General features: G+C 34.0%; 8 protein-coding genes across 10 annotated transcripts; 6 read left to right on the top strand and 2 right to left on the bottom strand.

Moving 5' to 3' along the window:
- Window positions 1–5,523: 5,523 nt before the first annotated feature.
- Window positions 5,524–11,461, top strand: LOC133179278 (retinol dehydrogenase 11-like). The gene is made up of 6 exons (XM_061314070.1): window positions 5,524–5,669; window positions 6,013–6,252; window positions 6,478–6,567; window positions 6,712–6,885; window positions 10,726–10,835; window positions 11,040–11,461. The coding sequence occupies exons 1-6, from the start codon at window positions 5,543–5,545 to the stop codon at window positions 11,220–11,222; spliced, it is 924 nt and encodes a 307-aa protein (XP_061170054.1). The 5' UTR covers window positions 5,524–5,542; the 3' UTR covers window positions 11,223–11,461.
- Window positions 11,462–19,866: 8,405 nt separating this feature from the next.
- LOC133191464 (uncharacterized) lies at window positions 19,867–25,192 on the top strand. Its single transcript, XM_061327219.1, has 10 exons — window positions 19,867–20,097; window positions 21,221–21,336; window positions 21,763–21,917; window positions 22,133–22,282; window positions 22,433–22,562; window positions 23,154–23,276; window positions 23,438–23,552; window positions 23,706–23,774; window positions 24,386–24,486; window positions 24,993–25,192. The coding sequence occupies exons 1-10, from the start codon at window positions 20,002–20,004 to the stop codon at window positions 25,111–25,113; spliced, it is 1,176 nt and encodes a 391-aa protein (XP_061183203.1). The 5' UTR covers window positions 19,867–20,001; the 3' UTR covers window positions 25,114–25,192.
- Window positions 25,193–25,757: 565 nt separating this feature from the next.
- On the top strand, window positions 25,758–32,591 carry LOC133191475 (uncharacterized). The gene is made up of 10 exons (XM_061327230.1): window positions 25,758–25,934; window positions 26,800–26,915; window positions 29,081–29,235; window positions 29,900–30,049; window positions 30,212–30,341; window positions 31,050–31,172; window positions 31,316–31,430; window positions 31,602–31,670; window positions 32,119–32,219; window positions 32,326–32,591. Exons 1-10 carry the CDS (start codon window positions 25,842–25,844, stop codon window positions 32,444–32,446), a joined length of 1,173 nt encoding a protein of 390 aa, XP_061183214.1. The 5' UTR covers window positions 25,758–25,841; the 3' UTR covers window positions 32,447–32,591.
- Window positions 32,592–37,231: 4,640 nt separating this feature from the next.
- On the top strand, window positions 37,232–39,935 carry LOC133179268 (uncharacterized). Its single transcript, XM_061314060.1, has 3 exons — window positions 37,232–37,484; window positions 37,893–38,082; window positions 39,262–39,935. The coding sequence occupies exons 1-3, from the start codon at window positions 37,421–37,423 to the stop codon at window positions 39,395–39,397; spliced, it is 390 nt and encodes a 129-aa protein (XP_061170044.1). The 5' UTR covers window positions 37,232–37,420; the 3' UTR covers window positions 39,398–39,935.
- Window positions 39,936–45,120: 5,185 nt separating this feature from the next.
- On the top strand, window positions 45,121–48,550 carry LOC133179257 (retinol dehydrogenase 12-like). Its single transcript, XM_061314049.1, has 5 exons — window positions 45,121–45,474; window positions 45,740–45,829; window positions 46,008–46,190; window positions 46,904–47,013; window positions 47,314–48,550. Exons 1-5 carry the CDS (start codon window positions 45,129–45,131, stop codon window positions 47,503–47,505), a joined length of 921 nt encoding a protein of 306 aa, XP_061170033.1. The 5' UTR covers window positions 45,121–45,128; the 3' UTR covers window positions 47,506–48,550.
- Window positions 48,551–52,969: 4,419 nt separating this feature from the next.
- On the bottom strand, window positions 52,970–60,718 carry LOC133179247 (RNA/RNP complex-1-interacting phosphatase-like). Its single transcript, XM_061314039.1, has 9 exons — window positions 60,645–60,718; window positions 58,905–58,980; window positions 58,569–58,600; window positions 57,882–57,981; window positions 57,422–57,501; window positions 57,082–57,128; window positions 56,718–56,825; window positions 55,366–55,435; window positions 52,970–54,633 (listed from the first exon to the last, which is right to left on the bottom strand). Exons 1-9 carry the CDS (start codon window positions 60,659–60,661, stop codon window positions 53,694–53,696), a joined length of 1,470 nt encoding a protein of 489 aa, XP_061170023.1. The 5' UTR covers window positions 60,662–60,718; the 3' UTR covers window positions 52,970–53,693.
- Window positions 60,719–61,017: 299 nt separating this feature from the next.
- On the top strand, window positions 61,018–76,742 carry LOC133191437 (KAT8 regulatory NSL complex subunit 3-like). 3 transcript variants are annotated; one of them, XM_061327198.1, is made up of 15 exons: window positions 61,018–61,087; window positions 65,672–65,820; window positions 67,836–67,991; window positions 68,446–68,499; window positions 69,203–69,293; window positions 69,418–69,501; window positions 70,041–70,142; window positions 70,573–70,710; window positions 71,009–71,227; window positions 71,367–71,438; window positions 72,596–72,670; window positions 72,790–73,011; window positions 73,279–73,389; window positions 74,711–74,873; window positions 75,027–76,742. In XM_061327198.1, the coding sequence occupies exons 2-15, from the start codon at window positions 65,687–65,689 to the stop codon at window positions 76,511–76,513; spliced, it is 3,108 nt and encodes a 1,035-aa protein (XP_061183182.1). In that variant the 5' UTR covers window positions 61,018–61,087; window positions 65,672–65,686; the 3' UTR covers window positions 76,514–76,742. The 3 variants fall into 3 exon arrangements, with proteins under 3 accessions (XP_061183182.1, XP_061183194.1, XP_061183187.1); XM_061327210.1 differs by lacking the exon at window positions 68,446–68,499; XM_061327203.1 differs by lacking the exon at window positions 68,446–68,499 and having other exon boundaries at window positions 67,836–68,003.
- Window positions 76,743–81,066: 4,324 nt separating this feature from the next.
- Window positions 81,067–103,360, bottom strand: LOC133191426 (alpha-1,6-mannosyl-glycoprotein 2-beta-N-acetylglucosaminyltransferase-like). The gene is made up of 9 exons (XM_061327187.1): window positions 103,275–103,360; window positions 97,856–98,504; window positions 96,589–96,686; window positions 96,171–96,270; window positions 91,682–91,812; window positions 90,715–90,790; window positions 86,884–86,973; window positions 85,778–85,902; window positions 81,067–85,580 (listed from the first exon to the last, which is right to left on the bottom strand). The coding sequence occupies exons 2-9, from the start codon at window positions 98,393–98,395 to the stop codon at window positions 85,370–85,372; spliced, it is 1,371 nt and encodes a 456-aa protein (XP_061183171.1). The 5' UTR covers window positions 98,396–98,504; window positions 103,275–103,360; the 3' UTR covers window positions 81,067–85,369.
- Window positions 103,361–103,581: the final 221 nt, after the last annotated feature.

The raw sequence follows: 103,581 nt of genomic DNA, 5'->3' as shown, positions 1-103,581 counted from the left end.
CAAGAATGTAATATTTTCATGTATGATTTCATTTAGCCATTAAAAACACAATGAGTCCCCTTGTAACCATAGCATACGAAGTTTTTGTTTGTGATTGTTAATATGTGGGACTTACCGGTAATTTATGTGGTCAACATTTCTGAAATGTTGGAAGATTACAATCTATGCAGAATTAAAGGTATTCAGTATTTAGTATTCACAAGTCTGTACTGGAAGAATTTAAAAATTTATGTTTAAAAAATTGCAGACATTAATGAAAACTTCAAAACAAAAGTATTCTACTATTCTTTGACTGGATAGAAATGCAAATGTAGAATTAGAAGAAACTCATACATAAATGCACATGATCTCACTAAATAAAGTATTGCATGATAACTATTTATTTTGGAGAAGACAAAGTACCAATGAACAAATTTTTACAAACTTTTATGTAAATATACTATATTTTTCCTGACCAATTTAACACTGTGTTATTTTTCATGTACTGTCTCCACTGAATGGTATTTGATGATGTTTTGTTTCTGTTGCTGGAACACTGATGTACACATGTACATGTGTATGATAAGTTGTTAATGGGTTTTTTTTTCTCATTTTGTTTGTATACATGTATATGAATTGTGGACAGATATAAAACATTTCTCATTTGAAATAATGTTTCCTCATTTGTTATATACATACACAGGGATGACTGTATAGAAAATATAACTTCAGTTTATGTAAATTTTATACTTATGAGAAGGTTTCTAAATTGGACACCAGTATTTTCTGGTAATAGAGGAACTTGTGTCCCCATTTCTGGCCTATCCCCTTCCCCAGTTGGAAAAAATGCTATATTCAAAATAAAACCGATAAGTCATCAAGAAAACTGTGAAACCTAACTATATGTTTAATACTTTATGTAATTATTATATATTTTAATTTGAAACTTTGAAAAGTTTCATTATTTTATGTACTAGTACATTTACCCAGCAGGATATGACCTGACTTGAGCTTCAGGTATTATTCCACAAATGTACAAGGTCAGTTTTATATCACTTCTGTTAAGCTGGAAAAGTTCCAGATGCTGTCATTATTAAACCAAAGGCACAATGTCATAAAATTTTCAATGATACAGGATATTTGTGAGCACAGTTTGAATAGAACTATATTCTGCTTCTATCCAGAGTTCCTGAAGCTAAGAATGTAGGGAATGCACCATCACCATCAGCTTACTATTTATATAGTACATATATGAAATATATGGAGATAACAAACAGTATTCAAACTCAAAAGTCCATTAAACAATAAAAAATAGGAGCAGAGCAAACACGGACCTCCAAAACATCAGAGGTGGGATCAGGTGCCATGGAGGAGTGAGCATCCCCTGCCGACCGGTCACACCCGCCGTGTGCTCCTGATCATGATCGGGAAATAACGGAAAAATCCGTCGACAATTCTGGCCTCACTATTAGTATGAAAAACGTCAGTCAGCATTTGACTCAATGATAAATTGTATTTGCTGACAAGGTCATTGTATCGACCATAGAACTTACGAAATGATGACTTTAAACGAGACTGCAGATATTCTTGTTTCATCAACTTGTTTGTCAATAATTTACCTCGTTTTAGAAATTGTACATACGTAGAGCATGCTCTTGCGTATCGAATCAACAGAGAGATATAAACCCCGTATGCAGGTGATGAAGGTATATTGCTGCATAAGTAAGGGAAGTTGACGATTGAAAAGTTAAAGTCATCACGTTTGTCATAAAGCTTGGTTGTTAAATTACCACTAACGTCTTTTTCAAGTAAAATATTCAAATATGAAACAGATGTGTCAGACTCTGTGGTATCTTTTATCTCAAGCTCACCGGGATATATCGTATCGACATAAGAATGGAAATAACCACTGTTAATTGACAATACGTCGTCGATATATCTAAATGTCGAGTTGAAGGCCACAGCAAGTGTTTTCTTCTTTTCACGTATAAGATTTTGGACAAATTCTGCTTCATATGAATACAAAAAAGGTCTGCTAATAACGGGGCGCAATTGGTATCCATGGGAATTCCAAAAGATTGTTGGAAGACCTGGTCTCCAAAAACCACATAGATATTGTGAATCAGAAACTCAAGCATCTTTTTAATGTCAACTATATATATGATAGACTGGAAACAGACCTACTGGTGAACTTTTCATTCAGCAAACTCTGGAACCAACAAAGACCTATATTTGATACAATTTGCAAAATTAAAATACATGTACTCTCTATATTTCTGTTCAATTATCCATTGCGCCCAATGAATGTACAAAATATGGGGATGCTTGCTTATCGATAATAATACTTGTTGCTCTGTTGTTATTGATAGGAAGATTTTTAGAGTACTCCTATGTACATATGTTCCTTGAAAATTGATAGGAAAATATTTACAATGTTTTACTGCAAGTAGGCAATATAATAAACAAGAACCCCATATGTTGAGTAATTCCAAATTGGTGTAGAAATGCATGGTGGATGAGAAATATGACTTGATTGAGCGTTGAATAAGCCTCTTGTTATTCCATATACATGTAAGTTAGATAAATCCCGTAAAATACTTAAAATGCATGATGTATACATGTGGATAAAAGCTGTTTATTTACATAGAACCTGTCATAGATTATATTAAGATAGCACTCAGCAGGGACCTATATACATATATATATAAGTCCCTGCACTCAGCTTGTATAGTAAATGCATGTACGTGGTTGTCACACGATAACCCGGAAATTATTACAAAGGTACAGTACATGCTTTCTACTTTTAATCAATATCACAACATCTTGAAAGTGTCATAATTTTGACACATGAAGAAGGAAGTCTGCATTTTGTTGCCTTGATATATATCTGTTTATTAGATGATTGAATAGTTCTTAGCTCTCTGATTGGCTGAAATCCAACATTGTAGGGGGAAAAAATACTTTGCACGTGACCTTCCAGATAAACATAAGAATTTTTTTTTTCTACATTGGACTAAAAATAAATAGAACTTCCATACTGATACAGTTAGTTCTGAAAAGTTATTTCACCACACCCGACTGCCACTCAGGCGAACGTAACATTCAGGCATTTGTTTTGGTTGGAATATTTTAAGAAGTGTATACATGTAGCTCAAACTAATTGTCTATTTTATTGTACAATTCTATCCTTATTTTCATAATGATTATGTTTCATGATCGAAAGAGTTTTAATACTTGTTAAATTTGCTATGGAAGAAAATCTTGGTCATGGTGCAATTTTAAAAAAAATCGATTTTTTTTAAATACTTAGAGGCCACTAGCATGAAAATAATTTAAGGTCGTTGACCTACTAGTATATGTTTGAAAGTGAACAATTACTAGTATACTATCACAATCATTTAGGTCTACAATGTACAATACGTGGTTTTTAAGTACCATCAGTGGAGATTTTTCTCAGCTGAGTAAACGTCATTCTCAGTAACATTTTCACCTATTTGGGTTCTGTGCACTTTTTTTTTTTTTTTTTTTTTTTTTTTTTTTTTTTAAATATTCATCTAGTGATGGGATTGACGGTTTATTCTACCTATTCCCACTTTTTGAAAATCAGGTAGGAAAAGGTAAGATTTTATGTGGGAATAAGTGGAATTTTTGTTCAAACAAATAATTAACTGTATAAACATATAATTACCGTATAAACAGTGATTATTGAACACCTGTTGGAATAGAGGACAGGTAAATTTGCTTTTTAAAATTTACTCACATGTAAATCAGACTTTTTACTAATATTTGAAAGGAAAAAAACGGTGATTTTTAAGTGAATTAAATCAATAATCTGTTTATTGTATTTTCTAAAATTCAGCTATTTAAATACATTTTTTTCATAAATCTATTTATTTTATGTTTCAAAAAAATTAAGATATCAAAGATTTTTTTAATCACTTTTTTATTTTCTAAAATATAATACATGTAAATTGAAATAAATCATTTTTTTAATAAATCTATCTATTTTCTGTCTTAAAATGCACAAAATACATGTAAATCTAAGATGGGATGTAATTATTCTAATTACAATAAAAAAAACAAATTAACTAGTATCTAAACATCTATTGTTATTTGCAAGTGGGAATAGGTGGAATTGAGATTTTTAAAAAGTGGGAATAGGTAGAAGACACCGGGATTGACGACTGTGGGATGAAACTCTCTGGCAGTTTGATATGAGTATTACATGTAATTCTGTGCGTATGCATAGTTATATATATATATATATATATATATATATATATATATATATATATATATATATATATATATATATATATATATATATATATATATATATATATATATAATATCCCATCCTTTTAATGAAATGTGGATGCCCTTACTTTTCCTTTTGGTTCATGTTCGAGCTTCTAAATCTTCTGGCTTCTTCAACGTCCATAACGCCATTAATATTTATTCTTTATAAATGTGTATATCCATTCCACCGCCTCTTCTTTTTAATATGTTTTTGTCTTATAAGATTTCACTTAATTGCTTTTTTAGCTCTACAAGGTTGCCTTGGTTACTAAAGGTAGAAAATTTTTAGAAATTCTTTCAAAACCCTATTCTTAGTTTTAGTCCAATTTAACAATTGGTACACAAGTAGACTAATGTAAGATACATAATTCTGTATTTCGGCTTTTTATTTTATTTCGACGAAAGGTGTTGCTATGGTTACCAAAATTAGAAAATTCTATGAAATTGATTCAAAATGCTACTCCTTCGAAATATTTTGGTCCGAATTCAATCAGATTTGGTTCACAAGCAGACTACACAGACGTTATAATTCTGTGTACAACTAATCGGTTTGTGTTTCCACGAAAGGTATTGCCATGGTTACTTATAATAATTTCTTTAAAATTCTTTTAAAATGTTATTCCTCTTACAGGTTTAGCACGATTTCAACTGACTTAATGTTATCAAATATCACTTCTCTTCATTTGTGTCACTCTTCTCTTGCATCTTTTTTTTCCCGTTACTATTAGTGCAAATCAGTGGTTTTATTATTATCATATATGAGAAGAAAACTGATTGTGATAACTGGAGTTTTGAATGCTTTTTTTCTGTGCAGTATTTTTCTTAAAGATATCTGTTTTATTTATTTTATTCTTCATGAGTACATGTACTTCCCAAAATACAAAAGGAGATAATTTCTCCAGGTATTGTGTCTACATATGATCAAGGTTACGATGCTCTTTTTTCACTGTTGTGCTCATTGATACTCAACAGAGGTATATCATTTGTTTGTCTTGTTTCTGCTTTATTAGATCCATTGCTTCTAGAGGGAACAGAAGATTGGTATTTAACAAGAGTTGTTAGCTTACCTGCGTCAGAATAAGATTATCGTGCGATTCTTACGAAAATCAAGTTTCCGTTATTGTCCATTGATACTTTTGAAGATTTTTTAGCAATGACCTATTTTGCATGATTAACGGGTAATCCTGTTAAATCAGTAATTTGTCATTACGGCTGTCTTAACAGATAAATCAATAGGATAATGTTCCTCTCAAGAAATACAGAAATGTATTTGCTGTTTGGATGCGGAGTTTACGTGTGTTTATACCTGTATCTTAAACTGAAGAAAGGGAAGTGCAACAGCAAGAAAACCCTGGAAGGAAAAACGATAGTGATAACTGGAGCAAACACAGGTGAAAATTTCAATAATATCACATACAATGCTACTTTTGTTCTAAAATATTGTCACCGTTCGTATTTACACCCACCCACTGGCAGGTTAATTTGAAAATTGCAGTAAAATATCGTACCATCGTTCGACTGTCCATTGTAATTTGATGACGATATTAAAGAACTCTTCAGCTTTGAGTGAACCCATACTGATCAATGACACAATATGACGATATAACTTGATGACTACCACTCAATCTGTATATCGTCAAATTCTTTATGTCCTCTTTATAATTTGAAGATCAAAGTTTAATAGCTTTTTATTGATATACCTGAAAAACGTCTTTTTTTAAAACTATAATTCAGGAATTGGATTTGAAACAGCTTTAGATCTTGCCAAGAGAAATGGACGGATTATTCTTGCATGTCGAAATGCCCAGAAGGGAGAGGAAGCTAAAAATAAAATTGTTCAGCTGACGGGAAATACCAGTGTCGTATTTAGACAAGTTGACGTTAGTTTGATGTCATCTGTAAAATCGTTTGTCGACGTCATCAGACGGGAAGAAAATAAAGTGGATATTTTAATCAACAACGCTGGCATTGTGGGTATGTATTTCAAAAATCACTATTTGAGATCACGAAACTCGCAGATATTTCTCGTACGCCAATAAACGCTAGTTAACAGAATTATTGTGAGTCCAGAGGTGGAAAATTCTATATGACCTACCTATGAATTTCTGATCTATTCGAGTAAGAATAAGAATAAGGCTTGTGAAAAGTTGTACATTGTCACAGCATAAATTGATTAAGGTATTTTTTTTTACTGAATAGTGCAGAATAAAATAATGACGGAGGAGGGACTGGAACTGACCTTCGCCACAAACCACTTCGGACCTTTTCTTCTATCAACCCTACTTCTAGGTAAATTTGATATTGTAAGCATTATAATTTTTTTTTTCAAATCCATTTTCTTAAATTTGTGAAATAAGCATTATTAATTTTACTACTTTACACTTTGTGCTTATCAGTTTTTTAATCAAACAAAATGTATTATTTCCTCTGTAGATTTACTGAGGAAATCTAAAGGACGGATTGTCAATGTAGGATCAGCGGCTAGTGTGATAGGAAAGGTTGACTGTGATAATTTGAGGGCGGAGAAAGGGTACAGTCAACTCCAGTACCATAATTCCAAAACTGCTACTCTCCTGTTCACCAAGGAACTGGCCAGGAGAGAGACAGGTACTTAAGCAAAGTTCTACCACGTAGTTCGGGTGATGAAAAAAAAGTTATCACAAATAAAGATTTGTTAAAACATCACAAAACAATGTTATATCAGAAGCAGGCTTGCTAAATGTAATGTTAATGTATTGCAATGCATTACTTGAAGTCGAAGTAATGCTAGTAATGTGTAATGCCAAAAAATTTGCATTACATGTAATGGTATAGCTTGAGCTGACCATGACAAATCCATCCACCAAAAGGAATAGAAGACAGGCATTCTACTTTTAGAAGAGCTAAATGTACATACATTTTGTACTGTCAAACCCTTTTTTTACAATTTTGTCAATGCATTTAATTTTTGTTATCTTTAAGGTACTCTTAAGTTAAGTTTTAATTTTGGGGAGGGAGTAAATTGTCCCAAGAGTGAAATTGTTTTATATGACATCCCTTGTTACACAAAAAGTGCATATTGTACATGTTTTTATCTTATTGGCAATTGAAAAGTTCAAACTTACTATGTAAATAAAAAGATATGTAAATTATTTACAGTCTAATAAATACAAGTACTTATATGTACTTTAAATTAAATTTGAATTATCATTCATCATATTTAGTTTTGAATGGGTGGGATGCATGTTTATGAGAATAATTGCAATGTTTTGTATTTTTATCCCCCCCCCCCCCCAAGTAATGGTAATGGTAATGCATTACTTTGCTAAAGTAATGGTAATGTAATGCATTACTTTAAGAAATTAAGTAAATTTTCTTTTACTTAAGCCTGATCATAAGAAATCGTCATTATAACATATCGTTGTAACAAGAACATCAACGTTGTGGGAGAAGTTTGGTTTACTCGTTTAATATCCATGTGCTTCGAGACCCCCCCCCCCCCCCGCTTTATATCCCCAGGGGTGTTAAACTTATTTTTCGTAAATTGTTTTATCTAATTTAAAAAACTGAAAAAAACATTTTAGTATTCATTTACAGAAGATGGTATTCTGTTAATTTAATTTCAAGCCTATATCTTCTGGTATCCGCTTGTCTGACGGTTCTATTCGTCATCAGATGGTCTCTAATCCCCCTCAGATGTTTCTATCCAGGCCCATAACATCCATCAGCTCGGTCGATGGGTCAGTAGTGGTGGAAAATCCACTGCTTGACAGATCCCATCTTACAGCACAGATTATCTCGACGGTGTCCTAGCGATTATGATGTTCTCTCTCCCACTTCACTGTTTTTCTCGCTCTTCCATTCGCACCCAGTCGTCGTTTTGACAGCTTCCACACTGATTGTGTTGGAATTCTCTTCATCCAACAACAGGAAACAGCAAAACATTCCATCCTCGATCCTGACGTTTACCATAAGGTCCGCATATTTGAAACTCTTCCTTTCATGAGCCTTTACTCTCTGCTCTTCCCATAGTGCGTTCAGCTCAATGATGATTAGTGTCTTTGACTGGCCAGAGGGTAATACGGTGTCCAGTAGCAAGGTTGTTTCCACAATTTCTAGGTTCTTATTCCATTCTCAGCTTCTATGTTTGTCAATTGTCCAGCAAGGATTTTGGACTCCTTGTATTTTCTGTGAAGTCCTCAACTCTCATACATTGTATTTTTTTCCGCCTCACCTTTTTGGACCTTTTCATCCTCCTCTCCACTTCTTCCAAGTTCAATGTCACGCAACACATAGGAATGTTTCCATCTTTATCTCTCCCCGGAGTCGGCGCTTCCTGACATGCTTATAGGTGCCATTGTCTTTCTCTTTCAAAACAAGCTTTAATCCTGAGTTAGCCTCTACCATTGAAGATTTACAGGAGAAGGAAACGTATCAACACTGACGTAAGCAAGAAAAAAACTTTGAAATGATCTTTCCTCCACAATACGGATCATGTCATTCATCTCTATGATATTTCCCACTTACTCCAGGCTCTCCTATTTTTCACGCTCAGTTACCTTCGGTCTCCTTGGTCTTCCTCTGCACGTCTCACTTTTGCTTGGACCGTTTTACGCATTTCCGATTTTTTTTGCTGGAAATGTGTCGTGCCCAAAACTTATCTCCCGATGCAAATGTGTTCAATAACATCCTTTGCACTTCCTTTCTTTGTGGATCAACATGCGTTGTACACAAGTATGCTTCAACTTCTCCCTTGGGATATTGGAGTTTCCCTGACTTTTTCACTCCCAGAGGCCCTCTTGTTAAGTTGAAAGCATATAGGTCCTTGACAAAAGTGTCCTGTCCTCTTCCTTTGCTTCTCCTCTTGCTCAAAGTTTTAGCCTCCCATAGCTTTGTGAGCTCCATCGTCTTCTATGATTGTATCCTTGCCTTCAACTACTTATTTGCCCTCCTTAACTGCCTATTAAACTAAATCAGCTAGTGACAGCGTTTCTTGTTCCTCTTTTTCTGTGTGGTAAAATTTTGCAATGTGATCTGCCTTTTATTTTATATTACTGTGAAGCTTCAGCTTCCTCAAGCCGAAAACCGCTCCCTCCTTATGCTGTACACCATGTTGGTTTATGGCTTCATCTTCCCCTCTACCCTTCCTTCCTGCCATCTTCATCAGCACTGTTCTGTGCTTGTTTGTTCCTTTCCGTCAAATTATTCCAAGTTTCTTTGGCAGGTTGTTTTACCTTTTCTGGATCGGTACTTGCCTTGCTTATAAACTGAATCCCTCTATCAATTTGCCAAAGGTGTCTTGTAATGACTCATACTGGTAAGGCTCCTAACTCTGTTGGCTGTCTCCTGGCGTGGATCCTCCTGCATCAGGAGTTGCGCGCTATGTCTGCTCATTACAACTTTTGATTTTGTTCCTAATCCTTAGTCCTCTGGTGTTCCCTCAAACTTTGCTACATGGATATCTTGTTCCACTTTCCATCCTGTTTCCTCCATCTTATATCAATTGTTACATCCTTTTCGGAGTCACTGGGCTGATCCTTGTCGTTTACAAAAGATCTGCTTGTTTAAGCCTCTTATCCCCCTTTTTTCGGGAGGCTTTTGGGGTATTGTTTCTCTTTTCCTATAGTAACGCCTTCGGTGTCCCCTCACAGAGATTGTACCAAGGGAAGCTGCGCATTGATATCTGCAACCAGTCTGTTCCTGGCTGCCATCTGTCTTTCCAGTGTCACTATCGCAGTACCTAAGTCAGCAGAGCACTCCTGATATGAATGTCGAGTGTTCAAGTCCCGGACGTGACAAACCTGAGTCGATAAAAATAGGAAGCAACTGTTCACCAAGCGCTCAGCACTTTGAAGAGAAATCCGCGGGTCATTAAAAACCGAGGACTTGTGTCACGGCAGGCGTTGGAACACCCTCACAGTTCAATGGCCCTGAGTGGAGAAATGGTCTTAATTTGAAGCCCTTCATTGCCAAGGCATCGGAATAAACTAATGTGCTTAATTTCAATGACTCGTAGACGTCAAATTGCGAGAACATAAATACGCAATCGGACGTTTGATCCAGAGTTTACACATGCTTGTCACCAATATAAAATAAAAACGAGTAATTTTATTTCGTGAGTTTTGTTTCTCGCGAAATAACGCGATGATAAATTAGGACTGTACAGTTGTCTTACAAAGGCCGTTAACTTACAATCAATCAATCCTTACAATCAATCAATCAATCCAGTGTCACTGGTCTTCCCCGATTGCCATCTAGTCTTACCTGACAGTCACTGTCAACGAGAATACTTTGCAAATATGTCATTATCTCTTAGAAATTTTACATTTAAAAAATACATGTCGAAATCGAACAACCCTGAGCGAGGGGCGGGGGGATGTCGTGCAGTCCTTCTAGCGCATTTGATTTATTATAAAGATTCAAATTATTATGGTCTGTACATCCACTCACTGTTTTTCCATTATATAGACGTGACGATTTGTTGTGTTCACCCCGGGACGGTCAGAACGAACGTATTTCGTCATATGCCCCTGCCAGTCAAAATCCTTATATCTACGGTATTCAGGGTGTTAACAAGGGTAGGTTATTTGATTCAAAGAAAGTGTTGTTTTCTTATCTTCTAAGAAAAATATAAGCAGTAAAGATTATCCAATAGCATAAAATTTTCTCATTGTTTTATTCTATATGTACAACTAAAAAAGAAATTGAATAAAAATTTCAATAGTTGGTGCATAAAACAAAACAGAAAAAATAACCAGTAAACTTTTCATTTAACATTACAGTCCCCTTCAGAGGGTGCTCAGCCCGTCCTGTTCTGTGCGCTTGATGACTCGATACGGACGGGAGGATACTACATGGATTGTCGTCTGTGCGATCACAGTCTGTGGGTTCCTAAGTCTGCCTACGACGTGGGACTCGCCAAGAAACTGTGGGAAACAACGGAGAAAATACTGGCTGAATGTTGATAATAGATAAAATAGTGTATATCAGTCATCTTTGCTGCCAGTTGCCTTTGACTCGCATTCTCCTCATAAACAGAACTCGCGAGGAGAAAGTGTCTAAAACACATGGTTACTGAAGATGTATACCAGTTTAATTTCTCAGGGAAAAAAAGTATATGATTTGTTATCATTTTTAAGATTTTCTGCAACATTGTTTTGTTTCAAATTGCCTTATAAACAATAAATTTTGAGTGTTTATGATATTCAAGTGTTACATGATTTAAAAAAGAAGTGGCGTATCTAAAGATTGTAAGAATTGAACAAATATCCTGAAACACGGGACGTTTTGTTTACAATAGATATTAATGCAACACATACATGGACATAGGTCATACACGCGACTATGTTATGATCTTGACATAATTGCAGAAACCATATTTTATCTTACAGTAACATACGGACAACAGAAATATTTTTGCAAAGGATGATGCACTTCCGATATGGGAACAGATTATTCCCATACAAAACAACATAAATGGTGGACAATGATATTAAGATACTCCATTCAAAAGCACTCATACCCAAGTTATCTGGAGTAGTGGTAGAGCGTTCGCTCTAAAGTCGCGGAGTAAGGAGTTGATCCTTGCATTGCGGGTTCGAATCCACTGTGTGACGTGGAGACCGGTCTTTCGGATGAGGACGTTTAAACCGAGGTTCCTTGTCAAAGTAGGTTCGCGAAAAAGATTCCTCACTGCTCAAAGGCTGTAAGTGCCGAGTACAGGTCTAAATTTGCAGCCCTCCACAGGCAAATGGTGGCGTCTCAATATTAGTGAAAAGGGACTTAAACAAACAATTTGGGTGTGTATAACATATAAGTTTGATAAACTAGATCATGCTGGAGGTCATAGAGGGAATGTAGATCCTTGATGACATTTGATTAGATCTAGCTCATGTCTACAAATCTGTCCCTCATAATTTTGCGAGGCTACATTGGAGCTCTACCACAGAAGATCCGACAGATTGTCAGTTTTCTGAGGAATACGGATCAGGTTAACCTTGGATAAGTAAACTATATCCAGGCAGAAAGGCGAGAAAGGAATACATGTATTTACCTGAATTATCTCTCTTATTTTGTTTGTCATTGGAGTGTGGATAACAACCATAGCAGGTAGGAGAGAGAGAGAGGATAATAATTAATCCGGAATATGAAAACAAAAATTTACAGGACTCATGTATGGTCTCACTGTGACAACATTGATCCACATACATGCTACATGGGTTATAACGGATGACAGTATTTCCTTGAAATATGAAGATAACGAACAGTTGCATCATGAACTTTAAACCGAAGAAGTCAAGATGTTTGGTGTTAAAGCAGGGGCTTATAAACAGCTAGACTGAGTTAAGATGTGGCTTAAAGAGGTCGTATACTGGTATCAAAAGTGAAAAATCTTTTGTCCAGTATATTTTTAGTATCTACAGACATAATATAATGAAAAAGTAAAAAAAAAAAAAAGAAAATGGGGATCAATATGCTTCTTTGGTTCTGCGGTGCATTTAATATGACTTTTTGTACTGAAGTGTGTTTTAAATATAAATCACTTTTAAAAACGTTTTTATTCAAATAAATCATGGTACTAAATAGTCGTATTCTACCTTGAATATACACATTAAACACTGTGACAAAGAAAAGGTTTCAAATTACTTCGCATATTCAATTATTTGACCTTTCTGCGATCATAAAATACTATTTTCCTGGAATGTAACAATCTTTCACAACATTTGAACTTAACAGTAGGACAACCAGGTTGCAGCTGTTGCTGCCGTCTGTAGTACGGGAATTGAAGGTGTGAAGTGCCGCCATGCCATTTGTCGTGGAGGAAGTGCCACTGGAAAACTCAGAAAAGAAATCGCAAGAGTGGACATCCAGACTCGTACAGGAAAGAAATGGTCGACTTCAGCATCAAAAGACCAAGTAAGAGAAAGCTGTACTTACATTTTATCGGTAGAATGATTGTGTACCAGTCTACTGGGAAGCAAGTTATGGGCATGCAAGCACTAGCCAAAGATGTCAACTTCGGAAAGACGAAGCATAGTTTAGAAGTGAGGCTGAAGACATGAAGAGAGTGGAAGCAACAGAGCTTAGAAAATCAGGTCTGGCTGAATAAGGAGTCGCCAGAGAGACAGTCGTCGGAATAGTGGAGGAATCAGAGTAACTATTTGCTGCGGTTAGTGTACGACACGCTCTTATCTCTTGTAAATCTTCAACAATGGGGGACTGTCATGGTAGCGCATTCGGTAGAGCGCTCGCTCCTTGATCGGAAGGTCGTGGGTTCAAGCCACGGCTGTGACAGACCAAAATCGATCTAAAAAAGAGGCAGGAACTGTTCCTTTGCCAAGGGCCCGATACGTTGAAGTGAAAGTTGATGAGACCTTAAAAACCGAGGCCCCGCACGATAAAGAGATCCCTCACTGTTCAATGACATTCCGAATAAAGTTCTAAATTTGAAGCGCTTCACCGGTACATTGTGACGTTTCTGTATGAGTGAAAAATTCTTGAATGTGATGTTAAACAACACAATCATCACAATCATCAATGGGGACTAACTCTGGACCCAAACAGCAAATTGTGAGGTGCGATCGTGACGATGTGACGGCACACTCTTATATCCTGTAAATGGTCAATAATAGGGACTAAGTCAGGATCCAAACTGCACGTAATGAAGTAAGATATTGACAAAGGCACACATTGTATCAGGAGGCAAAGTAGCGCTGACTCAGGGGAGGTATAGATAGAGACATGACAAGATGTTTTCTGATTTTGGCGGGTATGCTGGAAGTGGAGAGGACGAAAAGGAAATGCCCAAAAGAAAAGAGGAAGAAAGAGATACAGTTCTTGAAAGATGAAAGTCTGTCAGCAGCTAAAACAAGGGAGACCAAGAAAAATGGTAAACAGAAGGCAAGACTGGGAGTTAAATTCTCGACATGAAGCTAGTTTACCTAAATATTGTACAAGATATCTTGCACCCAGGCGGCGAAGTATTATCTTCTAGGCAGCTGATAGTACTCTAGAGAGGAAGTGCGATGAGGCACATGTAGACCTCATTACAAAGTAGAACTTAAGCTATTCCAGCAGCTGGGAGTACATGGGAGAGCAAGGACAACAGCAAAAAGCGAAAGGGAGCAGATCATGATGGTTCATGATGGCTAGGCACTATCGAGAACAAGATGATCTTTGCTTGAAGCTGTGATCCATCGGGTCGTGGATTGGCTATCATTACTGACCACGAACTATAGGATACTATGATTCAGGGTCATAAGATCTTAAGGTCAAAAACCGTATATCGGTAAATGTGGCGTCGAGAATATTTTGGCGAATCATTAAAAAAAAAAGAAACGTTCTCTTTTCATATTTTTGCGTATTTTCATTTGTAAGAAAAATGTAAGTATTTACAAGTCCCCTTATTTTTTCCATATTTATTTTACTATTGATTAATTGAAGTCTACAAGTAATATTGACACAAAGCTTTAATTCTGTTATCCATGCGTTTCAGTGCCTATTAGCGATGTGCCACTCCTTACCCGGGTGTTAAATTATAATTGGTTTCATGTAATTGGATGTTTATATAAGTTTCGAGTCACTCGTAGATTGTACACCAGTTGATTGTTCATTAAATTGTTTATTTAAGCAAAGGGACAAAACCATTTTCAAAAAGAAAATAATAATCATTAAACTTATCATAAATGTATTTTATTCACTTATGACCGTCACGATGGCTCAGTTGGAAGAGCACTCGCTCCGTGGTCGTCGTTAGTTCAAATACCGCAACTGACCAAAGTCGGAAAAAAATAGGTAGCAACTGTTCTATCGCAAAGCGCTCGGCACTTTGAAGTGAAAGTTGCTGGTCTTTCGAATGAGAACTTAAAATCCGAGGATCCGTCACGGCAGACGTTGGCACGATAAGGATCTCTCACTGCTCAATGGCCCTGAGTACCGAGTAAAGGTCTAAATTTGAAGCCCTTCACAAATATATAGAAACGTCTCTGTGCGAGTTTTGTTTGTTTGTATGTTGTTTAACGTCCCTCTCGAGAATTTTTCACTCATATGGAGACGCCACCACTTCCCGGTGGAGAGCTGCAAATTTTGTCCTATGCTCGGCACTCTTGGCCATTGAGCAGTGAGGGATCTTTATCGTGCCAGCACCTACTGCGACACGGGACCTCGGTTTATACGGCCTCATCCGAATGATTGGTCTCCACGTCCCACAGTGGGATTAGAACCCGCGACGTAAGGATCAACTCCTTACTTCGCGACTCTAGAGCAGACGCTCTAACCACTGCGCCACGCGGGCGACTCTGTGCGAGTTAAAAAAATTCTACAACGGGACGTAAACCAACATGCAATATTCAATTATGTTAACTGAAAAACTTTACAAATGATATTTTTAAAAATCATCTTTATTTAGCTATTATACAGTGAATATTTCCTACTTCGTTTTTGTATGTCAGGAAATGTATCATCACAGCCAAGTCAAAAAGATAGAATTAAATATTCAGTGTTATGTTCCTACCAATGAAGCAGACAAAGACAAAAAGACTTATTTTAAAGTCAAATCCAAATGGGAGTACACGGACTAGGAGAGATGAATGAAACTGGTGAGCGCTTTGCAGATCTGTGTGCTTTGAAGCAACTTCAAATAAGAGACAGTGTCGTCCCCAATAAAAGGGTACACAAGGCCACATGAGTATCTTTTCTACATGGAGGAATAGATGAAGAAAATATATGGTTGGGTCGGGAATCGAACACGAGACCCTCTATTACTAGTCAGTTGGTCTACCACTGAGTTACCCAGGCCGAGAATCGAACGCGGGATCCCTGTATCACTAGTCACTTGATCCACCACTGAGCTACCCAGCCGATATCCACGTCCATATAGCCCGAACTTCTACATTCCTCCCTCTTTAAACAATCTTCGACCTCGAAGACACACGTTCACGGGTCCAATCAGGACTTACTAATTTACAAATAACCCGAACCCCCCCCCCCATGTCACAAAGAACCAAACTGACCATCTGTGCATCAGTCAGGAGATCATGTCGTAATGTACATGTGATGAGAGTTGCTGATGTGGCATCCGATCATTAGCTTGTAGTGATGTCAGCAAAAGTACTCCATCACCAAAAATTCTCATACACTGTACAATGTGGGCCTGTTTAGAAACAGGGATATACAGAAATCCTTAGAGTTTAGCCCGTCAAATGAATTTCGGTTCAGCCACTACAAGTGCTGCTAAAGAGAGAAATGGATATTGACTCACAGTGGCAGCAAACCAAGAAGATTTGGCTTGACACTTGTTAGGAAAAATTCTTCTTCGCTTATAAATTTCTTTTGTTGTTGTTGCCACTTCAGGGAATAAAAATTGCCATTGTTGAAAATGCTTATAGTCCGGAATTTGACGATCGCTTACTCAATTTAAAATGCCAATTTGGCGACTGATGCCTAGGTCACATTAAAGCCAATGGTCGGGCGACCAAATTTTTCTCGTATCGTCGGCTGAAAAAACGGCACTAGTATCGGCCGACGCAGAGTAGTCACATTAAAACCTCAGTCACATTTCCAAAAACGACCAACAGCCGACGGTTTTTGAGGCAAAAATAGGATTCTTCGGGCGACAGTCGGCTGTTCATCGGCTGTTGTCTTGGCCAATTTTGACTTCTTTTTTCGTTGGCCGACCAATTTTGTGTCTGTCGGGCCATGGTATATTTTTTTCTGCGTCGATGGCCGATTCCCTCAATTGAAGCAGTCGTTAAATAGTCCGTCCACTAACCTTCGATCATCGTCCGACCATGGGCAAACAGTTAGTTAAGTCGGTCGTCGGTCGGTCGATATTTAAGAAGTGGGTTTTTGTATATGTCGGCCGACGGTGAAAATCAAACTGCAGCTTAGCGAACGATGATCGTGCGACTGTTGGCCGACTTAGAATTATTTAATTTTTGAAAATTATCGGTGTTCCTAGGAATTAATGTGATTTGCTCCGCGTCGCCCGATACCAGTATCGGCCGATCATGTTTTTCAGCCGACGATACGAGAAAAGTTTGGTCGCCCGACCATCGGCTTAAATGTGACCTAGGTATAATTCCTAGGAATATCGATGCCTTTAAATGTTAAAAATTTATAAGTCGACTAACCGTCGCCCGATCATCGTTCGCTGAGCCGCAGTTTGATTTTCATCGTTGGCCGACATTTATGAAAACTAAATTCCTAAATGCCGACCGACCGACGACCTACTTAACAAACTGTCTGCCGATGGTCGGACGATGATCGAAGGTTGGTCGACGGACAATTCAACAACTGCTTCAAATGAAGGAATCGGCCACCGGCGCAGAAAAATCATAACTTGGTCAGACGGACACAAAATTGGTCGGCCGATGAAAAAAAGAGGTCAAAATCGGGCAAGACAACGCCCGATGAACTGCCGACAGTCGCCCGTAGAATCCTATTTTTGCTCCTAAAACCGTCGGCCGTTGGTCGTTTTTGGAAATTAAATGGGTTTTTACAGAGGAATTTTAAGCACCAAACGAAATTTTGAGGCCCCATCTGTCTTGTTTTTCGGTTCTGAGACGTGGAGGATGTCAAAAAGTGACACAGCAGAAGATTCAGATTCATAATCACCAGTCTGCATCGCACCATTAACATCAGGTGGCAAAAAGAGATCAGAAATGAAAAACTGTGGAAAGAGAGGGTCAAGAACCCATAATTAAGCAGATTTTGCTTCGGGTGAGGGGCTGGATCGGACACACCATTCAGAAACCTCCATCCCGCATAAATCGACAGTAACTGAACTGAAACCCACAGGGCAAGATGAACAGAGGTCGGCGAAGGAACAGCTGACGACGATATACTGAAGAAGAACTGGGTAGAATAGGAACCATCTGTACAGAAGCAAGATAGACTGCCCAGAGCCGAGTAAGATGGAGGAGTGTCGTCGATGACCCATGCTTCTTTTGAGGCGAAGGGCCTTTGTAAGTAAATACCATAGTTGTAACAGGAAAATAAACACAAGATGTTCCTACAAGAAGCTATGTAAGTAAGGATTGCATTGCCAATGCGTAAATCGACAAAATACCTTCCTCTACAAGTTAATACAATAACATTAACAAGGGAAAAAAATCGATTTTATATTTTCTACAAAATTCATGTAGTAGTGGATTGCGAAACAATGCAATTTATTATATGATTGAATAATTCTTATCTCTCTGAATGGCTGAGATCCAACAATGTAGAAAAAATACTAAGTTATATTCACCTGCAGGTGACCTTTCAGGTGAATATAAGGATTTATTTTCTCGACATTGGTCTAAAAGTAGATCGAAAAATTCCAAATTGATACAAATAGTTTGGCAAAACTATTTCACTTGCTACTGACTTCCACTCAGGTGAACAATACATAAGAAAATATACAATTTGGGATGGGAGTGGTTGGAGGGTTGCAGGGGACCTCCCCCCCCCCCTCCCCCACACACTTTTTTCTAAATACAAATTTTTACTTTTAACTTAGACTAAAAATATTAATTGAAAGGCTGGTCCCCCACTTATGGACCTTAATCCCCCACCCCAACCCAAAACAAAATTCGAAGTTAATAGAGTTCTCTTTTCGTGGGGTCAATTTTTTTTAAATTATTTTTTTCAGCTGTCAGTTCTCCCTGATAATGCCTCCTTCCTTTTTTCAAAATTGATCCTATAAAAGGGCCTGACATTATTTCTTTTTTGCATAGCAACTAAAGTAGATTTTTAAAAATCCAAATTAATACGACTGGTAATGTTTATTTATCCCTGCTTCTCTCATTGCTTTTGGTTAGAACTTCAGCAAATGTAAACGTCAAATAAGGTGGCATGAACTGCTTATGAGTTTGTATCATTTAATCATTAAATCATATGATAAAACAATTATTGCTATTTTTGAGGTCAGTACGATGATTTAGCCAGCTAAGGAGTACAAACTTCACCGAACCCTTTGGGCTTGGTGAATATTGTACTCCTCAGGTGTCTAAATCATATTTGGGCTCGGTGAATATTGTACTCCTCAGGTGGCTAAATCATCATATTGACCCCAAAAACAACAATAATGTATAATACATGTACATGTATATGGGCTTCGTATCCCTCTAAAAACTGATAATCTGTTGGTTCTTTTTTTCATTATTTGTATATTTATAAGAAGAAAAAAAATCCCGTTGTCTTTTTATATCCCACTAGCTATGTACAATGTCAGTAACTGACTTAGTTGGGTGACTTAAGAGTAAATGGTCAAATATATTGTGGTTAAATAAGAGATCTTTTACAATTGAATCATGATACGGAAACACAACAAATAAATATTTCTGGGATTTCTGTCTTGGACTTAAAATCAAAGAAGTGTACAAAAAGTTACCAGCATTAATTCATAATTAGAAAATCCTTAATTAATGTTCAGTTCTTTACAGTATAGGTTAGGTGTACTCGACGTTTAACAGTTTCAAATTGGAGGGGAAAATGATAATGCAAACCATTTATATTTAGGTAGTAGATCAGTGATATTGTTATGACCTGATTAGTATCAAATTGGTTACCCATGGCGCTCCATAATGTTTTCTTGGTATATACAAATAATCCGGCAAGCCGTAAACAGAATGCTTGAACATCCACCAAAAGTATCCAAGGAGTGTGATTGATTTAAATATTTTAATACACTAAGGGTCTATTAAAATTGTTTTTCCTAGTCCAAGTAGATCGTGTTAATGGAAAGATATAAATGAGCCAAACATGACCGAGATTTGTGATTTCCTGTTTGGTGGACCTGGACCAGAGGCCGTAGCTGGATGTAAAGACATTATGTTACGAGCCACACAGGAACTCCTGGTAAGTTCAGTCAATTATTACAGGATACTTAGGAACAGACAGATCGAATTTCTCCACAAAAAATATCTACGGATAGGCATAAGCTAGGGTGCAATTTGAATATTTTTTTCCAAACTACTCAAATGGTGCAGTAGAGTAGACGTGTGTAATTGCCAATAAAAAATAGAGCTTGTCCTTTAGCAATGAAATAAAAAATGAGATTGAAATAATTACTCAAATTAAGAGATAATTATGCTTCAGTGTCAAAAATAATGGGAATCTCGTATGCAATCATGTAATATATTTAAGACAACACATGGTATTTTACTGTTATTATAATTTTTTACGATCTGTTAACATCGTTTGGGTTGTGGATATCGGCCTGGATAGTTCAGTCGGTAGAGCGTCTGACTAGTGATGCAGGATCCCGTTTTCGATTCCCGGTCAAGGCATACATTTTCTCCTTCCCTGTTACAAAATTTGGTGCCGTTGACCATCCCCTGAGCTTACAGGTTAAAGTCCTGACAAAAAAAATAAGAAGCTGGGTTGTGTCTTCGAGGGCGAAGACAATTTAAAGATGGAAGAATGTAATGTTCTGGGGTGTGGATATCAGTCGATCTGGATAGCTGAGTCGGTATAGCGCCTGACTAGTGATGCAGGGGTCTCGGGTTCGATTCCCGGTCTAGCAATGCATTTTCTCCCTTCTTGTTACATATGTGTAAAGGTAAAATACATAAATACATTAAATTTCTGATTTTCGTGTTGATCCGTGTGTGTGTGTATGTGTGTGTGTGTTCTTCAAATGAATTATTTTTTTTTTTGAGGAAGAGGGTATGACAGACAAGCAATTTCTTTCTTTCTTTCCTTTTTTCGAATCAAAAGAAGGTTGCAACCCATTCCCTAGCTAGCTCTACCATTTTTATACAATATAGTATGTAACAATCCAGTCATATATGGCTATCCAATGCCAAAGTCTTTAAAAATGTTTCCATAGTGAAAATTGTGAAATCACGCGGTCTATTTATCAGAGGAGAGTACAATTTTCTCTTTTTCTGTCCTTTTTTTTTTTAAAGTGTTCCAAAGTTATATATTTCTGGGAAAATATAATCAATCATCATTTTGTACTTTTAAAAATTTTTTAAAGACAGGTGAAGTGAATGAGCATTCGCTGTTCGACTACGGGCCGTCATCAGGAGCTCCGGAGGTCAGGCGCCAATTGGCGGATTTTTTGACAATTCAGTATAATGACAAGGTTGAAAGGTATATTTCATCATAAATTATATAAATACCGGTGGTATTTATTCACATCTTAAAAGAAATAACATTAAATGAAATTATTTAACGTACAAATTTTCTTGCTGTATTATGTATCAGATACAATCATGTACCCCAAAAATTAAAACAAACCACCAAATCAACGAATCTTGTCAACAACATTGAATCTAAGAGATTTGTGTGTTTTAAGGGATTTTGCATTTCAAAATTTAAAAAATACGGAAAAATTCGTATTTTTAAAAAAAAAATTGGGTGGCCTAATGTAATCCCTTGAAATCTACTTTCTTTTTTAAATTATATCTGTTTGAATATAAAATCTCAAGTCTTTTCCTTATTCTCTACAGCATCGATGTTAACTGCTTGTTCAATACCCATTATAATTAAAATATATCATCAATGAACTTTTTACAGTGACAACTTGTTTATTACCGCTGGTGCGTCTCATGGAATACATTTGGTGACAACAGTACTAATGGGTGAAGATGTACCAATTTTTGTCGAAGATCCAACATATTTCCTTGCCATTGGAATGTTTAAGAAGGACTTCGGTTATCGAATAATCCCTGGTAATTAAATCTAATTATTTTTTTCTGTTTGTCCGAAAAAGTTAATTCAAGGAAACAAATGGTAAAAGTGAATGAAACAGGCACTTCTTGAATAAATAATTCTAAGTATATACATGTATAGGCCTACTACTGCCACAGAATCAAACTAGGATTGATCTTTATATGCACCATGGTGAAGTTTATAACAATAAGATGTGCGTGAAATGATCTTACAGTTCCGACAGAAGACGATGGTATAGATGTGATGGCTCTGGAGAAACTGTTACAGGAGACACCTGCTCCCACGCAGACAAAGAGTCCCTTCCGCCGGATGTTGTACACGATGACGGTCCATCACAATCCCAAGGGTTCTTGTTTGCCACCAGGTTCAGTAAATGCCTTCTATCTAACGTCACTCCATAAACTGATAATAAGGTTTTGATCGTTTTAGTACTAAAGCCTATTTCATACTCTCTTTCCACTTACTGACAGTTACCGTAAGCAACTCGGCATTCTTTGCTTTTTTCGGATTTTAGAGAAGTGTCGGCGTCTTGTTTCTTTGGCCCGGCAGTATGACATGTTGTTGTTTGCTGAGGATGTGTATAACCTTCTGACTTACACAAATGATGGAGTCCCTCCTCTCAGACTTTTTTCTTATGACAGCAAGTATGATTTAGATTTTCTTAATGCTATCTGTAAGTTATATGATTTTCATAACAAATGGATGTGTTATAAGATAACTAGAAGAAAATTTAGTAACCGTAGCTTTTTGTCCGGTTTGTATTTACAACAAGAAACATATAACCAAAAATGGCGACTGGGATTTAATACTTCTTCAATTTGATTTATACCCTTTGTGGACAGACAATATGCTAATATAGGATTAAGAATCATGATTTCATTCAATCCCTAACATAGAAGATTAAGAATCATAATGTAGTTCAAATTCAAGAATGTTTAATAGTAACAGAAACATTCGATTGACCTTTGAAATATTTTGTATTTAGCTTTCTGTTTCAAAATACGGTTTCATCTCCAGAGATCAGTAAAAAAAAATTAAACCAAGGATTAGCCATTGTAATAACTAGCCATACTGTTACAAGGGTATATCATTTGATGCAAAAGATTTCTACCTTTGTTATGCCAATCTTCATTATTTGGGGAGCTTTTTTATTCCCAATCTCTTTTTCTCCTCAATCTTTTTGTTTTGCAAGAAGGGATATAGATCTTCTTTTTTTATTGTTGTTTGGTATATAGGGATGACCATGACTACAAAGGACATACTCTGTCAAATAGCACTTTTTCCAAGATCTTCTCTCCTGGTCTACGCGTGGGATGGATAGAGACAGCGCCTAGGATTGTCAAGTTGTTGATAGACTGGTACTGTCCCTTTAATAAGATTTTTGATTTTGAAATTGAATTAACAGCTATTGGGAAGTAAGTTATTTTTGATAATGTTTGATGTTAGATTACCTTATTGTGTACTTGATTTTACATCGTAGTCGATTGCATAAGTATAGATTGTATTTTTTTTTTTGCAGTTATACCACAACAAGCGGGTTCTGTTATAATCATTACATGTCTTGTGTAGTTGGGAAAGCATTGGAACTTGGACTCGTACAATCCAATCTCACGAGACTGCGAAAATTGTACGGGGTGAGAATTCAGTAGTTGAAATAGTTGTCTGCAAGTTAATTATGTACGTCAATGAAAAAAAAATGGCACACTTAATGATGAAATTAATCATGCAAGAAACATTGTTTTACTGATATTTCGATGTAAGTGCTATTCGAAGTACATCATTTTCAGGAGAGAATCAAAACAATGTCTCGTAGATTGAAAGAGAACCAACTTCCAGTGTCCTTTGTTGAACCAAGGGTAAGAATTTCTTTCGACAGTAGAATCAGAAAAGAAATCGAAAGACTTATCCAAACTCGAAGTCTTGAAAGATTTTTTGTTTTGGTCATTGATGATTTCCTAGGGACTCTCTTGTTCCACTTTATCTTTAATAAATATATATTAGTATCTTGGGATTTGTTCAAAACGACTAATTTGCTTCATTATGAGCCCTTCAAGAGCTTTCTTGGTTATAACAGGTTCAAGTATATAGAAAAAAGTACATGCATCATATTCCTTTCCAATGGCAAATAGTTTTATACTAGGGTGAAGTTCTACTGTATATATTTGCATACAAGTATAAGCCGAACCAGAAAAAGACTAAAGTGTTGAGAGAATTTGTGTGATGCATACAGGTTTTTATTTTTCTCCTTTTTTCATAATTATAAATAGTAAATTGGTGTTCCTGTAACAAATCTGAGACTAACCAAATCTTCACAAATGATTATATAGAGAACACCGTCTTATAGCATTTATTTATGTATTCTTGATTTTTGTTAAGTATGCAGGTACTATTCCATACAATAATTATTACATTGTATCTGGATGACTCATATGAACGTTGCGAGTCATTGACATTTTGATATTCTTAGGGTGGTTTCTTTATATGGATAAAACTACCTGAGAGTCTTGATGCAGAAGAACTGTGTACAAAAGCTAAAGCAGTCAACTTACTTGTACAAGTTGGCTCCAAGTAAGTAGCTTGCATACTTGTACAGGTTGTCTAAAAGTAAGCTAAAGTTAAGTCTGTATACACACTTTATTCTTTTAGTGTAAACACAATATTCTGAGAAAGTGATAAGCACATTTTCCTTTTTGTCTAGCTTAGTTTAAGAAATCTTTTTGTCGTTTTTTATGAGCTAACTATTTTACATTTAGGGAAGTGGAAAAAAAAATCAAAAACTGGTTTTTTTTTTCTTTTTAGAAAAGCGGTTACTATTGCACCTTAATTTTATCTACATTATTGTTTAGCTTTACATACTACAACATTTATCAATGATACCAATTATTCTATGTGGAAGTTGATATATTCATTGTCTTTGAAAATAAACATTGCTGTTAAAATTCAGATTATCAGATGAATTTCTGTTTTAAGGTTACTCTAAGAATGGCCTCGAGAGCGTTCGAAGTGAAAAAAAAAACAAATGTGAAATCCAACATGATTGTATTCACCACTTGATTTCATTTCCATTTTGATAGGGCGTCGCCAACTGGGGGATGTAAGAACTTTATTCGCCTCTCTGTGAGTGTATGTTCAGTAGAAAAAATCGAGAAGGGAATAGATAGATTGTCCGAGATAATTCGGTCATGTGTCACATGAAAAAAAAAAGTTTTTTATGATATATTTTGTAATGGTTTGTCAATTAAGTGAATCCAAATAAAGATATTAAGAAAGAGAATTGTTTTCTTCATTACTGAAGTATTCTATCTACTATATGTACAAGTTGGATTTCTCTTGATGGTTATTTTCACGTCTTTTATATATATTTAATTATTATAAACATTAAATATATTAAAGTCTGCACTTTTCTGTTTCCTTATTGCACATTTAGAGTATAACATCTTTCAAGAAGTTTATTGTTCAAGGACATATTTGTGTGTTTTCGCATTTTAGAGAGAGTACTAATCAATCATTCTCTTTACTACTGCGAATAGCTTACTGGTATGTAAGTCAACAGTTTATAAGCTGGCTATGAAAAAGTCAAAGATATGTCACATTTACTTAATTCATCTAAGTCGTCCGAGTTCCGAGAAAACGAGAGCTTTTTCAGATTTTTGATGGATACATTTCCTGTTTTGTGAGTATATCTTCCACAATTGAACACCTGCATGCTGATCCAACTCGCAATACTAGTATTTGGAATGGATTAAGGGGGAGGGGGTATAAAACTACTGATGTACATACAATCGATCAATAAACAAATCAAAGTCAATTCTGATCATTCAGAGGTCTCCATGTGCTATACATGTACATTCAGGTACATGTAGTATGTAAATGTTCCATCTGACACAAGCTAGTCCAGTTATCATTTAGAGATAACACCAAACATGACCGACATTGATTTTGTGTTTGGTGGACCTGGCCCGGAGGCAGTGGCCGGATGTAAAGACATTCTGCTACGATCTACACAGGAACTTCTTGTAAGTACAGCATGCTCAAAGGAAATTTTTGTATTAAACACTGATTTTGGAAGGAAAAAAAAACAGGACGTACGGTTCTGCATAGGGGTACACCTCGGTAAAACAAACATAGGTGTCAAAAGTCACTAATTATTTATTCCTGAACGGTATGGTTGAAGAATCGTTGAATTTTAAAATCAAGTACATGTACCTGATCCTGCATAAGCTAGAATTATATATGTCCAGATAAGATAAATCAACAACGACTGTCAGTTTAACCTTTTCTGGTTTGGACTAAGTACAGTCTAGGGAAATTGACTACTTGAGATTTACTTTTAGCATTTCCCAATTTTTCATTGCAATTAAAAACATTTAAAAAGAAATAAAAAGACAGTTTTCCGGACTTTATTTACGATTATATTTTATTAAAATAAGTGAAAAAGGAGTAGCGTTTTTTTTTTCTGACGGACGATCGGACAACGGAAACTGCCAATTCCTAAAATCTGTTCTCAAAGCTCCATATACTCAGTAGATCTACCATATTAGAGATAACCAGCCACAATGCGTGGATCCGAAAACTTGGATAAAAATAATTAAGTCATCATTTCTCTAGTTTTACATGGCTAAAGACGGATAAATGATTCTTTCTTAATTCCCAAGATATATTTTGTCCTTTTTGATGCTTCCTTTATACCTTTTTAATAAACAGAAGTCGGAATATTAGTAGTACATGCAGTTGAGTTAGAATCGTAGTCTCAAAATATCTCAACACTCAGCTATGAGAGCTAGTGGCTACATAAAAGATGAACAGAAGTCGAATTCAATACGCTTTTTTAATTTTCATATCAAAATTTTTTAAGTAATTTGGCGTAAATCGTGTTTATAGACAGGGGAGGTGGACGAGCATGCGCTGTTTGACTACGGACCTCCATCCGGGGCTCCAGAGGTCAGAGGGCATCTGGCGGATTTTTTGACTGCTCAGTATAAAGACAATGTAGAAAGGTAGAAAATATCTTAAACTACTGGCTTCAACTATGGAAAATACTTGTCGGTATGTAACCGGGCTTTCCCGTGAATAAGAAAAGGAAAACGCTGGTCAACTTGTAGGGTTCTTTTAATTTCTGACATGGATGATGTTATTGTATTTCAAGATAATAACTAATTCAGCTCTACAAAACATGTAAACATAATAAATATTTCATAACATTAACCTAATTATATATTTTATCACAAATTATTCAATTACCATAAAACTATATCACACTGATATTTCTATTAACTTGCCTAATATCTCTTCATATTTTACAATTAAAGGGAAATAATTCTTATTTCTCCATATTCATAAAACTCAAGTAAATTTATGTAATTTACCAAAAATATTTACAGCTCTCAAAATAAGTAATTATATTAATATATACCAAGTTGTGGACCTAGGCTGCATACATAGGTGTCACAGCTACATTGTAGAAACCATATCTGGACCTGAACCATACAACATATAGTTGTATTTATTAATTTCACAATATACAATATTTACATATTCTTTCAGGTCAGATCTCATCATAAAAGATATTTCATATATCAGTGTAACTTTTAAAACAGATCTCTATAGATTTATATTCATTCAAATCATTTGCTATTATTATTTACACATTTTCCATTTAATCATCAAATACTATAACTTCATTCATACTCATTCATTCAACAAAGATAAAGTGTTAGTAAAAGAAATTAAAGAACTTACTGTGATCAGGTCTTATAGTCCAGTCAAAAAATATTTGTACTGTATATATCTATATCTAATCAGACAAGATGCCAGCACTCTGGCTTGTGGCTGGATTCAAAGTGAATTTAAAAGAACAAAGAGTAACTCACTAAGGAATTTGACCTCAATGACCTACCAATAAAATCTCTGCAAAACAAGAATAGCCAATCGACTATTTCTGACCTCTAAACTGGTTCTCATATAGTAATGAATAAACTAGAGAGTTCTAACTATGAAAAGATAACTCTAAATCTAAAATAAGTATACCATGCAATATGTGCAGTAAGGTTAGTAAATGTAATTATCAAACGGAGTTTAAGTTTAAATTCATATTTATTTATTTATGGCAAAGTGTTTATTTATTAAATTATTTTATATTCAATTTATTTACAGTTTAAAATATATATAGCAAATAACCCATTATTACAGGTATATATGTGGCCAAGTAAGGTCTTGTCTCGAGGAATATACCTGTGAAATATGAAAACCCTAGCAGCAGCCATTTAATAGATATGGAAAAGGTTAATGTTTTTCAAAAGCAAGTCAACATCAAGGTCAAATGGTCAAATTAAAGGTGCCCAAGGAAAGGTTTTCTCACAAGAAATAAACATGTAAAATATGAAAGCCGTAGCACCCATCATTCAAAAGTTATGACCAATGTTAATTTTTTTCAAAAGTAGGTCAAACTCCAAGGTCAAAGTCAGAGGGTCAAAGTTGTTGGTATACAAAGAAAGGTCTTGCCACGAAGATTACAGATATGAAGTATGAAAGTCCTAGCTCCAACCATTCAAAAGTTATGGCCAATGTTAAAGTTCGGAAAAATTTTGCAAAACTGGGCCAAACTCGAAGGTCAATTATGATGGTACCCAAAGAAAGGTCTTCTCACAAGGAATACACTTGTGAAATATGAAAGCCCTAGCTCAAACCAATCAAAAGTTATGGGCAATGTTAAAGTTTTTGCTGACAAACAGATAAACAGACAGACAGACGGACGGACAGGGCAAAAACTATATACCCCCGAATCTCCGATACGGGGGCATAAAAAGGGTTAGATGGAGAAATCGATATATGCCGTATAAATTATTCTCCGATCTAAGTAAAATTCATTAAATTTGAGAATATAAACAGTTAATTATTATATTTTTAGATCCCAAGCTATCTGAAAATAGAAGTTGTTGTTTTGTTTATTTAAGGTTATTTAGCAAAAGTTAAAATATCTAAAAGCTTTCAGAAAATAGATAAAGCACAGGAGATTGTATTTTCTGTCTTATTCATGTGTAAAAACTCTATTATAATAATACTCTTTTTCAAATTATACAAATTAATTGCTTCCATCTAAAGATCTGTAAAATTATTCTCTACAACAACAAATTAATCACCTTTTCTTCTACCTTTTTTCCAGTAATGATTTGTTTATTACGACTGGTGCTACTCACGGAATACACCTGGTAACTACTGTACTGTTGAGTAAAGATGTGCCCATTTTTGTCGAAGATCCAACATTTTTCCTTGCTATCGGGATGTTTAAAGATGATTTTGGCTATCAAGTGATCCCTGGTAACAAAATTTGATTTCTATATGGCCAAATACTTAGTATACATGATCAATGTACAAATATACAATATGTATCATCAAGTCGTAAACCTATTTATATGTTCTCCATGTATAAACCTTCAGGATATATTATTCGAACAAAATATAGGTCTGGAATTATGATGAATCAATAGAAATAGTGATTTTTTTTCATTCTTGAGAAAATTTTTAAATGACCCCACCCAATTTTCACTACTTCTTAATTATCTACCCTTGGAAGAGGGTGTGGCCCTTCATTTAAACAAACTTGAATCCCTTCACCCAAGGATACTCTTTGCCAGGTTTGGTTGAAATTGGCCCTGTGGCTCTGAAGAAGAAAATGTTAAAAGTTTACGACGACGAAGACAGGCAACGAACAACATTCGATCAGAAAAGTTCACTTGAGCCTTCGGCTCAGGTTAGCTAAAAAGAGAAAGGTATAATAAAACATTTTGACTGCGTTCTATGGCAACATGCGTTTTGTCGAACCCTAGAACCAAACTTTGCCGAACCTTGGAACCAAACTGTTTGCCTGTGGCCTAACGGCCTTATGCAGTTTGGTTCTTGGGACCGACAAAACGCATGTTGTCCTCGATCTCAGTCAGTAAATGCATAACAATTCAATAAAATCTAACAACCTTATTCTTAGTTCCGACAGAAGACGATGGTATAGATGTGATGGCTCTGGAGAAACTGTTACAGGAGACACCTGCTCCCACGCAGACAAAGACTCCCTTCCGCCGGATGTTGTACACGATGACGGTCCACCATAATCCCACGGGATCCTGTCTTCCACCAGGTTTGAAAACTCTATCAGAGTTTTTCCTTTGAAAATAAAGAAATGTTCATTTTGGATACATATACAAGTATTTCTGTTCGAACATATTTATGCTCTCTTTTCTTTCTTATTCGTGTACATTTGTCAAAAAAATCCATATATTTAAAAATATTTTGATTTTAGAAAAGTGTCGGCGTCTTGTTTCTTTGGCAAGACAGTATGACATGTTGTTGTTCGGTGAAGATGTCTATAACCTGTTAACATACACCAACGACGGTATTCCTCCACCCAGACTCTTCTCTTACGACAAAAAGTATGTCCTATTATCTTAGCCTTTTATCTACAGCAAATGGCAAACTTAAAACGATTCGTACCTTCGGACTGTGACGGAATCGGTGACTCTAGTATCCTTGCTCCATTTCTACTCTATAAGAGTAGAATAAATCCATAGGGTGACAGTTGGATTAGAAAACTCCGGATTTCATTTATGTGATACATTCCTCATAGTAACAGAAATCTAGATAAATATAACATTTTGTGATGCAAAGTTATATTGGACTTTTAAATGTACATGTAAATGTTACACTACTCCAAATATTTTTTTCATATTGAAGATTGAATATTCCCACAATTTTTGTGAATGTTTATGAGAATTGCAGTTCGCTATAGTATTCTGGTATCTTTCTACAGAAAAAGTACGACAGTCGATATACTTTAGCTAAGGAGCAATTGAGTTTTCAGTCTCATCGTTATGTACTGATAATTCAATTCCTTAATAAAGTACAGGGTGAAGATAACGAACAGTGATCAATCTCATCAATCCCAAGGGCAAAAACACGGACCCAAAACATCAAAGGTAGGATCAGGTACCTAGGAGGAGTAAGCATCCCCTGTTGATCGGTCACACCAAATAAAACATAAGTGCATGAATCGAAATACGTTTTCTTTTTTCTTCCTTTTTTTTTTTAAAAAAAACCCCATAGCTAAAGAAATTATTTATAGTTTACTGTCCAATATCCAGGGATGATCCGGACTACCAAGGACACACCTTATCAAACTGTACTTTCTCCAAGATTTTTTCTCCTGGTTTACGTGTAGGGTGGATAGAGACGTCGCCTCGAATTGTCAGAATGTTGATAGACTGGTTAGTACTCGTAGTCACACATTCATGAGTGATTTTAATTGAACAACCGTTGGCATAGAGTTCTTAAGAGTTTAAGGTGTTTTTTTTTAATCTCCGTTGATTTGATGTTGAATCACTGTTTATGTAGAATTTATCCTTTACAGTTATACCACAACAAGCGGGTTCTGTTATAATCATTACATGTCTTGTGTAGTTGGGAAAGCATTGGAACTTGGACTTGTACAATCAAACATTAAGAGACTGAGAAAATTATACGGGGTGAGAATTCAAATTATGATATTAAGTAGTCTATATTTTTTAGTCTTTAGATTAAGTATATCACAACGTTTTTATGAATCTTATGCATTATTTGTGAATTTATTATTCTTATTGTCCTAATGTGTAGACGAAAGTAAGAAATGATATATTTATCTTTTTGAAATAATTTAGGAAAGAATCGGAGCAGCCTGTCGACGTCTGAAGGAGAACCAACTTCCGGTGTCCTTTACTGAACCAACTGTAAGTTGCATCCAAAGAATACAATACAGTTTATTTTTCCTTTTTCAAGAATCTAAGGCTTAGTTGGGACCTTTCCGATCAAAATTCCAAATAACTAGTTGAGAGAAGACAAAATTATATGGTAGGATTTCCTTTAACTACAGAATTGAGGTTATTAAACGCTCAGCCTCTAGAAAAGAATGGCTAATAAATTGGCAATATTTTTTCCAAGATAGAAGGATAACAGGTACACAATACTTTCTTTCAAGGACTACAAGACAACCGTTTGTAAAATCGACAAGGATTAGAATCCTATATGAAAGTACATTTAAATTCAACCATAATTCTCGATATTAGGATGAAATCACAAAGTGATCCTTTTTTACAACTTAATTATTTAGTACCTTAATCGAGATAAGGTCGTGCCAGTGAGCAATGTAGATTATGAGGTTCTTGTTTCTAATGTCAGGGTGGTTTCTTCATTTGGGTAAAACTACCCGAAAATGTGGATGCGGAAGGTCTTTGTGAAAAAGCCAAAGACGATCATATTCTTGTACAGGTTGGTTCAATGTAAGTATCCTTTTATCAAAGTGTTCTTTATCAACCGAGTAGAGTTTAACAATAAAGGTGAAATACTGGGACGTGGATTTTAATTTATCATTTGTTATATTGACAGAGCATCAGCAACTGGGGGATTCAAGAATTTTATTCGTCTCTCCATGAGCATATGTACAGTGGACAAAATAGAGGAGGGGATAGATAAATTATCAGCTGTAATTCGGTCATACGTCAAATAAGTTCTTATTCGGTACTTTCATGGTTATTTGTCAACACGGTGCATTTAAAATAGTGATTTACTTATGATGAACTATTAATATTCTAGATTTTTGATCTTTTGTGAAAGTAACAAATAAACAGTTATAATATGTTTTATGATTAATGAAGTTTATGAGATATTTTTGTAGTAAGCTTTTTACTTTCGTCATTAAAAGAGCATAGGTATTACTGGTAGGTTAATATAAATTAATTTTTGAATATGGAAACATGCACTAGATTTAATTCTGTTTGTCCTTTTGTCTCGTTCTAACTTGAAAATGAAGAAATAAGTAAAGCCGCTTTTTTGGATGAAAATCCATTTTTTTAAAGTGACGCATTTACTTATTCATAATGCTACGAATATAACAAACGGTTATACAAAGTGTCTGTCGAATTAAACATTGTACTGTGGAAAGATAGTTAGTGAGCATGCATAAGAACAACTGTTGAAACCATAGTTCGAGATGTTTACAATGTCACATATACTATAATGAGAGTACAAATTACATAATTGCAAAAGAGTAAGTAGAAAAAATACTGCCTTTAAAGAAAATATCAAGGTCGTGATGATATTTAGTACTTCATTCATATTGAATAAAAATCCGGGATATTCATATTTTTTCAACATGAAAATCTCATCGATTCAACAAAGACAACGTTGAAACCAACCTATCAAGGGTTTTCGGTCCATCTTCACTAGCCAAGGGCTTCCTCTCTTTATTGGGAGTAGAGTGAACCAAAACCTCTTGGTTAGCAAAGATGCCAGTTATGTATCGAAACACCATAGACAGTTGTCAACGGTAATGAGCGACATTTGTCCAAGACAGAGCTTTTAGTTGTATCTGGAGCACTTTCTTGACAAATGCCGCTGACTTCACCAGTCGCACTTTCTTACAGAAATGTGGCTTAATGATGCTTGCCTTATCAGAAGCACTGTCTTCGACAGATACTGCTCAATGTCGCTGAGTAAACCAGAAACACTTTCCCAAATAAAAGTAATGGCATTGACTTTTCCAATAGAATTGCAGAAAAAAAAGGTACGGCTAAATTCCTGACTTTACAAGGAACATTTGCTTTAATGAATGTCGCTCTGAGGTTACCAACAGCACTGTCTTGGACAAATACCGCTCAATGCCTCCAGATGACTTCACAAGAATCACTTTCGGAGAGAAATGATTTTATCAGAGGCACTTTCCTGCATAAGTGCCGCTGACTCTCGCATTATAACTGTGAACGATAACCCCGCTGATGCTACTTGAAGCACTTTCCTGCACAAATCCTGCTAACTTTCCATTTGGAACTACCATGTACAAATGCCGCTGGCTTTCAAAGGAGCACTTTTTGGACAAATGCCACTCAGTGCTCATGACTTCACCAGAAGAAATGCCGCTGACTTTATTGGAGCAGCGTCTTAGACGAATGTCGCTCAATGCCATTGACTAAGCAGAAGCACTGTATTGGACAAATGCCGCTGGATTCTTCAGAAACGCTCTCTTTGAGAAGCGTCACTCATTACCAGTTGTACTTTCAATAAAGGCTGTTCAGTGTTGCAGAATACTAGTATTCAGAAGCACTATCTTCAGTGTCCTGTACAAATGTTTTTTTTTTTTTTTTTTTAAAAACATCATACCCCTGACTTTCCTAAAAGCGCTGTCTGTGATATATTGCCTATTACTATTATTTTAATAACAACTTTTAAAAATTGACCATGGGTTCACCAAAACAAAAGAATATCTGGGCTAGATTTCAAATCAAACAACGGAAGTAAGCAACTTCTTACAAAGAAATATGGAGATGACGAAGAGTAATCAAGAACGAAAGTCCATTGAAACAATACAAATTGGGAGCAGAACAAACACGGACCTCTAAAAACATCAGAGGTGGGATCAGGTGATATGTAGGAGGAAGCTTTCCCTGTCGAACGGTCACACCCGCCGTGTGCTCCTTGTCATGATCGGGCAAACAGAAAATTCCGTAGACATGCAATACAGTGTGTAAATAATGGCCTTACAGTTAGTATGAAAAACGTCAGCTTACTCTTAATGATAGATTGTATTGGCTGACACGGTCATTGTATCGACCATAGAACTTGCAAAATGTTGACTTTAAACGAGACTGTTGATATCCTTATTTCATCAACTTCTTTGTCAATAGCTTGTCTCGTTTTAGAAACTGTTCGTTCATGTACTTAGAGCACGTTCTTGCGTATCGAATCAACTGGGAGACATAAACTGTATATGCAGGTGATAAGGGTATATTGCTACATAGATGAGGGAAGTTGACGATGAAAAAAAAAGTTAAAATCATCAGGTTTATCATAAAGTTTCGTTGTTTCGTAACCATTAACGTCTTCTTCTAGTAAAATATCCAAATATGAAACAGATATGTCAGACTCTGTGGTATCTTTTAATTCAGTTCACTGGGATATATCGAGTCCACATATGAATAGAAATTACTATTGTTAACGATAAAACTTCGTCGATTTATCGAAATGTCGAGTTGAAGGCCACATCAAGTGTTTTCTCCAAGTCCATGGTGTAACAGCGTGCTTTTTAACAAAACGCAGAGACGTATAAGTGTAGTCATAGACATGGATCTTACAATAAACTTAATATGCATGATGTCTTTCTTGAATCACTTCTTCCTTTTGTCAATAAACAGGTCTGCATCAAATTTTGCTCTGTTTTTTTGGAATTTTTAAACGGTCTATATGAAAAGGCTAAAGAAAGTCTACACTTGGATCCTTCAACACCAAAATACAGGCTGCATGGACTCTGTGATCATGGATGTTGCCAATCATAGGCTTTTTAAGCCGCCACGTTTTATGGAAGATAATAATTCTCAAGAAATCTATCTGTTCGTTACACTAAAATTTGCCTCCAAAGGAATTGACGCCCTAAAAATTAGTAATATTCTTAATCACAAAAAGATCCAGGCTTGTATTCCACCATACCGGTATTTCAAAATAATTTTCAAAATTTCATAAATACATTTATTAGGAATTCTGTCGAAGATTACGCCAGGTAATGGACCAAACATAAAAATGAAGTTTTTGACATTTCGTCAGAATGGATTAAAATTTAAAAGTATAAGACGGATGTTAAGTCTCGAGTTAAACGGCAACGTGAAAAACATTTATCCTTCTGTCTTCAGTAATTCAGAAGTGACTTGGGAATTAGATAGATTACCCGATCAGCATGTACTGGTCCCAGCTGACAAAGCAGGTAACAACATCGTCTTTGCTCATTATTCAACTGCCTTTCAGATGAACTTGGATTTAATTCTACTAGGGTAATCCAGCTTATACTCATAGTTCTTATTTTTGGAGATCAGGTCCTCCAACAATCTGTTGGAATTCCCATAGGTTCCAATTAGCCCCGTTATTATCAGACCTATTTTTGTATTCATATGAAGCAGAATTTATTCAAAAACTGCTACATGAAAAGAAGAAAACACTTGATGTGGCCTCTAACTCGACATTTAGATATATCGACGTTTTATCAATTAACAGTAGTTACTTTCATTTAAATGTCGGACTCAGTGTATCCCAGTGAACTTGAAATAAAAGATGCCACACATCTGTTTCATATTTGAATATATTGCTAGAAAAAGACGTTAATGGTAAGCTAACAACAAAACTTTAATAAATTATTATGATAAACATAATGACTTCAACTTCTCTATCGTCAGCTTCCCTTACTTCTGTAGGAGTATACCCTTATCACCTGCACACAGAGTCTATGTCTTCCAGTTGATTCCATACGCAAGAGCATGCTCTATGTACGAACAATTTCTAAAACGAGGAAAACCATTAACAAACAAGTTGATTAAACAAGAATATCAACAATCTCGTTTAAAGTCATCATTTCGAAGGTCTATGGTTGATATCATGACCTTGTCAGCAAATACAATCTAACCTTAAGTCAAATGCTGACTGACGTTTTTCATACTCATTATTAGACCATTATTTATACACTGAATTGTCTATGGATTTTTTTCCGTTTGCTCCATCATGACAAGGAGCACACGGCAGTTGTGACCGGTCGAAAGGGGATGCTTACTCCTCCATGGCACCTGATCCCACCTCTGATGTTTTTAGAGGCCTGTGTTTGCTCTGCTCCTGATTTGTATTGTTTCCATGGACTTTTGGGCTTGATTTCGTTATCTCAATACATGTGTATTTGGTTTTACTATGGAATAAATAAATGTGTTACAGAAACAGGTCCCTGTGGTCTTAATGACTGCATTTGTTGATATCAAAAATTTCTTTAAATTTTGATGTCACAAAGTGATAGTCTATTTTTAATAGAAAATCCCATTTCTTATATCAGAAAATCTATTTTCTGACATCAGATAAAACATTTTTTAATAAAAGAAAATAGATTTAAAATAACAAATCTTTATCGAAATACATCAAGCTTAAATTACATTTATTTTTCATTCAATATTAATGATGTCCCTCTTATTAGTCTTTAAGAATCTTGACGGATTGAAAATAAATTGATTAAGAAAAAAAACGGAAATATGTTTGATCTGTATTCTGTAGTATTCACAAGCAGTGTATGCATGTAAATAAATAAGTAGGTAGAGATATGAAAATCTCTTACTCGAACCCTCTTTGCTTGCTTCTCCAAATTCGGTGATAAACTGTTTGGTAGCTGTAAGCTATATATTTAGTGTAAATTTTAATTTCCACGTGCGTATTGTTATTGTGTGGGCGGGTACGAAAGTAAACTGTATGAATGATGTCATGCTTGAATAGATAGAGCACCTGCCAAAACTACATCTCGAAGAAAGAGGGAGACATAATTAATACTGACGTAGAATTTGTTTCTGTTTTCTTTCATTAATCTTAGCAGTTTACAGTATAACAGTTAGGATCCGCACCTTTATTCCCTAGGCTATCCCGGGATGTTTCTTTGATCTATGTTGTTCAGTGTTTAGTACAGTCGAAAATGTCTCGTTATTATTCTTCCTCAGTGTTTATGTTGGGATTTGTTTTTGTCTTACAGTTTCTTGGTAAGTATATTTCTAATATATATTATCTCTTATACATATAACACTGTATAAGATGGATGTATTTCCTGTGTTAAAGAATGTAAACAAACGATCAGAGAAGTTGCCTGATATGCACCATTGCCTATTCTAAATACCTTAATGCAATATAGCTTTCGCAGCTTGGAGATACGTACGGCATTAGTCAAATATCAAATTTGTCATATTTGCCACTTATTACTTAGACTGGTCTTGCTTCTCTGATATATACGATATATATATGATAGCAGAACCAGTCTATTTTTAACTAAAAATCAAATTCTTTGAAAGTTTAAAACTTAAAGAAAACATATTGAACTTCGCGCCCTACTTGTGTAAACAAGATCCAAAATTAATCAAATGATTTTACTCTGTTCCCTCTTTTTTGTTTAGTTTCGTCAGTGGAGGGTGGGGAATGCTGTCGGGCCTATTACACAGATGAGGAGAGCCAGGAGGCAGTATGGTGCAGTAAATACTGTTGTTTTGACACCAAGCCATATTGCTGTAATGACGGTGCCAAAAGAGCTGGAGAAGGAAATCGATCTGATTTCTGTAGACAATGGTTCTCCGCTCCAGAAAATGTGTACGTTTTACCTACATAACATATCTAAACTTTATTTGCAGAAATTTACCGTCACTGACAAGGAGCTCTGTTTTCCAGTTTGGCAACGGATTATAATTATTCAGATTTCACTGTGTGATATGTCATAATCTGTATTTCCATCAAAAAGATATGTACGTAGGCTACACCTTAAGAATCCCCACGTAGCTACACGTGTATCTACATGTACATATGCCACATGTAACACTGATGAGAAATTCCTTATACATCAGATGAGTTGCGCAAGAATTATCTGTCAGATGTGGAATTTCAAGGTTGGAATGCAGACGAGGATTGTAACTTCGATTTAATATATGATACACATATGTTTCTCTTCATTCCATTGTTGTTATTAACTAGTATTTGGGCGAAGTCTTTTTTATTATATTTTACTTACTATCCTTTGTTGAATATCATTTATAAGCGTGCGCTACACGTCACACCAGAAGTATGCGTCTTTACCTAACGAAACAATCCCGTTAACCCATTACACACGTTTTAACACTTAGTTCAGCATCATCATTCAATTCTTAACTTAAGTGGCAACTATAGAGTTTTGCAAAAAAAAAAAAAAGGGGGGGGGGGGGGAGTAATCCCTATCAAAATTAAAACTCACATTACATTTTTGTTTTTTATTATTACAATGAATACAAATCAAATGTGTGCGATCTAATCTGATTTGATTTTTAAAAAAATCACGAAGAATAAAATTCTGAAACAGTTTAGATCCAATTTCATTAAGACCTAAAATTAATGCACATGTACACTGACTATACTAAGAAACTTAACCTCCTCTATGTATCGGTTTTTGATATATGACTTATTACTCAAGTATCCTACTACACTAAGATACATTGTTCTGTTTATTGGATTTTGAGTTGTCCTATGTTTTTGGTTTGAATTTGATAAAAGTAAGTACACAAGTAAACTATATCAAGGATCATAATTCTTTTTTATTGGTGTTGCCATAGTAATTAAGTTTCAAGTCAAGGTACAGCTTTTCTCTGTCATTATTATTATTACAAACCAGTAGAGCTACAGTCTCGTCAGAGACTGCTGGTTCGTTTGGTCTTCTGATTTATAACTGAAATTTAGATAATCAAATATTTGAAGTTCATCCTGTGGTATATACAAGTTAATTCTCACTTATTCCTATTTCAGATGGGCCCCTATATTGATTGCCATAGCAATAATATTCGTACTGACGGGTTGCGGGTTATGTTGCTGTTGCTGTCGTGGTCCCTGTTGCGTCAAAGATGAAGATCGAAAGCGGCTTATGAAAAAATTTGCAATATAGCAACAAAGTGAAGAATTTTGACTCAGAATTAAATTCATCAATTACATGTATATTTTCACATGGTATGTATTGACATGTCCAGTCATGAATTAATACCATTAGATAAAATAGAAATAAACCTGTGCAGCTCTTGTGACTTAAATGATGTTTAAGAAAATTAATGTATTTTTCAAAATGATTTAAGGTATTCATTTAACATTTTTTGAAATATGTACATGTAATATGTTAGCTATTTTCGATTTCCTGATTACCAAGTATCAACCAATTTAATGTTGATCATATAAAACACCGTTTTTCCCTTGATAAACATTGGTTTTATATTAGTTTATAGTCACTTGTACATTTTCATGCTTTACTGTATTGATTCATCAAAAACATTTTCACGAGCCCAATTAACTTGGCCGCTTGAAAACTTCAAAAACATGCATTATTTAACCTTGCAATTTTGTTTAAATTAATTTGTATGTGTAAACAGTGTTACAAATCTCTGTGATGTATTTATAATAAATATTTTGAATAAAATAATTGACAATTCTAATGAAGACAAATTTCTACATCTAGACCCCTGAGATTGCCATGAACTCAATATTTTATGACTATTTATAGCACCGAGTTTGAGTTTTATTCCCTATAGAATGTGCCAAGTCTTGTCCATTTCATGCTGAAATTTATTTCTTAATTAATGTCCTTTAAACAAGCATTTTGAGAGTATTGCATTAGCAATGCCAGTCCCCTACCGGCAAGTGTAATCTGGTTCCCGTTAAAACTTGAAAATGCCATAATTCCGTCAAAAATCATTGAAGCGAATTAAACGAAATGCAAACTTGATATATAACTTATCAAGGTAAAGTCACATACCAAATATCAGCTCAATTTCTGCTAGCGTTTAGAAAAAAAATGCGGAAAACCCTTAAACATTGAAAAGGTCGTAATTACGTCAAAAATCAATGAAGCGGAACGAAATGCAAATTTGATCTGTAACTCATCAAGATACAATCACATACCAAAAAATCAGCTCAATATCTGCAAGCGTTTAGGAAAAAAGTGCGGAAAACCAAGTGGGACAGACTGACAGAGGGACAGCTAGACAGACAGACGGACGGGTAGACTCAGAGGAAACCTATAGTCCCCTCCGGTTTCACCGATAGGGGACTAATAATTTAATTGTTAATTACGAAAGCATTAGGCTCAAACTACGAGAAAAAAATGAAAAGGCGTTATAACACAAAGTGAAAAGGAGTTAATTTATAACTCGAAGAACGGTGTAATAACGCGAAGTAAAAAGTGTTAAATAACTTCATTAGTTTTTTTTTCTTTCACAGAAAATAGAATAACAGTGTTATGAAAATCTTAGAGTGTTTCGTTTGAGTCAATTTTTAAACATATGAAATGGACGAAAACAAAAACTATACAAATGAAGCTTAAGGTGTAGTAACCCTCTGCTCTTAATTTCACTTTTTCTTTTTTTTTCTTTTTTTAATTCCAGGCCCGTAGGAAGCAAATTCAGATTGGGGGGCACAGTCATACATTTTCAGTTGACAGTTGAGGGGGCACTACCAAAATTTTCCTGACAAGCAAAAAAAAAAGGCATCAAACATTTTTATTGAGGGGGCACAAGCATATAGTATCTATGTTTACTATATAGTAATCTATATATCGGCAAAATTATTGGGTGGGGGCTGGGCACGCCCCCCCCCCCCCCGGTTCCTACGGCCATGAATTCCAAACAATAATATTCATTAGCAACAATAGCATTAGATTCAAAAGGAAAACAGTATAAAATATGAAGCGTCGGTCACTTTTTCAGAAATGAATATTATGTCTAATCATGATATGAAGAACATTTATGACACAGTGAATAGAAAGAGCAATAATTTATTATCACATATAGAATTAAAATTATGAGGTATATATGAAAACAATATCAGTGTCATACATATTAAATCCACATTATAAAACACAATGAAGCGTTGCTTTAAGTCAGAATATCATATTCCTATCTGTAGTTGTAAAAAAAGGAGTGCATCCATATACAAGAGTTATATTCTACAAAATATTTTTAGGGGGAAAATTTTCTACTAATAACAAATCTTTATCTGATACATGATAATTACTGTAGCATTATCGAAATTGTTAAGTAAGTAAGAGATAGAAATATCCCAAATTTAACAGTTTAAAAGAACTGGGTGAAAATGTTTTTAAATCAAGTATTATTACAGTAGTAACTATCAAAAATATTGGCAAAAGAAAATATAAGTCAGTGGTTGTAACATAGTTCAGACTACTATTTTTTGTTCTAATCTTTATTATTCACGCATGCTATTGCTATGTATTTTAAATATTCATGTAGAGTCAAGTTTCAAATAAAAAAAGTAGAATATCAGTGACAGAAAAAATGATAAAGAAGGTCGTCCAGTAGAGTATGGACAACAGGAATTGCAACTGTGGTAGTATCGGTCATATATCAATTATCTCTATTACATTATTTATTTAACTTCAGATCTACTTACTTCTTTACGTAATTCTTTATCTTCGTATTCGATTTGTTTATTCATGAAACCGGAAAAGAGTTATTTTTTATTTCCAAACGTATTTTATTTCGAAACTTTTCATTGGTTACTTCTAAATTTATTATCAAATCACTATACCGCTAACTTTTACTTTCATTCTTTTGTTAAGAACGGTATTTAAACCCGAGCACAACCGTACTCTGGGCTTCTGCTGAGCCAAACCTTGAAACAAGGTAATATTCAGGAGTTGCCTCACCCTCTTTTTCCCTTACTAAATTTTGATTATCATTTCTTTACTTTTCCTATTTAGTTATATTTTCTCGAAAGCCACATTCATTCCCCGGGATTATCATTATTTTGTTTGGTATTTTCATACAATTGTTAAACTTTATTAAAGATTTAAAACTTTATTTATCTATTTATTACTAGATGAAATCCAGCGCAAGCGCGGGAAATTGAATTTATAACACTACCGACAGGAAAATTCCAATAATATATATTGTAGTTTCTACTGACAGCTTACAGGCTTAAAGCAGGAAGATACACTGTTCAAAATCCCGCATTTACCAGGAAAACCTACTAATAGTCTTTCGATATATAAATATATGCGCAACTTATAGTGTTATCAATGATTTACCATTATTTCAACGACCATTCACACAAAAGTTTTTTTTATGTTCACGAAGCCATAATCGCCTCGTTTTTCTTTTTTAACATCGGGCTCGATGGTATATGATGTTCTAGAAGTTTCCGTCAATATTAAGATTGGTGAATGACAAAAATAATTTGCATATTTCCCTTTTAAATCGGTTATCACAACTTATTTCTTTTATATCATTTAAATCAAATTTTGATTGAATAATTCAGTGATGACGTTTTATGAAAAAATAAACGATTGCTTGTTGTCAGTTTCATTAAAAATTGCCAGTAACTTAGATCCGCCAACCGGAACCGCCACCGTACTCACGTTTTTGCTATTTCATGGCTGTTTATAGAAACTGAAAGTAGACTTTTAATTTATGTACGATATTTACTATGCGAGTGAAATCTGAATATAGTTTACGGACATCATCTTGTATCTAGTGTATTCATAGAGGAGTTAGTAAGAACTCTGGTGTATCCGTTTCGGAGTTTATTTGCAAAATTTATTAATTTATAAGTATAGATTTAATTACTTGCCTCACTCTATGCGGACTCAAACTTACCTAGAAATAAAAAGGGTTAATAAAAAGGTTTAAATATTATTAAAACATACAACTTTAAAAAAAAAAAAACACACAACGCGAAGTACAAAACATTTTCATTAGTAGTGGCTGAATGCCCAACTACTACACAACAAAAACCGGTGCATTCAACTTTCCTTAAATAATTTCATAGTTTTCAAAAGAAATGTACTGAGCCCCCTTTTTATAATTATATTTTTTCCTTCTTTTTTTCTTTCTTTCTTTTACTTCCCTCTTTTTTTTCTTTATTAAAAAATACTTTTTTCATCTTCCTAATTTGATCCTAGTTGGCTTCTGTATATTAACCTCGTGCATTCTGTAAAAAACAAAACAAAACTTAAAAAAAAAAAAAAAAAAAAAAAAAAAAAAAAAAAAAAAAAAAAAAAAACTAATAAAAATATTTTAAGAGCTCATATCGGTATTTCAATACTGAAATCATATTTCAAAAGATCCATTATATAAAAAATGCTGTGCTACTCCTCGATCCTTAATTTTTAACAAGCTCGCTAGACTTTTAACAGTCGGGTTCTCGATACGGATACCTTTTATGCAAATCTGAATGTGAAAGTAGGAGCTTTTCGTAAACAGACTAAATAAATGAGGTAGGTCAAATCCCCAATTTCAAGACTGTTATTGTGTTTATAAATCTGATTTATACATAACAAGTTTAGATTTCTCCTTATTTTAATAGCAGGTTAATGCAGGAGATTCATAAGGGAAGAGCTGCATTCAAAGAAAGTGTATTTTTCTAAACATACTAACAGACTAACGTACAGGTCCGGCACAATCTCTTGATTTAGCTATATAGCTTAATTTAGCTATTATATAGCTCTATTAAGCTTTTCATAATGGCTTGATTAAGCTATTTTATCACATTTTTTCTTAAAATTGTTATTTTTTCAGCACGTACAAAAAAGTCGCACCTTGGTGCAGTGATAATATTCAACTTTGAACTCTTCTGAAAACAATGCAAGGAAAAATCACTCACCAAATTTCATCTCCTTGAAAGACTCTGTACTCAAAGTTCTAAAAGTTTTGGGGCTATATAGAGCAATGGATTCGTGACTTCACAGTTACTTCTTGAATAAAATTATAAAGGAGCTAGGTCAGTTACGGTCAACAAGATAATTGATTGGTTATAATTCAGCACAATGAGATTCATGCCTCACCGCACACAGTGTACAGTTACTCAAGCAATGGAAATTCATCTTTTGCTTAAAAGCATTCAAAAGCTGCATTGTTAGAACTATCTTTGATTTGGATTGCTTTATTGATAGCTCATAGTACATATATGGATAGTCAAATACTTGCGAATTTTTGTCTATTTCTTACATAAAACATTTTTGTGAAAAACTGCATATAAATGTAGCTTTATCAAGCTATTTTGAATAGCTTACTAAAGCTATATAGCTATTTCAAGCTACCATATAAGTGGAATTTTTAGCGAGACGCAAATTTAGCAGTTTTGCCTTAAAAATTGGTACATGTATTAATTTTTAGTGAGAAGTAATTTTAGCAATTCAGAATGAATTGTTAGTGACATTAAATTTTAACGATCTCAATACCCTCGCTAAAAATGCCAAAATTAAATCCTCGCTAAAATTTTTATTTATACGGTATATAGCTAAATCAAAAGATTGTGCTGGACCTGACTAAATTGAGTTCAATTACATTTCATATACATGTATTATATATTCATTGTGACGACCTTTCTTTGGGTTCAAACATATTTGACCATGATAGATCTTGGAGTTTGACCCACTTTTGCAGAATTTTACCAAATTTTTAACCTTGGCCATAACTTTTGAATGGATGGTGCTAGGGATTTTCCTGTCCACAAGTACCAGGTACCAGTGGATTATTACTGTAAAGAAGAATGATTCCCATTAAGTGAGATATTTCCTCTATTGGGGAATTGTGCCCAACCTGATAAACATCATACATGTGTTTTAATTATACGAGTTAAACAATGTTTTTTTAACACTGTAGATTGAATTAATGGGTGGAGCATTATCAAGAACAGGTTTCTCCAGTGGCAAGTCAAAATATCACAGCAGTAAATCTCTTACTGGTAAAACAATCATCATAACCGGAGCAAATACAGGAATAGGGTTTCAGACAGCATTAGACTTGGCCAGGAGGAATGGGAGGATAATCCTCGCTTGTCGAAATAAGGAAAAGGGAGAGGCTGCCAAAAGCAGAATTATCCAACTGACGGGAAATAAGAGTGTTGTGTTTCGACATCTTGATGTGAGTTTGATGTCATCTGTCAGGACATTTGTGGACGTCATTAGAAGGGAAGAGAAAGGAGTGGACATTCTCATTAACAATGCTGGTGTAGTAAGTAAGTGATTGTCAATATGTGCAGTGAGGGCAAATTTAAAGGATATCAGAATGAAAATTATTTTATGAAAAGTGGGTACTTCACCCCTTTTAAAAATACTTAGGAGGCAGAGCATCTACACAGTAAGAGGTTCCGTGTTTAAGTCACAGTCTGCCACATCCCTTTCAGTGTCAGACACTGTTCAAATATTTTGTTGATTTTTTTTTTTATTGGATACAAAATATTGTATGGAAGAGATTTTCCCAACATTTCATTTGAATTATAGATTGGAATGAAGTTTTTACAGCAGAGGGTCTGGAAGAAACATTTGCAACAAATTACTATGGACCATTTCTTTTAACAAAACTTCTTATTGGTAAGAAGTAATTACATATTTCACCTATTTTCATGTACTAAAAATCTCAAATATAAATTTTCGAACTACATGTACATTCCAAGTTTTTAAATCTCTTAATTTATATTTTTATTTCATGGTTATGTTCAGAGATATTTTACTTTTTAAAAATATCAGTCAATTCAAAACTATCTTGTAGACATACTGGAGAAATCATCAGAAGGACGAATAGTGAATGTGGGCTCCATTGCCAGTTTGGGGGGATCAGTAGATGGGGACACAGTGTGGGTCCATAGAGGGTTCACTAAGGAAGAGTACAATAATTCTAAACTTGCCCTGCTGTTGTTTACAAAGGAACTTGCCAGAAGAACAGCACATAAAGGTATGCTTGATGTAATGTTTAAATTTATAAAATTGCACTTGAAGAAATTTCAGACAAAATTTCTGAGTCAGCTGGATAAACTTTTGTGCCAATTGAATGGTGAACTATCATTGATTCTATTTAGGGTTTAAATTATAACTCTCAAACAATAACTTATATAAAATTTTAGTGTTGGAGCACCATTTTGCAACAAATCATATTTCTGAAAATTACAATTATAAGTCATTATACAATTATAATTAGTTCACCAATATAAAATCTCCTTTTTTAGCACAAACCAAGGGTAGATGAACTAGGTTCTTCAACCAAAATTATTGTATAACAAAAAGTCAAAATTGGAAGCAACACCATTACATTAATGATTTGATTATGTGAATGACCTAGCGTCATTAAAGCGTGTATATATCAAGTATAATATACTAACATGTACAGTAAAACAAAGTGCCAGGGATGAAGAATTTTATTCAAGTTAACCATAATTTGCTATATCTCTTACTTTCATAATACATTTTAGAACTTGACAGGGAATGGAACTCACTTTGCTGTGGATTCATTATAAGCATGCATGTTCACTGTAATGTGTTTTACTATAAATACAGTATCAAGATCAAACCAAGAATAGTAAATATCAGCTATGTATAAATCTCAGGATGTGTTTGTGCTTAGCATGTAAATGATGATACTCCTGTTATTCTTATATTTCTCTATAACAGATATACTAGTAAGCTATGTTCACCCTGGTACAGTCACAAGTGAATTGTTCAGAAATTTACCCTGGATTATACAGTTCATCATAACATTTGTAATGAGACCATTCTTAAAGGTATGAGTTTCTAATTGCAGACTTTCTCAAAAGTTATTACAAAATTTAAAGTCCAAGAGTGCAGCTCCTGTTTCAGTGCATGTGTACCACTAACACATGTATCAGAAATTCTGAGTGATAAATCATTTTCTGTTGACATCAGATATATTTGAAGAGTAACTGCTACATTTCCGTACATATATACAATGTATATATATATATATATATATATATATATATATATATATATATATATATATATATATATATTTTAATTTTTCAACATGTAAATCATTTTTCTCACATATTTATTATTTTCAGACTCCCTTGGAGGGTGCCCAGTCCGTCCTGTTTTGTGCGCTGGATGATTCTGTACAAACTGGGGGTTACTACATGGACTGTAGTTTGTATGACCACTCGATGTGGGTCCCGAATTCTGCTTATGATAAAAAACTTAGCAAGAAACTCTGGGAGACCACAGAAAGAATTATTGCAGAAATTGATTCTGGATAGAATTCAAATTATTATTGATTAAATCATTTGTGACAAAAAGATTACTAGTTACATCAGGGCTAGAAATAATTATTTTTGTTTACTGGTCACTAAATTGGGCTATCGCCTTAAATTTTTACTGGTCAGCTTAGTACTTTCACTGTCCCACTGGGCCAGTAGATTTTAAAGAGACTGGCCCAAAACCGTAATAATAATAGTAATATTTTTTATATTGTGATACTTAGAAGTACAATTTAACAAAATAAGAAACAGTAGAAGTTGGGACACACAACTCTGTGAAGTTAACTAGCCCTACTGTGAATGTATTTTATTATGTATAAAAAAATGCTGACCCAAAGGACAAATGCCCTCTGCAATGTACTAGCCCAGATTGAAAATTCACTGGCCCAAGACCAGCGGGCCATCAATTATTTCAAGCCCTGTACATGTAATTTCTGTATATATGGAAAATTTTGCGCCCGTTTTATTTTCACCCTTTTCGCCCTACTCATAGGTGGGTGAATTGGGCCAAGTTGTTTGCACATGTGAAAGGGCGAAAATAACAGGGGGTGAAAATAACCCTGTATACAGTATACAATACAGACTGTGACATATAATGTACATGTGTTGAGCAATAGCAGCAGACATTCTGCACTTATTTTGAAATAATAAAACCTGACACCAGATAGAAGAAAACTAAGCTAAAACGGATTCAGATGGACACTAAATACAATCTACAACAATATAAAATACTTGAATTCATAGTGAGTGTCACAAAGATAACACATGCAATAACCACATAGAGTTGAATTTTGAATGTCAAACATTGATATCTTGAACACTGAGGATATCATGAAGTAAATTTAAAGCAGCAATCACTTTTTCTTTATGTATTTTAACCTCAATATCTCAAACCCATGGATATCTCAAAGTTTTTTTTTTGGTTCCATTAAGCATCTAATATATGTAATGAGGTTTCACTGTTTGACTGTATTGGATTTTATCAAGGTTTTGACATGCAATGTATTTCTATTTATGTCACTGGTTGTACACTTTCATAGAAATAAATGGACATTTTACATAGTTCTGTGTATACTTATAAATTTATGTTTAAAGAATTTGCTAAAGGCATGGAAAATGTAATAAGATTAACAGCATAATGAAGAATTCTTACATCAAACTGATTTCATGAAATTCATTTAAAAAAGTTTTTTTTATATAAATATGTCAAGAAAATGATCCCTAGAAGAAGAGTCCTATGAAGCAGTGATCAGTCTGTCAATCAGAGCATCAACATTGTGATGGAAAGTTGTATTCAAGATACTGTAAATGTATTATAATTATAGTCTGTACATACATGTACCAGGGGTATTTGGTGGAAATTGTATTTTCACTGTGTAGATTTCATTCAGCCCATTTCTTATTGTACACATTTATGTATATATTATTTATAAATGGTTCTATGGCAAATTTTAATCGCAAATCTGCATCTACGATCTGTAGATGTGTTCTACATCAATAACCAATATTTTGTGAAATTCTGAGACATATAAGTATTCCAAGATAAAATACAGAACTCCCTGTTATTAATGTATATCAAAAATCCCAAAAATAAAGTGATGAAAAAATTTCCAGATTTACAGTATGTATGACATTTAGCAATAAACTTGACAAGAGGCCCAAGGGCCTTGAATCACTCTTCTGATAAATTATACAACCTATCACTTCTATTTGAAGCATCTTAGTATCCTGTAATATGTATTTAGATAAAGCCTTGAAATTCCAAAAGTAGGTCATCATGACCTACATTTTGGTTCAAACACTCTAAGAACCCAAGATGAATCAAAGTTTGATGATTCAAACCCCCTTATTATCTTAAATATTCAGATATAGCCATGAGATTCCAAAAGCAGGTCACAGTGACTTATTTTCTGGTAAACATACTCTGAGACCCAAAAATGCCTCAACTCACAAATTTTGATGATTTTAAGTCTCTTTCTATTTGAAATATTTAGATACTGCCTTGAAATTCTAAAAGAAGGTCACAGTGACCTACTTTTCAGTTGACATTCCGACTCAAAATACACCAATTGACAAAGTTTGATGATTCAAATCCAATTAAGGAGGAGAAGGACCTTGAGCTGAAAAAATACTTGTCATTCAATTTTTTTCATATTTTGTATATTTCTAATTAAGTATGTCCCACATATGTTAAAGCAGTTATATCATTAGGTTTCTTGCCTTATTTTGGAGATATTCATTGACAAATACTATGCCCTGCAGTATCTAAGTGGAGTTTTAGTTCTCCATGTTTCCGGGCTCATAAATCTGTCCATAATGGGATTTTTTAAGCATATATAAAAAATATCAAAGTGGACATGTATGTTTTAAAATATTTCAGAGTATAACTAGGATTTAAAATTCGAAAAAGCAAGTTTTGTCTATCACACTGCATCTGGATAGGGAAAATTACGCACTTTTTAAGACAACTTAAACAGTAAAAAATGTAATTTACAAAAAATTCTATCATTCAATATTTTTTAATTTACGTTGAAATGCAAATCCTTCAAATTATTGATTAACTGTAAAAATTTCGAATGATGAAGCTGACCTCATTATTTCACAGGACATCGTTAAAGAGGACATAAGCAGGACAAAAACGTGTCATGTTACATTTCTCGAGTACGGGAAAAACCAACTATGACGTCACACGTAAGCTAAATAAGCGAAATAAGATATACCTATATAAGATTTCCGTCATCAACCATGCAAAAATAATTTTTGTGTTCCCCGTTTCTCAAAATATTTCATCATATACTGATTATGACCTGTTTTTACATAATAATACCGCCCCTGTGTTCACCGAATATGATCTTGCTGTACTAACAGATCGTGTATGACGTCACCGACTTGCTGGACGCGCAGTATAGGGAAACAGAGGAGTGGATCAATCTTTTTCATAATTTGTTAATGTTTACGAGAATGTTAAAACTTTTAATTTTTTTTTTATATAAGATGGTAAATAAAATTAAAAAATTGTCAAAATTTTTTACAAAAACTGATACTTAACATGTTAAATGCACTTATATAAACGGAGACTATGACGTAGTAAAACAGTCATGTGACCATGTGTCCTTCATCCCCTTAATATCTCAAATCTAAGCCAATAAGTACCTGAAATAGTTAAATATATCCATAAAATTTCAAAAATAGGTCACGGTGACCTACTTTTCAGTTGACATACTCCGAAGACCCAAGATGCATCAACTAGCAAAGTTTGATGATTCTAAGCCAATTAGTACCTGAAATATTTTAAAATATAGCCACAAGAATTCAAAAGAAGGTCAAAGTGACTTACCTTTCAGTTGACACACTCTGAAGACTCAAGATACATCAACTGACAATGTTTGATGATTCTAAGCCAATAAGTACCTGAAAATATTTAAATATTTCCATAAAATTTCAAAAGTAGGTCATGGTGACCTACTTTTCAGTTGACGTACTCTGAGAACCCAAGATGCATCAACTTACAAAGTTTGGTGATTCTAAGCCAATCAGAATCTGAAATATTTAAATGTAGCCACAAAATTTAAAAGAAGGTCAAAGTGACCTACTTTTCAGTTGGCACACTCTGAGGACTCAAGATACATCAACTGACAAAGTTTGATGATTCCCTAAACCAATGAATACCTGAAAATATTTAAATATATCCATAAATTTTCAAAAGTAGGTCATGGTGACCTACTTTTCAGTTGACATACTCCGAGGACCCTGCATCAACTGACAAAGTTTGATGATTCTAAGCCAATTAGTACCTGAAATATTTAAATATAGCCACAAAATTTCAAAAGTAGGTCATGATCTAGATATGGAATCCAGGATGTTAGCCAGCCCTTTGAACTAAGGACCCAAGGTACATCATCTTACAAGATTTGATGATTCTAAGCCAAATAGTACCTGAAATATTGAAATATAGCCCAAAAATTTCAAAAATACTAGTCAAGATGACCTACTTTTCAGTTGATGTTCCCCGAGGACCCAAGATGCATCAACTGACTAAGTTTGATGAACATAGGCCTTATGTGTCCAAAATATGCTTCTAAAACAATTTGAAAACAAATGCCTGCAAAATTCAAAAAGTAGGACACTGTCACCTACTTTTTGATAAATATGTTTTAATGCCCCAACATGCATCAACTTACAAGGCTTGATTATTATAATCCTCTCAGTATCTAAAATAATGACCTAAAATTTTTTTGAAAAAGATTAGCCATAAAATTTTTAAAAAATAGGTCATGGTGGCCTACTTTTCAGTTGACGAACTCAAGATGCATTAACTGACAAAGTGGATGATCATAGGCCTTAAAGTGTCCAAAATATGCCTCCAATTCAATTTGAAAACAAATGCCTGCAAAATTCAAAAAGTAGGTCACTGTGACCTACTTTTGAGTCAACATAATATGAGGCCCTAAGACGCATCAACTGACAAGATTTGATGATCCTAGTCCTTGTAGTAAGTAAAATATCAAAGTTTTAACAAAACATAATTTTTGGTCAACTTATAAGTTACCTTGAGACCACACCCTTTGCCCCAGAGTGATGCCTTGAACAGTTTTAATCTACAACATATCCTCATCTTTATGTGTAAGTTTGTGGATAATCTGCCAAGTAGTTCTTGAGAAAAAGATTTTTTAGCAATCGGTACTTTTGTTTTTATTTTCTAATTATCTCCCCTTTTTAGTGTCACATCCCTAATTTCAGTATAAATGAGAGCCCTTTGGCCAAGGATAAAAAATTCGACAAAAATTTTCCAAGGGGTTCTTGAGATATGGCCCATATTCTAAAAAGTTTACACATACCACACAAATGGCCATAGCATTAGCTCTTTCAGCCGTGCATCCCTAGATGCAACATTTATGCAATTTTGGTCCGATAGGGCTTGCAGTTACTTGGGAATGGACTTATCTAAAAAATTTAAACTAGTCACTCATCCAGAAAATGCAAGTTAAATCCAGCATCTGAAGCCAGTTTGAGAGTGTTCGTCCCTTGATGCACCATCCATGCAAGTTTGGTTCATATAGGCCTTATAGTTTCTTGGTCATGGACCTGCTCCAAAAACTTTAACCTGGTCACTCATCCAGAAAATGTAGGTCAAATCCAGCATCCGAAGCAAGTCCAGTAGTGTGCATCCTTAGATGCTTCATCCATGCAAGTTTGGTCAACATAGGACTTAAATTTACTTGGAAATGAGACCATAAGCCCCCCAGTCCCCCATTTTGTTGAGGAGAGCTAAAATGTTTTCTCTTCTAGTGTCTACATTGCTTCAAAGTTCCATAAATAAATCTTTAAGCCAAAGCTAAGTACACCTATCTTTAAAGAGGATACTGACTTTGAACTACTAGATCTAGAAGCAACAGAACTTTGTACTCATAAACCAAACAAAAGAGAAATCACAGACATTTATTTGTGATTTTCATTCACAACTTTTAAATTTTGAGCATTTATAACTTGGAAAGTTACTTCATATTTGTATTCTTAACTACATGTACGATATTCTGTGTAAAATAAGACAAACAGGTTTAAAACTACATTTAAATTACACAGACACTTGACATTACATGTTTCTTAAAAAGATAGACTAACCCCCAACCTATCAGATTGAGGTTTACATTTTTTTAATATAAGAAAAGTATTTACCGTCAAGTGCCGGTGTTAAATTACTTATCTACTTTAAAAGAAGAAATTTTAAAAAACATTCCATATGTACCGGGTAAGCCATTATAAGGATTATATGCATGACTCTCTTCCTTTTCAGCACAGTAAAACTGGAATTGTTTACAAGAGTATTCAAATGGCACTTAGCTAATTGGTAAATATGAAATGTTAGCATTTTGTATTTTGATATCAAAGAGTAAAACAATACGGTGTCTGTAATGTAAAATCACACTATGCTTTATCTATCAATCCTTGAGGTCATATACTAGTAGAGTTTTCAATTTGGTTCAGTACAGTCATAAGATGTAGCAACACTCCTCATTGTTTGATGAACCCAGAGAAGTTATTATTAAAGGTTTACCATCCACTTTTTGAGCACTTTTTGCTTCGATCTGCCCATTCTCCGCCGTTTGACAGAACACTGTATGGTCTTTCACAGTATCTTAGTGTTACTTTGGTGGTTCAACTTTTCACTTATATGATTTATAATGCTCTCATTGTTGGTAATCACCTGATATTGTCAGCCCTGTCTCAGCAGTTTTCTGCAGTTCATCAGTTTTATTAACTCTTGGTTTCACTTTCTTTGAACTTCGTGCTGAGCTACCCCTGGATGGAGACTCAGGGTAAGTTTTATCTAGGGTTTCCTCTGCACATGCTGACTTCGATATTTCGTTATTCTCTAATGTTGAGCTACATGAATCTGATATCAACATTTTTTCACATTGCTTGTGTAATTTTTCATCTGTTTTAGAATTCTGACGTTTGCAACTTTGAGATTCACTTCTAATCATCTCACCAGAACAGTGTCTTTTTCTGATTTGTGGTCGATTTTCTGCCTTCCATTGATAAGAAGATCTATCATTCCTTGATTTATACTGTCCACCTCTCTGATTTCTATATGATCCACCACCCTGATAGTGTCCACGATGACTGTTCTGTCTGGAGTGATAATCAAACCTTTCATCATTGTAACCATCTCTATAGCCCTGCCTGAAATATCTACTTTGAGGAGGTTGCTGATGTCCACTGTTTTGATGATGGTGATATCTCTGGCCATTGTTCCTCCAGTCATTGTACTGATCATTCTGTCGTACACCCTCTCTGTTTTGATATCTGTAATCTCTCCTACTGTCCTGATATCTCCTGTCATTCCAGTTCTGTTGATCTCCATGGTAACAACCCATGTGACTTTTGTCTCTTCGCCAATCCAATTCCTGATGCTGTTGAGACCAAGTTTGACCACCATACATTTTCTGTGAGTCATCATGATATCTATGCACATCTTGATACTCATTATTTCTATGGTGACTATTGTGATGAAAGTCCTTTTCCTGGTTACTCCGTCTGCCATTATGGTGTCTTTCACGTCTCCAACCCTGTGAAACTTTTTTCATGGGAAGTTTTTCTCTACCTTCATACTTGTAATCATTGTTTCTATAGGTTAAAAAAAAATGAAGTTTTTAAAAAATCGCAGATCTCTACTTATGTATATAAAATCTCTAGACTTATGCTGAATGCTGTAAATTTATCTTTGAAACTATCTCTGAAACTCATTTTGTGTCTTGGCAAAATACAAAATAATCATGTGTTATGGCAAACTTATTTAGATCTACATAGTTTGTAAAAGATTACAAATTTATCAATATCATATTTTAAATGTCATCAGTCATTGTGTAAAAATCATCACAACTGAATTTTGGGCCACTCTGACAGATTAATTTTTGATATTATATCAGGGCTTAATTGACCCTTTTTGGTACAGGTTCCTTTACCCTTTCAATTGGGAATTTTAAAAATAGAAAAATAAGTAATAAAAGCTGGAAATATTGATATTATATACTGTAAAATAAGAACAACTGTAGCCTTATCCAGTATGCTCATATTATATAGAAATCTCAGAATTCAATATTGTTCATAAAAAGCACTGAAAATCCATTTTGGAGGTTTTACTTTAATTTTGAGGGAAAAAAGTTAATTTTCAATTGGGACACAGTTCTTTTACCGGACCTGCATGCAAGGTAGTTTAAGCCATGTATATTCACATCATGTTCATATCATACATGTAAATCTGAAGTAATTTTAATCTTAGAAATATTTATAAACTTTTTTGACACCATACAAAAAGTGACAATAATTATATTTTTGTTCATTACATTATCTACTTACAATTGTCTGCTTCTTAAGTCTTCTATGTAGTTTTCTCTTTCTACTGGGTGGCCTCTTGCTTCATGGTAAACTATAATATATACATATATATCCATAAAGAAAAGTTTAATACATGTACAACATTTCTGTCAATTACTGCTCTTTTCTTTTATTTACAAAGGACATAAAACTAAGACTACAGTACTACTATTTCATTTACAAATTCATGATATTTCCAAGCTTTTATTTTACTGAACAAATATTTTATTGAACCAGAAGTCTCTGATGAGACAGTAGCTTTCCTTGTGTGTACTTGATGTATCTTAGTATAGTCTACTTGTGTAACTAAAAACCAATATACAGACTTGAATTAGGTATCTCAGTATGGTGTACTTGTGTACCAAGTCTTATAGAAATTGGGCCACAAATCTTGTAGTGTTTTGAAAGAATTTCACAGAAATTTCTAATTTTAGTAATCATGGCAACACTGTCTATCGAAAGCAAAACCGATAAAAAGAATTAATATATGTACATGTATCTTAGTATACTGCACTTGTGTACCGAGTATTATTGAAATTGGACCAAAAATGTAGCAGGAGTAGCATTTAGAAAGAACTTCACAGAAATTTCTATCTGTAGAAATCATGGCAACACCGTTTGTCAAAATCAAAAACCAATATACTGAATTATATCTTAATATAATGTACATGTGTACCAAGTACATGTATTATTGAAATTGGACCAAAACTGCAGGAGGAGTAGCATTTTGAAAAAAATTAATATGGACAGACAGACAGCTAGACAGATGATAGACACCTTACTTATCACATAAGTTCTTCTGGTCTCTAACCAATAGAGCTAAAAATTACACTGTAAGTAACTGTATGTAATAAGGGATACCACAGATTGCCCCCTCCACCCCCATCAATCTTTACAATGAACTCTGATTGTTAAGATCATGTGCCTCATAAGAAGGTCAATAATCAAAGAACATTTGGTCATGTGCCAGTTGGTAATTATAACACGATTTTTTTTCATTTAAAAATTGCTGTATGTTATTAGTTATGAGATTGGTTAATTGTGTCTCAATAATAATAACCTACACAAATATTTTTTTTTTTTGGTTTCACAAAAAAAAATGTCACAATCACTTCATTTTCTGGTTTCAAAAGTTATGACCAAGGTAACAAGTTTTTGTGACTGAAAGACGAATGAGATTTAGTGTCCCCCTTGCTTTCATGAAAATACTCAATTTTCTGTTTATCACATTTTCTTTGATTATCCCTGTGCCTCCATCTTTTCATTTTCAGAGTCATAGGCTGTGATGTCATACATGTAATTGAGTGGTTTTCCTATTACATGTGAATCTATACCTGCCATAGCTTTGTCTGGTTCAAAACCCAGTCTCTCAATCATATATCTGCAGACCACGTAACCTGTCCTGTTGACTCCATGAGTACAGTGTACTCCTACCAAATGATCTGTAACAGTCACCAAATTGCTCATTTGAATTTAAAAATCTTAAAATTTTATATTATACAAGAAACCCTTACACTAATATACATATTTTACAAGTAATTATTAGTACATAAGACTTGTAAATGTAGGATTCTTCTTTCTTTAAGCATTTAAGAAAAGTTTGATTCAGTTTCTTTGTTGAGGTGAATATTAGTGCTTCTGAAAAACCAAACACTATTGTGCAATACACAGAAAATGATCCCCTTGTTAAATACTTACTGTTGTCTTTATTTGCCTCATAAAAGCTCTCTAGTGTATCAAAAAATCTGAAAATTATATTAATTGGAATATTTCTTTTAATATTCAGCCTTGGAACCTTTTCAGATAATAATAAAATTTAATCAATAACAAACTAGATTTAACATTATTCAACCTTGAATGAAGATCTTCTCATTTGTTATATGCGACCATTAATGCAAATTTAATTATTGCAAACTGAGTTTTACCATTTAATTGCTTTGAACATCAGTCCATTAGCCAATCAAAATGCATTTTACAAAACAACTGCATTAGAATCATACATTATGTATTCTTCCCCCCCCCCCCCCCCCAATGTTACCTGTATACTACGTCATCACTGGGAACATTATGGCCTTCTGTAAAAATCTTTTCATATCTGACACCCTGGTGTTCCATTTCCTGCAAATAAAACAATTCCTTGTCTAGTTGTCTTAATAAATTTAAACATTTTCACTCAATTATGCACTCCATTAGAAATTGATTAAAGATTGCCCTTGTACAAAGTGAGTATAGCTAAGCAACTGCTTCATGAATCTGTTGAATTTTAATCATGCATCCATATTCTATCAACATCATTTGAGAAAAACTCAACAAGATGCTTTACTTTTTTAAAATTATATGGTCACCTATGACTTTTCATTGTTCTTGCATGCTGCCAAACAAAGCATGCTCACTTATAATAATCCACTCATTAGTACTGTCTAGGGACTAATCAAAATGCCTATGTGTCACCCACAAACCAAGTCAATTATTCACTCCAGCCACTTACTTATACTTACCTGTGCACCGTAGTATTTTGTAGTGAATGTAAGGTCTATGACCATTCTTAACTGACATCCCAAGTCATTTACCATGGAAACCAAACTTCTTGGGGTAAATCTGATAAATGAAAGCACATTTAATATACCAGTAGTTATTTCTATCCTCTGTCTCTCTCTGTATTGGTGCAAGATAAGTGTATAAAATAAAGCAGAGATTCCCATTACAATATCTGTACAATACTTATAGATCAAACATTTAACAGTGAATCATTGCTTATGAATAAGTCATATCCTATCACATAAAGTTTCACTCCAGTAATTAATTAAGGATACAAAGCAATTTCTCTGGAATTTACTAGGTACATGTTAAAATGTTATATATTTTCATTAAAAAAAAAAAGAAATAAAAAAAAATGGATAGTAGGTGTTAAATTATGAATAAAATGAAATAGTTTTGCCATACATTTTTTTTAGCTGAATGAAATTCATTGCACAATTTGCAACATTTAATGCTTTTGATAATTCATTCTCTTCAGTTATCTTTAAGCCTTGATGTATCATTAACATTTTATAATGCATTTTTTTTATTAGTACAGGTGTATACACTGTATTATTTTGAAATTGAAATAACAGAAAGACTTTTTCATTATTATATGAAAAAATCTCCATCAATCATCTTTTGCTACAAAATGAAATATTACTCACTTCTCCTTCTCTGGAAGCTTTTCACACAATTCCTGAATCAAAAGAAAATAACTCATGTTGCAATTTCAAATGGTGTAAATTCCACAACTGTTTTCAGACTTCATAAATTCTCATATCTCATTTGTCAATGGGCACAAACATGATTTCACGGTAATAAAATACTTATGAAAGCAAACGGAAAAAAAGAGAGAAAAAGACTCATTAATGTCTATTTGCACAGTAAATTCTAAATTTATATGCTCCTCAGAGTGTGTAATTTACTGCACTGTGAAATGCAATAAAGAGTCATTGATGCTTACCGTAAGTAACAAAGTAGAATTTCACAAATACATTTACCTTTTTCAAAGGCACTTTAAATGTTATTAATCTTGTTCCAGGAATAACATTTCCAAGAGCTGTGTAGCCCTCCCATCTAAAAATATAAGTAATATAATATATATCAGGGTTGTCCCTAAGACCTGGGGGCCGGAGAATTTCCCTGCCTATAATGACATAATCCCCAAGTTATTCTGGTATTCCCCCTCAATCCCCTGTTAGGGGAGGAACCCCAGACCCCCTTCTACTTTTTTAACGCCCCCTGCTATTTCAATTCTTAGGGACAACCCTGTATATATATTCAATTAAAATCATATTACAACATGGGATGGTCTAATTAGTAAGATGCAGACATCTATTTTGTATGAGGACTAGCTTGTATGGAAACATTAATGTATTTTTATCTGTTTATGATAAAAAAGAAATTACCTTCATTAATTACTTTTCATGAAAATAAAAAACTTACTATACTCATTCCTATGGAAAAAATACTTTTTAAAAAATGAACTGGAAAAAAAAACAGAACTAGGTAACTATCTATGAGGTTCTACAATATGTGTATAGATACATTGTCCAGTATCAAACATTTTAGAATTTATGTTAATAAATTATTATTATTAAGTCAAATTAAATGAATCTACAAATTTTTGATTTTACACTTAAAACTCTTAAATAATAAGTATTATGTTGTTTTTATTAAATATTTGTTGAAATTACTATATATGTGTGAATTCAACTTGGCAAAGGGTTTGAATATTGTAACATAATTATGTGTATCATATTGTGATACATGTATTGCTTTATGCTGTAAGACTTACACTACCTGTACGAAATGTTCCTCCCGGAAAACAGACGTAATCAAGACGGAATTCTCGGTCAAATTCCTTGCGTAAAACTTACTTAACTGCAATATAAGCGGAGACTAGACGGAAATTTGATTCCAAAATGTAAATTAGCTCCACCTCGAAATTGAAATTCCGCCCGGAAACATGCTTCCACCTGAATATAGATTCCGTCCCATCATCTGACTGGTTAGGGTTAGACTATCATTCCACTTGACTGATTAGTCTTGCACCCACCCAAAAGATTAGGATTAGTCCTTGCACACTATATGACTGTTTAGGGTTAGTCTGGCACTCAACTGAGAAATTAGGGTTAGTCCTCACACACTATTTGACTGATTACAGTTACTCTTCCACCCACCCAAGAGATTAGGGTTAGTATTTCAATTAGTAGCTTTTAAAGAGTTTCTTCTCGACTAATACCAAATAATCATGGAGTTAAAACTTTCTGGCCAGAATTTTTATTAATATCGTAATACCGAGCCCCAGAATTTATTGACCAATTTAATAATAAACTTTCCTATTTTAAGTTTGTTAGAAATGGTTTTGTGCTTTAAGTTTCCAACACAATAAGCATTCTATCATATGAAACCATGAACATAATACCGAGACTGCACTGTTGTGTCTGGGTTTTTTTTTCTTTTTAATTATTACTTGCATTTGTAAGCAATGAACATGTTGTGTCTTGAGACTGGCCCTTACTACAAACTGCGTCCAAAGGACAATATCTTTTTTTGTTTGTTTGTTTTTGAGGACAGAGAACCTTCTATCAAGGAGCATGTATATTAGCACATGTCATAAAATAATGGTATCTTTAAAAAAAAACACAAAAAAAGTCCAGATCCAGATTAACTTATTCAACAAATAAGATAAACAACAATGTATCTTCAAAACAGCATACAAGATACATTTAGTATACCTTTCCGGTGGTGACATCTTGATTAGTTATGCCCTATCAGGCCTATGGTAAGTGCAGCTTGTGGTGATGGTTTCGTGGTGATCTATTTTTAAGACAGGAAGTTTGTGTCAGCATTCAGTAACTCGTTCCTAATTCTATTCACATATCATTTATTTGAAAGTTTTACATTTATATTCTTTTTTCTCTTTATATATTATCTAAAGAATTACTTTGATTTTCATTAATTATGAAGTAAGCAACAATATGTGCATAACTCTTTGCACCATACGGTATGAAAGTTGAAACACACTAGAAGAACACTTCCGGAAATATATTGTCTGTACGTTCCCAACTCTATTGCTTAGAATAATTTGTGTAGTTTCCGCCAATTTCTTAATGAGCTAATTTCAATTTGTACAAAAATCCATTTGTTTTTAGAATTACAGCAGCTTCGATTTTTGAAGGTATGAAAAACAGTTGTTACTATATAAAGTGAAAGGTTGTCAGGTAAATGGTAGTCATACATCACAAATATTTCTGTCATGGAATATGCATATTTGTTTCATGATGCATGATACACAGTAATTCTCTATTGAGAAGTTGATTCCTCGTTTCAATACTCCCCCTAAACTTCTCTACGAAAGGCCTAATAAAAGCAGTTCAGAAATTGACTAAATGAAGAACCAAACCGGACCCCACTTCGATCGATGTTTTAGGTCTGATGCGATATCATAGACGTAGTCTGGATGCACAGATCTTATTTTGCCATAGAAATGCGAATAAAATACCAATTCCGCTGACTTAAAACACGTTTTTAAATGATAGAACACTTACTTGCGATATCTGTGTCGCCGGATTCGTTTATTCGTTTGAACCCGGGTTAACCTCTAAAAGAGTCTAAAACTATTCCTCCGGATAACTATTTAACACTGGAACATTTAATCCAATTTATCTGGAAAAAAGTTTTATACATTTTTAGAGGTCAACCGGGTTTAAAAGCAGTTTTGAATGAATAAACGAATCCGGTGAAACAGATACCGCAAGTAAGTGTTCTACCATGATAAATGTTTTTTAAGTCAGCAGAATCAGTATTTTTAATCGCATTTCCATTGCAAAACAACATCTGTGCATCGAAAATATGTCTACGATAATGCATCAATCCTAAAAAAATCGATCGAAGTGGGGTCCGGTTTGGTTCTTCATTTAGTCAATTTCTGAACTGCTTTTATTAAGCCTTTCGTAGAGAAGTTGAGGGGGAGTATTAAAATGAGCCATCAACTTCTCAATAGAGAATAGATACACAGTACACTAGTTTTCTGCTATTCACAAACAGTGACATACAGGCATTTGTTTCATACAATACGCTATTTTTCTACTATTCACTGTTAGAAAATTAGCATACTGTATGATACCTTGCATGGTTTTGTCTGCAGCTGCACCAAATACCCTGAAAAAAAATTGATTGCTTTTGTCATATTTTACAACTCCAGACAACAATAAGAGGTCAAAATCACAGGTACTTGGGTCTTGCAATTGGTTTATAATTAAATATTAGGGCTGTGTCAATATATCAATTAATCAATACGTATCAATATTCAGGAATGTATCGTATCGAAAAAATAACTTCCAATACATATTGGGCAGGCAGTTTTTCTTATAATTCTGTGAAAAAGTTGGAAATTTCAGTCACCAAAGGTCATTTTTAACTGTTTTGAATTAAAAATTATCAATAATGAAATGAGATTGCACATCTTCAATAACTTTACAAAATACAAAGACAATTATATTTTAACATGTCAGTTTTACAGTCATTAAAAGTTTGAATTTGAAGTGTACTTTGTAAAGACAGTGAGACATGAACTTCCAATTTGGTAAAACAACAACCAGTTTTTATCAAATCTATGGATAAAATGATATACAAGACTTTTTGATAGACTTAATAAAGAATCCAATATATTGCATATCGCTTTATAAAATATCGTATCGTATCGAAATATTTTGCCCAATACTCAGCCCTATTAAATATGTGTGTACCTTATTGATAGTTAAAAAAAAAGTAAAGGTATGGAGGCTCCGTAGTGGCGTCTGCTCAACTTGCTTGTTTACATGGCTTGAAAAGTGTTTAAAAATCACATTTTTTAGGAATTATTTGCAAGATGTGAGGGTTTTTACAATAAGAAATTAATGTTCCGAGACGTCCGGTGCATAAAGATAGATAGGTGCAGCATTATTTTCAAAGAACAAGCCTTGTAAACAAGTGAGTTGAGCAGACTATTAATAGCTACATAGGTAGATAGTCTTTGGACTGGTTCTGGTTATAATCGAGGATTTTTTGAGAAGAAAATTTTAGTTAGGTACTCATATAAAATGACTCAAAATCACAAAGAAAATTGGGGGTCAGTGTGCATCTTACTTCAAGCAACAGTACAATTAACCTGAAACTTTTGTAACTCTCATATATCTCACTGACAGGTCCAATATCTCACTTGGCGGTCAAACATTGATTTTTTAGCTCTTCTGAGCCAAAGGCTCAAAGAGCTAATGCTATGGCCATTTGTGCGGTGTGCGGTGTGCGTAAACTTTTTAGAATATGGGCCATAACTCAAGAACCCCTTGGCCAATTATTGTCAAATTTGTCACAGGGTATCCTTGGCCCAAGGGCTCCCTTTTATACTAAAACTGGGGTGATGACCCTTTAACAAGGGGAGATAATTAGGAAAATAGAAAAAAAAGTACTGGTTGCTAAAAAATCTTCTTCTCAAGAACCACTGGGCAGATTATCACCAAACTTACACAAAAGGATGAGGATATGTTGTAGATTAAAATTTGCACGGGGATTTACCCTGGGGCAAAGGGCGTGGTCTCAAGGTCACTTCAAAATTGACCAAAAATTACATTTTATTAAAATGTTGATATTTTGCTTACTATAAGGACTAGGATCATCAAATCTTGTCAGTTGGTGCATCTAAGGACCTCATATCATGTTGACTCAAAAGTAGGTCACGGTGACCTACTTTTTAAATTTTGCGACCATTCTTTTTCAAAATGATTTAGAGGCATATTTTGAACAATTTAAGGCCTATGATCATCAAACTTTGTCAGTTGATGCATCTTGGGTCCTCAAAGTACGTCAACTAAAAAGTAGGTCACCTTGACCTACTTTTTGAATTTTATGGCTAATCTTTTTTAAAACACTTAAGGTCATTAATTTGAATACGGGGAGGCTTAGAATCATTAAATCTTGTAAGATGATGCAACTTGGGGCCATAAAACATATTTATTAAAAAGTAGTTCACAGTGACCTACTTTTTGAACTTTGCAGGCATTCGATTTCAAAGTGTTTTAGAGGCATAATTTGGACATTTTAAGTCCTATGATCATAAAACTTTGTAAGTTGATGCATCTTGGGTCCTCAAAAAAGGTCAACTGAAAAGTAGGTCACCGTGACCTACTTTTCAATTTATATGACTATAATTAAATATTTCAGGTACTAATTGGCTTAGAATCATCAAACTTTGTCAGTTGATGCATCTTGGGTCTTCGGAGTAGGTCGACTAAAAAGTAGGTCACCGTGACCTACTTTTGAAAATTTATGGCTTTAATTAGATATTTCGGATACTAATTGGCTTAGAATCATAAAACTTTGTCAGTTTATGCGTCATGGGTCCTCGGAGTACAACAACTGAAAAGTAGGTCACAGTGACCTAGTTTTGAAAATTTATGGCTTTAATCAAATATTTCAGGTACTAATTGGCTTAGAATCATTTTACTTTGTCAGTTGATGCGTCTTGGGTCCTCGGAGTACAACAACTGAAAAGTAGGTCACGGTGACCTACTTTTGAAATTTTATGGCTGTATTTAATATTTTCAGGAATTATTTGGCTTAGAATCGTCAAAATTTGTCAGTTGATGCATCTTTGGTCCTCGGAGTAGGTTGACTGAAAAGTAGGTCACTGTGACCTACTTTTGAAAATTTATGGCTGTAATTAAATATTTTGGGTACTTATTGGCTAGAATCATCAAACTTTGTCAGTTGATGCGTCATGGGTCTTCGGAGTAGGTCGACTAAAAAAGTAGGTCCCGTGACCTACTTTCGGAAAATTTATGGCTTTAATAAAATATTTTCGGGTACTAATTGGCTTAGAATCATAAAACTTTGTCAGTTTATGCGTCATGGGTCCTCGGAGTACAACAACTGAAAAGTAGGTCACGGTGACCTACTTTTGAAAATTTATGGCTTTAATCAAATATTTCAGGTACTAATTGGCTTAGAATCATCAAACTTTGTCAGTTGATGCATCTTGGGTCCTTGGAGTAAAACAATTGAAAAGTAGGTCACTTTGACCTACTTATAAAATTTTATGATTATAATTTTAAAAACATTTTAGGTATTAATTGGCTTAGAATCATCAAACTTAGTTGATGGGTCCTCAGAGAATGACAAGTGATAAGTAGGTCACCATGACCAACTCTCAGGTACTAATTGGCATAGAATCATCTTGGGTTCTCAGAGTGTGAATTGGAATTTCAAGGGTTTATGTAAATATACAGGATACTTCGAAGCTTCAAATAGAAGTGATAGGTTGTACAGTTTATCAGAAGAGCAATTCAAGGCCCATGGGCCTCTTGTTTAATGACCTCTCAGTAAGACATTGGAAATTTTAGACCTTTTTAGTATAGATTTATATAGGAATTAATTTTTAAAGGAATAACAAACCTTAATATTATATCACTAATTACTAAAGATATTTTGTATCTTTTACATGCATGTAGAACTTAAATGTGCAGAAAATATCTTTAAACCCAATTGCCAGTTAGGCAAGAACGATTAGATATAATCAGTTTTATTGTTTGAGTGAAAATAATTTCATATCTGAGCCCTTTCTTAACATTAACATTTTCTGATAACTAACAATTAGTGCTTTGTGTTCCTTATAATTGAAAAATATGTAAGAATTTTAAAAAATGTATTTTTAGACAGTATTTTTTTAATAAGAACTATCCACACTCCTAATCTACATAGAAATTTTCCTGGATTTTATTTATAGATAGTCTTCCTCGCCATGATGGAGGTTGTTGGAATGGACCATGGTTACTCAAAACCTTGGAGTGCACATCCTGATGCCAGCCATGCTAGACCAGTAAAACTGATATACATGCAAAGAGTTCCACGTAATCAGACAGCTGAAAACTCAAAGTATGTATCATCTCTGCTAGCACACAAGCTCAGTTGAGCCATTCTGATTTGAGTTTGTTGTCTAATATCTTTTATGTATTTGACTTGTCCATTATACACAACTCATTAAAGGATAAACAGATGAATGATCAGAAAATGCAAAAAGAGGGACATATTTCTTTAGATTTTGAGGCTTGAGCTACAGGTATTATTTCATTATTGTTCAGGGGTTCAACATTCCTCAAGCCCAATGTGTGGGACTAGGTACTGTAAAAGTGGTTATTTACGCGTGGGGGAAATTTACACTACTTACGCGGTAAGCTTAGAACTGCGTAAAATACCACCGCGCGTATGGTCACAAAATTTCAAACTTCTGGAATCATTCTAGACCACGACTTATACTGTTAGACCGATCGAACCAGTCATATTAATCGTGGTATTGAACGCACGTGAGTAGATAAATACATCACAAACAGTGATGAAAACGTAACTGTTCTTTTTTTTTAATTGTGCAATGAAAAATGCATCTTCATATTAAATATTTTAAAGCAACGTCACACAATTAAAGCTTAAAAACATTGATACTCATTTTCATTTCCTTTGTATGTACTTGTATGTCCCTCTTCATTTCAAATAATTAGTCCAAAATGTTACACAAACTCACAGTCACTAAAACATACCTATTGAATTAATTGCCAACACTTGCCGCGCAGATACAGGTAAGTAAATCCCACTTTGAAGTTTGAGCTTGCGTAAATAATTACAATACAGCGTACACCAGCTGTTCACACTTCACCACTTTTGACTGTGCAGATCGCTGTTATATTTAGTAATCCAACAATTTAAATTCTTTTTGTTTAGTTTGTTTTAATTATTTCTAATTATTTTTTTTCTTATCCATGCGTGTTAACTACCTGACCTTTTCAAAGGGGAACAACTCAATGTTTTTCTCAGTAACTCGTGCGACCGCGTATATTACATCCATGCGTAATGTTTGATGGTCACAAACGCATACTTAACAACCAGTGTAAATAACCACTTTTACAGTAATTCCTTTTTGGGACACCCCAAATTCTGAGGGACTGGGCATTATTTTAGTTGATAATTCAAAAAAACCTGAAATATAGATCGTAAAATCTCAAAAAGTATTAACGTCGTTTGATTATACATGTATCATAAAAATGCATAATTTTGTGTGTCTTTTGTACACAACAGTTAAATGTTCCCAATTCCCATGTTACGATTTGACCAACATTTACTCAATTTAGCAAGTTTCCTTTATGTGTTAAAAATTTAAGGACACGGGTGCCAAGATTTGTTTCTCAAGTAAGAGGTCTCTCTCTCTGATGGCACTGTTATCTCTCAGTGTAGTAAATGATAAGCTGAAAGAAAAGATACCAGTGATTTTCAGACTCATTGGTGAACTGGTCGTATCTGATGTACCAATACGATGTTATCATGGTATATCACCATATATGTATGAAGAAAAAAGAAACAGTTAAATGTTGTCTTCATTCATTTAAATCAAATCTTAATTTTTCCTCGTTGGACTCAGCTAAAATTCCAAATTCACCCTTCAAATCCTGGACTTGAGCACCCTCCCCCCCCCCCCCCCTCCAACACACACACAAAGAAATGAACAGATTGAACCCCTGGACCCTATTTTCAAAAGGACTTACAACTAAGAGTAAGACAGAAATCTTTATCTGAATGTAAAATCTTACAAAATTAATAATTCTGTTAAAATTGCTTGCATAAATATATCTCTTAAAACTTGTTTTAAAAATGTTACTACTGTTTTCAAATTAATGTAAAGAACAAAGTTATTCACCAAATTTACTTTTTGATCTTAGTCATAACTTCTTTTGTGAAACTGGGCCCAGGTTCACCACCTCATAATTATATCTCAGTATCTCTAGTATATAAATTGTTTATTAGTATTAAGTTATGTAATAGTATTCATAAAGTCATATTAAGGAGTATACTTAGCTATGCCAGACACTATACTATCATATCTCACAAACTTATTTTTGCAGTGAACATGAAATCATTGATGTTGTTGATGCTCCTGCTAAGCCACACCCACCCTATGACATGGCCAAAGCCCGAAGCTTGATGCACGAATGTGATCGTCATGTCAACTTTGCCCGGATGGAGGAGTGTCCAGATGATTGGGAGGAACACATAACGAGGTTTAAACAAACGTCGGTCATCCTACAGGCGGGTCCCCACCCCCTCATTATTCACCTCTCATTGTTCTGGTGATGGGTTATTGTAGTCTTAGAGTGTATTTATAAAGGAATCAGTTTACATTAATGTATTGCTATACATGTCTGTGGACTGGTTTAATTATAATCAAGGTACAGGCACAATATGTAGTTTCCATATTTACAGTATAGAAAGGATGTAAATTCCACTGCATTGATCAGGGGAATTGATTTACACTGTTTTACACATTGGAGTAAATATGGAAATTGCATTGTCTATACCAAATTTAGTAGGTAAAGAGATTAGACATCTCCTAAAGATTTGATATCCCCGTGGAAAATTTGAAATGCAACATTATTTTTAAGAGTTTAAAAATATTCTAAGTCCCCAAAAGCAGAAATGAATTTCATCACATATACTGTAAATGTTCCATCGTAGATTTCAATGTAAAAAAGGAGCCTGTAACAAGTCTCTAATCAAAGACTTCAATAGGTATCAAATCTTAGTTCAGTTTTGTTACTTATGCATGCTTTCTTCATTTTGCCACCCTTGCATTCCCAGGGTTTTAACTGTCAATTTTGTTTATTTGCCTTTTTTTTTAAAATGTTTATTTAGCCTCATCTATTTAGATTGTAAAAATTATTTCAATTATTTAGTAAAGTATTACAATTAAAAATTATTATAATCTTAAGTTTAATGAAATGAGTCACTCAGGTGACCTATTGCTATCTGTTTTTGTCCGTCATCATGCATATGTCAGGCATCAGTCATCCATTAACATTTGTACATTTTCAGCTTCTTCTCTGGAACCAATAAACCATTTTCAACCAATGTTGGTATATAGCATCAAATTCAATGCACAAAGGGGTACAAAAATTATGAATTTTAATTTTCTTTTGAACATGAAGTTATTTCCTTTGGTTATTCACTTATGATCATTAAAAGGGTTGTATTATACTCAGGTGACTATTAAGGCCCTTGGGTCTCTTGTTATATAGATGATTCATGTCTGGGTCAATTACATATGCATAGAATTTTATACTCATGGTTAAAGTATAATGTGTGTAAATCAAAAGTTTGATACATGTTTATCTATAATAATGTTGGTTTATGTGTAATGTAAAGGGCTTCACATTAAACCTTGATTTTATAATACTTGTATATATGTCTCTTCATATTCTATTGCTAATTGTAGAACTGGATGGACAATGCAACAGAATCGATTATTCAACAAGATCATTAAAGCATTGCAGACTGACAGATTGGCTAGATTAGCTTATCACAATGTAAACATGTTTTGCCATTAGTTTCAAGAATTACAAAACAAAAATGTTGCTTTTGCACATTGAGGTATTAAGTTTTCTCTACACTTATATTCAAATGATTTTTCATTCTCTTTCTCTGGTTCAGACTTCTAATGAGCCTGTAATGCGAAGAATCCACATTGACAAGACAGCCCGTAGGATCAGGCAGGCGTTGGCCAGTGTAGCATGGGTAAGATAGTTTTCTAAATTTGTCATAAATCACTGCCTTGTTAGTTGGTATTTTTAGCTCTACTGGTCAGAGACCAGAAAAACTTACTAAGGTGTCCATCCGTCTGTCTTTCAACAATTTTTCAAAACACTACTTATACATTTTCAGTCCAATTTCAATAATATTTTGTATACAAGCAGTTTGTACTCAGATAAATGATTCTCTATAGAACGTTTTGATTTTCGCAAAGATTGCCATAGTTATTAACCTAGAAATCCCTTTGAAATTCTTTCAAATTATTACTCTTCCTACAGTTTTGGTCCAGTTTCAACAAGACTTGATACACAATTAGACTATACCAAGATATATCTTTGTTATAAGTGCACAGAAGTAGAGCTACAATGTACGAGGAGAGGACTATCTAAGTTTTTAGAACTTGTGTCCAATCCCTTTGACACATTGTCAATAAAATATGTTCAAAACAATACAATGTACGGTCTCATCAGAGACTTCTGGTATCCTCGTGGTTTGAATTCATTTCACAGCTGTCATTTTTACAGGATACAAAGCTCACACAGTGGGTACATGGTGTTTTGGTGGACAACCTCAGTTTACCTGTTTTAGGAGCTTACCTGGATGTTCTTCAAACACTAAGAGCAAAGGTCAGTATCAAGATGTCAAAAATTGTCCAAGAGCCTAACTGACACTTTTTAGTATGACATCCTGTATCCTTTCAATTTGGAATTTTAAATTGAAAAGGTTGTAAAATTTGGAAATATTGATGACTTATGTTTTAATGTAAAGAGTGGGAATGTTTAACTAAATTTTAAAGAAAAAGAGTCAATTTATGGGTCTGGGTCTTTTTACTAGCCTGCATTTCAGTGGATAGTTAATTTGATCCAAAAAAAAAGTCAACAAACAATAAATAACCCTTGTAATTTTCAAAGATTGATTTGCATATTTTTATATTTAGTATTTGTAAATTTCACTCATCTTTAAATTTTGAACAACATAGCAAGGGGATCTAAGTTTTTTAATTAGATTACAGGTAAAACATGATCAGATTTTTGAAAGTTTCAAAATATTCAACAGGTTCCCTCCTTGATTGACAAAATGATAGCTAACACCAATGTTGGAGGGAAGTCCGCTACAGCATCACTGGAGGCCCTGAATCTTCTGTTGAAGAGGCCATGGGATCCAGTGCTGAGTGTCTACTCTCAGCAAAAACCAGTATGTCAAGTGTCACTAACATCCTAATCTTATACTGATGAGCAAAATGGTTTCATATTATCACCTTTGCTTCCTCAGCAATGAATTGTGAATTTTACCAAAATAAATGTATAACCCATACACTTGTATATTTTTTTTCTCTTTTTCTTTAATTAAAAATCTATTGGTTGCTTGCCAGGAATCTCATTCAGTATGTTTTAAAGAAAATCAGACATTGTCAAGATGCGTCACTGGTAATTTTTTCCACACAGAAATGAAATCTTCCTTCACATTTAACACAATCTGTTGTATCTTACAGAATAAGTTACCAGGAAATCCCCTGATTCTGATTGCACCTAATGGTCCGACTTACACTGGCCACAGTTACTCCAAGCGGACCCGATTCTGGAACAGCCAGCTGTCAAACCTGGGGAAGGTGATCCCTGTCACAATGCACACAGTTAATGGTGGCAGCGGAGTAGGGATTGCACAATGTCTGGAACACATGATAGGGGCTGTCAGAACCAAAGTTTTGGAGGTAAAATTTGTTTTATGGTGATGTTTTACAGCACAATGGATATTGTTATAATTATTTAAATGCAGTGTGTTTTGGTCGTGAATGAATTATGCACATACACCTGTTTGTATGTACAATTTGGAAATTCTCTTGATTTCAGTTGAAGGGTCATTTTCATCACAAACCCATTGTGTTGTTAGGATGGAACATTGGGGCACTTGTGGCCTGCCATGTAAGTTGCCCAGAGGTTTATTTTCAAATTTAAATTACGATATGTTTTGTTTTTGATTGAGAGGTCAATGAAAATTTTTATCAGATCTGATTTTTTTTATACCTCCGTAATTGAAGATTTGGGGGGCATATAGTTTTTGCCTTCTCAGTCTGTCTTTCTACAAAAACTTTAACCTTGGCCATAACTTTTGATTGGTTAGAGCTATGGCTTTCATATTTCACATGTATATACCTTGTGTCAAGTCCTTTCTTTGGGTACACTTATTTGACCTCTTGACGTTGGAGTTTGACCCACTTCTGTAAAATTTTACCATACTTTTACCTTGGTAATAACTTTCGAATGGTTGGTGCTAGGGCTTTCATACTTCAGATGTGTATTCCTTGTGATAAGACCTTTCCTTTGGTACAAATATTTTTGACTTTGACCTTGGAGTTTGACCCACTTTACAAAAACTTTAACCTTGGCCATATGTTTTAAATGGATGGAGCTAGGGCATTCATATTACAAGTGCATTCCTTGTGACAAGACCATCCCTTGGGTACCAACAATTTTAACACTTTGACCTTGGAGTTTGACTCACTTTTGAAATCTCTAACCTTGAGCTTTCATCTTTCACAGGTCATTCTTTGTGAAAAGACCTTCCCTTGAGTACCAACAATTTTGACCTTGTCTATATATAATATACATGTTTATTCCTTGTGACAGGACCTTCTGTTGGGTACCAACAATTTTGATTCTTTGACTTTGACCATGACAGTGTGACCCACTTTTGAAAAACTTTAACCTTGGCCATAACTTTTGAACAGTTGGTTCAAGGGATTTCATATATCATAAGTACATGTATATTCCATGTGACAAGACCCTCCCTTGGTACCAACAATTTTGACCTTGTCCTTGGAGTTTGACCTACTTTTGAAATACTTTATCCTTGGCAATAACTTTTGAACAGTTAGTGCTAGGGGTTTCATATTTTACACGTTTTCCTTTTGACAAGACCTTCTTTTGGGTACCAACAAAATTTTGATTGTTTACCTTGACCTTGGGAGTTTGACTTGCATTTGAGAAACTTTAACCTTTGCCATGAGCTGCCAATATGGGGGCATCAGAGTTTCACAAACACAACTTGTTTTTAAACTGTGACTCTCCATATTCTGTAGGTTTCCCTGGTAGAAGCTGTGTCTGCTGTGGTTTGTCTGGGTTTACCCATTACTGGAGTCAATGGCCAGAGAGGGGTAAGATTCTCTCAATGTACATTGAAGAAACTTAAGGACAAATATTCTTCTCTAATATAGGAAATAACATGTTGACCAATATTTTGGATATAAAGTACTTTTTTTTGTATAACTGTCAGGATATTGAGGATACTCTGTTGGACAGTAAAACTCCCACCATGTTTGTGATTGGCCAGCATTCCTACACTGCCACCACGGACAACATGGAGGACCTGAGGGAGAAGATGAAGGCAGAGAATGAATTGCTGGTGGTAGGCGGGGCAGACAGTAATCTCAGATTGTGTCGGGGCAAGAAAAAACAAGAGGGGATAACTCAAGTCATGGCTGACAAGCAGATTCTGGTATGAATATTTGTCATTTGACAGAATTTTATTATACATTTACCGGTATTAAAGCAGATTCTAGGATTTTTTTCAATACTTTGAAAGAAATATTAAGATGAGAATGGTAATTAGCTTGACAGAACATTGAATTCTTTTGGCATGATATCTGTCATACTTTAAAGTATTTATGAACTGATTAGAAGGCACCCTTTTTTTCTAGCATAAGTAAGGTTATCAGAAGTGAATTACATTATCCACATCTGAGCTAATATTCTTATTTATCAGGACCATGTGGCAGATTTTCTGGGAGGGGTTCTGTCGCAGTCTGACCTGTTAAACTCAGATACAGCAGAAATGATAGATGAGGCAGAGTTTAAGAAGAAAAAGCAAAAAAAGGTACATGTGTATATTTTCCCTATTTACGTGTATTTTCATTTTTAGCTCTGCTGCTCAGAGACCAGAAGAGCTTATGTGATAGTAAGGTGTCCATTTGTCCATTCATCCATTTGTCTAGCTGTCTGTCAATCTGTAAACATTTTTCAAAATGCTACTTCTCCTACAGATCTGGTCTGATTTCAATATAACTTGGCACACAAGTAGACTTTACTGAAATACGTAATTCTATTTATTATATACCCAAGTGTGTATCACTCAATTTTTATTGTAGATTTCGTACAATCACGTGACGGTGTGATCCGACTTTCCGGATCACCACACTGTGGTTTTCTGAATCCATATCACCCCTCTCTGAAACTGATGACGTAGTACACAGAAACATGACGTTATTTTTCATGCGCATCAAAAAGTTCCTTGAAAAATGCTTTGTTTAATGGAAAAACTATATTTTGCTAGTTGTAAGGGAGGGTATATAATAAATTTATCATTAAAACAGTAACTTGATCCGAAGAGCCGTATCACGTCTCGTTGACAGGCTTCGCGTCTCGTTTGATCTGATGATCCGCGCCTGTCAACTCGACGTGATACGGCTCTTCGGATCAAGTTACTGTTATAATAATGTATATATATCAGTTTCTGATTTCAATGAACAGTGTTATCATGATTACTATAAATAGAAATTTCTGTGAAATACTTTCAAAAGGCTACTCCTCCTACAGTTTTAGTCGGATTTTAAAATAATCGGGCACACAAGTAGACAACACCAACATACATAATTCTTTTTATTGTTTTTTTATTTAGATGAACTGTGTTGCCATAGCTACTAAATTTCTGTAAAATATTTTCAAAAAGGCTACTCTTTCAGTGTGAGTGTGATTGCAATAAATTTTACCACAAAAAGATAGTCAATCAAGGATCATTATTTTATTTTTTGCTGTTGCATAATTTCAAGTCCAATTGCTACTTTTCTCTTCATTTGTTTTAAGTACAAACCAGTAGAGCTATAGTCTCATCAGAGACTTCTGGTTTATCCCATGAAATTAATAGCACTTGTCTTTCATTACTGCAGCAAATTGGAAAAAATGATTTTTTTTTCTACAAAGCTAAATGTACAAATTTGGCACAAACTCTTGAAATTTTTGTCAATCGACTGTCATATAATGTGTTTAACAAGTGTGTTTAATGGTCTTGGGTAAAACATTTATGATAAAAAAAAATGATTGTTTAATTTTAGTGAATATTGTCTGATAAAATGAAGGTTTGGAAATTAGCTGTGATACTATCCATGGTTTGACTTGAGTGTTTGTATGCATACTTACAGGAAAAATCTCTTCCTTCAACACCAAAACAGTTGAGTGTGGCTAAAGCTCTAAAAGCTGCAAGACAGGCAGAATTCAAGCAGCTGTCCGTAGGACAACAGACAAGTCAGCTGGCTAGTCATCTTTTGGCTGGTTCCAATCCACCAGCAGCCCAAGTACCGACTGGTAAGGGTAATTGAATGGATTTAAACTTTCTTCCCTATACAATACATAAGTCATTGTGGCATTAGGGCTTCAAATGATGAATGTTCTTGTTTAGTTATCAAGAATGAATGTAAAGAATTGAGAAATCTTTGATAAGAATCTTTTCTGCTGTAGCACCAAAACCTAAGAGGAAGTATGTAAAGAGTCCAGCGGGAGTGGCTAAGAAGAAACTGAAAACAGCAGCAGCAGGATCAGACAAAGCTCTACCATTACTGAACCTGTCTCTGGCCAATAAAATTGCAGGTCTACAGGCTTTGAACAATGCCCCAGAGTTGTCTGGACTCCTAAAAGGCCCTGTTCCACAGACTGTTAAAGAGATAGAGGGTAAACCTGAAGGAGGCCCCGCATCAGAATCTGGTCAGCAGAGCCCAAGTAAAGCCTCCAAAGTCACCCTGGAAAGCCTGGCCAATCTGATGGCTCAGAAGGAGGCTGCTCAGAGAATTGCCAGTAGCATTGCTAACAATCATCCATACTCTCTTTCATCCGGTTTGGTAGGTAAAGAGTCTGTTCCAGGCAGTTCCACTGGTGTTTCTTCTCCACAGATCAGTTTGCCAAATCTGATTAGTTTGTCAAATGTGTTAAGAGGAGGCATAAAACCTTCAGTGCACATCACAACAGCTGGACCAGTCTCTAGTCAAATACAGCAGTTATTGGCAGGTATCACTAAAGCGGGGATTACCTCCACAGCAACCATGAAATCTCCATCCACAAGCATCCAGACCCCATTGTCATCTGCTGCCACTGAATCTTCAGCAGCTGCATCAAATTGTCCAATATCACAAGGACAACAAGTCACATATGTTCTCCCAAATCAGATAGAAAGACTGGCAGAGAGTCCTGCTAAACCAGCACAGGAAATGGTGACCCAGTCTCAGCAGACGGTGTCACCAGATTCCACTCTAGAAGACAGTGATCTTCTACCACAGCCTATGGAGGAATCAGATGAGACAGTACAGGCCGTACAAAAATCTCAGTACCATGATTTTCCTTTGACAACAGCCTCCATTCCTCAGAGTCTAGTGTCCACAATAACTCAAGCTAAATTACTTGGCAGTTCTCTGCCCAATACACCAGTTACTATTCCCAAAACTTTCACAAGTGCCAGCACTGTTGGCAAAATTGCACCAGGAATCCCACTTCAAAAATCATCCGCTAGTGCCACCATTCACATATCTAATGCTGCCAGTGTGGGAAATTTCCAAATTTCTACAGAAAGACAAGGTCAACATACAGTGGTCACGCCTACCATCTACAAAACATCCAAATCACCCACTATTATCCCAACCACAACAGAGACGCTCGGGAAGGTCTCCTCCCTGCTCGAGTCGAGCCCAGTTATCCAGAGGACGAGTTCTACAGTCTCAATATCTTCTGTGTCACCCCAGTCAGTGCTAGCCTATCACTTCAAGACCATTGAAAGTGAACACAAGGGCTCTACCACCCTGGTGACTGTTTCTCCCACCTCGCCCTCCACGCGCCCCTCTCCGAAGTCTACCACCCCATCTGTCACTTCTTACACGCCTACCCCAAAACCTGTGCTGCCTCCAAATTCTGCCACCAGGACAAGGAAAATAAAAACACCTAGACAGTACGACCTTTGATATGGACATCTGAGTGACTATTTCATTATGAGCACACAGAATGTGAACAAATACTGTTGCTTATTGTGTACTGTATATATGATATACAGTGTCATTAGAGTTTTTGCAATTGTTATATTGCATTTTAGGTTACTCCTTTGTTTTGTTATATGCTTGATGTAAAAAGGTTATTGGAAATTGTTAATGTGGTATTATGATGTTTAATAAAATGTGTCTATTTAAATCTCAAGTTTTTTGTTACATGTGTTCTTTCTATTTTGGTTAACTTTTAATTCTTAAGAATTAGGGATGTCAATTTTGTCAATAATTCATATTCGAATATTCAATGAAAGTATTCGAATATATTCGAATATTCGATAAAATAAATAAAATATGTTTTATTTTAAATAAACATCATCCTACTTTCATGAAAGGTTTAGCGTAGGTTTACTTATATTGGAAGTAAAATTGTATGAAGACTTTTGTAGGTGTACAATAAAATTCCATTTGATATTTGTCAATGTTTGTCAATGTAATTAACTAATTTCCCGATTATGAATATAAAACTCAGGATTTTGTACAACCCGAGATAATCAAGTAATTTACACATTTATTCTGAAATTGAGCCCTTTACAATATTAATTACAGACTAATTCGATATCGGACACTCATTTAATGATCAATTAAATGTGTTTAGATATGTATGTATACTCTTCACTTTTTAGACATTCGAAGAAGGTTTTCATTTTGTTGTCCTCTATTCTAGATCCGATCGTATTTAACTTATGAAAACTATGAAAGTACGTTTTGTATTATACACAAAGCATTATTGTACAATTCATTAACACCTTACTTAAAACAAAATACATGTAATTTACTAGATCTATAAGTGATAAGAAAGTAGTGAAAGAAATCAGGCGATCGAAATTGATCGCTAGTAAATTAAACAGGGATAATCCCAGCACTGTTCTAATCAAAATTTATTAATCACAGTACTTCTTTTTATGAAATCTGAAAAACACCGAATATTCGAATCTTAAATTCATATTTGAATATCAACTCATCGAATGAATGTTCGACTGTTCGAATATTCGTTGCCATCCTTATTAAGAATACAGCATGTACCTGACTTTGAAAATAGTAAGGAATGTACAGTTGGCTGAGTGAACTACAAACTGGATACCATATACAAACATATTCAAACCATCAAAGTGTTGTTATAAAGAAAAAAATGAGAAGATTTATAATGCTAAAATTTGTGTGTGTATATATATATAAATATATATATATATCTATATATATATATATATATATATATATATATATATATATATATATATATATATAGGTTGCTGAAGCTCTAGGTTAAGTATATTTCTTAATGACATTCTGGAATTGAATTTTAAAATGCCTTAAATTTCTCTGCAATGTTTTTAATGGGCATAGGCATAATTTTGAAGTTTGTATCCTTCCAATTTTTGAGTAGAATTCCATGGCTAATATGTATATAGTGAGATTGTATTGTAAAAGCATGTTCATAAAAAAAAACAAAAACAAAAAAAACCCCAAAACCTATGATTTCGGGCATGTTTGATTGGAATACATCCTACTACATTTGCTTACTAAAGAAAATGGGCGAACAAGGCAAGCGAAGTGCCTATAGTGCAACAAACATGAAGAAGAAAAATTAAATCTCAATAATAACAAAATTTTCTTTGATATTTCATCTAACATTAAAGTATATTTTATGTAAAATTTCCACAATTTGCAAAAATTTCACGAAGATTGAAATTAATTGCCTGTGAAATAGCATACACACACTAAAGAGGGCAAAAAAGGATCATTTTCTCATACTATAACACAATTTTTATGCCCTGCCATGAATATGGCCGGGGCATATAGTGTTTGTCATGTCCGTCTTCCGTCCTGTCCTCTGTCCTTCTGTACTTCCGTCACACTGCATTTAGCTCTGTTCAAAGTTCAGTTTCAAAGAAACTATCCAAGATATTTTTATCAAACTTCATATGCTGATAGATATTGATGAGAGCTATGCAACTGCATCAACATTTTTTTGACCTTGACCTTTCCCTTGACCTTGACTTCACTTTTCTTAAATTAGTGTTTAGCTCAGTTTTAAAGATACCATTCAAGATAGTGTAATCAAACTTCATATGTTGATACATACTGATGTAAGCTATTCAACTGCATCAACATTTTTTGACCTTGACCTTTCTTTTGACCTTGACCTTGCTTTTTTTAAATTAGTGTTTAGCTCAGTTTTAATGAAACAATTCAAGATATTTTTAACAAACTTCATATGCTGATACGTACATACTGATGAGAGCTATTCAACTGCATCAATATTTTATACCTTGACCTTTCCTTTGACCTTGACCTCACTTTTCTTAAATAAGTTTTTAGCTCAGTTTTAAAGATACCATTCAAGATAGTGTTATCAAACTTCATATGCTGATACATACTGATGAGACCTATTCAACTGCATCAACATTGTTTGACCTTGACCTTTCCTTTGACCTAACTTTTCTTAAATTAGTGTCAAACTTCATATGCTGATACATATTGATGAGAGCTATTCAACTGCATCAATATTTTTTTTTACCTTGACCTTTCCTTTGACCTTGACCTCACTTTTCTTAAATTAGTGTTTAGCTCAGTTTTAAAGAAACCATTCATAATATTTTTATCAAACTTCATATGCTAATACATACTGATGTAACCATTTCAACTGCATCAACAATTTTTGACCTTTCCTTTGACCTTGACCTCACTTTTCTTAAATTAGTGTCAAACTTCATATGCTGATACATACTGATGTAAGCTATTCAACTACATCAATATTTTTTCACCTTGACCTTTCCTTTGACCTTGACCTCACTTTTCTCAATTTGTGTTAAAATGTTGCATTGCTAATATACCCTCGGCAGGACATTCATGTCCTATGGACATATTTCTAGTTTTATATGAATGGGTCTTCGCTCCATTTTTTTGAAAGGTTATCATCAAAGTTTGCGTAAAAATATACATTTTTTGGTAAACAAAGACATGGAGCAAAGACCCAGTATACCTTAGAAATACATTTTTGACACAACATTCGCATCTTTTGAGAAATACTTGAAGTCCATTTAATCAATGTTCATATCCCAAACATGATTTAAATGTCACTATTCACCAGGAGCTGTGTAGCGTAGTGGTAAGCATGTTGGTCTCAAAGGAAAATGATACTCGGGATTTTTAATGCTAGGGGTTCGATACCCACGAATACCACATTATTTTTTAATAACAGAAAAATTTTTGGTGGGAAAATTTTCCTCAGAAAAGTTTTGTTTATCATAATTTCATGAACTTCAATAAAGAGAACTTTACTATAAATACTAATTTCACAAACTGAATTTGATTTTTTACATATCTGAAGCTATAGGCATTCTGCACACCTTGTTCACCCATCTCCTTTACCTCTTCTATTTAAAAAAGTTGGAAATTTGTGGTCTTTTTAAATTAAAGATATAAAAACTACATGACAAGAGGACCAAGGACTTAGAATGCTCTTATGAGAAATTATACAACCTATCTCTGAAAACCCAAGATGCATCAACTGACAAAGTTGATTTTAAGCCCCTTATTTTCTTAGATATAACCATAAAATGCCAAAAGAAGGTCACAGTGACCTTTTAATGTAGTGTGAAACCCCCAAGATGAACAACTGACAAAGCTTGATGATTCTAAGCCTCTTATTACTTGAGTTATTTAAATACCAACTTAATTCCAAAAGTATGTCACAGTGACCTACTTTTAGTTAACACATTGGGAGGACCCAAGATGCATCAACTGATAAAAATTGATGATTCTAAGTCAATAAGTATCTGAAATATTGAAATATAGCCATAAAATTCCAAAAGTAGGTCACAGTGACCTACTTTTTGGTTGAAATACTCCAAGGACCTAAGATGCATGCATCAACTGACACATTTTGAAGACTTTAGGTATCAATTTTGCCTACTTTTGTGTATGCACACTGATTCTTATTTAAACTCTTTAAAAAAAAACAAATGAGATTGAGGCATATTGTTTAGATTTTATACCAACTGTAATTGAGACATCAGAGAAAATTCCTTGAAGAATGAATAGTTTATTGTGAGCATTTGAAGACTTTCAGACTTTCTTCACTGAGGGTTCAATAAAGAAAAGGCTTAAGATTCAGTGGATGGAGATGACTGACTTTCTTTCTACTACCCAAAGTCTAATCTACTTCTGCCTTAGAATACTGTAAATGCACATACACGGTAAATCAGCACACTCAAAATTTAGTGCATTCTTCAACTGATTAGTGCAATCATAAATTGGCATAAATTTCAGTGCTTCTTGCTTTTAAAATATTGCTCATGAGTCTATCATTTATTAACATTCCAGCCTTGTGAATGCATTGACAATGGACATAATAGGAAATATCCATTCATGGAATAAAATATGATAGTAGAAGATGTACAGTAGCTTTATATGGTTATATTTCACATGCAAGATACATTGTTTTCCCAACATTTAACATAAACACTCTGTTTCATATGCAAAGATTTTTTATTCAATAAATTAACAAGAACACAGAATCATTATGCAATCATTATCACAATTGAATTATTGAACCATATAAATTGATATAATTTGATTACATGAATGATATACATGTACATACTTAAAACTTTGATAACATAAAGGGTGTATTGTGAATACATGGTAGATTTATAAAGCTTATTCACTGTCACAGATGCAAGTCTATTTTGTGTGCATATCTACAGAAATTACTGCAATGCCCTGATTTATAAAGCTACAGTAGTTTCTGTATTACAGCAAGTTATTAATGAGAACTGTTTTTCAATAATTCATCTGTTTTCACAAAAAAATGCTTTCTTCAATTTAAATCATGAAAAAAGTAAGTAACAGTGATCAAAAGTTGAGTAAAGTATTCATAATAAAAAATAAAATTACATACCTACTTACATAAATGTGCATGTATATAAAAACTTTTTATAACAAACTTGTCACACAACAAATTTTTTCATGCTACCATTTTCTGATAGCTTGTTCTAACTCGATCCTTTATTATTAAAAATGTAAACAAACTACATGTACTTGCACTGGTCCCAAGTTTATAAATTAAAAATTATTTCAATCTACTTTTTGTGGATGTTGCTTGGAAATATTAACAAATCACAAAATTATGGACTACAAAATAAGGCATTCATTCTATTTACTAAACTAGGTGGTACACTTGTTTGGATTCAAGAAATTATTAAAATTTTCTTTAAAAAAGATGAAACGATAAAATTTCCTATTGATAATAACAGAATTATACAAGACACACAAGAAATTTATATCAACACCTTCAAGGCAAACTGCAGTTTTTAATGATCAAATTCAAACACACCTAAATTAATTAATTCAGAAATATTCTAAAATACAGTAGTGGTCCAAGTGAAAACTTTATGACCAAGTATTGTCAAAAATCTTATTCTCTCTGACAAACATTTCTAGTGACTAGAAAACCAGCTTTTTTTAAGCTAGACAATTTGATCCAAAATTCAAAAATTAATGTTGAATGAAAAAAAATGTAAATTAACGTTAAAACAGTGCTCTCATTGTAAAGCTTCCCTTTATAATTTAATTCTTTATGGATATCAACAGATAAATGCTGAACTGTATATCTTTAGACTCTCTCAAGATAATTGCTGCATTAGACTTAACAGATAACCACAGATAAGAAGAGGCCCATGGGCCACAACGCTCACCTGAGTTACTATGGCCCTGCTGTTCTTCACAAGACCTCCCCTTTGTAATATTTATTGCGGCCCCGCCCTACCCCCGGGGGGCCATGAATTGAAGAATTCAGAATCTACACTACCCAAGGATGCTTCCACATAAGTTTCAGCTTTTCTGGCCAAGTGGCTCTTGAGAAGAAGATTTTCAAAGATTTTGCCTTTATATTTCAATGTAAAACTTTGATTCCCTATTGTGGCCCCGCCCTACCCCCGGGGGCCATGATTTGAACAATTTAGAATCTACACTACCCAAGGATGCTTCCACATAAGTTTCAGCTTTTCTGGCCAAGTGGTTCTTGAGAAGAAGATTTTCAAAGATTTTGCCTATATATTTCAATGTAAAACTTTGATTCCCTATTGTGGCCCCGCCCTACCCCCGGGGGCCATGATTTGAATAATTTAGAATCTACACTACCTAAGGATGCTTCCACATAAGTTTCAGCTTTTCTGGCCCTGTGGTTCTTGAGAAGAAGATTTTTTAATGACCCCACCCAATTTTTGTCTTTTCTTGATTATCTCCCCTTGTAAGGGGGGTTGGCCCTTCATTTTAACAATTTAAACTCCCCTTCACCCAAGGATGCTCTATACCAACTTTGGTTAAAATTGGCTCAGTGGTTCTTGAGAAGAAGTTGAAAATGTGAAAAGTTTACAGACGTACTGACAGACAGACAGATGGATGGATGCAGGACAACAGGTGATCAGAAAAGCTCACTTGAGCTTTCAGCTCAGGTGAGCTAAAAACTGTTCAAATGATGAACAAAAAACCCCCAGTTTTGTAACTATAAGCTTTGTGTAACACTATAAAAAAAATCAGTTTATACATGCTAGAAAGAAATGTACTAAGCATTTAAATCTTCATGTGGAAAAATAAGATCTACAAGTAATCTTTTTTACTTATAAACAAGCAAAGAATACTTATTAATGCCAAATTTCATATATTAAAAAAATCACCTTTTTTCCTTTGCATAAACTGAGTAAGAACAAAGCCAAACCTCATTACAGAGTAAATGAGGATTAAGCATTTAAATGAGAGCACAAATAGGCTAGCCGAACCTTAGTACAGATTGTGGAAGTTTTTAAAGGAGAGCAAAAAATAGCCAAACCTCAGTACAGAGTTATTGTGGAAGTATTCAAAGGAGAGCAAAAAATAGCCAAACCTCAGTACAGAGTTATTGTGGAAGTATTTAAAGGAGAGCACAAATACTAAGTTAAGGAGGGGAAAGCTGGAAAAATGGAGATCTGGGAGATAAAGGTTAACTTTTAAATAGTACTGCAGTATAACAGTGTATTTTGGTGTAAAACTAGCACAAAATGTTAAAGATAATAATGCTTATCACAGATGGTGAATGTGACATATTTATGACAAAGGCACAAACAACTATCACTACAAATCTAAATATAGATGATGAGGATTTCACACATGGTAACACAGTTATATCATGAAAACATCTTGCCATCTCACATACATATACACTCTAAAGAAATGCCTCTCCATTGGAAAAAGCAATGCAGTAATTTTCAGTCATACATGTGTTTTCTTTTGTACAATGTAACAAGTACATTATACATGTATATACTGAACATGATAAATGAAGTGGTATGTATCACTGTGATATTCATGTAAGCTCTCATTCAATAAACAATTGTTAATTTTCAAAATACATATACATGTATATGCACAGATTTATTTTCCTAAGAAAAATTATCTAACAATTAATGTGTGTTGTGGTCTGTAGAAATTTTCAAATATGTTCAAACACTAAGATAACATTTGTTTTGAGATCACAAAATATCTACAAACAACAATAGGAATATCTTCATATGTGAAATGCATGCAAGTGTCTGAAACATTGAATGACTGTATGTATTTAGACAACTGAAGAACCTCAAAGAAAAATAACTAACTCTAAAATAACTGTAACATGTCCATAAAAAAGACAAAAAAACTTCCACCCAAGTAAAAATGCAATATTCTCAAGCCTCTTCATAAACTACATTAAAAGGCTATTGAAATTCCCAGGTGTTTCACTGCAGTACTTTTGTGCAAATATCCTTAATGTTCCTATCAATATCGTTTTAAATACAACTTTAAAGCATGAAAACCTCAAAACTGGAATAACCGGCCCATTATTTGTATGATATTAAAGTAATTAGACTTTAATTTTGCAGCCAAACAATTAATTCAGCATACAAAAGTTACTGAAATGTTAAAAAAAACTATGAACTTAAGTTTTTGACATGTAAAGAGATAATCCAGAAATAACCTTGTGTGTGATTAAGAATACACAGTGCACATTTTTTTAAAAAGATGTCCTATTTCATAATCTTTATTCATACATGTAAATTGTTGCTGCAAACAATTTTATTTCATTGTATGAAAATGTTAAAAAAATTATTTTGATTGAAAAGTCAATTCAAACAAATGCTGTTATTAATAATGCTTCATCTACAAACAAACATACTTTTACATCTAGAGACCACCTACCATATCCTGTATTAGGCCTAAGAAAAAATATGATTGTTTACAGTAACCTGACTAACCCTTATTGTATGCACTGACCCAAATATCTTTTTTAGGGCACAATCCAAAAATTGCTTGTCTGTACATTTTCCTTCAAATGTAATGGTTTCTAGGTTGTATGGTCATTTTTAGTGGGCAATTTTTGAGCTGTTGTATTTCATAGTAATGTCTTTATGTAAAAAAAAAATAAAAATAAAATCAAAATCCTACCTAATGACCCAATTTTTAATTAGCAAGTAATAGTACACAAACATATTTTTTTCTTTGGCCTTAGAAATTGTTCATAGAATGACCTCTACACGATAAAAAATGCTCAAATACTCATCATGCCCAGTATCAAACATCACAGTAAAAAATGATAAATCACAATACATAATCATTCAGAAAGGCATATGAAGTGAAAGCACTGGAGTTTAGAACTTCCATCTTTCTATAAACAGTTCTAAATTGAACCTTTCTTTGTATTATGTATAAACATTCTCCTTCGTAATTGTTCCCTGAATATTGTGAATATCTTTCCCTTAATTAACCATCATTGACAAAGCTAAGACACAGATTTCTATCCCGTATGTCGCCCCAGCCTCCATTTGGTTTTGGGTCTCGTAACTTGAACCGTGATTGTCCATTTATAATGACCACATTAGGAAACAGGTGCTTTAAATTCTGGTTTATCTGGTTCTCTACTTGAGATTTCTTGACTTGTGGATTACAGTTTTTCCCTTTATGGTGTACACCACTGAAATTGAAAGAGAAAAATATATCATAGTACAATCATTTAAAATATGATTAAAAGTATTGATTTCATCTTGTTAGTTTTTTTTTAAGTAACAACATTGCAGACAATCAGTCCTCAAAACGTGTGATAAAATTAACACAAAATCAGATGGGAAGTTGTTATAAGAAATAAACAGAAAACCACTTAAATGTTCTTACCATTCCCCCATATGGAACACTCGTGTGGCCTTCATCTTGAGCAATTTGATTTGGCCTGGTATACACTTCATACTCAAGTGCTGCAATGTCCAGTCCCAGTTGTAATCATCAAAATTACAAAACTCCTGAAAATAGTCAACAGGTCATTTAAAACTAGCATCTGTCAAATTATGCAAACAAAATAAGACATAGGACTTAAATATCTTATTGTGATTAAAAAGTCTATTTAAAGACTTGGTAATGATTCCTAGCTCATTTACTGATATTTAATATCACAAGCAACAGTTACTGTACATGATTGAGAAATCAAATTATTTGTTTTTCAACTTTGTACCCCTGCTAAATGCATTTCTGCCCACAAAGGCTTGGTGATTTGAAATACATATATCTTGTCTACATTATATGTTTTCTTTTTTATTCCCAAGTTTTATTTAACAGTAGACACAAAACTAGAAGTACTGTGAGCACTGAGCTCAAAAAATTACCCCTATACTAGTATAATGGTAAAGTACATTTGTTATGGAAAACCCCAAATATCTGTCTAATCAGAACATAAAATAGTAGGTGCTCAATGGCATTATGTAATAAAGATTCTGTGAAAGTCTCAATATATTTTATATAGGAGGAGCTGCAGATAAGAGATGGGTACCCCCAATATTATAAAAAGAATGGCAAAGTCCATGTTTTGCTATGAGAAACCCCAAATATCTGTCTGATCAAAACATAAAAATACAATGGCATTATGTAATAAAGATTCCATGAAAGTCTCATTCAATTTTATTCAGTGATAAAGGAGGAGTTGCGGATATGAGATGGGTACCCCAATATTATAGAGAACATGGCAGTGTCCATGTTTTGCTATGAGAAACCCCAAATAATATGTGTTGGATCGAAATGTAAAATATAAAGTGTATAATGCCATTATATAATAAAGATTTCATAAAAGTTTCATTACACTGCATTCAGAAGTGTAAGAGGAGTTGCTGATAAGGGATGGCTACCCTAAGTGTGAAAGATGGATGGATGGAAGGATGGATGGAAAAATGGATGTGCAGACATCCCCATCAATATTAACCCTCACTTTTCAAATAATAAAAGAGCCTTACTTTGGCACACTTCTTGATTTCATTCCACAGATCTCTAGCAAATGTCATCCCCATATTGTGTCTAGAAGAAATCCAAGATGCTAACTCCATCTGAAAGAAAATACATGTAATTCAGTAAATTTTTTTTAAACATTTTATTGGATCATCTCCATTCTATTTTCTCTTTATAATGTTGTTTTATATACTCTTGAAATCACACTCCAGATGTTTGAATAATTTTTTTAAAAGTGAATTGTCTTCCTTTCTCACTTAATTTTTTTTCCTATAGGTCATTATTTCTAACACCAGTATTGATACCAAAATCTAATTTCTGTTTCTGCTTTATATAACAAAAGGACTGATATGAAAAGAGGTATAAGTCAATATAAGAGCACCACCTAGGAGAGATTAAAGAATTAACAGTGTGCTTTTGTTTACACATTTCAGAAAAAGAAATATATTCAACAGATACAGTTTGTCCAAAGAACACTTTTTTATAAACCGAATAAGAAGTGTAAATAATAAGTCAATACAGTGACATATCTTCTTCAGACATAGGGTGCATACACCTAATAATAGTAAAACACTTTTTTTTAAAAATAGTCTTGAAATAGATTTATCACTTTTGTAATAATAAGAAGATAAATGTTATATGCCACTGTGTTGCTTTACCTCCAAAACCTGAAAAAATTATTTAATTAATTTCAGTGCATAGACTTGATTAATGTCCTCCTTATTAATGTATACATGTATTTAATCAGAGAGATTACAAAATTTAAAAGAACATATTTTCTCTCTTCAGATGTTTTACCTCTGAATAATTTCTGTTCTTACAATAAAATTGTGAATCCTATGTGTGGAAACTCCTTATTTTTGAATCCTTTAACAGATTATATGAGGGGGAAAAAAATTCAAAAATGCAAGTAAGTAATATTGACAAGTTATTTCTTTTTGCTGCTTGATAAGTCATTGTTATCTGAAACAAGAGGCCCATGGGCCACATAGCTCACCTGAGTAACTTTAGCCCTACTGTTCCTCATTAGATTTCCAAAAAGAGTTCTATATTCCCATGAAAAATTGTCACCGCATACTATAGCCCCACTCTCACTCTAAAGGTCTCTGTATTCACACAACATGGGGATGCTTCAGTATCATTATGACTATCATGTATACATGCATTAAGTGAAAATTGATCCCTATTTTAGCTAACTCTAACCCAAAGTATATAATATAAACTAGATGTGTTGTAATGCCACGAATGCCCCCGAAAGCAGCCATAATTTCAAATTACAAATTGTAAATTGCACATTTTCAGCCGAGATAATGATAAGAAATTGTGAATTTTCAAATCTTTTCCAAGTTCAAGGGGGATAACTTTCAAAAATTAACGGACCAGGACCAATTTCGAACTTGACCTGTATTTTCTGGTAAAATACCTGCATATATAATTTCAACCTTATACAAACATCCCTACAAAAGTTGGAGAGCAGAAACTGAAAATTTCTTATTTTTATCTGAGTTCAAGAAGGATAACTCTGTCAAAAATCATCAGACCATGACCAAATTTAAACTTGACCTGCATATTTATATGACGTATCCATATGTGAAATTTGAGTTGAATGTGTGCAACTGTTGCCAAGATAATGAATGGAAAGACATGATGATGGAATGATAGAATGACGGAACGGGGTAACACTATATGCCCCGGTCATTTTATGGTAGGGCATAAAAAGAAATGAATCCACTCAACTTTGGAATGTTTGCATATGAATGGAGCGAATGTAGTTCCTGCGATGATTTTCAACATTTATTTCCTATATTGTTCCATGTAAAACTCTGATCCACTATTGTGATGGCATCCTACCCCCAGGGGCCAAAATTTATTTAATTTAGTATCTACACTACCTCAGGAAGTTTTCGTATAAGTTTCATCACTTCAGGACCAGTACTTGAGAAAAAGATTTTTAGAGAATTTTTTTTCTATACATTTCAATGTAAAACTTTAATCTCCTATTTTAGTCCCACCCAACCCTCGGGGGCCATGATTTGAACAATTTAGAAACTATACTATCTCATAAAGCCATCATACAAATTTCATCTTTTCTTGCCCAGTGGTTCTTGAGAAGATATTTAAAGAATTTCTTTTATATATTTCAATGTAAAACTTTGATCCCCTTTTGTGGCCCCACCGAAACACCAGGGCCATGATTTGAACAATTTATAATCTACACTACCTCCTGAAGCTTTCACACAAGTTTCATCTCTTCTGCCCCAGTGGTTCTTGAGAAGAAAATTTTTTAATGACCCCACCCTATTTATCCTTTTCTTGTTTACCTCCCCTTGGAATAGGACTTAGCCCTTCATAAGCTTCATTTGAACAATTTAGAATCCCCTTCTCTCAAGGATGCTTTGTGCCAACTTTGGTTTCTGAGAGGAAGTCAAAAATGTGAAAAGTTTACAGACGGACGGACAGCTAGACAGACAGCTAGACAAACTAACGGACAGACGCAGGACAACGGGCGATCAGAAAAGCTCACTTTCTCGGAGAAAAAACTTTCTGGAGGTCAGTACGTTACCAGTTAACCATGAAAGGAAGTTTTTGTTGGTTGGTTAAGTAATTGCTAAGGACAGTATGTCACCTGTTAACCATGAAAGGAAGTCTATGTACTGCTGGTTTGTTAAGTCAATGTTCAGGTCAATATGTCAACTGTTAACCATGAAAGGAAGTTTGTCCTGCTGGTAAGTAGGTCATTATTTATGGGAAAGGAAAGCTTTCTTTCTTCGATTTATAAAATCTTTTCAAAATTGAAAAGGAAGATTTTCTGTTCTTTAGGTCAGTAATTCATTTGTTAACTGGAATGGCAAGTTTCTCTATGCTGGTCAATGCGACATATGTTAACTGGAAATTGTGGAAGGAGAATTTTCTTTCTGCTGGTCAATGAGTCATTTGTTAACTTGAACATGTGGAAGGAAAGTTATCTTTCTGCTGGTCAATGAGTCATTTGTTAACTTGAACATGTGGAAGGAAAATTTTCTTTCTGCTGGTTGATGAGGCAATTGTTAACTTGAACACGAGGAGGGAAAGTTTTCTTTCTGCTGGTAAATGAGTCATTTGTGGAGGGAAAGTTTTATTTCTACTGGTCAATGAGTCATTTGTTAATTTGAACATGTAGAAGGAAATTTTTCTTTCTGCTGGTCAATGAGTCATTTGTTAACTTGAACATGTGGGGGGAAAGTTTTATTTCTGCTGGTCAATGAGTCATATGTTAACTGGAACATGTGAAAGGCAAGTTTTCTTTCTGCTGGTCAATGAGTCGTTTTGAGGGAAAGTTTTATTTCTACTGGTCAATGAAGCATTTGTTAACTGGAACACGTGGAACAGTTTTTCTTCTCCATACAGAAGGTCAAAAAGACATCTGTTAAAAGTAATAGAAGGTTCTTTTCGGCAGAGAAGTAAGACATTTGTCAAATTTTATGTTATGTCAGCCAGTAATTTGTTAATTAGAAGAGGAAGTTTTATTTCTGTAAATCGGTCATTTGTTATTTTACATTTTTGCAGATCAGCAAGTCATTTGTCAACTCTGTTCTGTATGAGAGTAAGTTAACTGGAATGGGTAGTTTTCTTACTAAAAATCAACAAATCATTTGTTAACTGGAATGGAAATTTTCTATTCTGTTGGTCAGCAAGTCATTTGTTCAGTTTTCTGTTTTAAAAAAGTGAGTTTTCTTTCTAAAAATCAGAACAGTATTTTTTAATTAGAAAGGAAAATTTTTGTGTTTTGAAGGTCAGTAAGTCATTATATAGTTAGAATTGTATTTATTTCCTCATAGTTGTCCTTTATTTGATCTCACCTTGCCTGAATTAGACGAGAATATCTGGGATTTGTCATAATTCCCTGCAGTGATCATACGACAGTCCTTACACTCTCTGGAATAAATAGTTTTGAAAGATTTTAATAAGCAGTTTATAACATCACATAATTATAAAAAACATATAAGTAAATTCAATCATTGTCTTTTAAAGTTCAACATTATCTGTACATATATATCTAACTGGACACAGAAATATACATGTATATTAATTAAGTAAAGAATTTAATAGCTACCCAATATTTATACAGTATATTTATAAAAAAGCATAAACTGTTCCAACCCAGTTTATACCATATAAATTGAGTAGCTATTAAATTCATTCCTTATAATTCAATTTTCATTTATTTATTATAAGTAAATAGAAATGATTGTCCTTAAAAATGACTTTAAATTATACCAAATTTAAATGTAACATCAGGTGGATCGATACTTTTTTGACCCAAGTCATTGTGACGTAGGCAACACAATATATATGATATAATGTAATTTTTTTTATCTAATCAAATGGCACATTACAACCAGAATTAAATTATTCAGAAATGGAAATGACCTAAATAGAAAGTATGTCTGAGTGGTCTTTTGGATTAAAAATTAAATATGGATATTAAAAGTTAACATTTAAATTCCCAGCAGCCTCTTGATATTGCATGTTGTGACCTTGGATATATGTTGGACATTAGCAATTATGAATTCATCATCATTTCCTCTGGATTTCAAACTATTACAAAAGTTGATAATCAATGAATTCAACACCAGGGTATTTTAAAATGTAGAAATTTAGCTGGGTTATTTCACACAAACCACTCACTCATTTGAAAGTGCAGGGGTTTTTTTTAGGGGGCATCCCAAAGAAGTGCAATACTTTTAAATAAAACAACACATATCTTTAGCTATGGATATATATCCTATAATAAAGTACAGAGCCAAGACAGAAAAAAGTGCTCACTTTTTCTTGAGATTGAGTGTCATTTGTAGAGTAGTGATAATATCAGGAGTTACATAGTAATCCTCCTCTAGTAACAGAACCTGTCCCGTGTAGTTCTTGGTCACATCCAGCTCATCAAACACACGATGAAGCTAAAGAAAAGAAAACATTTTTGTAGAAACAGGTTTTTAATGGGTTCTATCTGATAAGCAAGTCATGGTACCCAAGATGTGGGTCATAATAGGTAAAAGTGAACAAAGTGCTACAGAAATTATCTGTTGAAGGGTTAAATAATGAACCAGAGGTCTCTGCTGAGACTGTAGCTCTACCACTTTGAATAGACTAAAAGTTGCACTTGGATTTTAGACACATTATTTTTTAGTTCAACATTTATATAATTATGAAGGGTGATCAAAAAGTTCGTGAACTAATTGAATTACTTCCATAAAAGAACTAAAATTAGGTTTTAATATTCATTATTTCTTAAAGTAGTCCCCCCCCCCCCGATTTTAATGCACATCTGCCACCGTTCTGTCCATGCGTGAATCACGTGATCCAGGTGGTCACGTGACATGCTCCTTAGCGTTCTGTTCACAGAAGCCAAAAGATTTTTCAGAGTCGTATATTTCTTACCATGCAGGTTATTTTTTATAACAAGAACAGTCCATTAGTCAGAAATGGCCAAATCTCAGAAATAGGATGGGGAGAAAAGGATATCTTTTCCTAGAATGAGCATGGTGACCATCACAACCCAAGTCCTCTACCTTGGCAACATCATTTATCCAATGTGGATAAAGTATGTGCAACTTCTTTTTATCATATCTGATATGTTTAAAGTCTGAAGTAAATGATATTTTAGAGATTTAATATTAACATTACTGTTAAGATATTTAACATTTTATCTAACTGTAATTTGGCGATCTTTAATAACAAATTGCTCAACTATGGACACAACACTAAACCAGCTTTCTATCACTGGGCAAAAAAAACAAACACCATTTTTAACCGTCTCTCTCCCTTCACTCAAACAATCAATCCAATTAATGATTGAACTTCTGGGAAGTTGTTTATCTTCAAAACCTTGTTCAAAATATTATACACTACTGCAAAGGAGTTTCCAAGATATACGTTAAACTTCACAGCCGTTTGTATCTCAAGTACGACTGAGTCAACCATTTTTTGTCACAAGTCACCTACATATTGACGTCATTTTTACATTGTGACATTACACACATGGAGAAAAACATTACATTACATATGCTATTTATAGAACATGTGTATGACTATATGTGTGCCAAATTGCATTCTTATCTGAATTGTGGTTTTGTAAATATAGAGATAGTTTGCAAACTTTTTGATCACCCCTCAAATATCAGTATTTATCATTAGGATTTATAAAGTAGTAGCCAGTTTTACAAAAATCCCACAGCATAATAGGAGTAGATTATGAACAGATTATTCCATTTTGAGTGAACATAAAAAAGTATAAAACCAGTACACAGAATCATGTATTCTATGGACACTCTATGATCAGTAAAGCTATAACAAACTTGTTTGCAAAAATTTTGAAAATATTGTGAAAAAGATTTTGCTTTCATTTTTAAATCTTTCTTGGCAACATGAGGCAAAGAGTTTGGACCCTTTGGTATTTGTGATACAATGTAGTAATGTAATGTACATGCTTGTTGTGTCATAACAAGAACTTTGATATCATGAATGAATTGAATTATCAACAGAAATCAAACACAATCTGTCTAAATTAAAGTTTACATTGCGATTAATTTTACTCAACCATGTTTGCAAAGTAAAATCCTTTTGTAAATAATTATTTTTCATCATGTTTAGTCCCTAATCCTATAATTAACTGTCCATAAGCTGGAAACTCAATGAAAAAAGAATTTGAGTGCTAATACAAATAAAATTCATGCACTGGTAATTTTTCTGTTCTTGAATGTTGTGTTTAATGGATGAATGCAAAAATATTACCATAGATCTATACATTTTCTTTTTTTTTTGCTGTTACAGGCCAGTAAAATTAATTTCCTCCAATATAGGTGCATACCTGGATTTTTTTCAGTTTATACACCGAACATTGATTTAAATATATCTGCTAAGTGATGGGACAAGAAGATATCAAATTTAATGTGCTTTGAATATTTTTTTTACTGAGAAAACATTACCAGTCATACTTCATGTACTCTGTTTTATTAAAAAAAACACTACTCAAGAGGAAATCTACCTTTCTATATCTGCTCACTCCAACCATTTATACTGATAATTTCATGTTTGTCAAGCAAATTGTATGTGTATTTTAAGGAAAAAATACTCCTGTATCTACATTAAAACTGACCCACACAGTTTAATCCATCATTTCACATGTAGCTTATATAAATAAAATTTACCTAGCCTCTCCTAGTAACCAATCTACCATTATCTCTTCTCCCTACACCTCAGCATAAGGAAATATACTTTAGTCATATCAAAAAGGGATTTATTTGTATACTAAGCAGATATTATCAGAAAGTGGTCATATGTCACAAAAGTCTAGCTGGTAGTAGTAGTAAATCTCTAACCCCATAATCAGGGAAAGTGATGGGAAAAGAAAATTTTGTAATATATACCACTCTTTTTCAATAAATACATGTAATACTCTTCATCCACAATCCTGTAAGGGACACAGGCTTGGATGCACATGCAGGATAGTTATTATTATACAAAAAATATCATAGAAAGGAGCATGCTTTGAAAACTTCTTTTAAGATTTTTTTTTTCTTTTTGAAGAGATAAAATATTTTCATAAGTGACCTATGCATTTTTGAGAACTGGGCAAGATGTATGTATATATTAAACTCTAAAATAACAATATGAATGACATATATCATGTCTCTATGTAAATTAAAACAAAAGGTTTTTTTGTGTTGCCTGCAGAGAAGAGCGACACTTAGCGATCACTTTACTCGGCATCTGTCTGTCTGTCCATCTGTCACACTTTCTATCTCTAGAACTGTTAGAGGTATGGATTTGATTTTGCACATATATTGCTTGGCATCATGACTTTTGTAAAATACCATGGTTACTGATAATGCTAGAGGCAAATAAATAGCTTTCATGACCATTCTTAGATTTATTTACATCTTTAATGGAGCTATAAAACAGGTGACACATGCATTTCTTTGGAACACTCTAGTTTCACTTTAGTCTTATCTACCTGCTCTACCACAAGATTGCCAAAAAAAAAAAAAAAAAAATGAAGCACAGGGTTTTAAAAATGGATGAAAATAGTTCATATGACAGAAAAACAATATCAATACTACATAGAAAGTAAACTGAAATGACTTTTTAGTGTATGTTTTGTTCAGATTCACAATCCATCATACAATATGATATGCTGCCTCCAGGTACAATAACACACCTGTTATACAATTACTGTAACCCTATTCTTATGCTTGCAAAACTTTTTTAACCTGACTTGTTCATCAGATTTAAAGGCAATGGATTTTACTAAGTCCAGTTATCTAAAGCCAAGACCTAATTTCATGTGACTTACCCCTACTGTGGCAGGAGTAAGTAATTTTATGTACAGAGATTCTAACACATCAGTCTATCTCCTTGTGTCAAATAGTCATCTACCTAATCATGTTAATTGCAGGTCTCTGGGGATAGATAAATAACAAATACAAGTATTATTGTGTCAGTCTCATTTGTGCAAAAAGAATTGTATATGTGTAAAATATTTCCCCATCAGATTAATATAAAAAACAATTATAGATCATGTTTTATCAAACTACAAACTAGATTATCAAACAACAGGGTAGATGACATTTTTCAAAGCATTTTTATTTTATCCCAACAATGCTACATTGCTACTGAAATAACAACACCCTAAAGGTTTCAATGATTGATACAATACCACAGTAAAATTCCTCAGAGAAACCTTTGTCAAATTGATTTTTTATATGTTTTGAAAACAGTGTATTGTGGTTGACATAAATTTTAGACAAATAATACCTAGCAGTCATTGTATTGCTTAAATTGTTGTGTTTACATTATGCAGTATATGGCCTCTCTGTAATGCCAATATTGTCTGTACTTGTCAATCAGATTCTCAAATTTGTCAGTTAGACTGCCCATGCTTGTCAGTTAGATGGCCCATATTTGCAAGTTCGACTGCCCATACTTGTCAGATTCCCATTATTTGTCAGATAGACAGTTCACATTGTCAGACTGCCCAAACTTGTCAGATTGCCAATGATTGTGAGTTAGACAGCCCATACTTGTCAGTTAGACTGCCCATAGATGTCAGATTCCCTATACTTGTCAGATAGACAGCCCACATTGTCAGACTGCCCAAACTTGTCAGATTGCCAATGTTTGTAAGTTAGACTGCCCATACTTGTCAGTTAGACTGCCCATAGTTGTCAGATTCCCTTAACTTGTCAGATAGACAGCCCACATCATCAGACTGCCCAGGCTTGTCAGTTAAACAGCCCATACTGATCAGTTAGCTTACCTTCCATAACCAGTGATGTTTTGTCTGGCAGTACTTGGCCTCTCTATAATGCCCATACTTGTCTGGATGCTGCCAATTGTTACATTTCTTTGATGCTGCCCTGAAAAGTCATCCAAAAAAATATTCTTCACTTCCACTTCAATTTTTTTTCTTTGTGAACAAGTTTTGATGTTAAATTTGTATATTTCTTTATGAACATTCAAAGAAGCCAAACCAAAGTTTTGCAAAAGTCATGGTAAGATGAACACAGGGAATAAAAGGCAGAGATGGCAAATCATGCAAAGTGGTCATGAACCCTTGTGGATATACAATGTAGTGTGCCCGAGGGCTCTTCCTATTCTTTAAGAAACAGCAAAGCTGTATGTTTTCTGACCACAGGGACAGAGTTTCAGTGATAAGCTACAATATACACACTTACTCCTCCTTTTTTATATTGCGGGGACAATCGTTTGGGTGTTCGCCGGGGAATTCTTGTGGATGAAGTTGAGCAGTCACAGGCATAAATATCTGCATCACCTGATGAAAAAATAGTGTACAAATTAGTTTGTCAAAGCTACGTATGTGTTTGTTGGTATATATTGAGAATTTACCTACTACCGGTAAACAAAAATTCAAATCTGTATGCAACTCTTAGTGCACCAGACACAAAACAGAGGGCACCTGCTGTAGGGTTTGTAAACAGATTGAGATAGAAAACAGATAGAATGTGCAATACTAAAATGTTTTAAACTGCTTATTTGTATTTATACACACATATACATGGCTTAGCTGCTAGTCTTTTCTATTTTTCTTTCTATAAGTAGTACTTTAATCCCATAGCTACATTGATTTTTGCTATCACTTATCTATATTTTTAGTGTATCTTTATTCATGATACATGTATATAAAAAAACATGCACATTTGAGTATTGATCGATACTGATAAGCTCCTGTCTACATTAATACTTAATTAAAAATTGATATAAATGTCTCCTGGTCATTATATCTCATATAAAGTTTGATAACCATAATTTATTCTGATATTTCTATAAAAAACTACTTTGTTGCATACTTGCATTTCAAGCAATTTTTTTTTTAAAAATGAGGAGTTTACTTAAGTTTTCAATCAGGTAAAATTTGTAATATACTAAATGTGATAGTAAAAATATCAATAAGGTTTTCTACATAGCCAACAAAAATTCAAACACATTTCTTGAAAAAACAGTTTTTACTTATCATCAATTAGCATGCTTGTATAATACATTTTAGATCACTTTGACGAATCAAGAACTTTTAAAAGTCTAAATGAGAATTGCATAATTGATATGCACATATACAGCAAAAATTATCAGTTTTAATTTTAGATTTCTTAATAACAGGCTGACTATGTAAACAGAATCTGAATAATATCTAAATTATTTGTCAAGATTTTGATACCCTGTCAAGGTTTCAGTGAAATGTATGCATGTTAAGGCATAAGCTTGTGGGGGGAAAACCTGCCACATATAATCAAAAACCATAAAATCAAATATTTAAGTAAATACCCATCATATTTAAATGCTTATCAAAAAATTATTTGATATAAAACTTAAGTTTTATAGGTAAACTTATACATGTATAATATAAACAACTGCTCGTAATTTTTCAGTGCTAGCAAAGAACACGTACAAAATACTGTTTAATAAATCATCAAGTAGACCACTTACCGGACAAAAGTCTATAGATTGCACAATTTTATTTAGAGCCTCTGAATACACATCATGACTAAATATCACAAGGGTCTCCTGTATCTTCTTGACTTTACGTAAAGAATCCACAAGAATCTGGAGGTACTGAGCGCGATCATGAACTTGGACTACCATGACAACACTGTCTGTTCTTAACTTCAATCCAAACTTGTGCAAATTTTGTATATATTGTTCTCGGTTAATCCTATCTATTTCTAGTTTAATTTGTGTTAAATTGTTTTCCTGTACGTCTCCTTTGGAGAATGTCTGATTATACATATTTGGTGGGATGAACACTTCCAGCTTGGCTTCGCTACTTTGAGGTGTGACTTCATGGCCGACTTGCACGTGAGGGTTGATGTAAATGTCCGGATTTCGGAGTTTGTAGAGAAGGGAATGATCCACGGATTCTGAATGGTGAGAATTCGTATTCAACAGCACATGCATGTTGAGCATCACGAAAAGAAATAGCACTACCAGAAAGAGGCTGCGTAGCAAACGAGATGGTCTTACTCTCATGTCAACAAACTGTGTGTGCCTCACAGTCTTGGTGACAACACACTATTGCTCATCTGATCTTCGCTCCATCAATACTCTGCTGGGCAATTTGTACCCATCACAGACACATCTGGCACAAATAAAAATACATCATTAAAAATGCATTTAATTTTACCTTTGGAAATAAAATTTGAACTCCTGGTTTACTTAAAGCTACAAAACAAACACACACACAGGCCCATGGACCTTACTAGTCACCTGAGTGTTATTTAGAGGCATTTTCCGAGTGACATTAAGAAAATATTTTTTATTCTTTTCTTCTTTATCTTAGATTTGATAACCCTAATCTAAACTGTTTTGGTCCATTTGGCAAGGATGTAATCAAATCTGAATTTACTGCTTATGAGAACAATTTCATATTAGTTCGACAATTTGTAACCTCCATGACAGGATTTTTTCAAAGTCCAATTAATTACACTAAAAAATATTGTGTCTCTCCCACTTATTCTGCCTTAGGGACCACATCTTAAACATGCCTTTGGGACAATATTTTATTCAATCTTAAATAGGGCTTTGTATTGAGCAAATAATTTTGATACTTATTATATATTTTATAAAGTGATTTGCGATATATTGGATTTTTTAACCAGTTTTTAACAAATTCAAATTTTCAATGACTGTCAAACCAGCATGTTTGAATATAGTTGTCTATGAATATTTTAATAATTAAGATGTGTTATCTCCCTAAGGTTTATATCATTATTAATTAGTTTTAATTCAAATCTTTGGTGATTGACATTTTCAACATTTTCACAGAATTATAAGAAAAACAGCCTGCCCGATATGTATTGGAATTTATTTTTTTGATACGATACATTCTTGAATATTGGTTACTTATCAACTTATTGACACAGCCCTAATCTTAAATTTGTACTACATAAAATGTTTGCAAATAAATTTGACAAATTGTAGTCTTGTAAATCTTGTAGAGAAAATTTTTTAAATATTATTTGTTTCTTTTCAATTATATGTCTTTGTGGTCCATTCCCTGCACAATGTGACCAGGGTTTGAACAAACCTGAATGTACATTGCGGTACATGTGGGTGCCTGCTAAATTGCAGTCCTCAAAAGATTCTTTAAGAGTTTTCTATGCATTTCTTTGTAAAACTTATGACCCTTGTGTTGGCCAATTTCTGTGCTAGAGGTCAGGATCTTAACAAATATGACTTGATCTACATATCAGAGGAGGTTTGTACAAGTTTGAAAATTTTTCACCTTGTAGTTCTTAAAAGATTTTACCATACACCTGCATTCAAAACTTTGGACCCCTTCTCTACCATATTCTAAACAGAAACTCTACACAAGTTTTTTTTTGTTTTGTTTTTTTAAATGATCTCACCCTACTTCCACTATTTCTTAATTGGCCCCTTTTTGAAAGGGAAATGGACCTTTACTTGAACAAATTTGAACCCCCCCCCCCCAACACCAAAGGACACATGTAGCAAGTTTAGTTGAACACTCATATAATGAATTTATCTGTACAGCAAAGACATAATATAAACTTAACAGATATTACAAATCATGTTTATAATGAATCAAAATTGTTCATCCCTTTTCATCATTTGTTCATCATTTAGCTGTACGCATGTTTCATAGTATATTAAGAGATATAATTAAGTGAATTTTGAACCTGCAATGGAGACTATAATCTAAAGTTTTTTGGCATTTGTATACAATATATCACTGATATAAAATGGGGTGTGCAAATTAACACTGTCCAAGTTCCCAATAAATTTGCACTAAATACATTACAACACACTTTTAGTGGTATGCAAGGGATGAAGAATTTTGATTTGTTAAAAACATTTGTTATACAACAGTAATTTTTTTCGAATAATTTTTCCTATTATGTCACAAATATAATAAGTATTGTTATACCTTTAAAAATTGTTTCCTATATAAATCTATACTTTAAAAAGTCTGACATTTTCAATGTTTTACTGAGCAGTCCATTGAAAATCGATGTTTGACCGCTGAGTAAGATATTGGACCTGTCGATGAGATATTGGACCTCTACGTCACAATGTGGGCGGGACCGAGTTTAACCGCAGTGCGGGTAAAGGAAATTTACATTATGGAAACCAGTACAAGATACATGTATATGTAAATAAAATAAAAGGTATAACAAAACATTTATTGATTGTGTTCTCGGGCAAAATGCGTTTTGTCGGACCCAAGAACCAAACTGTTTGCCTGAGGCCGTTAGGCCGAAGGCAAACAGTTTGGTTCTTGGGTCCAACAAAATGCATGTTGCCCGAGAACCCAGTCAATAAATGTATAATACTATATACCCTGAAGAATGTTGAATCAAAAAGGAAACAGCTGTGACACTCTTCTGAACATGCTGAAAAGTTATAACACAGTCCCGATTACCCTCTGTCACTTACATTAATTAGGTCAGGTTCATGATTTAAAAACACTGGTAAATCAAAATAATCACTTTAAGGTCTGATGACATGTTGTTCGAATATCTGTTTTGTATCTCTTCGTAATATACAACAAAATAATCATAATTATCATTGTCTAGTGATTTTTAAACTGTTCTCAAAATGTGTAAGTAGATATAGACATAAAATAATTGTGAATTTGGGCAATGCTAGTGATTTCCAATGGGATTATATAGTCAATAGCATCCTCTGGTATCTTGCACAAATGCCTGGTAAGGTACCTTAATTTTTTATGAGAAAACTTGTTAAAATAGCAATACTTCAATGGTAAATTCTTGGAAAAAAAATAAATATTATTGAGGAACACGTCGTCTGACCTTAATTGCCTATACTCTAATAATCAATCTTATTGATGAAGGAAATTTTTAAAAATGTTTTATAACATATATCACATGACCCCTGGGTGACTTTACCAGAATATTTGCCTTGAGGTGACAGGAAAGCCCTGGAGTGTTATGAAACCCTCTGACTTCAGCAGTGGTTGACATAACACTCCATGACTTTCCTGCACCAAGGGGCAAATATTCTGATATCCCCATCCCCCCCTCCCAAAGCATGTGATATATGTATAATATCTGATAAGTTAAGGATGTTTTGAAACTACGGAAATGAAAATCAATACACTGTTAATGTAAATTCATTATGTTCACTGTAACCATGTTTTACTTTATGCATGGCATGGATAAGAAAAATTGTATATGTTACTTCACATATTCACATTAACATCAGGATCGATCTTCACTTTATCCTGATAAAGAAGAATTCAAAGCATCTACTTGTCTATCAGATTCATATTAAAATTTTATTTTAAAAAATCCTTAGTTCTTGATGACATGTCATTTTCTAACTTAAAACCAGTTAACAAAATCTAAACAAATGTAACATCAATAGTTTTTCTTCTTCATCTGAACTTATTAACTACAAACTTTTATATTTCATAATGAAAATAGGTATAAAAAGTAAAATTTCATTATGGGTAATGCTTAAATATTATCTTTTTCAGTAATGTTCTTCTATCATGTATATAGGTAGCAGTACTTTTACACTATCTGATATGAAGAAAAACTCTACATATCTTGTATATGATTATTTTATCACAGCGAGGGGGTACTTTTTTCACGGTGTATAATTACTAGTTTGCTGATAAAAATCATATATCTACATGTTCTCATCACATACCTGAACAAACAAATAACCTAGCAGTTATAAATATGTTCTATTTCATTTTTCAAACTAAAACTATATGGCCAGTATGCCATATACTCCATAAAATACTTGGACCTAAGTTAATAGTGTTAAATAAAAATGTTTTACTTTAACACCTAGCTTATAATCAAAGTTCATAATTAGTATTATGCTATATTGCATCTTATACATTTAATTAACTGAGTTCATAAAGGCTCCAGACCATGGACACTGAAATGCCAGAATGCTATGTCAGACACACACATACACCCAGAAATTACCTCTGACAGTTTCAGAAAATTTCTCTTTGAATTTGTTAAATTCAAAACATCTGCCTCATTTCACACTGTTAAAGTAACTTTAACATTCCAAGAGGTTTCATGTGTGTTTAAGGATGAAGGGTATGGATGTAATGTACTATTTATATCTGTCATCAGGAAATAGTATGATGAAGAGTTAAGACCTATTTATTATAATGCTAGTCATGGTCAATGTTAACATATAATCTTACATGGGCCTGTGCCTTATCTTCATGGATAAGCTTAGAAGTACTTTAATTAAATTCAGTTTAACACGAGAGAGAAAAGACAGAGGTTATTTATATAAGCTTACCTTAAGTTAAGAAAATTGTGATACTGACCTACATAGCTTGATTGTGTTCATCAAACAAATTCTTAATTCTCAATACTTGTTACATGATGTATCCACATTACATGTACGGTAATCTTTAACAGATACAAAGTCATGTAACCATAGAGATATCTGAATGAACTTTAAAATAAATGAAGTTGTCAATATTTTCTGCCATCATGGTCAGAGTTGGCTACTGTCACAATTGATGGTGTCACATTTTTAGCAATCGAATAGAAAAAAAAAACTATATACTGATCTCAGACAGCTCCATGGTCTCATAACAATAAGCAGTCAGTTTGCTAATTCTGTTATTCATTTCACTGTATTGTTTAAAATTATGCTGAAGTATGGTTTATTCCGCAACTAATGAAATGCTATATGCACTTTTTCTAGAATTCCACAGCTGATGGCCATTGAATACCAAAAATAATTACATTGTGAAACATTTTTGTCCCAGTGACAAAGATTTTCGTTGAAAAGTCTCCAGTTACAAATTACATGACATTTGACATTAAAAAAAAATTAAATAAATATTTGGTTCAGTAATTTTCAGAATATAACCATGATAACTTACAATTCTGTGTTTGAAGAATTAAACTTTATCCTTGATGCTGATTTTGTCGTCCATCATTGACTCTGGAATTGCCTACTTCATCTTAAAACATCTGAAAAATATACAACTTAGAAAATTACTTAGATATTATGACACTGTGAAATTTTGTTATTACCCTAGAGAGTAAGTCTTGTGGATACTTCTAAGTATGCATCACATTCAATTGCAAGTTTGAGAACATAATGCATGTTCATATCCTTCCGTGTGGAAGTCTACCTCTCTGGCTCACAGCTAGGATCTCCCTGTGCTGCAGTGAGAAGTTATCTAC

This window comes from Saccostrea echinata, unplaced genomic scaffold (assembly GCF_033153115.1).
Source record: "Saccostrea echinata isolate AGI-Se365-2 ecotype Australia unplaced genomic scaffold, CSIRO_AGI_Sech_v1 ptg000001l, whole genome shotgun sequence".
Classification (NCBI taxonomy): Eukaryota; Metazoa; Mollusca; class Bivalvia; order Ostreida; family Ostreidae; genus Saccostrea; species Saccostrea echinata.
The sequence above is the reverse complement of the archived record's forward strand: the minus strand, read 5'-3'. Positions and strand labels throughout refer to the sequence as shown.

Bases quoted from the DNA above. Each gene is read 5' to 3' on its own strand.
- LOC133179278 (XM_061314070.1), top strand. From the start codon at position 5,543: ATGTATTTGCTGTTTGGATGCGGAGTTTACGTGTGTTTATACCTGTAT. The intron at 5,670-6,012 runs GTGAAAATTTCA...ACTATAATTCAG, and splicing joins GATAACTGGAGCAAACACAG to GAATTGGATTTGAAACAGCT. The intron at 10,836-11,039 runs GTAGGTTATTTG...TTAACATTACAG, and splicing joins TATTCAGGGTGTTAACAAGG to TCCCCTTCAGAGGGTGCTCA.
- LOC133191464 (XM_061327219.1), top strand. From the start codon at position 20,002: ATGACCGAGATTTGTGATTTCCTGTTTGGTGGACCTGGACCAGAGGCC. The intron at 23,277-23,437 runs GTACTGTCCCTT...TTTTTTTTGCAG, and splicing joins GTCAAGTTGTTGATAGACTG to TTATACCACAACAAGCGGGT. The intron at 24,487-24,992 runs GTAAGTAGCTTG...CCATTTTGATAG, and splicing joins CTTGTACAAGTTGGCTCCAA to GGCGTCGCCAACTGGGGGAT.
- LOC133191475 (XM_061327230.1), top strand. From the start codon at position 25,842: ATGACCGACATTGATTTTGTGTTTGGTGGACCTGGCCCGGAGGCAGTG. The intron at 30,342-31,049 runs GTATGTCCTATT...TCCAATATCCAG, and splicing joins CTCTTCTCTTACGACAAAAA to GGATGATCCGGACTACCAAG. The intron at 32,220-32,325 runs GTAAGTATCCTT...TTATATTGACAG, and splicing joins CTTGTACAGGTTGGTTCAAT to AGCATCAGCAACTGGGGGAT.
- LOC133179268 (XM_061314060.1), top strand. From the start codon at position 37,421: ATGTCTCGTTATTATTCTTCCTCAGTGTTTATGTTGGGATTTGTTTTT. The intron at 37,485-37,892 runs GTAAGTATATTT...TTTTTTGTTTAG, and splicing joins TTTTGTCTTACAGTTTCTTG to TTTCGTCAGTGGAGGGTGGG. The intron at 38,083-39,261 runs GTACGTTTTACC...TTCCTATTTCAG, and splicing joins TTCTCCGCTCCAGAAAATGT to ATGGGCCCCTATATTGATTG.
- LOC133179257 (XM_061314049.1), top strand. From the start codon at position 45,129: ATGGGTGGAGCATTATCAAGAACAGGTTTCTCCAGTGGCAAGTCAAAA. The intron at 45,475-45,739 runs GTAAGTGATTGT...TTTGAATTATAG, and splicing joins TAACAATGCTGGTGTAGTAA to ATTGGAATGAAGTTTTTACA. The intron at 45,830-46,007 runs GTAAGAAGTAAT...ACTATCTTGTAG, and splicing joins TTTAACAAAACTTCTTATTG to ACATACTGGAGAAATCATCA.
- LOC133179247 (XM_061314039.1), bottom strand. The intron at 56,826-57,081 runs GTAAGTATTTAA...TGACTGTTACAG, and splicing joins TGAGGCAAATAAAGACAACA to ATCATTTGGTAGGAGTACAC. The intron at 55,436-56,717 runs GTATAGATTCAC...TATATATTATAG, and splicing joins ACCAGACAAAGCTATGGCAG to TTTACCATGAAGCAAGAGGC.
- LOC133191437 (XM_061327198.1), top strand. From the start codon at position 65,687: ATGATGGAGGTTGTTGGAATGGACCATGGTTACTCAAAACCTTGGAGT. The intron at 68,500-69,202 runs GTATCAAATCTT...TGCTAATTGTAG, and splicing joins CTAATCAAAGACTTCAATAG to AACTGGATGGACAATGCAAC. The intron at 69,294-69,417 runs GTAAACATGTTT...TCTCTGGTTCAG, and splicing joins CTAGATTAGCTTATCACAAT to ACTTCTAATGAGCCTGTAAT.
- LOC133191426 (XM_061327187.1), bottom strand. From the start codon at position 98,395: ATGAGAGTAAGACCATCTCGTTTGCTACGCAGCCTCTTTCTGGTAGTG. The intron at 85,903-86,883 runs GTAAGGCTCTTT...GACTATTTTCAG, and splicing joins AAATCAAGAAGTGTGCCAAA to GAGTTTTGTAATTTTGATGA. The intron at 85,581-85,777 runs GTAAGAACATTT...TTTCAATTTCAG, and splicing joins GTGTTCCATATGGGGGAATG to TGGTGTACACCATAAAGGGA.